Source organism: Budorcas taxicolor, chromosome 13 (genome assembly GCF_023091745.1).
Source record: "Budorcas taxicolor isolate Tak-1 chromosome 13, Takin1.1, whole genome shotgun sequence".
Taxonomy (NCBI): Eukaryota; Metazoa; Chordata; class Mammalia; order Artiodactyla; family Bovidae; genus Budorcas; species Budorcas taxicolor.
The window spans coordinates 10,867,199-10,989,094 of record NC_068922.1 but is presented as its reverse complement, the minus strand read 5'-3'; the positions used below and the strand labels follow the sequence as shown (position 1 = coordinate 10,989,094).

The 121,896-nt window shown below is 48.7% G+C and overlaps 2 protein-coding genes across 2 annotated transcripts; both read right to left on the bottom strand.

Annotated features, from left to right (window-relative positions):
- Positions 1-704: 704 nt before the first annotated feature.
- Positions 705-59,259, bottom strand: NINL (ninein like). Its single transcript, XM_052651217.1, has 22 exons — positions 59,077-59,259; positions 51,026-51,122; positions 42,409-42,581; positions 41,845-41,911; positions 39,012-39,202; positions 38,235-38,387; positions 36,619-36,786; positions 34,964-35,100; positions 33,607-33,747; positions 28,318-28,492; positions 27,576-27,686; positions 26,662-26,742; positions 23,203-23,308; positions 21,790-21,899; positions 20,635-20,894; positions 14,568-14,672; positions 13,489-13,558; positions 8,029-8,187; positions 7,241-7,354; positions 4,103-4,273; positions 2,701-2,814; positions 705-896 (listed from the first exon to the last, which is right to left on the bottom strand). Exons 1-22 carry the CDS (start codon positions 59,257-59,259, stop codon positions 705-707), a joined length of 3,078 nt encoding a protein of 1,025 aa, XP_052507177.1.
- Positions 59,260-112,884: 53,625 nt separating this feature from the next.
- NANP (N-acetylneuraminic acid phosphatase) lies at positions 112,885-120,921 on the bottom strand. Its single transcript, XM_052651163.1, has 2 exons — positions 120,832-120,921; positions 112,885-114,187 (listed from the first exon to the last, which is right to left on the bottom strand). The coding sequence occupies exons 1-2, from the start codon at positions 120,919-120,921 to the stop codon at positions 113,531-113,533; spliced, it is 747 nt and encodes a 248-aa protein (XP_052507123.1). The 3' UTR covers positions 112,885-113,530.
- Positions 120,922-121,896: the final 975 nt, after the last annotated feature.

Sequence of the window (121,896 nt, the reverse complement as noted above, 5' to 3'; positions counted from 1 at the left end):
TTCTGATACATCAAATGACCATACTTTATGTATATCTTGGATATAAAACTATACTTTTTTCCTTTTTTTTAAAAAAACCATATCATACACTTTCCAGTGTGATGACATTTCAATGAGGAAAAGATTGCATTCACAATGGATACCATCCTCCCTGAGTCCACAGCCCTAAAATACCAGCACTGTCTAAACTCCCTCGTGGTGGAACAAGCCCTGACAGAAAGGCTTCCTTCCTCTACCCCTTATCGCCAGCTGAAAGTCACAGAAAGTGCAACGTTTCTGGAGTATCTGTATCCATCCACCAACGAGAATGCCAGTGACTAAACCCATAGCACTAAACAGTAGAGCCCTGACTTTGCACTTGAACCTCTGTAGCCAAGGTCAGAAGTGCAACATTAAAACTGCTTTATTTTACCATTTACCTTGCTGAGAACCTCATAATCTGTTTTGCTTGTCAGTAGCAAAATTTGGAATATAACTCTGGAAGTTACCCAAGGACCACTGGAAAAAAAAAAAAAACGTAGTCTTTTCCAACCTGTTTCCCCAGCATCTGGCACACAGACCTTCGTTAAATGCTTGTGAGATAAACAGGATCACAATCCTCGTCTATCCAGGGGTGTACACCAGCGAGCCACAATAAGCTACAGTGTCACAGTGGTTTACTTTAAAGATGTTCTTTCAAAACGAACTCCAGGAAGAAAAGCAGTCTACACAGCGAGGGAGGCTGTAGCAATCTTGCTGAGTAGTTTGTTGAGAGCTCTAACTTTTTCTTCCAAGAATCGGGATTTTTTCTCGGCACCTCGTTGCTTCTCTTCGGTGACTTGAAGTGCTTTTGCCAGGTGAGCATTTTCCACATAGAGCTCCTTGAGCAGCAGATCAGATCGGGTGTTCTTTTCAAACTGGAGAGGGGAGAAAGCCACAGTGTACCGCACGTCTAACGCAGCCACGCCACGCCACCAGCTCTCCCTTCCTATTCCTCCACACATGTTCAGACTAGTTTGGGGAACCTTACAAATCAGAGACATGTTGGATGCAATGACAGGTTTTGTTATCCTGGCATGAGAGGAAACTGACGAACTATGTGGTAGAGAAAATTTAAGCCAACTTTGTACAAATGGATCTATCACGAAATGAAGACAAGACGACCCAAATGTGGAGGCCTGTAAAAGACAATGAGGAAACTTTCTAGAGTACCCAAATGATTGCCTTATCTCAGTGTGCTCTGCAGGCCCACCATGTCAGCCAGGACGCACCGAGGCACCTTGGGTGCCACCCACACGACACCGACAGGGGCTTCAGCGATGGGGACACAGGATACACTAGTCAAGATGCAAAGACGCAGAGGTCCCGGCTTTGGGCTTTGAAAGTCCGCGCTGAGTTCACGCACTCAAGTAGCTACGGAGCAGCTCTGTGGGCCAGTGCTGCCCGGCCACGGCCCCGCTCCCACAGGCACATGTTCTAACGGGAGGAGCCAGCAGCGCACGCAGGGTCAGGTGGCGTGTTAACAGAGAACCCAGGCGGGGGACACACGGCTGAGCCTGAGGTGCACAGAGAGGCCTGAAGGAAGCATGGGGGCGTGGGGGAGGCTGCCTGGCGCACACCTCCAGGGCAGAGGCCGGCGCATGCGCGATGGCAGGACCGGCCCGGAGGCCCGTGAGGACTGCAGAGCCGCCACGCCGGCTGGGCGAGGGGCCGAGGGCAGGGGGCCAGGTCCTGCAGAATCTCGAGGCCACCGGGGAAGCCACTGTCTACTCTGGGGCAGACTGGCAGCTCCGACGTATCTAAGGAAGACTGCTGCTGCTGAGGGGCTGGCAGAGGAGACGAGGAGCCCAGCTGTCAGGCCCAAAAGATGGGGCGCAGGGCAGGCGATGGGAGCTCTGCTCCGCACGGAGGGCCGCGCTGAAGAGTGAGGCGGGCCCCTGGGTGGGCGGGCGGCTGGGAGCAGACAGCTCTGAAGGGGCGCCTGTCAAGGCAGCAGAGAGCAGCAGAGAACTCGCTGGGGGACCGGGGCTTGGGAAGGCGGTGCTGAGGAGACGAGAGAGGGGGCGGCAGAAGCGGGGCTGGGCGAGCTGAGCGCTCGGCCATTTCTCTGGGACCTTCTGGTCTCACGGGGACCCAAGCCCAAGTCACAACTGAGAGGAGGGGAGAGGGGCTGGGGGCCAGAGGCAGAGCGGAAGGGTCCCCCAGACAGGGGTGTGGGGGAAAGGCGGCAGTTGGGACAGTCCACCCCTACCCGCCCCCCCAAGCATGTAGGAGCCTCAAGATTTACTTGCGGTTGAGGTTTTACCAAGAGTGACTGGGGGGTAGGGGGGTCACCAGGAGTCTGATGGCTGGGAAGGAAAGTGAGGACCCTGGGACCGAAAAGGTTGGAGGGCGGTGGTGCCAGCAGGGCAGGGGCTACACAGGTGGGCAGTGGGGGTCTGGAGCGGGCATCCTGCATGGAGTGACTCGAACTGGGGACCCGCCGCTCAGGGCGCTGCAGATAAACCACATTCGGTCACTGTGGAAGACAAGTATTTCTACAGAGGCTCACATTTCAGTTCCTGGAGCGCCAAGCAGACCTCATAGGACAGCAAGGCCTCTCTCCCCTCTCTCTCTGCCCTCCTCTCCCCTTCTCAGCACTTCCGCAGGACGCAGGGTTCTCCTGGGTCCTGTCTCCCTCATTAGCTACCCAGATGCCCAAAGGAGGCGTCCATCACTCACCTGTTCCTTCAGCTCACCCACTTTCTCTTGGAGGAGCACTTCCATGTTCTTCAAAATCATTTCCACCTCCTCCACCCGCTCTTCTGCTGCTTTCAGCTGTTTCTCATGCGCTTCCTGAGTAAGAGGAGGCGAGAGATCAACACGCGGGAAGGCAGTGGCACCCCACTCCAGTGCTCTTGCCTGGAGACTCCCAGGGACGGGGGAGCCTGGTGGGCTGTTGTCTATGGGGTCGCACAGAGTCGGACACGACTGAAGCGACTTAGCAGCAGCAGCAACAGCAGAGATCAACACGGTACGTTTTAAAAAGAATCATCTCAGGCTTATTTACTTTAGAATGGAAATCAGCTGAAGTGTACAAAATCTGAGTATCTGGCTAACCTTTCATCCATAGGGAGGGATGGTTAGAAATGTCTCACAAGCCACAAAGCTGTATTTCTCACTGTAGTGTGAGCAGATAAGAGACTCTGTCCTAGGATTTTAATCCTAAATGACTCAAAGTTGAGTTTCCCCAAACATGGTAGCCTTTCTAGAGGATCTCTGACTCAATTTCCTTTGTCAATAATCTATCCTAGCACAGATTATCTCCAGCACAACGTGCTATAAGGCTGTTCTTTGTTAGAATTTGTGTTTTACAAATGTCAGACTTTACCCACCTTTGCAATCTTGCACAAATTCCTTCCTCAGGAAGGCACCTAGCCCTCTGCCCCTCCTCACCCTCCCACTGACCCATGAACTTTGAGGACCCAAATGTGCTTCCCCAGGGTCACACTTTGAGGTGCTCACTCACTGATGCCTGAGAGACTGCTCTGAGGTGGGAACCACTGCCACTGAGGTTGAAAGAAATGGAAGCACAGAGAGTTAAATCACTTGGCTCAGGTGGTGGAGCCAGGATCCAGTCCCCCGCAGTGCACGTGCTGAGCCACTGTTCTGCTGCCCTTTTAAGGCAGCAACTCTGTTTCTACATGTGAGCCTGCCACACAGCAGGGCTCCCCAAGTCCATGCTGTCACTGTGCTGATCTCTTGTCCAACCAGCACCCCCCACCCCTTGCTGCTTTTAAACATGCCAAGCACAGCCCATCTCAGGACCTTTCACCTGCCTGGACTCCCGAAGAGCTAGCCCTGCCCATCCCTCTCTTGTGGCCCTTCTATCACCACCTTTCAGACCTGGAAGCAGGTCACATGTGTGGCTGGCTACAGACACACACAGCCCAGAAAACAGGCTGGGGAACTTCAGGATCGGCCGCTCAATGCCCACCAGCTCCCAGCGGAGGCCGGGTCCCGTGGCTTCCATAAACATCCCACACAGTGGGAGGGCTGTCGGGCCGTCCTCCCCTTGGCACCAGAGAGCCTACTCACCCTCCCCGTCACCCCTAGCTGGCCCCCGAGCCCGGTCCCCACTCACCTGGGCCTCCTCCTGGAGCCGCTGTGCCCCCCGCCGCTCCCCTTCCAGCAGCTGCTGCAGCTCGGCCACGCGGCCTGCGGGCACAAGCTGTGCCATCTCCTCCCGCAGCTGCCGCACCCGCTGGGCGTGCTGCGACTGGGCCAGCCGCAGCCTCTGGGTGGCTCCATACAGCTGCCGGGGAAAAGGCACAGCGGTTGTGGGGTGACTGCCCAGAGCTACAGGGTCACCACCAGACACAGAACACTGCATCTCTACCTGGCAGGCCACTCCACAAGTGAAGGGCATGTCCAGCAGAGCCCACGATTTCTAAAGAGTCCGTTTATCTGATGCCCACACTCCATTTCCTGATAGTTCAGACGGTAAAGAATCTGCCTGCAATGCAGGAACACAGGATACGTGGATTTGGTCCCTGTGTTGGGAAGATCCCCTGGAGAAGGGCATGGCAACCCACTTGAATATTCTTGCCTGGAGAATCCCACGGACAAAGGAGCTTGGCAGGCTAAAGTCAATGGGGTTGCAAAGAATTGGATGGGACTGAGCGACTAACACAAAGTCCATTCAGGGGTGTTTCTGCACCCTGAGAGCCTGGAAGGCCTGCCTGTAGCCCTCCCTGTGACCTTGTACCGGATCCTGGGAGGATAAAGTTATTCTGTCTTGTTTACCCCCTGGGTTCTTTGCTGGGTTTAATTCCTTCAATAATGGGACCCACACCAGCCACGTACAGCAGCCTCCCTCTAAATGTAGAGCTCACACTCCTGAGACAGGCTGTGGCCAGGGCCCCGGAGGTGGTTGCACAGCATCTGGCGAGGTGTGGATGTGGACGGACTCGGCCACCTGCTTCCTGGGCACAGAACCCACAGGATCGCTGGCACCAGGCTGCCCAGAGCCTGGCCACTTTCCCTGAATGGAGTGCCTGGGAGGCCACTTAAACACCGTTTACACCACGGGCTCCAGCAGCCTCGTCTGGAGCACACAGAACTGCCCTCTGAGACACCGTGGATGGGAGAGGCGGCAGCTCTACCAGGGGCCCTGCTGAGGGCCAGTAGGGGAGGAGGGCACTGGCCACCCCAGGCAGGGGTGAAACTGTGAGCCACAGCCCCACTCCCTCACTGGCCTGTGTCACCACATGTCTGAGGGGACACCCCGGGCAGTTTCCCTGGACAGACCCCCAGAAGCACACCACACACACAGGTCCAGCGGAGCAGCCGCCATGCTCCTGGGATGAAGAGAGGGGAGGAAAGTTCTCACACACCCTCCACCAGATGCAGCCACCTCTCCGTGGCTTTAGAGCTTCAGATGATCACTGTGCAGTCACTCCAGCCCAGGTCTGAGTCCTGCACACCTGCCTGGGCACCTTGCTGCCTCCTGCAGCCGATGCACTGCTTAGCTCTGAAGCCTGACCACAGGCCTTGCTGTCCACTCTCCTTGGCCAGGCAGTACTTCAGCACGGCCCAGCTGAGTGCCCCTGAGGCCCTCCTTGTAAAGCAAGGTGTGGGTGGAGGGAGGCCCTGCTCTGGAGAGCCCTGCTTGACTGCCACTTGAGAAGGCAGGATGTCCCCAGAAGAGAAGCAGGGCCCCTGCAGCCAGGAAGCCAGGGCCTCCGTGTTCTGGCTGCTGGGGTGGGGCAGTGAGCCCCTCAGATGATGGTGGACCTGTCCACCCTGAATCCAGACTGGCCCGGCGAAATGTGGGGCAGTGATGCTAAGGAAACCACCAGCGCAGTGCTCAGCAGCCTGGGTGCTGCTGCCCTTCCTGGGTGCTTGGTTGCTACGCAACAAGGACCCGATACCACAGAGAGGCCGGTGCAGGTGCCCCTCCCACAGCACCCCGGGATGCCGGCCATGTAAGCGCCCTCTTTGACGCCTGGCTCCCCGGCTGGCCCTGTGACCTCAGGACCACTCCCTCCCCACGGCTCTGGATGCACCCTCACCTCTGCACCCCTGATGGTCCCTAGATGCCCTGTAAGCACCTTACTTCCCTCTGCACACTTTCATCCAGGCATGTTTCAGGGGTCCTCATGTAACTCACCAAATGTGACACCAGCTGCCTCACAGCAGCTGCTCCTGCCCGTGACAGCGGCTGAGTGCTGGGCATCCCCCCACCCCAGCGGGCATGGAAGCCTCTGGCAGCCCAGCCCTGCTGCCCACGGATGGATCTGTCTTCTTCACCTCAAAGGCTCAAACCAGTCCGGCAATTTCTCAAGGTTCCTTTTGCACTACAAACAGGGAAGGGAGCCCCCAGTACACAGAGTCACCTTGGAGAAAGTGCCTGCTGACAGTGGGGGGCTGGGCTCACAGGGGTCTGCCAGCCCCTCCTAAGACCTTGGACAGGGAGGGGTCTAACATGCAGACAGACCCTTCTGCAACCTGGGCCATCTGAGAAGTGACCTCTCACACCAGGTGTCCACAGCTAAGTCCAGGGGTCAGACCAGGGGCCAGGTGGGGAACCTGGTGCCAGGCTGAGCAGAGACATGAGGCTTAGAGACCCTCTCTCACAGCCCCTTCCCCCTGCAGACCCTGGCTCTCCAAGTGCACCCCATGTCTGAGTCCACCAGGGCCTGAGGCCCTCAGGGCACCTCACACCATCACCTCCCTCCTCTCCTCCTGCTCGAGCTCCTCAGAAGAACCAGCCCTGAGTCCCAGCACCTCTCGCTGGCAGGCACCCGCCACCCCTCCTGGGCCCACTCTGCTCACATCTGTGTGTCCCAGCCCGTGAGCTCCCTGCCTGCCCCCCACTGCACCTCTGAGCCTGGCAGGTGCTGGACAAGCGCAGGGCAGGGCATTGGCGTCACTGCCACACACATGCACAGGCATGTGACTCCCGGGCTCCGCTGGGGCGAGGAGCTGGTGCAGCCTGGACCTCGGAGGCCACCTTCCGTGTTCCCTGGCTGCTCCACCTGCAGAGGGCACACCCAGAAGTGCTGCTATGGCCGCCTGCCCTCACGAGGGAACAGGCACAGCCCTTCACACGGCTCACTCATGTTCCACCTGACCCTGGACGGGGCCTGACTGTGTCCTCAGCCTAGCTGTGTGGCCTCCGCCAGCCCCGCGATACCCTTGGCCAGCCCTCTGATGTGCAGGCTGTCAGAGGCGAGGCGAGGCTGACCCCCCTCAGCCCGGGACCACCGTGCACACCCACCTGGTCCCGACTCTCTTCAAGGGCCTCTCTCAGCTGTGACTGTGCCAGTCTCAGGCTCTGACGGTCCTGAGTCACGCGGTCAAGTTCAAGTTCAAGTTTTTGGATTTGGTTACCCTGTTTTTAAATGTTGGTTTCACAAGTATAAGAAGAACATTAGCAATGTGATACGTGCTAAATGCAGAAACTTCAGAAAACAAGAATTACAAATTTAAGTCACCCGTGATCACAGCACACCCGACGTGCTGTATCTCCTGGCCCTTCCTTCACACACACACACGCTGCCACCACGACATCGTAGGCCACGCTTCCTCTCTTATCATGTCAGAGCATTAGACACCATTCAAAAACGTGGTTTTTAATGGCAGCACCATAATTTACTGACTTAGTCAATACAGCTGATGTTTCAAAGCTGATTCCAATTCTGTTGTGCTATTATAAATACCAGAGCAATGAAAATACACCCAGCTAAGTCCATACACAATGTTCAGTAAAGTTCCCACAGCAGAATCATGAAGTCGGAGCACACCAACGTTCTTGACCACTCTTGATGTATGTTTTGCCATAATGACCTCTGGAGAGGTCATCCCAATTTAGGCTCCTACCATCAGGATTTAATTCCTTTCTGTTACTTTCTCTAGAGGTACCAGGCTTTGCAAAAGCTGCTAAAAGTTCACACATTTTTCAGGGCTTGCTTGTGAAGCCCCTCGCTTTACCTGCAGGCACGTCAGGGCTGTCCCTGGTGTTTTAGGCCAGGCTGCCCGCCCCTCCCTGACCCGCCCGCCATTCACCTGCAGCTCCTCCCGGAGCACGGCCTCCTCCAGTCTGTGTGTCAGCAGCTGGACAGTGATGTGATCCTTCTCACTTTGGGTCTGGTGGGTAGAGGCCTCCTCTCCGAGCTGTAGGACCCTGTGGTTGAGCTGGGACAGTTCATCCCTACACTTCTGACTCTGGAACAAAAAGGGAGAAAACATAGGTCGGAAAGTTATTTTTTTAAGCCAGCAGCATCCCAGGGGTCCTCAACCAGGGACACTCTTCTCCCCAGGGGATGCTTGGCAATCTTTGGAGACCATTTTGGTCATCACAGCTTGGGGTGGGGTTACTATTAGCAACTAGTGGGTGAGGTGCTCACTCAGTGTCCCCAGAATGATGGGCTCTCAGGCCACCAGGCAGAGGATGAACTATGATCCATCCCCCAAGAAACAAACGCTGGGCACCAGGAGCACTCACACCCCATCAACATCCCATCACTGCTCTGGAGAACTGGCATGATTTTCTTATTTCTCCCACGGTTATTTCTGACATTATCTTACACAAGTTGAAGAAAAAAAAAAAACAAACCTAGCTAAACCTGAGGCCCATGATTCTCTTAAAAAATCTGATCATTGTCATTAGACACAGCACACTGATGAAATGACCCACTTTGCAGACTGTGGATGCTGGACGTTGGCGGTGTGGCCTGGGATAAACAGCAGCCAGCAGGTGACACAAGGAAGCTCGTCATCTCCAACCGTGTGTCACACACCTTCACACAAACCATGTTTTGCTCCTCTGCTTTTCCCTCGCAATTGCTCTGGAGGCTGAGGGTCTGAAGCCCTCTGTGCCTCGGAGCAGGGTTCATGCACAGCTAGGCGGATGCATCACTGTCGCGCCAGGGTGGGTGTTCCCACCTTATCAGCCAGGCTCGGGGAGGCAGGCAGCGGTGGGAAGAGGCGGATGGGAACTGCGGGCCTCTCCAGGGTACAGCAGGTGTCTGGGAAACCAGAGGTGATAAAAGCCCTCCCAGAGAGAGTGGGAACTCAGCAAGGACACAGGGTCAGCAGGTGGAAATCCACTACGTTTCTATGTCCTGACAGTGAGCGTGCAGAAACCCACGTGAGAAACAAAACACCATTTCCGCTCTGGGAAGAGCTTGGAAGTCGTTACCCGCCCCTCCCAACAAGAACAAAGAGAAAGCTGAGTAGCTGAAAGCCAACAATTCTTCTAAGGCCCATCAGAGAACTGAAGTCACAGGGCAAACCAATGCTCTGAAAACCAGAAAGAAAGACAGGCAAAGAGCGTCACAGCTCACCAGGAGCCAAAGGCTGGAGGCCTAAACAAGGTGGCTGCTGTGGGTAGAACCGGGTCCACAAAGTCACCACTGTCTGGAGACAAGGCTGCTAGCAGGTAATTAAGGTTAAATGTGCTCGCAAGGTGGGGTCCTAATCCAATGGGAAAGTGACTTTATAAGAAGACACAGTGAGAGGGGGCTCCCCACAAGCCTGGAAGGGCCTCACGGGAACCAAGCCAGCCCCGCCTTGATCGTGGCCTTAGGAACCTTGGGACAATAAACCCTGTAGTTTAAGCCGCCTGCTTGTGGCATTCTGTATGGAGCCTGAGTAGACTAGGACCGCGACTGTTCTGCAGTACGCAGAGCGTCCTGTTCTCGGCCCACAAGGGAAACCTCCTTCTTTACCAGGTCGGAACCAGCGAGGGGAAGGGGATAGCCCACTGCAGCCCCCTCCAGCTGTTCTGACCCAGGGGCCCTCACCTACTGGACTGGCTAAAACAAGAGTGGCAACACCAAGCGTGGGCAAGGATGTGGGGCAGCTGGGCCGAGCATGCACCGCTGGCGGGGACAGAAACCCTCAGTAGCTGCTCTGGAAAACGGCTGGGCAGTTCCATATGAAACTAGACATGCAACTGCTGTACAGGACAGCGACTGCTCTCCTGGGCATCTGTCCCGTGAAGCGAAGACCATCCACACAAAGACCTGCCTGGGAATGTTCACTGCAGCTTCTGTGACAGCCCAACACTGGAATCACCCAGCCATCCTTTAAAAGGCGAGCAGTAAGACAAGCTGGTTCCAAGTTGGGAAAGGAGTACGTCAAGGCTGTATATTGTCACCCTGCTTATTTAACGTATATGCAGAGTACATCACGCAAAATGCCAGGCTGGATGAAGCACAAGCTGGAATCAAGATTGCCGAGAGAAATATCAATCACCTCAAATACGCTGATGACACCACCCTTATGGCAGAAGGCAAAGAGGAACTGAAGAGCCTCTTGATGAAAGTGAAAGGAAAGTGAAAAAGTTGGCTTAAAACTCAACATTCAAAAAACTAAGATCATGGCATCCGGTCCCATCACTTCATGGCAAATAGATGGGAAAACAATGGAAACAGTGACAGACTTTATTTTCTTAGGCTCCAAAATCACTGCAGATGGTGACTGTAGCCATGAAATTAAAAGGCACTTGCTCCTTGGAAGAAAAGCTATGACCAACCGAGATAGCATGTCAAAAAGCTGACAAAGGTCCATCTAGTCAAAGCTATGGTTTTCCTAGTGGTCATGTATGGATGTGAGAGTTGGACCATAAAGAAAGTTGAGCGCTGAACAATTGATGCTTTTGAACTGTGGTGTTGGAGAAGACTCTTGAGAGTCCCTTGGACAGCAAGGAGATCCAACCAGTCCATCCTAAAGGAAATCAGCCCTGAATATTCATTGGAGGGACTGATGCTGAAGCTCCAATACTTTGGCCACCTGATGTGAAGAACGGACTCATTGGAAAAGACCCTGATGCTGGGAAAGACTGAAGGCAGGAGCAGAAGGGGATGACAGAGGATGAGAGGGTTGGAAGGCATCACTGACACAATGGACATGAGTTTGAGCAAGCTCCAGGAGTTGGTGATGGACAGGAAGGCTGGCATGCCACAGTCCATAGGGTCGCAAAGAGTCGGACACGACTGAGTGACTGAACTGAACTGAAGATGAGCTGTGGGACGTTAACGCCTTGGAATCCCATCCAGTGACAGGAAGAAACTAACTGTGGACGCACAGCAGGGAGCCATGCTGTGTGAGGAGAGGCAGTCCCAGAGAGCTCATTCGGTATGGTTCCTTGTGTATCACTGGTGAAATGGTACAAGTTTGGCTGTCCTCTGTCACCTTCATCAAGAGGCTCTTCAGTCCCTCTTCATTTTCTGCCGTAAGGGTGGTGGTGGGGCTGGGATAGGTGGGCAGAAAGACAGGTGGCGGATGTACCTGTGAATGAACGATATAAAGGACCTTGTGGAGCTGCAGCTGGGCTGTGGAGACATGAACCTGCCCAGGGGATAAGACCATGTAGACCTGACACCCACATGGGAACAGAAGCAAAGCTGCGGAAGCACGCGGACTTCCTGAGTGGTCCCGTGGTTTAGAAGCTGCCTTCCGAGGCAGGACACTCCGTTCCATCCCTGGCTGGGGAACTAAGATGCCATGTGCTGCGGGGCCACGAAGCCCCTCCCCCAAGAAAAAGAACACCCCCCCACCAAACTGGGGAAGTAAGACCTACGGACTGCATCAATGTCAATAGCTTGACTGCGATGCTCATTAAGGGCTGACTTGCGCCCCCGCACACCCCAATTCACACGTTGAAGCCCAAACTTCCAATCCTGTACAGAGGGACTGCAGTTGGAGATGGGGTCTTGAAAGAAGTGATTAAGGTAAAACGAGGTTGTGTGAATGCAGTATGATGGTGCCCTAATAAGAGGTGACGACACAGACGCATCTGAAGGAGGACCATGTGAGGACACAGGGAGGACAGTTGTGTACAAACCAGAGAGAGGCCTCAGAAGAAGCCAGCTCTGCCCTGACCTGAGCTTCTAACTCTGAGCACTGTGAGGAAATAAACTTCTGCTGTATGAGCCCCTCAGTCTGTGGTGCTTTGCTATGGCAGCCCTAGCATACTAACACAGACACTAAAGTTTCATAAAACGTGACCACTGGGGAAACTGGACAAAGCGTGTTTCTCTGTAATTTATGTGAGCCTGCAATTATCAGTAATAATTTCAATTTTTAAAAAAATTAAAAAAAAAAAAAAAAGAATGCCACATCCAAGCTGTGTGAAGTGAAATGAAAGAAGCTCAGTCGTGCCCAACTCTCTGTGACGCCATGGACTATATATAGTTCATGGAATCCTCTAGGCCAGCATACCAGAGTAGGTAGCCTTTCCCTTCTCCAGGGGATCTTCCCAACCCAGGGACCAAAGCCAGGTCTCCTGCACTACAGGCGGATTCTTTAGCAGCTGAGTCACAAGGGAAGCCCTCCAAGCTGTGTGCTTCGGTACAAAAGCCAGTAAGTGAGACCAAGTGCAGAAAGCATTTATTCGTGGCACAAAGGGAGACCAGTGTGGTGGCCAGTGCTGAGCAGTGAGAAGGGCATTCACGTGCAGGCTGAAGGGGCCTGATCACACAGAAAGTCCATCCACTGAGGATGATGGAGACCAGGCTTTCCACTGCTAGAGGCATAAGTGATAAATACAGAGAGAGAAAGCTAGAATCATCCCTGTGATATTGGAACTGCAGTTTGAATTTATGATTTTTGGTAGAGAGGTGTACAAATAAATATACCTGAAACCACGTGCATGTGAGCATAATAAATATATACTCCCTAGTTCCATGCACTAACTGTATTTGGACATAGTGATGACCCCGGAGCCGTGAGCACCCCCAGTACCCAAATCTTGGTCTCCAAGTACCATTCTGAGCTAAAAGTCACCAAGGATTCCTTGGAGAAGTGGCTGCTTCCAGGGTTGGGGCAAGGGAAGTACTAGATGAACCTGGAATATCATGGGACACTAGAAAGTAAGGAAGTGCTCAAATAATGACCGGAACTCACCACGAGGGGGCTCTTATAGCCAAACCTGGGACACTTGAGCATGAAAATAAATACTGATGGTAACATATTATAACCCATTAAATAAACAGGGGGAACAACTGGGTGAGAGTTTGATGAAGAACAGGACATTCACATCATCTCAAAGGATTTTCCCATAAAATGTTCAGGAATAACCAAGGGGAAAGTAACTTTGTGAAGAAGCCTGGCCAACACCACCTGACCAAGAATCTAAGGACGTCACTAAAGCTTGTGTCCCCGGACAGGATGGAATGAGAAGAGGATATTTCCACATAATCTGAATCCAATTCTAAGGAAGTTCTAGACACACCAAAACAACTGCTTATCACCTTCAAAAGCACCAGGTCCTAAGAACAAGGAAAGGCAGACTGAAGCCACACGAGGTCCCGGCTGCAGCTGATGGGGCCACAAACCGTCATATCCACACTGATCCCCCAGCTTGGAGTGGGAGGGGGCTGATGGGCCAGCAACTCTTCTAACTTCCATAAAAATGTTCTGTGTTTCCCTTCTGTAAGTTTGAGATTATTTCAAAACAATAGAAAAGGCGGGGCGGGGGTTGGGGGTGCATCCGTTTCACACCAGCTGTCAATACTTAACCTGTGTGCAGAGCTCTTCCATCTCAGAGCAGGCCTTTTCCTTGTCTCTCCTTAAGACCTCAATTTCCTTCCTGTTGAAGAAGCAAAGTTAACAGTATCACTGATGAGTCATTGCTCACCGTGGTCACCGTGCTGGCTGGTTTGTACACCTGCTCTCGATACCCTACAGCCACTGGTCTGTCACCGTCCTGCACTGTTATTGTTACTGGTCCAACTGGATCCCAGCCTGGGAACCAGAGGAACCCTGCCAGCACTGTAAGAACAAACCCTCCACAACATTCCTCAGTTGCACAGCACATGTTAATCTCTCTCCAGCACGTGGGAGTGCTCTTCACATCCAGAAGCGTAACGATACACACAGCCTTGCATTTGCTGACGTCTGCTGTCAAAAGGGTCCCAGGACCAAACCTACGGAAAATGGTTCCTGGAGGGAAGAAACCTTTCGGATTTCAGAACTGCTGTAAAGTAACAGTGATTGCTGGGTGACTATCCACTCTGGATTCCACACTTTAATCGTCAGGCACTTTTATCAAATCAATACCACATTCTCAGCAGTTTAGAGCTGAGCTTATTTGTATTAAAAAAAAAAAAGCCAAACCCTTCTTATGAGGCTCTGATAGTGAAAGCTGAAATCTAACGACAAGTATCCTCTACAATACACACAGCTCCTGCCTCAGTGCTCAGGCCCCTGCGCTAGACCCCTGAATCTGACACACTGAAATCCATAGACCAGGAATGAACCCTGGACAAAAGCACAGCTGAAATCATCATCAGGACAAGAACAAACAGATTCTACCGGCCCAGGAAGGTTGTAAGAGGCCCTCTTGCCCCTACAGGGATGCAGGATGCCTCCTCTGACCCTTGAGCACGCTATGGAGTATTCTGTAGGACGCCTGAGCCCTCCTGTGCCTATCAAGGCTGGTCGGAGGGCAGCACAGTTCTCTGCTGACTGTTCCTGGAATATGGGTTATCTGTGAACATGTCCCACTATCTACAGTAATGCCTTCTGAGCTGCTTCTATGATGAGCGAACCGTGTCTGGGATGGGTGGCTGGGGTGGGACCACTGAGCTGGCCCTTACCTCTGCGCAGCCTCTGTCCTTTCTGAAGCTTCAAGCTCTTGTCGGATCCTCCCCAGCTCATTTTTCAAGAGAGTGTTTTCTTCAGAAAGCTTTTCCAACTTGATTCTGGATAACAAATTAAAAAGAAAGAAGAGTGGGAATTCCAGGAGCTGGTCACCCGACAGAGTCTGGTCTTGCAATGACCTCTAGCCACACTTTCCTTCCCTGGATGGGGACGCAGGGCACCAGTCCCTCCCTGTATCCAGTGTTAACCTGCTCTGGTTTGCATCTCCCAAGAGAAAAGCTACAGAAAAACAAAGCTTTCTTAGCTCCTAAAAGAGCCAGTGACTAGTGTATTTGGCACCTTGGTTCTCTGTGTTTACAGCTGGCCTGTTCCTGCATCTCCTTACACCTTCACTGAAATGTCAGCGTGCTCACAGCTGGCACCGATGCAAGATGCTGGGTGAGAGTCCTCACGGAGTTGTTGCAAGGGAATCCCCCCCAGGGACCCCGAGCACAAAGCTGAGGAACACAAGGACTCAGGAAGCTGAATCCTATGGGGAGTGCCCCCTATCGTACACCCTGAGGTCAGCACTGGAGGAATGCCGGGAGCCAGCACTCAAGATCCCACCCATGACAAGGTCATGAGGAGAGACCTGACAGGCAAGGCGGATCAGGACTCGAGGGACTCCCTGGACCTGCTCAAGCATCTACCCCGACACCAAAATCTGTCTGTCTACTGTTTACTATATTATGCCTTTCACCAACTCTTTTGGCATTACCAGGGGGCTCTCCCCGACCACCTTTCTCTGGAGAAAATCAACTGAGGGCTCTAGTTGATAAGTCTCCTGGGCATGAAAGGAATATTTCAATTCAAACCCCTCTGTTAGCATTCTAACTTGTGTGGCAGGTTTATCCATACTCTTACAACTAACGCACATGATTGTTCACAACTTCCCAACCATGAAAGGCAGGGGAACTTAAACATTCTTAAGTTCTAATAGGCATAGAGCCCTTCGAGGAGTAAAAATTATTAGAATAGTGCTGATGAAGGATTTCATTGTTGAGCCAATGCTTGCTGCCAACTTCCCATATCCCTTACCAATTGTGTGCCTGGAAGTATATTAGTTAATATAGTTGGTATGTAGGGAAAATAAGTAGTAGCCTTGGTGTTAGCAACATTAGACCTTTGAGTTAATAAGTTTTTTCTTTGTTATAACCCACTGCACCTTTGCCGCATAGGAATGTAACTTTATTTAGTACTTTCTGAGAGTGGCGCCAGACTTTAGAAAAAAACACTTTTAGAGAAAATAAGTTTTCTGGTTGACAAACCTTTATCAGAAAAAAGGGTCATAAACTGTTAACAGGCCTCCAGGCCAAAAGATGATGTAAATCACATAAGACTTTTGTATATGGAAAGGTATGCAGAAAGAAAGCCTGGTTTCGATAAGGGTCAGAACTGCTGACCCTGCATGACTCTGCATCTTCCATTCCCCTCTATGTACCACCCAAGGTATAAAAGCTCTTTTTAAAAATAAAGTTACAGACCAGACCTGTTCCACCTAAGCTTGGTCTCCCCGTCTCTCTCTTTCTCTCTCTCTCTCTCTCTCTCTCTCTCTCTCTCGCCTATTCCATCCATCCTGAGGGAACCCCTGGATCCTGCTGGGGCTGGACCCCAGTAGAGGAAACTGGAAAGATGCCCGCGTCAGTGGACAGAGGGTGATCCGATGCAATGTGGAACCTTCAGGAGGGGAAAGCAAGTACTGACAGAGGCTGCCCAGGCCAAGCCTGCCTGAAGCCCTTGGCTTCTGATGCTCTTAAGTCTCCATGGAAGGTAACTCCATTGATGTGGAACAGATGAGCAACTAACCAATAAAGACCACGGGGAGGCAGCTTGAAACCCATGCCTGCTGCCCAGAAAATCTATCCTTAATATGTGCTGGTGTCACTGACATTTATTCCCCTAAGCATTAGGTTTCTACCTGGCATTAGCTTCTGATTTTTTCAATCTAAAAGTACTCAAAGCACATGACCTCATATGTTTAATATATTATTCTTATAATATCAAGCTTAAGTATCTCCTTCATAAGCATAAGTATGATTTCATTTTTCTCATGAGGAACTAGAGAAAAATTAAGACACAGAAGTCAATGGAATTTTAAAAGAAGTGAAGGGTTTCAATGAGGAGAGTGATCTCAAATGAGGTCTGTGTTTTGAACTGTTATTCAGGCTCCTGGATGGAAAACAAAATTGATTCGAGGCAGGTGTGTGTGTGCATTTGGGTGGCAGCAGGGGATGGGGGTTCTGCTTCCAGTTTCCTGGACCCAGTAAGACGGCGGTTGCCTTATCCCAGTCCTCTACATTCACCAGAAAACCAGAGCCTGTGCAGAGCTGATCATCTAAGGTGTGGCGTCCTCACAGAAGGTTACAGAAACCTCCAGGGGCCTTCAACAAAAACCTGAATGCTGAAACCAGAGCTGTGAGCATTAAGCAACACAAAATGGGGTTGCCCTGAGCGTTACCCTGAGGCCAACACCTACACCGGAGAAACCACACCGGGGGGCACGTGTGCTGGGCGGGTTCCCTGGAAGAGGTTAAGTGGTCTCAGATTAAGAGCCTCCCAAGTCTTCTTGGCAAAAGCAAAACACATCCTTTCTGCAGGGAGAACCCTCTACTATAGCTCTCAAGAGTCCCAGAGATAAACATCGTGTGAACATGAGCTCACAACCAAAGGTCACCACAACGTATGTGGGAAAGGACCACTGATGAAAGTCAGAAGAAGCCAAAACAACAGAATCAGATCCCAGATATTGGAATTATCAGACACAAACTTGGGATAAATATTATTAAATGTTTACTTAAATAAAAGATGGAAATAAAAAGTGGACAAGCAAGCAACAAGAAGCTATCAGAAATGATCACGCAGGACCAAATAGAATGTTAGAAAATGAAAACAAAAAAAAAAATCAATGTCAAAATAAAAGCTCACTGGTAGATTAGATATCGCTGAAGAAAAAATCACTGACCTGGAACACAGAAATATGAAAAAGTACCCAGAACATGCCATGTACAGAAAAGAAGATGGAAGAAATGGAAGAGAGTTAAAGAAAAGGAGGAAAAGTGAAAAGATCTAATATCATACATCCAGCTGAAAAGGCCACTGAGGGGAGAGGCAATATTTTACAAAGAATATCTGAAAGATTTTCATAGGACACAAATCTATATATTCAGCAGGCATAATTTCTAAGTGCAGTAAATAAAAAGAAAACAGTACCTATGCCCTACGACTCAACAATTCCATTCTTAGGAACACCAGCACTGAGAACAAACAGTGGGGCTACCCAGAGCTCCCCCAGGGGTTACCACTATCCCGACTTGGAACAGTGACCCTGGAGGACATGTTCTGGGTGCTGGTGACACAGATGTGTCCAGTTCATCAATTCTTCCAACTGTATACACGTGTGAATTTTTGTGTGTGTGCATGTAACACTTCAATAAAAAGTTAAAATGCAAGAAATACACACATAAATACACCAAAGAAAAACCACAAAAGATGGAGATGCTAACAGCAACCAGAGGACACAACTCAGATCACCTCCTGTGGGGACAGAATAACAGCCTCTAAAAGACGTCTGCATCCAGAACCTGCAAATGTGCTATTTCATAGCAAAGGGGAATCAACGCAACACACAGAATTAAAGCTGCTAATTCCCTGCCCTTAGATGGAAGAGTGTCCTAGACTGTCCACTAGGGCCCTCCACTGTGGAAGAGCAGGCAGAAGACTGGGAGTCAGGAGGAGCGCGAGGAGGACCAACCAGTCACTGCTGGCGCTAGAGGAGGGTGTGGATCAAGAATGGGAGGCCTGCAGGTTTCCTCCCGAGCTTCTAGAAAGGAAGGCGGCTGCCAACACAGAGACTCTCGCCCAGTCATAGGCACTTCTGATTTCCAGGCTCGAGCACCATGGAATCTTAAGTTATGATGCTTTAAGCCTCTGACTTCCTGGTAACTCGTCACCGCAGCAATGGAAAATGGATGCTTACACAGAGCAGCCTGCCCAGGTCAGAGGGCAGAGGGCAGAGGGCAGAGGGCAGCCTTCAACTGCACATCAAGGTTTGTGCTCCTAGGAAGACCAGCCTTCAGAAATGGGAGAGAAGCTGAGACATTTTCAGATAAGGAAAACTGACGGAATGTACTCCAAAGACAGTTTCATGAAAGGCCACACATCAGAGTGAAGAAGACGGTCCCATAAAGAAGGCATCTAACCACACATCCAAGTGGAGGACCATTCAGTAAAACGCCCGGTCTGGAGATTTGAAAAACGGCCATGTCCAAATGCCTTGAAACAATCTACCAAGACAGACCCAGGAGGAAACATAAGACCTGAACAGACCTGTAACAAGGGTTACAGATGCCGGAGAATGGAGCCTTCTCCGACCACCACTCTGGGGCCAAAAGCTGCAAACACCTGTCTCACTCCCGGCTGCACCCCGGGAAACCCTGTCCAATGATCCAGACACCACTGAGACTGGAACTGTGACATTAGCTGTGGGGCCAACAAGCCAAGGCGTGCTGCAAGTCAGGAGAAGCAGGGAGAGGCCCAGCACAGCCCGCCGGGCCCGGGGGCTGGGTGGAGGATCAGGACAGCACTGGGCTCCCGTGCCTGTCCAGAGGAAGTGCCCAAGACAGACGGCAGAGAGGGCGTGTGGCCGCTGGGCTGATCCCGCACGGAAGGCCCCCAAGTGTGCCGGGGCCTGATGTGGACTCGCAGGTCCACTGGGCCCAAGACCAGCCTTCGATTGTAGCCACAATTGCAGCAGTGGGCCCACACGTTCACCTGAGGCTCTCTGCCACTTGTGAGGCCCAGCACCACCTCTGCTTCATGGAACAGGGAATTCAGAAGTCAGCCCACCACGACCAAGGCTCCACATCATTAGGGGATCGCCGCGTCTGAGGCAGAGGCCTAGAGCAAGGTCTAGAAGGTGATAAACAGTCCAGGCGCCTCGGGGGGAAGTGCGGGGGGTCTGGGTACAGAGCCTGGGGCCACTGACTGTGCCAGTATTTTCCTTCTCAAGCCGGGAGGTGCGCTGACATTTACTCCTTGGCTTATCATAAATCCCACGGGATCTGTTTTCCGGTGAAGCAACATGCCATGGTCACCCTGAGGGCAGGAGCTGGCGCCTCAGCCGGACACACCTGCGTGTGCGGTGAGCCAGTGTCCTCTGCCCAGACAAGGGACACAACAGCTCACGAAGCCTCTCTCTCCACAGAACACGGGGAGCTTGTGGGAGTGCTGTGTGGGCGCTCACGGGGCCAAAACACAATGTGTGGAGAGCACAACCACAACACACAGCTGTGCCTGCCTGCAGTCACCAGGGTCATCTCCTGGGTGGTGCTGGGAGGCTCCTGGAAAAGACCTTCTAGAGGCCTGGGCTCCTGAGATGGAGTGGGTGCCGGCCTGGGCCCCAGGGGGGCCCGGGAGGAGGGCCAGGCTACATACCTGATGCTCCATCACCGGCTTACGGACCGCCTCCCCCCCTTTAGCCTCCCCTCAGGCCTCTCCAGCCCCTCAGCTTCCTAGTGGGGCCCGGAGGATGGGCATGTGGGCCCTTCTTCTCTAGCACAGAAGATCATGTTCCAGTTTTCCAAATAAACCTTTTCTCTCCTTTTCCCACAAATCTCAGATTCTTTCAAGAACTCCACTAACCCAAACTAAAGGCCTTTCCCATTATTTGGGGGCATTTAGGCCTTTCATCCACCTCCTCAGGAGCCACGAGATGACAGATGAGGGAGACTGTTTTTAAAGTCAGACTCCTTGGGACTTCCCTGGCAGTCTAGCGGTGAAGACTCCATGCGTCCACCATAGGGGCACAGGTTCGATCCCTGGTGAGGGAACTAAGCTCTCTCATGCCATGCACACAGTGTGGCTGAAAGAAAAGTCAGAACCTGTGTAAAATAACCTGCTCTTTCAGGGCTCACCACTCAGGTTACGCATACTTGTGACTCTGAGCAATCTGCCCAAATTCAATTTCAAATCTGGGTTCTCGGCAATACCCTGGACCCGAGATCCCTCAAGGCCGGGGTGGCAGACCTGAGCCTCTGGAGCGCCTCCTGCAGCCGTGCTCTCTCCTGGCTGAGGCAGTGCGCATGGCCCCGCTCCAGCTCCGCCCTCCTCTGCAGCTGCTCCCGCAGGCCTCGGACCACCTCCTGCGACTCCGCCTGCAGCGTCGCCAACTCGGCCTTCTGACCCTGCAGCACGCCAACCTCGAGCTGGAAGGCCCGCTCCAGCTGCCTCCTCTCCTCTGCAAAGGCCCTTTTCGTCACCTCCATTTTCCTCTCGTGGTCATTAACCTGAGGATAGAGGCATGAGTGATGTTGACCGGGGGCCTCCAAATACAATTCACTTGATGAAGCAAGGCTGCTGGGTGCAGCACCCAAACAGCAGGTGGCCCAGCTTGAACAGGGTGCTGAGGCCCCTGAAAGGCTCCCCACGGCTTGTGTGGCCGCCTGCTTCCATCACTTCCTGTAACCTCCACTGCAGCCTTGGGGGGAGGCCCGCAGGTGCAGAAGGGAGGCTGGCAGTCCGGCAGGTAGCCGCAGGAGGAGGGCAGAGGGGAACAACACCTTCACGAGGCCTGGAAGGCAAGGCCACAGCAGGCACCCAGGGGCAGGACCACCCCGTGGCCATGGTGACACCTGACAAGCTGTGGGCACCATCCCTCCACAAAACCCACCACAATCGAGTAACAGAGCAAGAGACACAGTCACCCAAGAAGACAGGCTTGGCCAGGGTGGCCTAGGAGCCCCTGCGTGCTAAGTCGCTTCAGTCGTGTCCGACTCTGTGTGACCCTGTGGACTGTGGCCCACCAGGCTCCTTTGTCCATGGGATTCTCCAGGTAAGAAGACTGGAGTGGTTGCCATGCTCTCCTCCAGGGGATCTTCCCGACCCAGGGATTGAACCCGCGTCTCTCATGACTCCTGTATTGGCGACATATCTCCTCTTTTCCACTAGCGCCCCCTGGGGAGCCCCTGGTACAGGGCAATCACAGGAACCAAGATTCTGCTCCCAGAATCTGCTTCTGTCTTGCCTCCTTCCGAAGGGGGTGGAGGCAGAAAGTCAAGGTCACACACATTCCCTGCAAACCTCCGTCCCCCTGAGCGCGCTCACTATGGGCAGACGTGCCTGCAGACGCGTCTCAGCAGCAGCAAGTTCCCCGACCTCTGCGGCCTCCCTCAGTCCCCTGACCTTGGTCTCCAGCTGGATCTTGAGTTCTTGGTAACGCTCCTTCAGCTGCTCCAACATGATCTCTGTTTCTATACTCGCTGGGGCGGAATCACCCACGAACGTGACGGTGCCTGAAAATAAGAGGACATGTCCATAGATGTTCTGCTCAGACCAGCATGGGATCAAGCATCTTTTAATTTTGTAGCTGCAGTCACCATCTGCAGTGATTTTGGACCCACAGCACGCCCAGCCCTCCTGGGCCCAGGTGTCCCCCACGCCATGCGTGGTAGGGGGCACACTCAAGGCTCGAGTCAGAATGTGAGTGTGGCCACTGCTGGGGTTTCATCCATGCTGGTTGATGGGCTGGAAAGTGAAGGGAGCAGACACATCCTGACCTGTCGCCTGCTCTTTTCAGTTCCCGAACTGTATTCCGTGAAAAAGAGGGACAGATTCGGCAACATCGGCTGAGAGAATTTGGGATAAGCATCTTAGGAAAGAGAGCATCCCATCGCCCTGACAACAGGAAACTGCCGCCTGGGTCAGGAGTGGCCCCGATTGGAGGCACGGCCAGCCCGGCCTCCACCACCCACCCCTGCACCACAGCACTGCTGTCCTGACCACCCCTTCTCCTTAGATGGGGTCGAGGGGAAGAGAAAAGGCTCCAGCCGGGAGAGCGCTCTGGCTGCGTCGGCGCCAACATGAAGCTCGGGGCTCCCTCCGACGCTACGACCCAGAGCCATCTGGCCACCGCAGCCAGGGCGCAGGTCCTGGCTCTCAACAAGGGCCACACACTCCTTACAGCTCAGGCCTGTCCAGAGATAAAAACCATCGACCCCTCGCCACACGGGCCCCTGACACTCATTGAGGCATGTGATGACAGCAGCCACACGCCAACCACCCCTGGCTGAGGGCGGCAGGGCTGTGGCTCGGGGGCCAGCAGAGTGCACTGCTGCAGGTGCAGGTGAGGGCCTCCCTTAGAGGCCAGGTGCACAGAAGACCCTCCCGGCTGCCCTCGGAGGCCCCGAGGAACACTCACATGGACTGCCCCGTCAGCCATCACAGGCCGCCCCCCATACCCCCAGCCCGCTCTCTGCTCCCCTGCCCAGCTGACCCTCCCCAGGGTTATCTCCTTCCGTCCCCCCTGCCTTAGGAGGCTCACAGGGGACACGCCTGCCCTGAGGTCACAGCAAGGTCATCATAACCCTCACCACTTACTCTGTCCAAGCAGTAGGACCTTCCTCCTCCTCCATCTCCCTTGGGGCTCTGGGTTGCCTAAACCCCTCGCCTCAGATAGGACCCTTCTCCCACACAAGTGGTCCGAAGGACTTGTGACTCCCTGCACAGCGGGCTGGCCCACTGCCCCACCCCCGGGGCAGGAGCTCGCGACCCACCACCTCCCAGCAGACCCACCACCTCCAAGCACTCAGCTCCTACCTGCTGGGCCGTGTCCCGGGGACAGGCGGCCGTGCCAACTCGGGGCTGCCTTTACCTGCAGGCCTTCCAGGGCGGCCTGCAGCTCGTCGTTGCGGTCCTGTAGCTCCTGTGGGCAGAGCCAGACACTTCCTCCAGCCACTGTGGCCATCAGGCCCAGGAGCGGGGCATGGTGCCGGCACCCGGGGAACAGTTCAGGCCCCAGCAGGGCGGGTCCCGACTTCCAGGATGGGGCACCGACACTATACCCAGGCACCAAACTGCTCCGGGAGCAACAAGGAGCGGGAGTCATTTCCCAACCTCTTATGCCTGGCACCACCTTCTAGCACTGGATACCCAGAAGGGACCCAGGGGGAGAGAGGTGCAGTGAAAGTGAGAAATGGAGAAAATACAGAGACCTTTTAACACCTGAAACCACAAGAGATTGGGGGAGCATGCTCGTAAGGGGTAGGGGAGATTTGGGGGACATGAGGCTTAAGAGGAAGGGCCTCTGGGACCTTCCTGGTGGTCCAGCGGTTAGGACTGAGTGCTTTCCCTGCAGGGGACGTGGGTTTGCTCCCTGGTTAGGGAGCTAAGACCCTGCAAGCTGCACAGCACAGAGGGAAAAATACAAGAGGAAGGGTCTCGTTTGTAACAAGCATCATTTATCCACCCAAAGAATGAAATAGAACTCAACAAGCCCACCTGGTCACCTGGCTTTCACAGGCCAGGCAGGGCAGCGTCCACAGTCCGCTCTCCCAAGTGGTCCCACGGCCCGGGCGCCACGCTCGCCCATGACGGTGGGTCCACGTGCTCCTCCCCCCGCCTCGGGCGGGCCGTGGGCACCCTACCTGGAGGACGCCACATGCGATGCCGCTTCCAGCCGGCTCCTCCCCCAGGGACCCAGGCTCTGGGGTCAAAGCCAGGCATACCCTCAAGGCCCCACCTCCCGCTCTGATTTTCCTTTTTGGGGGGCTGCGCCAGGCGGCCTGCAGGATCTTAGTTCCCCAGCCAGGGATCACACCCGTGCCCCCTGCATCGGGGCTGGAGTCTTAACCACTGGGCCACCAGGGCAGGCCCTCCTCTCTGATTTCTTAATCTGAGTTTCCTCTCCAGGCAGGTCTTGTCAGTTCTTTCTTATCTCCCTGGTGGCTGGTGCCTAGCCTGTGTCCACACCCGTGCTGGGAGGAGGAGCCTCTAACTGGCGACTCTACACCACGTGGGAGACGGGACAGGCCCTGCTGATCTTAGAGGAAGCACATGTTTACTAGGACTACTGTATCTCCTTCAGAAACTCTGAGCAAATACGCAATCTCCCCAGAGCGAGCACCTCTGTCCCAGGGGAAAGGGCAAGGCCAGGAAGCAAGAGCTGCAGGGAGGCCTGTGGGGCGGTGGGCGTGTGCGCCCCGGCCCCCCGCCCCGCAACGACACCACACAGGCCACCGAGCAGCTCTGATGTGGTCAGTCTGGATCGAGGTGTGCAACATAAACTCTACAATGATCTTAAAGACCAGGTTCCCAAAGAGGGATGCAAAATAGCTCACTTAAAACGTGATTATATTGATTACATGCTGAAATGATGACACTGTGAAAGTAACGGAGTAAATAAAATGTTATAAAATTAACGTCCCCCATTTCTTTTTACCTTTTTTTTCCTTTTACCTTTTTTAATGTGACCACTGGAAAACTTGGAAGTACACACAGGACTGCTATTTTTACTGAGCAGCGCTGATATGGCAGGAAACATAGACAGAATCATTTCTACCCAATGCCCTGCCCCTTCAGTGGTTCCTTCTGCCCCTCAAACAGCTACTGTAAGAGCATATACATGCTCCACAAATTCAGCAGAGCCAGAAAACAGGCCCTTAAGGTGTGATGCTAGGCAGACTGCTCTGTTCTAAGCGCCTAAGGATGACATGCACTGTCCTGGGTCCCAGCCTGTCCATCCAGGGTGCGTCCAGCAGGGCTGGGGAGCCATGTGCCTGCTTTTGTGTGGGTTGCACGTGAATTTGGGCTGCCTGTGTACGCTGAAGGCAGTCACAGGGTGCTGCCCCAAGAGCCGGGAAAGGCAGCAAGTCCACTGCGTACAGCGAAGCCCTAGGTCTGAGGGCTCTGGAACCTTCGAGGCTTCTCTTCGCATTAGCGTTAGCAGGAGAGGTGAGCTCAGCAAGAAAGCAGGAGAGGGTGGGTTTCAACAGCAGCTCGGAAAGCACTGGAGAGGAAGGGGGGCCAGCCACACCGAGTCAGCACACACAGAGGGGCTGGCTGCCCAGACATTTGCAACTTCGTGTATTAGAAATTATTAAAAAAAATTTTTTTTTAACGTTCTCAATGCTAGTTTGAAACAGCCAAAAATATCCCCCCAAAAGAGGGAACATCTCTGAATAAGTAGCACTAAAATGTAAAATTTTTTTTGCCAAAATTTTAAGAATCAAAAGTGAAATGAGTAGCAACAGTTAGGTGACAGTCATGTTGAAAAAAACAAAGGGGGTTACACCTGTATGAAAAAATTCAGGTGCACTAAAGCAACGTATTAACTGCTGGTTAGTCATAGGTGCTCAAAGTGGGGGAGAAAACACAGCAGGAAGGAGAGTTCCTCCCAGAAAGTTAACCACAAAACCCACACACCACGCGGTCTCTGAGAAGGGCTACACAGGTGACCCATACACAGGACTGCAGGGGCACCGGGATTCGGGGTGTGGCAGGCAGGAGGCAGGGGTCATGTCACACTGCAGACCAGCACGGGCTCACCTTTATCCTCTGGTGTGGCCAAAGCATTACGTGCAGAGAGACAGTTCTTACATTAATCGGGAGGGAAACCATTAAGAAGCAAGTGAATACTACACCCTTGACTACAAACAATCATGTTTTATCTGATTGTCTTGGACAATCTTGAGGGAGTAACAGTGTGATCTGTTTCCCAGCAGTGACTGTTCACCACCTGCACCCTCCTCTGCATGGTGGCAATGCCAGCTGAGTGGGCTCACTTGTAGGTTTGGCCCAGGAAATGCATACACTCAACCACAGGAAACAAGATGAAGCCCTACATGGTGCCTGGACACACACGGGGGCCTTGGGACTGGGGTGAGCAGCCTGTGTGGGGCTGGGTACAGGTGCTGGGCAGGCCAAGTCCCAACTGCCTCCTTGCAGAACATGAGGCTCGGGAAAGTCCCCAGCAGTCCAGCATTGAGGACTCCATGCTTTCACTGCCGAGGGTGTGGGTTCTGTCCCTGGTCAGGAAACTGCAATCCCACAAGCCATGCAACACAGCCAAAAAAATTTGAAAAAACAAAAACATGAGGCTCAGAAGACCTCAACTGAAGAAGGAAGCCCACGTCAGAAGCTACACCTGCCCAGCTCATGTAGGGATGCTCCTGTGGACCCGGGCTGGGCCACCCCCCACGTGAAGGCCAGGAGGTGGGAGGGGCCACCCAGTCCTGAGCAGACAGCGCATGACTTTCCCTCAGGCAAGGGGCCACTTACCCGGCACTTAAGCTCGTATTCCTTCAGGATCTCTGAGAATCGCTCTTCCTGGGCTAGGAGTTCTGTGCTCCGAGGCTCCAGCTGAAAGCCAGAGGCAAGCAGGAAAATGAGGGCCAGGACCTCAGGCCAGGTAGAGGGTGGGCTGCCACCCCCTCGTACTGCCGCAGTACGCGCAGCATCTGCAGGCGCAGCCACCTGTCCCTCCTCTTCCTCCCCGCCCTTCGTTTACAAGGTCTCGGGGCAGAAGGATGTTCGGAATTTCAGGAAGGTGGTCATGCTCCCACCTGGACCCTGGGCTGCCTTCTTGCCTCAGCCACATGGGAGGCCCCTTACACGGACCCTGCACCTCCCTCCCTTCCCCTCCTCCCCTCAAAATGACAGAAAGGGCCAGGTCTGTAAGCACTCCTCACCCCAGCACTGGGGTCTGTGCACAAGTTGCTGACTGGTCCAGGCCTCGTCACCAGAAGGTCAAAATGCAGGGCATCACTGGGGTGTCACCTGCACCCCTGTACTGCCTGAAGGGGAGGGAAATACAGGCAAAGTAGCCTTAATGATTTCCTCTCCATCACAGAATTTTAGGTTTCCCAGGTGGCACTAGCACTGAAGAACCCGCCTGCCAACGTAGGAGATGCAGGAAATGTAGGTTCAATCCCCGGATCGGGAAGATCCCCTGGAGCAGGAAATGGCACCCACGCCAGTATTCTTGCCTGGAAAATTCCATGGACGGAGGAGCCTGGCGGGCTACAGCCCATGGGGTCACAACGATTCAGACCCGACAGTGACTGAGCAGCACGTGGAATTTTAGCAGAAAAACCCAATTCCGTCTCCTGTGTATTCTCCATCAAGACCCTGACGCCCTTTACCAGCACCCACAGGCGCTTCTCTGCGGACTCACACTCAGCAAGAAGACTTGCCTGGTCCTTCAACACAAACTCCAGGTCATTCTGCAGCTTCAGGACTAGCTTCTCTGAGTCTGAGAGCTTCTCCACGACTTCAATCATCTCCTTCTGCAATCGACTATTTTCCTACAAGACAACAGGTCAGTGTTAGGACGGATTTGAAGCTGCACCGCAACAGTCCAGGAGTCCACCGGAAAGAAGGCGGTGTCCGCAGACACAGGATATGATCAGAAGGCAGGCCTGGCTTCTCCTCTGGGGGACGGAGGCAGGGCAGGTGTGGAGGAACCCACAGTCAGGGAAGAGGAAGGAGGTGGGGCCGGGGCCACCTCACTGGAAGCAAAGGCAGGCGGGGAGCAGGTCCAGGACGCTCTTCACAGCCAGGAAGAGCGCCCCGAGTGGGTCACACACCAGGGCTGTGGGCGGGTGACGCTTTTGTCTTTGGTCTAGTGCTCTGGTCCCAGGGAGGCGGCAGCCGCCGACCCAGAGCCGAGAGCGAGAGCCCCGAGGAACACACGGCTGCAGAGGAGGCCTGGGTCTCTCCTGGAGAAGCCAGGACGCTTCCGCTTAGGCTGAGAAATGGGCTCTCTCGGTGGCTGCAGAAAACGTTCCTTAGCGTCAAGGCCCCAGGGCCGCGGGGAGGGTTCAGTCCTGGCCCAGAAGGCGTGGGTGTGGAGGAGGGACCCCCGGACAATGTAGCCTCCCTCTTTTCGGGTGGGGGGCCCTGAGGAGACACCCCACAGCACCCTGACCCCCCTACCTTCAGGGCCAGGGTCAGCTTCTCGCGGAGGCCGGTTTCCTCCACCTGCAGGCGCCGCAAGTCCTCCTCCAGCCCGGCCCTCTGCCGCCGGGCCTGCTCCCAGAACAGCTCACGTTCCACCTCCACCTCGGATCGCAGGAGGCTCAGCCTCCCCTGGTAGCCCTGCTCCAGACATCTGCAAGGTACACGGCACGCGGTGCATTGGGCTCCTGGGGGGCGCCATCTGGGCCTCTCCCTCCCCAGGGTCTCCCATCAGCACACTTGGCCTCGGCACTGGGGACTCGTTTGTTCCCGCCTGATAGACGGGGGAGCTACAGTGTTGTGGGGCAGCGCAGGCCTCATGAACTGTGCCCCCTCAGGGCTGGCAGAGGTGACCCCACACAGACAAGGGAGCCAGTGGGTCCCTTGGCACATGGGGCAAGCTAGCAGGTGACCTCTGGGTGGGTCTCTGGCACCCCTTGGCCATTCAACCTTCTCCATGTCATCAAAAAATGCACCGGTAAATAAAGGCAGCATCAGGGCCCTTGCTGACTGAAGACGCAGAGAAGTCAGCCTCCACCACAAGCCTTGGAATACCACCACACAGCAAATCCCAAGGCAGACAGAGGATGGGGCGGGGCCCATCTCCTCAGACTCTGCAGTGATTTTTTCCAACAACCATTTCTATCAGCAGGGAAAACAGTGAAAAACCTTAGCTTTATCACTAAAGCTAGTGGAGCTTTACTATTTAAAATCCTAAAAGATGATGTTGTTAAAGTGCTGCACTCAATATGCCAGCAAATCTGGAAAACTCAGCAATGGCCACAGGACTGAAAAAGGTCAGTTTTCATTTCAATCCCAAAGGAAGGAAATGCCAAAAAATGTTCAAACTACTGCACAGTTGCACTTATTCCACATTAGCAAGGTAATGCTCAAAATCCTTCAAGCTAGGCTTTAACAGTACATAAACCAAGAATTTCCAGATGTACAAACTGGATTGAGAAAAGGCAGAGGACCTAGAGATCAAATTGCCAACATCTACCGGATCACAGAAAAAGCAAGAAAGTCCAGAAAAACATCTACTTCTGTTTCATTGTCTACATTAAAGTGTTTGACTGTGTGGATCACAATAAACTGTGGAAAATTCTCCAAGAGATGGGAATATCAGACCACCTACCTGCCTCCTGAGAAACCTGTATGTGGGTCAAGAAGCAACAGAACTGGACATGGAACAATGGACTAGTTCAAAACTGGGAGAGGAGTACAGCAAGGCTGTATATTGTCACCTTGCTTATTTAACTTAAATAGAGAGCACATCATGCAAAATGCCAGGAAAATGTCAACAACCTCAGATATACAGATAATACCACTCTAATGGCAGAAAGCAAAGAGGAACTAAAGAGCCTCTTGAAGAGGGTGAAAGAGTAGAGCGAAAAAGTTGGCTTGAAACTCAACATTCAAAAATCTAAGATCACAGCATCCAGTCCCATCACTTCATAGCAAATAGAAGGAGAAAAAGTGGAAGCACTGACAGATTTTATTTTCCTGTGTTCCAATCCCAAAGAATGTTCAAACTACCACACAACTGCATTCATTTCACCTGCTGGCAAAGTAATGCTCAAAATAATTCAAGCCAGGCTTCAACAGTATGTGAACCGTGAACTTCCCGATGTACAAGCTGGATTTAGAAAAGGCAGAGGAACCAGGGATCAAATTGCCAACAGCCACTGGGTCACAGAAAAAGCTAGAGAATTCCACAAAAAACAAACTCCTGCTTCAATGACTACACTAAAGCCTCTGACTGTGTAGACCACAACAAACTCTTAAAGAGATGGGAATATCAGACCACCTTACCTGCCTCCTGTGAAACCTGAATGCAGGTCAAGAAGCAAAAGTGAGAACTAGACAGAGTACAACAGACTGGTTTACAACTGGGAAAGGAGTGCTCAGCGCAGCGCCGGGAGCCAGCACGGGAGACCCCACCCAGGACAAGGCCATGCGGAGAGGCCTGCCGGGCAAGCGAGTCAGGCTTCAGGGCTTCCCCCTGGGCTTTCCTGAGTTTGGTTTTCCCCAAAGCCAGAGTCTGCATGCCTTATTGTACTGTGCTTTCCACTCTTCTGCCTCTAAAAGGAATTAACTTAGGGCTCCAGTTAACAGTCTCCTGCATATAAAAAGAATGTCTCAGCTTAAAGGTCTGCCCAGCTTAAAGGTCTGCCCGGACTTTTACAGTGTGGATTGTTTACAGCCCCCAACCGTGAGAGGCACGAAGCTCAAAACATCTTAAAGATATAGAGCCTTTTGGAGCTAAGAATTAGTTTGGTGAAGAGTTTGAGTTAATATTTGCCGCCAGGCCTCCATATCCTTTATCTTTTAGGCACCTGGGAGGATATTAATCAAGGTAAACGGGATACAGAAATAGGAATATAATAGTTTTGATGTTAGCAATACAGATTTTTGAGTTAATTAATTTTCTCTGTTATAAATCACTGTACTCCTTTTCCCTTGTTATAAAGTGTTGTGTCCTTGCTATGTAAGAATGTAACTTTATTTAGTGCTTTCTGAGAGTGGCACCAGACTTTGGGGAGAATAACATTATTACCCTTATCAGAAAAGGGCTGTAAAATGCTAACTGGCCTTCTGGCCAGAAGATGATGTAAATCACCTAAGACTTATGTATACAACTAGGTATGCAAGAGAGAAAGCCTGGTCTCGATGAGTCAGGGCAGTTGACACTGCATAATGTTGTATTATCCACTGGTCTCTATGTACAATCAAAAGTATAAAAAGCCTTCTGAACAATAAAGGATGGACCAGTTTCTCGGACTAGTCTCTCGAACTAGTTTCTTGGAAATCTGGCTCCCCCCGTGTCTCTCTCTCTCTTTCTCCCTCTCCCTTCCTCTCCTTTTCAGGCTGAATTCCCATCTGGAGCGGGGAGGCTCACCATGTCTACTTACTTGCCCCGGCTTCCAAGAACCATGAGAGAGGGAGCCCAAGGCGGGGCACCTTCCGCTATTCAAACGGGCGCCGGTGGTCTAACGTAGGTGGTGCAAACCTTTTGTCCTGAGTTTATTAGCTTTCCCCATAAACCAAGTTATTCAGCCTCTTTTCTCCACTAAATTTTCCTACTCCACTATTCTTTCCTAATCTCTCTTTTTTATTTCTAAATAAATAAGTTTTTCCTCACCATGCCGTCCCCACTTCAAATTACCCTGGATCCACCAGGGCTGGACCCCAGCAACGCAGTATATTGTCACCCTGCTTGTTTAACTTATATGGAGAGTGCATCATGAGAAATGCTAGGCTGGATGAAGCACAAGCTGGAATCAAGATTGCCGGGAGAAGTATCAATAACCTCAGGTATGTGGATGATAACCACCCCTAAGGCAGAAAGTGAAGAAGAACTAAAGAGCCTCTTGATGAAAGTGAAAGAGGAGAATGAAAAAGCTGGCTTAAAACTCAACATTCAGAAAACTAAAATCATGGCATCTGGTCCCATCACTTCATGGCAAACAGACAGGGCAACAATGGAAACAGTGACGGACTTTATTTTCTTGGGCTCCAAAATCACTGCAGATGGTGACTGCAGCCATGAAATTAAATGATGCTTGATCCTTGTAAGAAAAACTATGACCAACCTAGACAGCACATTAAAAAGCAGAGATATCACTTTGCCGACAAAGGTCCATCTAGTCAAAGCTATGTTTTTTCCAGTAGCAATGCATGGATGTGAGATTTGGACCATAAAGAAAGCTGAGCACCGAAGAAGTGATGCTTTTGAAGTGTGGTGTTGGAGATGACTCTTGAGAGTCCCTTGGACTGCAAGGAGATCAAACCATCATAAAGGAAATTAGTCCTGAATATTCACTGGAAGGACTGATGCTGAAGCTGAAACTCTAGTACTTTGGCCACCTGATGCAAAGAGCTGACTGACTGGAAAACACCCTGATGCTGGGAAAGACTGAAGGCAGGAGGAGAAGGGGACGACAGAGGACAAGATGGTTGGATGGCATCACTGACTCGATGGACGTGAGTTTGAGCAGGCTCTGGGAGATGGTAGAGGACAGGGAATCCTTGTGCCCTGCAGTCCATGGGGTCGCAAAGAGTTGGACACGACTGAGTGACTGAACAACATCACTAAAACAGTTGCTTAACAGGATTCTCAAACCCAGTATATCTAGAGTGAAGCTGAGTGGAAACTCTTATTTCGGCAGCGCCTGGCTGGGTCCACAATCAATTGACTGTGGCTGAAACCAGAAACGATTGGCTCGGCCTCCCTCAGACTCACCACAGAGCTTTGGGGCACAAGGGCCGCTGTCGCTCAGGGAAACAGTTTGATGAGCGCGATTAACCTAAGAGCCTGCAGATCTTGGGGCGAGTTTTACAAACGTGATCATATCACTCCCCTCTTTAAGGGGGAAAGGTGCAGCAACATACGGCAGAGCCTCCCGACGGGAGCTCAGGAAGGATATGCAACATTACAGCAGTGACACCTCTCTGAAAGCGACCACGTGCACAGGAAGAAGCGAGGGACGCGTGAAAAAGATCAGGAGGGACAACCTCTGTGGACGTGAAACGTTTGCTTTTATTTTTCCTCGAGTGTGTATTTTCCAAGTTTTCTACAATGAACATGTATCCCTTAATACTTTTCTGTTAGAGTAACCGAACACAACTGCAAACTCTATTTCTAAAAATGATACCGTGTTACTCATGGAGCAAAATCCAAACACTCACATGGCCCTTGAGGCCTTGTGTCCCCCAACCAGATTCTTGGATGGAGATGAGTCTCTGGTTCTCTGACTCAGAGAGAACTTCACCAAGTCCTTTCAGGGTGGTCAGGAGAATCAGGTCAACCAGGCTGCTGCTGCTAAGTCACATCAGTCGTGTCTGACTCTGTGCGACCCCATAGATGGTAGCCCACCAGGCTCCCCCGTCCCTGGGATTCTCCAGGCAAGAACACTGGAGTGGGTTGCTGCCCCCCAGCGGGGAGCCCTATGAGCCCCATGTGCGCCCCATGGGACCTGGCACCTCCCCCGTCTGGGATGGAGCCAAATGCGGCCATAGCAAAGAACCGCAGGGAGGCAGGTAACACATTGAGAGAGAGGGAAAGGCTTTCACAAAGGTCAGAAATGCTTTCCTCTGTTCTGTCCGCCACCAGCCGGGCTGACTCTGCGGGAATCCGCTCAGCCCACTACATGGGTGATTCCTGGTCTGCGGGATCCCTGCTGTGGGCTCAGGTGAGACAGCAGGGCCTCAGCTGGCAGCAGCCTGTGTCCACCATCCACCCTGGCCCAGGACCCCAGCAGGACCCACCTGACCTTCTCCTCCGCGAGCTGCTCCAGGGCAGAGTGTAGGTCGTCCGTCTCCTTCACAAACTCCAGGTTCCTCTGCTCAGCTTTCTCCAGGTCTTGCCTTGCCTTATCTCGCTCCCTGGCCATCTGCTCCACCTGCTCCCTGCAGAAAGGAAGGAAGGATCACGGGGGACACTGCTCTGGGCCTAGTGAGCCGGTCTGAAGGAACAAACTCAGCTGGCCTTAGACTGCTGACCAGCGGCCAGCACTGGGCTCTGACCCACCTCCTGTGCATGTGTGCCGAGTCGCTGCAGTCATGTCCAACTCTATGCAATCCTATGGACTGTAGCCCTCCAGGCTCCTCTGTCCATGGGATTCTCCAGGCAAGAATACTAGAGTGGGCTGTCATGCCCCCCTCCAGGGGATCTTCCTGACACAAGGACAGAACTCGCATCTCTCACGCCTCTTGCATTGGCAAGCGGGTTGCACTAGCATTGGCAAGTGGGTTCTTTATGACTAGGGCCACCTGGGAAGCCTGACCCTCCTCCTACCAGGATGGTTTCTGCAGTTATTGAGTCTGTTTTACAGAAGTACATACAGCAAGAAGCCAACTGGCTTGCAGTGGGGTTTCTAGCAGGTTTCTGAACCAAGAGGTTCGAGCCTGGGGCATGCAGTGATCATCCCTCCATACGGCCTTAGAAGAGGTGGGAAATTATCCACGCTCCCTCTTGCCTGCAGCTGGGCCTCAGTCCCCAGAGATCCCCAGCACCTAACCTGGGACTGGACACATGAAGGGGATAAGGCTGGCCACCCATTATCCTGCCTGGTCACAGCCTTGCCACCTGTAGCCTGGTACCTAAGTGCCAGGGAGTTGCCCAGAGCAGAGGAGACTCCTGTCTCTGTCCTGTCACCCCAGGCCCTGCCTGAGGCTCAGTGCACCGGCTACCCTGGTGCCTGTTTCTCCCACTGGAGAAGCACCAAGCTTGTCTCCCTTCCTCATCCTCCCAAAGCAGTCTTCCTTTGGGCCCCTCTGCAGAGTTGCCTGACGTCAGAGGTCTCATCTGTCGGTACCTAATGAGATGCAAAGTCGTGGGGATGGAGACTGCAATTACTGCCAACCTTTTCTGTAGCTTCAGAGTATCAATAAAAATACACTAACAATCTCTGTGCCAACGGGCTCAGTAGACGGATGGTCTGAATATCCAGCTCAACTGGAGCCAAACCCAATTAAAAAGGAACGCATTCTGGGCCCAATCTCCATGCCATGCTTTGTGACCATGCTGGAAGCACCCTTTCTCCTCCCGCAGGCTGCCCGTGTCCTGGGCGAGGAGGCCAGCCTGGCCAGTGGCACCTCACGCCTCCCTCAGTGTGGCTCTTACTGGCAGAAGCTCAGCTCCTGGCGGTAGCAGGCCAAGGCTGCCTGCTGGGCGGCCCCGCCCACCATCATGAGCTGGTTCTCCAGGGCCCAGGTCAGCTCCAAAAGGTTCACCTTCTCGTCCACTCTGAAGTCAAGCCTCTGAAAACAGAAAGGACCATCGGGCAGGCAGGATGAGTGGGTCTTCAGACATTTGCTGGCTCCCACAGGCCCAGACCTCACTGTCCCAGTACCATCCTTTTCTGTCTGCAAAGTCTCCACCTCTTGAATGGAGCCTCTCCCCTGCTCCCATCCCTCTGGGGTACCTCTCCCCAGGTCCCTGTCAACACTGATATTCCCCCTCCCACTGTCAACATACAGCTCCTCCCCTCACTGTCCCTGCCTCAGAGGCGGGCATGACCCAGGCTGGAGAGTCCCCCTTCTTGGACAAAGGGACAGACACAGAAGGGGGCATATGCAAGCAGAGGACTTTGGGGATTGATAGGGAGACTGGAGAAGGGCTTTTCCTCTGTCAAAGCAAGTGGTGTATAGACCACGGGGTCCTGGGGAGCCGTGCAAGGGTGCTAGACCTGAAGCCAAGACCCAGAGGCCAGGAGAGTCCTGACAACCCCCAGAGCCGGGACTCCCCAAGCCTAAACTTTCTCCTTCTTCCCCAACTGATCACAAAGATCCCTGATGTCCTCCTCTTGCCAAGTGTGAGTTGAGTTCTTGCCATTTCAGACACAAAGAATCCTTAATATATCTCTAAACAGCACGGACAGACATAGGAACAATGTGGGTTCTGTTGCTGGAAACGATTGATAGAGCGATGAGCCACAGCCAAGCATTCCTGAGAGTCACAGCCATTCCCCCTCGGGACTGGGGAAGGTAAAGTTAAAAGAACAGGAAAACTGTGCTTTCTGTGTTTTACCACAATAAGAAAAAGAGTAGGCTGGGAACGCCCGCGCACCTGCCGGCAGCCTAGTGATAACACTGGTGCCGTGGCTGCTCTCTCAGTGACTGGTGCTTGTGACTACAAGTTGCAGACACACGGCTGGGGCAGGCACGTGGCAGGGCCCACGCGGAAGCCCTTCCTGTAAAGTAGGAGGGGGGACTTGAATCTCCATGCTTCTCCATGGCCCCAAGGGCTTCTGGGAGAAAAATGACAGGATGCTAAAGCGTGCGGAGCGACCGGGAAGCTGCTGCCGCAACTTGCTGAGAGCACGCTTCTCAGCAATGAAATCACGGTGGGAGCAGAGGATGAAGAGGTCTGGGCAGCAGCTTCCAGATTAGAAAAACTGCGCGACACATGTGGGCGGCCCCTCCTGGTGTCCATGCCCACGTGCTGCAGTCACTCAGATGCCCTCCTGTCCTCCAGGACCCAGGATCCGCTTGGAGGCCGACATGCACTGTGGGGTGAGTATGAGATACTGAAACCTACCCTCTAGAGGATTTGTTTCAGGCTGTGGGCTTTCTCTGCTGTTTACTTATTATGTTTCTAAGTTAGGAGGTCCTACATATCGGTATCAAAAAATAAAGCAAAAAGTGAGGATGACAGGCCTTCCCTCCATGGGGCCTGTGTCTGCGAGGTTCTCTGTCCAGCCTCCCTCATGGGCAGTGGCTCCCCCAGTCCCCCCGCCCAGACGCCTCTGCTGGGGCAGCCACGTGACCAGCCCACACCTGCAAGACCTCCCTGCCATTGGGAACGCCCTCCTGGGCCCACAAGGAGATGATCTGCTCCGGAAAGGCGAAGCCGCTGCCGTCATCCACACTGCAGAAGAGGCGGGGGCCCGAGCACATGGACACGAGGGACGACGTGGTGGTCTGGCCAACACTCTCCTCCGGGACCTGCACACGGGGACCAGCGCTGTGAGGACCGCGGGCCTTCCCACGTACCTTCCGTGACCTCACCACCTGTGCTCGACGGGCGCGGCCTCCCCGATTCCTGCTGCAGGGAACAAGGTGCCCAGAGGACCTGCAGGAACTGCAGGCTCCGCAGAGGCGACCCGAGCCCAGGGCTCAGGGCCGTCTGCGTGAGGCCATGCAGGGGGATGCCCCAGCACCTGCAGGGCCCCCCGAGGTAACTTCTCTCTGATCAAGGTGGCTTGACGCCTGTCCTCCCAGAGGAAGAGCCCGGGAAGGCACACTCCAGCCAAGGGAGACCCAGTCTATGCAGAGAAACCCAAGATGGGCTTCAGAAGAGGCGGAGCGGCCCAAGCAGAGGGCACGTGTCCTCCGGATTCAGGGCTGGAGACAAGGGCAGAAAAATTCCTTGGCCGGAAAGCTGACAGGTGAGGCTGAAGTGCAGCCAGGAAGCTGTGCTTCCGCCCCAGGGAGGGCCCTTGGGACACGCATTTGCTGTTGGGACCAAAACAAGGAGGAGCAGCAGCCCCCTCCTCTCTGAGGTGGGTGTCCCCAGACCACCAGACCCAGGGGCTCCCCTGATGGAGCAGGAGAAGCTCGGTCTGCTGCGCGCGGCCCCACACCCGCAGCCTGGCCACACCGGTGTCCACATGCACAGGACATGACCCTGGCGCCACGTCAGTGCTTCCTGGGCAGGAACGAGGGGCCAAGGCCCCTGGGAGGAGCCCTCCTCCGTGGGCTGTGGGTACCATGCAGTCCCTGCCCTCAGGTGGCCGGGCACTGTCCTCACTAACCCGACTCCTTCCCCGTCTCAGTGGCTTCAAGGGCAGAAACCTGATCTTCGGACACGCCCAGCCCAGCAGAGAACAAGGCCACTGTTCCTGCACTGCTGCCCTAAAGCTACAGGATCAACCATGCTGCCAAAGAGGTGGCAGCAAGACTCCCCAGGACAACCATGCCCTGCGGTGGGAGAAGGAGCCCTGACCACCCCGAGACAGAGATGAACCAAACGCACTGGCCAACATCACAGTGTAAATAAAGTCTGCTAGACTCCAGCTGGCCTCGTGCAGGATGAAAAATGGGAAGAACACAGCTCCAGGAGAGCCTGGAGGGCTAGTCCCGGGGAAGGCATGGCCCTGATAATGACTCTGTCCCCCGGGGAGGAGGAACCGGGTGCTGTTGGTGGAATGCAGTGTACCCCAGGGAATCCACATAAAATCCCTATGAGGTGCATCCACTTTACAGATGAGGAACCTGAGGCTCAGAGAAGGCGAGCAGCTCACCACTGGCGCATAGGCAGGCAGAAGTGACGTCAGGTCAGGTCATTCCAACCACCTCCTGGGCACCCACTCTGGGGACCAGGCAGAGAGATCAGGCCTTCAGGAGAGTGATGCAGTCACCCTGGGCTTCAAGAGTTAATTGTCCCACCTTACCTGGTAATGAGACCAGGACCCGCTGGGTTTGACAAGCGAGGCCAGTTCCAGCGGTTGAGGGGACCCATGATTGAACAGGCCAAGCTGTAGCTCCTCCAGACTCACTCTACCATCCCCATCTTGGTCCAGCTTGTTGAACAGGTCTTCAAGTTCCTAAAGAAAAGCGCCTCAGGCATCTGCTCAGAGGCTGCTCCCAAGCAGCCTTGAATGCCCCGCCCAGGCCCAGCCCCCACCCCACCAAGCAGGCGGCTTGCTATCCAAGCACTGGCTTCCTGGCTGGGCCTTGTGAAATCCATATGCCTGGTCAGTTTCCACCCAGCTGAGCATCCCACATCTCCCAAACACCCACCCCGTCTGCTGTGAGGGAGTCTGCTGGATGGTGGGACATGTATGTGTGGGACACGCATGTACGGAATCCCAGCGGTTCTGGGTCAGCAAGGTGGGGCCCATCCCATCACACTGCCCCCTCCTCCCTGGGTCCTGAATGAGGCAAGGGCTGAACACAGCTGCTGGGGTCACAGCCAGATGCTATGGGCCCCACCTTTGGGCTGGGTAGTAGGCCTAGGGAGACCAGAGGCGGGAGAGAGCTCCAGGCAGAGGAGCATCCTGCGTGAAGGTGGCCCGAGACGGACCCTCAGCACAAGCCCTGGGAGTCAGCACAGGATTCCAGGCCAGACAGTGACGACTGAGTGTGTCTGAGGGTGAAGGGGTTTTCCAGGCCCGGCACCAACCACAAAGACCCAGCCCTTTGGGGCGGTCCATCCCAGCCCCTCTCACCTCCTTCGCCAGGCCCTGGAGCCCGATGCTCTGGCAGACCAGGGCCAGCTCCTCCTCTGTGAGGTAGCCGCTGCTGCCCACACCCAGCTCTTCCCAGAGGCCCCAGACCCGGCTCTCAGGGGTGTCGAAGGAGTGGCTGTGGGGCTTCCGGGGGCTCCCGAAGACCTCAGAACCCCAGGCTGGCAGCTGGCCTGAAGCAGGGGAGACACACCAAGGCGGTACTTTACTCTGAAATCAGATGGACTGACAGATGGGCAGAGGGACACATGTGAGTGTCAAGCTTCCGATGGTGGCTACATGGGGCTCACTGTGCAATTCTTCCAACTTAATTCTATCCCACATTTCACAATAAAAGGGGGACTCTGCCGCACGTGGGGAAGGCATTTTCTGAAGGGAGCCTACAGTAGCTGTAGCACTAGGAGCATACCTGCAAGCTTTGTACTTAGAATAAAAAGGCCAGGTTTAAAAAATTAACGTCTAGAAGGTCTTCAAACCTGCCCAAAGCAAAGAGCACGGTCCAGCAAAGGCCAATGACCCTGTCCCTTGGGCAGCCTCTCGCCCTGGCTTCCTCTACCCCTGTTTGTTCTTGCCCACGTATTTTTTATTTCTGTAATATTTAATTGGCTGCTCTGGGTCTTGGTTGCTGCACGTGAGATCTTTTTAGTTGTGGCATGCAAACTCTTGGTTACAGCATGGGGGCTCTAGTTCTCAGACAAGGGATGGAACCCGGGCCCCCTGCAATGGGAGTGTGGAGACCTAGACAATAAATCACCACAGAGGTCCCTGGCCCAAGAATCTGAAGGCAAATCCCAGCTGCCGTGTTCTCACCCGAGTGTTTCGTGTGCACTCCTGACCCCAGTGCGACGATGGCCCTCCACCCAACAACGACGTCCCAGTTCTCTCCCGAGTCTCCTGACGGCTGATTACTTCAACTCAGCATCAACCCAGAATCCTCCCCGTGTGTGTGGCTACTCCCCCAGAGCCGCTGGGTCACCTCCCACCCACCCTCCCAGTCCCCGGCCTCCTGCCCTCCATCCTTAACATCGCCTGTAAACCGGAACTTAGCACCAAACGCTAGTTTGGATGCAGGGTGAGTGTTCTCTTTTTTCTTTTTTTTTCCCCAGCAAAAACGCCCCAAGGTGGGCTGTTTTCCATACCACCTCACATCAGGAGCCACAGGGGTCTTTGAGATACAGACTCAGCAGCGAGTCTGGGTGACAGCCGGCCAGGTTTCATAGCCTTTCTACGTTAGCCAGGTGGCTTACTGAGGTTTCTGAAGCTTTGCCAGAGAAACACCCTTTGGGAGAGGACAGACCTTGGGGTGCCCACAAAGAGCTCTCTTTAGATAAGCAAGGCTTCAAAGCACAGCTCCTTCCACACCCAGACTGCACCACCCTGCCCGACATAGGACGAGGGTCACCTGCACCTGACCAGACCCCGGCTCCCGGTCAGTGGTCTGGAGCTCTCCAGAGAGGAGTCATCTTGGCCTTTACTGTGGTAACCCAACTAATAATCAGAAAGTCCTTTCCTGAGGAAAGCTAGGCCTCCACGCTCAGGGATGATGCTGTACATCGGGTTGAGGAAAACACAAGGAAAGGGCCGCTTCCAAGACCCCTTCCAGCTGAAAACATCTGAAAGTTCTATGGAAAAACGGAAAAACAGGGACTTTTCTGATGGTCCCGTGGTTAAGAATCCACCTTGTGATGCAGGGGACTCGGGTTCGATCCTTGGTCAGGGAACTCGGATCCCACGTGCCACGGAGCAACTAAGCCTGTGCCCTCAACTAGACAGAAACCTGTGCACCGGAAGAAAGGTCCCAAATGACGTACGAAGCTCCTGCATGCTGCCACTGAGACCTGACACAGCCAAATAAATACATTTTAAATTAAAAAATAAATAAATAAAGGCAGGAACCAAAAAAAGGGGAAAGCAGTTCTGACACCAGGGTGTGTTCTCAGGGCTGGCAGAGAAGGTCAGTCAGTCCTGTGCGGTCTGACGTTGTGTTTGTGCACGAGTGCCAGTTCTAACCTGGATGGAAAGAAGAACCCAACCTGTCTCTGGGCAGAGAGCCCAAAATCATTCTGAATAACCTCCCTGGAGCCCTTCCTCTCGTCCCCTAGATTTACTCTGAGTCCAGGGGATGGAGGAAGTGATTTTTGGACACAAAGAGGTCCATCTGCTTCGTCCAGTAGCGCAGACACTTGGTTCATTCGCCTGACATCCCCACGCTCAGCGCTGAGCCAGCAACAGCCTCGGCCCCTGAGGACCACAGCCTGGACGGTGCTCAGCACCAGTGCAGACCTCTCACTCAGGACAAGCTCCAGGTCAGTTCTGGTCTCCCGCTGGAGCCATGGTCCTGCACACTCTGCCCTGTGACACACGCTGGTGAGAGGCGTCCTTAAGGAACCCGCACACCCACATGCTGATGCACCCAGCTTTGCTAAGCACACCTGTAACTGCCTTCCGGGTGCTTCGCCAGGTTCCCAGCACCAGAGCCACGTCTCGCCCTCCACCTGGGGCACATGCAGGGCCTCTGGTGAGTCGGGAGGCTGCTGGCCCAGGCCCGGCACCTTAGGAAGGAGGCCCCTGGCCCATGCCTGCCCATCAGGAGGATCACTGTGACCCTAACTAACTAGCTGCTCTCTTAGCCAGTGGCTCCTGCCCAAGGGTCTGACCTCAAGAATTCCAGAGCTGGTACCTCCCCAGGAGAAGGGCACCCCAGAGAGACCATCCACACTGGGCACCTCCCAGGAAATTCTCTTTTGCTGGCAGCCTGCTGCCTGACAGCCCAGCACTGACCAAAGGGGGCATTCAACACAAAACCAGGCTTTACCTTGGGCTTCAAACAATTCATTCTGAGGCTCCTTTGCGCTGTCAGCTTCTTCATCAGACTTGAGACTCTGTGGAAAAACCGAAAGAGAAGGACGTCAGCCACGATTAACCCACACAGGTGGATCTGCCCCGTGGATAGACTTTCTGACATGAAGGCCTGAAGGCTCCCGCAGTGGACAGATCAAGGAGTCTCAGTGGGGGCCCCAGAGGCATCCATCACGAGCCTGCCAAGTCGTACAGGGTGAGCCTTCGTCCGAGTGCTGGATGCGGGTGACCGTGGCTATGGCACAGCTGCCCTTTCTACCCTCAGCCAATTAACTTTCCCCTCCACCTGCAGGGCCAGAGGGTGGTGGTGGTGAACAGGGAATGCTCCAAGGCCCCCGTTTCTGAAGGATGCTCTGTGGCCAGAGCTGCCCTGCAGACAGTGAGACCCAGAGACACCTTAAAACCAAATGTAGGTCCCCAAATAGCCCCTCTTCCAGCGATGAGATGCCTTCTCCCATCCTCCTGCATCATGTCATGTGAGCAGTGACTAGGGGGGTTGCCGGTGGGGGATTCCACCCACCTCCACGCTTTCCAGGGACGCGGAGCGGCGGAGCTGGCTCCTCGCACTGGGTCTGGCCGGCTGCTCCTGTAAACCTGGGGCTCCACCTGCAGTGCCACAGGGCTCGGGCTGGCTCCGACGGCCGTACCACTTAGAGCCGCTCACGTACTTTGGGGGCACAGCCCGGGAGGCAACTGGAAAGAAAATGGGAGGCATGTGGGGCTCTTTAAAACAGACTCTGGGCCCACTTGTGCTTACGAAGATGCAGATTCGGAGGTATGATGTGGCTCTCGGGGACAGACAGAGACAATGCCAGAACACAGGGAGTGGCCAACGTGAGGCTGGGGCTGAGACAGCTAGACTGGGAGACAGGACTTTCCATCCTAAATACTCAGTGTTTCCAGGCAAAATATGCTTTTGTTATGTGATAGAAAACTAATTTTAAAATCTAGCTTTTTACATAAAGAGGAGATGGGACTTTCCATCCTAAACTCTTAGTGTTTTCAAGCAAAATATGCTTTTGTTATGTGATGGAAAACTTAAAAATCTAGCTTTTTACACAAAGAAATAACCTTCCAATAATCCAAGTGCTCTAGAGACCAGAAGGTCATTTCCCACCCACCTGACCCCACCTCAATACAGCACCCCACCTGGACAGGACACAGAAGCAAGGACCTCAGCACAGCCAGGAAGGCTCAGACTCCGCTTGAGTCTAAAGTCCAGGGCAGAGGCAGGTGTGGACTTCAGCTAGGGATTCATGAGGCTCCCTTAAGCCCTAATACACCCCTGCACTTCCGTCTTCCCTCCTTACCCGCCCCCATCTGCGGAGCAATGGGGATTCCGCAGGCGGAGAAGAAATGACACTGCCTCTGCAGGAAGCTGCGTGGCCAGAGAGACTGGGGAGTGGGGGTGCGGCCTGGGCTGTGACCAGGAGAGAACACAGGTTCAAAAGGAAGGAACTAGAAGGGGCCAGTGGGAGAGAAAGGCATAGGGTCCCAGGAAGCAAGGCCAGGCCAGGGAAACAGACCGTTTCACACGGGTGGGTCATGCTCCCATGGACCAAGTACCACCTCCCTTCTCTCCCCCTCACCCAAAACTGGCCCGCAGCCCCTGACCTTGGGAGCATCAGAGGAGGAGGCTGGGTCTAACCGGGCCTCCAGAAGAAACAGTGAAGCCAGCGACCCACAGAAACTGAGGACAAGGCAGGAGTCTGGGGCGGAAGATGCTGAGTTCCATGTGACAGAGGACATTGAGGGCAGGCTGACCATGGTCCTGGGCCCTCTGAGGTTATCATGGGCAGGGTCTGGCCCTGTAAATCTCCCCATGTGGGAACTCCCGGGACTGCTGGAGAGGAGGGGGTGTTCCCACTGACAGGGAGGAAATGGGAGGCTTGAGCACCCCATGCAGGGAGCGGAGGCCTGCATGCAGGCTCTGCACCTGCTCTGCTTTCTGTCTACACACAGGCTGTGGTGGTTGCTGAGTGGGGAGCAGCGGGAAGAGAAAGGCCGTGTCAGGTGGGGTGGGCAGCGGGGACACACTCGGGAAACCAGGCGCGCCTGAGAGCACGCGGACCCCCGCCTGGGGCTCCGCACTCGCTGCTCACCGGAGGTTGTGAGCCAGCACCGCACCTGCGCCCTTGGCCTGACGGCTTCTGCCTCTCCCCTCCTGAGATCCCCCAGTCTGCTTCTGGAGGCCCACCTGCCCTTGATGTGGTCTCCCCTTTCTTCATTGTTTCGGCTGCTCACCACTTTCCTCAGAGCAATGAGATGCCCAGAAATCACACACATTAGAACCGGTTCATAAATGTTCTCTGAAAGCATCACCTCCTCCCTCCACCAGGGGAAATGCGTCTCCAGGAACGTGTCCATGCGGCAAATCAGGCCAGGAGGGGGCAGCGTCTCACCACCCAGAGAGCACAGAGCTGTGGCCTCTCAGTGGGAAGCTCTGGGGGTCTCGGCCAGTCCCCACCCACCGCCCAGACGGCCGGCAGACCACAAGGTCAGCCTCGCCCTGTGCCTCCTGTGTGCGCCTATTTATTCATAAGAGCAGAATGCCAAACTCTACAAGTTAAAAATACACTGGTTTAGGATCTCCCTGGTGGTCCAGTGGTTAGGAGTCTGAGCTGCCAATGCTGGGGGCAAAGGTTCAATCCCCAGTCAGGGAACTAATATCTCAGCATGCTGAGTGGCACAGCCAAAAGATTAAACAAGCAAAAAAAAAAAAAAAAACCAACAAAAATATTTTGGTTATGTGTTCTGTGATGGCCTTCACTGAATGAGCAGAACTACTGAGAAGCAGAATGTTCTTCAAAACCCCAGGCATTTGGCCCCACGGTGCCACGCACATTCCTGGAGCATCAAAGCACATGTTTTCAATCATGTAGCCTGAGTTGGTGGGAAGGACCAGCAGGCAGATTAGAAAGCCGGAGAGAGGGATGCTGTGGACTGGCCGGGGAAGCAGGGATGAAGCCCATGAGGGAGACCGGGAGGGTGGCCCTCCTGGGAAGCACACCGCCCACGACGGCGGGGGCAGGGCTCGCCGGGCTCTCCCAACAGGGGCCGCCCGTGCGCACCAGCCCTGGCCGAGCCACCTCAGGCAGGCCTGCGACTGCCCCACCGACTGACTGGTAACTGAGGAAAGCTCTGAAAATTGAAAGAGAAAAACAACACAAAACAAAACCGGGCTTGGTACAGAAAGGCTCCAGTCACCAAGAGGACACAAATTGCCAACTCACAGGAGTTTCAGCACAAACCTTTCTCAGGCACCTTCATGCCCAGGGTCACACGATCACACCCCAAGTCAGGAAACGTAAGTGGCCTTCTTCCCACCTCATGAAGAGAAACGTGAGACAAAGCTATCAACCACCGGACCCTTCAGGTCCCTGGGCAGCCGCCAACAAGCTGGCTCCTCCCCCTCGTTAAACTTCTCCCCCCCCCCAACCCCCGGTCAGACTCCACCCCCTTGTCAGACTCCTCCCCCTGATCAGACTCCACCCCATCAAGCCCCTCCCCCGGCCAGACTCCTCCCCCAGCCAGACTCCACCCCCTTATCAGACTCCTCCCCTGTTAGGCTCCTCTCCCCCAGGTCACGGCTCCCACATGGCTCCAGCAGGAGGCGGTGGGACACCAACCGATTTCAGCCCCAGGGGAGGCTGCAAGTGCTTCCCCAAGGGCCTAGCTCCAGGCTAGAAAACCTCAACTGAGTAATGGGTACGATCAGCCACAGGATTTTGGGGGGTGGGGGTGGGCTGGGGGGGTTCACTGGAATCTACATGAAAGGTACATAACCCCCAAACCTCCCAATGGCCTTCTGCCCCAGTCATGCACCTGCCCCCGACCAAGGCCCCACCCGGGGTGTGGGAGCAGACCAGAGGCCTGTGTGGGGCAGACGCCTCGAATCCCTGCCCCGTCGGGGAGGGAGGGACCTGCCGGCCACTGCAATCGCCCTCCCAGCACTCCTCAGATGCAGCCCCGACCAGTCATCCGGACAGAGCACGGCAGGCTCCGCCAGCCAAGGGGTTGGCCCATCTTCTAAGGAGCACGTCGGCCATCACCTTCCCACTGGACCTACGGTCCATACCTCCAAGCGGGCCCCCCTCTAGAATTCTCCCTCCACCTCCTGACCAGTTTCAAAGCCCCTCTTCACTTGTTTTGATGTATTTCTTTGTTCCACTGGCCCCACTGGAAACCAGGATTCTAACAAGTCCAAGGAGCACAGAGTACTATTGTCTGAGACAGAAGACCGGCGGAGGGCTGCCTCAGCGGGCGGCATACTGCTTGCTCCACAAGGCTCCCAGCCTGGCCAGCACCTTACACCTGCACTGCGCTTTTGACGATCAAATTCTTCCACTCCTCCACACACTCTTTATCCTGTTCACACCCTTTGCTGTAAGGACAGCACTTGATATTACTTGACATTTGTGAGACTGTGACTTATAGTAAGTATGAATTTGGTATTCCTCCCATCCCTTGCACAGCTTCTAAAACCCTCGGAATTTCCTAAGTGATGAGAGCAACCACACCCAACTTTATGCTGATGAAGTGACTTTGAGAACCACATCTTGAGATGGGCTGGTGGCCAGGGAAATCAAGGATGTGATTAGAGGTTGGAACTTTCAGCCCTACCCCTGACCTACCCCTGGAGGTCAGAGGCTGGATGTTGAGTTCAATCACTGATGCCCCAACACTGCATCAGTCATGATTGTGTAATGAAGCCTCCAAAAACCCCAAAAGGACGGGATTCAGAGAGTTTCTGGCTTGGTGAACACAGGGAGACTGGGGAAGAGTGAGGCCTGGAGAGGGCGTGGGAGTGCTGGGCCTCTTCCTGCCAGCCCATGCATCACTCACCCTGAGTTATATTCTTTTGTAATAAACAGCTGATCCAGTAATGAGTTTCCCTGCATTCCATGACCTGCTCTAGCAAATTAACTAAACCTAAGGAGGCCTGAAAACGAAGATCATGGCATCCGGTCCCATCACTTCATGGGAAATAGATGGGGAAACAGTGGAAACAGTGTCAGACTTTATGTTTTGGGGCTCAAAAATCACTGCAGATGGTGACTGCAGCCATGAAATTAAAAGACACTTACTCCTTGGAAGAAAAATTAGGACCAACCTAGATAGTATATTCAAAAGCAGAGACATTACTTTGCCGACTAAGGTCCATCTAGTCAAGGGTATGGTTTTTCCTGTAGTCATGTATGGATGTGAGAGTTGGACTGTGAAGAAGGCAGAGTGCCGAAGAATTGATGCTTTTGAACTATGGTGTTGGAGAAGACTCTTGAGAGTCCCTTGGACTGCAAGGAGATCCAACCAGTCCATTCTGAAGGAGATCAGCCCTGGGATTTCTTTGGAAGGAATGATGCTAAAGCTGAAACTCCAGTACTCATGGCCACTCTCATGAGTTTGAGAATAGTAGACTCACTGGAAAAGACTCTGATGCTGGGAGGGATTGGGGGCAGGAGGAGAAGGGGATGACCGAGGGAGGATGAGATGGCTGGGTGGCATCATGGACTCGATGTACGTGAGTCTGAGTGAACTCCGGGAGATGGTGATGGACAGGGAGGCCTGGCGTGCTGCGATTCATGGGGTCGCAAAGAGTCGGACACAATTAAGCGACTGAACTAACTAACTAAACTAACTAAGGGGCCAGAATGTGGTTCAGTGGAGAAGGGAATGGCAAACCACTTCCGTATTCTTGCCTTGAGAACCCCATGAACAGTATGAAAAGGTAAAATGATAGGACACTGAAAGAGGAACTCCCCAGGTCAGTAGGTGCCCAATATGCTACTGGAGATCAGTGGAAAAATAACTCCAGAAAGAATGAAGGGATGGAGCCAAAGCAAAAACAGTACCCAGTTGTGGATGTGACTGGTGATAGGAGCAAGGTCCGATGCTGTAAAGAGCAATATTGCATAGGAACCTGGAATGTCAGGTCCACGAATCAAGGCAAATTGGAAGTGGTCAAACAAGAGATGGCAAGAGCAAGCGTCAACATTCTAGGAATCAGCGAAATAAAATGGACTGGAATGGGTGAATTTACCTCAGATGACCATTGTATCTACTACTGCGGGCAGGAATCCCTCAGAAGAAATGGAGTAGCCATCATGGTCAACAAAAGAGTATGAAATGCAGTACTTGGATGCAACATCAAAAACGACAGAATGATCTCTGTTTGTTTCCAAGGCAAACCACTCAGTATCACGGTAATCCAAGTCTATGCCCCAACCAGTAATGCTGAAGAAGCTGAAGTTGAAGGGTTCTATGAAGACCTACAAGACCTTTTAGAACTAACACCCAAAAAACATATCCTTTTCATTATAGGGGACTGGAATGTAAAAGTAGGAAGTCAAGAAACACCTGGAGTAACAGGCAAATTTAGCCTTGGAATACAGAATGAAGCAGGGCAAATTTTGCCAAGACAATGCACTGGTCCTAGCAAACACCCTCTTCCAACAACACAAGAGAAGACTCTAAACATGGACATCACCAGATGGTCAACACCAAAATCAGAGTGATTATATTCTTTGCAGCCAAAGATGGAGAAGCTCTATACAGTCACCAAAAACAAGACCTGGAGCTGACTGTGGCTCAGATCATGAACCCCTTATTACCAAATTCAGACTAAAATTGAAGAAAGTAGGGAAAACCGCTAGATGATTCAAGTATGACCTAAATCAAATCCCTTATGATTATACAGTGGAAGTGAGAAATAGATTTAAGGGACTAGATCTGATAGATAGAGTGCCTGATGAACTATGGAATGAGGTTCGTGACATTGTACAGCAGACAGGGATCAAGACCATCCCCATGGAAAAGAAATGCAAAAAAGCAAAATGGCTGTCTGGGGAGGCCTTACAAATAGCTGTGAAAAGAAGAGAAGCAAAAAGCAAAGGAGAAAAGGACAGATATAAGCATCTGAATGCAGAGTTCCAGAGAATAGCAAGAAGAGATAAGAAAACCTTCTTCAGCAATCAATGGAAAGAAATAGAGGAAAAGAACAGAATGGGAAAGACCAAAGATCTCTTCAAGAAAATTAGAGATACCAAGGGAACATTTCATGCAAAGATGGGCTCAATAAAGGACAGAAATGGTATGGACCTAACAGAAGCAGAAGATATTATGAAGAGGTGGCAAGAATACACAGAAGAACTATACAAAAAAGATCTTCAAGAACAAGAATATCACAAAGGTGTGATCACTCACCTAGAGCCAGACATCCTGGAATGTGAAGTCAAGTGGGCCTTAGAAAGCATCACTACGAACACAGCTAGTGGAAGTGATAGAATTCCAGTTGAGCTATTTCAAATCCTGGAAGATGATGCTGTGAAAGTGCTGTACTCAATATGCCAGCAAATCTGAAAAACTCAGCAGTGGTCACAGGACTGGAAAAGGTCAGTTTTCATTCCAATCCCAAATAAAGGCAATGCCAAAGAATGCTCAAACTACCACACAATTGCACTCATCTTACACGCTAGTGAAGTAATGCTCAAAATTCTCCAAGCCAGGCTTCAGCAATACGTGAACTCTGAACTCCCTGATGTTCAAGCTGGTTTTACAAAAGGCAGAGGAACCAGAGATCAAATTGCCAACATCTGCTGGATCATGGAAAAAGCAACAGAGTTCCAGAAAAACATCTATTTCTGCTTTCTTGACTATGCCAAGGCCTTTGACTCTGTGGATCACAATAAACTGTGGAAAATTCTGAAAGAGATGGGCATACCAGACCACCTGACCTACCTCTTGAGAAACCTGTATGCCAGTCAGGAGGCAACAGTTAGAACTGGACATGGAACAACAGACTGGTTCCAAATAGGAAAAGGCTATGTCAAGGCTATATATTGTCACCCTGCTTATTTAACTTACATGCAGAGTACATCATGAGAAACACTGGACTGGAAGAAGCACAGGCTGGAAGCAAGATTGCTGGGAGAAATATCAATAACCTCAGATATGCAGATGACACCACCCTTATGGCAGAAAGTAAAGAGGAACTAAAAAGCCTCTTGATGAAAGTGAAAGTGGAGAGTGAAAAAGTTGGCTTAAAGTTCAACATTCAGAAAACAAAGATCATGGCATCTGGTCCCATCACTTCATGGGAAATAGATGGGGACTTTATTTTTTTGGGCTCCAAAATCACTGCAGATGGTGACTGCAGCCATGAAATTAAAAGACACTTACTCCTTGGAAGAAAAGTTATGACCAACCTAGATAGCATATTGAAAAGCAGAGACATTACTTTGCCAACAAAGGTCCGTCTAGTAAAGGCTATGGTTTTTCCAGTGGTCATATATGGATGTGAGAGTTGGACTGTGAAGAAAACTGAGCGCCAAAGAATTGATGCTTTTGAACTGTGGTGTTGGAGAAGACTCTGGATCAGTCCATTCTGAAGATCAGCCCTGGGATTTCTTTGGAAGGAATGATGCTAAAGCTGAAACTCCAGTACTTTGGCCACCTCATGTGAGGAGTTGACTCATTGGAAAAGACTGTGATGCTTGGAGGGATTGGAGGCAGGAGAAGAAGGGGAAGACAGAGGATGAGATGGCTGGATGGTGTCACTGACTCAATGGACATGAGTTTGAGTGAACTCCGGGAGTTGGTGATTGACAGGGAGGCCTGGCGTGCTGCAATTCATGGGGTCGCAAAGAGTCGGACATGACTGAGAGACTGAACTGAACTGAACTCAACTGAAGGAGGCCATGGGCACCCCCAATCTTTAGCCAATGGGTCAGAAGCACAAGGTGATAAGCTGGGCTTGAGATTGTTGTCTGAAGGCAGTGCGGTCTTAGCCTGTGGGATCTGCAGCTGTGTCCAGGGAGACAGTGTCAGAATGGAGTTGAACTGCAGGACACCCAGTTGGTGTTGCAAAATGGCCTGTTGCAGGAGAAACTACAGAGATCTAGTGACCAGAAGTGCCAGGGTATGCAGAGAAATTTTGTGCAGTGCAGAGGAAAACACAGGACTTTTCCCTTACAGAACCACTGAACAAAAAAGGAAGCCAAAGAAGAAAAAACCCAGGTGCTGGTCCCAGTCCATGCAGCTGGGGAACAGACCTGCTGCCTTGTTCAGGTACAACATCACACTCCAGAAGTCACAGAATCACAGAAAGAGACGTAAGGAAGACCAGAAAGGCCTCTTACCTGACTCCAAAGACCCACTGTCTTCATCTGAGGAAGCAAGACCAGCCTGTGATGACAACACAGCCACAAAACCGTCCTTAAATTCCTCGAAGTTAACCTGTGAATTTGAGAAAAGCGGTCAACACTGCTTTTCTACAGGCCACATACGTAACACACTGGGCTTTGAGGTTTTCTCAGATGGAAGATCTTATATTGCCTTCAGCACTGAGGACATTTGTTTTTTCAAATAGTTCAGTTCAGTTCAGTCGCTCAGCCGTGTCCAACTCTTTGCGACCCCAAGAATCGCAGCACGCCAGGCCTCCCTGTTCATCACCAACTCCCGGAGTTCACTCAAACTCACGTCCATTGAGTTGGTGATGCCATCCAGCCATCTCATCCTCTGTCGTCCCCTTCTCCTCCTGCCCCCAATCCCTCCAAGCGTCACAGTCTTTTCCAATGAGTCAACTCCTCACATGAGGTGGCCAAAGTACTGGAGTTTCAGCTTTAGCATGATTCCTTCCAAAGAATACCCAGGACCGATCTCCTTTAGAATGTGACTGGTTGGATCTCCTTGCAAATATTTACTGAAGGTTTAAAAAAACCTGAAGACATAGTAAGGCAATTAAGAGTGAATCGTATATAGCTTTTATTATGTTGAGGTATGTTCCTTCTATTCCTGCTTTCTGGAGAATTTATCATAAATGGATGTTGAATTTTGTCAAAGGCTTTCTCTGCATCTATTGAGATAATCATATGGCTTTTATTTTTTAATTTGTTAATCTGGTGAATTACATTGATTGATTTGTGGATATTGAAGAATCCTTGCATCCCTGGGATAAAGCCCACTTGGTCATGGTGTATGATCTTTTTAATGTGTTGTTGGACTTTGATTGCTAGAATTTTGTTAAGGATTTTTGCATCTATGTTCATCAGTGATATTGGCTGCAGTTTTCTTTTTTTTGTGGCATCTTTGTCAGGTTTTGGTATTAGGGTGATGGTGACCTCATAGAATGAGTCTGGAAGTTTACCTTCCTCTGCAATTTTCTGGAAGAGTTTGAGTAGGATAGGTGTTAGCTCTTCTCGAAATTTTTGGTAGAATTCAGCCGTGAAGCCGTCTGGACCTGGGCTTCTGTTTACTAGAAGATTTCTGATTACAGTTTCAATTTCCATGCTTGTGATGGATCTTTTAAGATTTTCCATCTCTTCCTGGTTCAGTTTTGGAAAGTTGTATTTTTCTAAGAATTTGTGCATTTCTTCCACGTTGTCCATTTTATTGGCATATAATTGCTGATAGTAGTCTCTTATGATCCTTTGGATTTCTGTGTTGTTTGTTGTGATCTCTCCATTTTCATTTCTAATTTTATTGATTTGATTTTTCTCCCTTTGTTTCTTGATGAGTCTGGCTAATGGTTTGCCAATTTTATTTATCCTTTCAAAGTACCAGCTTTTGGCTTTGTTGATTTTTGCTATGGTCTCTTTTGTTTCTTTTGCATTTATTTCTGCCCTAATTTTTAAGATTTCTTTCCTTCTACTAACCCTGGGGTTCTCCATTTCTTCCTTTTCTAGTTGCTTTAGGTGTAGAGTTAGGTTATTTATTTGACTTTTTTCTTGTTTCTTGAGGTATGCCTGTATTGCTATGAACTTTCCCCTTGGCACTGCTTTTATAGTGTCCCACAGGTTTTGGGTTGTTGTGTTTTCATTTTCATTCGTTTCTATGCATATTTTGATTTCTTTTTTGATTTCTTCTGTGATTTGTTGGTTATTCAGCAGCGTGTTGTTTAGCCTCCATATGTTGCAATTTTTAATAGTTCTTCTCCTGTAATTAAGATCTAATCTTACTGCATTGTGGTCAGAAAAGATGCTTGGAATGATTTCGATTTTTTTGAATTTACCAAGGCTAGATTTAAGGCCCAGGATGTGATCTATCCTGGAGAAGGTTCCGTGTGCACTTGAGAAAAAGGTGAAATTCATTGTTTTGGGGTGAAATGTCCTATAGATATCAATTAGGTCTAACTGGTCTATTGTATCATTTAAAGTTTGTGTTTCTTTGTTAATTTTCTGTTTAGTTGATCTATCCATAGGTGTGAATGGGGTATTAAAGTCTCCCACTAGAACACTTTCTAACACCGCACACAAAAATAAACTCAAAATGGATTAAAGATCTAAACATAAGACCAGAAACTATAAAACTCCTAGAGGAGAACAGAGGCAAAACACTCTCTGACATAAATCACAGCAGGATCCTCTATGACCCACCTCCCAGAATATTGGAAATAAAAGCAAAAATAAACAAATGGGACCTAATTAAAATTAAAAGCTTCTGCACAACAAAGGAAACTATAAGCAAGGTGAAAATACAGCCTTCAGAATGGGAGAAAATAATAGCAAATGAAGCAACTGACAAACAACTAATCTCAAAAATATACAAGCAACTCCTGCAGCTCAATTCCAGAAAATAAACAACCCAATCAAAAAATGGGCCAAAGAGCTAAACAGGCATTTCTCCAAAGAAGACATAGAGATGGCTAACAAACACATGAAAAGATGCTCAACATCACTCATTATCAGAGAAATGCAAATCAAAACCACAAAGAGGTACCATTTCACACCAGTGAGAATGACTGCCGTCGAAAGTCTACAAGCAATAAATGCTGGAGAGGGTGTGGAAAAAAGGGAACCCTCTGACACTGTTGGTGGGAATGCAAACTAGTACAGCCACTATGGAGAACAGTGTGGAGATTCCTTAAAAAACTGGAAATAGAACTGCCTTATGACCGAGCAATCCCACTGCTGGGCATACACACCAAGGAAACCAGTATTGAAAGAGACACGTGTACCCCAATGTTCATCACAGCACTGTTTATAATAGCCAGGACATGGAAACAACCTAGATGTCCATCAGCAGATGAATGGATAACAAAGCTGTGGTACATATACACAATGGAGTATTACTCAGCCATTAAAAAGAATACATTTGAATCAGTTCTAATGAGGTGGATGAAACTGGAGCCTATTATACAGAGTGAAGTAAGCCAGAAAGAAAAACACTTATATAGTATACTAATGCATATATATGGAATTTAGAAAGATGGTCACGATAACCCTGTATGCGAGACAGCAAAAGAGACACAGATGCATAGAACAGTCTTTTGGACTCTGTGGGAGAGGGAGAGAGTGGGATGATTTGGGAGAATGGCATTGAAACATGTATAACATCATATAAGAAACGAATCGCCAGTCCAGGTTTGATGCAGGATACAGGATGCTTGGGGCTGGTGCACTGGGATGACCCAGAGGGATGGTACGGGGAGGGAGGAGGGAGGGGGGTTCAGCATGGGGAACATGTGTATACCTGTGGCGGATTTATGCTGATGTCTGGCAAAACCAATACAAATTGTAAAGTAATTAGCCTCCAATTAAAATAAATAAATTTAAATTAAAAAAAAAAAGAGTGAATCATAAGCCCTTCACCAAAAAACACTATTAACAACTCCATAAAAGGAAATTAGATAACATAGTTAGAAAAAAGGTACAGAAAAGAGGTGTCTCATGACCACAAACATTAACACATAAAGAAATATGCATGCCTTCACTACCCACCAAGAAAGAGAACGTGCCAGCACCTAGGCTAGTCCTCCACCAAGGCTCCTTTCCGGATTAAATCCCCCGCCCCTACACTGGAGGGAGAAAAAAGCTCTGAACAGTCACACATATGTCCTAAGAGTTTCTCTGGAGTATACACACCTAAGAATGGGATTGCTGGGTCACAGAATATACATTCATATCCTCTCAGTATATTGAATCTTTTGTCACTATACAATGCTGACCCTCTTCAGTTCAGTAATGCTTTTTACCCTAGAGACTAGCTTTCTTGTGGAGCTTAAAAGTTTCATATTAACCAGTTTTAATCCTCTTCAGGGACAACACAAAGCCTGTCTGATATTTTTGTGCCTTTGTTATCATTTATTTTAACTCCTTACAAGGTATTTTTGTTTTATATAGTCAATGTTCATTTAGAATTATTCAAATAGTTTCCGATTTGTTTTTCATTTCTTCCTTCATTTCCAACCTTCTGCCTGGGATAGTTTTCCATCTATTTGAAATAGATCTTTGAGACTTACGTGTTTTCTTAAGTCTGCTGGTGCTAAGCTCTTTTAGTGTGATTGTCTGAAATGTTTTAATTTCACTTTGATTCTTTTTCAGCAAAAACATAATTTATTAAAGAATATTGGAAATGATCCAGATGCGCCTAAAGAAAATGGGTAAATAAACTGTGATTCAGTCAGACAATGAAAGATGACAACAGGGGAAATAAAAAACACTGACAGAGACGACATATTGACCCTGACCTACACTATCTGAATATAGACTGCAGACACAACACTGAGTGAAAGGACCAGAGTATGCACTGGGCATGCGCTGTATATATCCATCCACCTGTGTGAAGGTCAGAAATAGGCGAACAAATCGATGCTGTTCTCATCAAGACAGTGGTAACTGTTGGGGCCAGAGGGACCACAGGGGCACCTGAGGAGGGATGCAGGATGCTGGGGGCCCAGGTATGCTTGGAATGGATGTTCGCTGAGCTGCACACTTCCCAACTCTTTTCTCTACCTGTGCTTCACCTGAAGTCACACAGAACGAAATCAACGCAAGAGATACTTGGAGGTCAAAATGTCACCGGTATGTGCTAGAAAAGCAGGCCTGGGGCTATAGGTCCAAGTACGCTTCCCACCCCTGGCACAGAACTTGAATGAGCACAATTCTATTGCTGCCTCTGAGCACTAAACGCAGCTGTTGGCTGTGGAACGTCTCTGCCTGGGTTACACACGTATCAGACTTGAAGGTGGACTACTTATATGTGTGTTTATTTTCTGGCTCCCCAACTAGCACGTGGTCTCATGGCTGACACACTGTAAATATTCAACAAATATCTATTGGATGTGTTGGTCTCTATATCCTTTCAAAACTGAGCAGAATTCACCTTCTCAAGGAGACATTCTTTCACCTTTCTTCTTTTAAAAAAAAAAAACAACGTTCTATTGATTCATTTTTGGCTGTGCTCGGTCTTTGTTGCTGCATGCAGGCTTTCTTCATTTGTGGCGAGTGGGGACTACTCTTCCTTGTGGTGTATGGACTTACCATTCTAGTAGCCCTCACTGGAAGGTGGGCGTGAATTTGCTAAACTGCTAATATGACAATGTCTGAAGCCTCTTCTCTCTTTTTTAGGAGGATGCATCAATTTCATCAGGTGGATCTATTAATTTATCGTTTCCAGTCACAAGTCATGTCCAACTTTTTGCGACCCCATGGACTGCAACACACCAGGCTTCCCTTGTCCCTCACCATCTCCCAGAGTTTGCCCAAGTTCATGTCATTTCGGTGATGCCATCCAACCATCTCATTCTCTGTTGTCCCCTTCTCCTCCCTACCCTTAATCTTTCCCGGCATCAGAGTCTTTTCCAATGAGTTGGCTCTTCCCATCAGTGGCCAGAGTACTGGAGCTTTAGCTTCAGCATCAGTCCTTCCAATGAATATTCCAGGTTGATTTCCTTTAGGATCGACTGGTTTGATCTCCTTTTGATTCAAAAATCTTCTCCAGCACCACAATTCAAAAGCATCAATTCTTTGCCACTCAGCCTTCTTTATGATTCAACTCTCACATCCATACATGACTGCTGGAAAAACCACTGCTTTGACTATATGGACCTTAACGAATCTCATATTGAAAAGGCTGTATCCAGACTTTTGCCATGTGGATCAATACTAGCAAGAGTATTCTTGCATAGCTTTCATCTCACAGAGATATTATATTGCTTTCATTTTACACTCCTAGCTTCTAGATGTTGCCTAGCACATAAGAAGTGCTCAAAAATACTTGTTGAGGGACTTCCCTGGTAGTCCAGTGGCTGAGACTCCAAGCTCCCAATGCAGGGGACCCAGCTCCACTGCTGGTCAGGGAACCAGATCTCACACGTCACAGCTAAGAGTTCAAATGCCCCAACTAAAGAGCCCACATGTCGCAGGGAAGACGGGTGCAGCTAAATAAATGAATAAATATTAAAAAAAAAAAAAAAACACCACCTTGTTGACTGCATGGGAGCAGAATGAAACGGCCATTTTGTCTGATCCAATCTCAGATTTCTTTTGCGTCTTTGATAATACTTATCAGCTTTCTTTCGAGCCATCAAACAGGAGGGGATTTGGGAATTCTCTGGTGGTTCAGTGGTTAGGACTCTGCACTCTCACAGCCAAGAGCCCAGGTTCAACCCCTCGTTGGGGAACTAAGATCCTACAAGCTGTGTAGCATTACCAAAAAAAAAAAAACAGGAGGGAACATGATGGCTGAGTGTGCTGCTGTTTTATCTGATACCATTTGACTGTGTTTCTGTGTCCTCTCCCATCACAGCTCACAAAAGGAGGAAGGGCCAGGATAAAAAACACCAAGGAAACCAGATAACCTGTTTACGCTGTTTTAACCAGTGTTGATTTTCACAAATGTGCCTTTTGCTCACCTAGCCCTCGAATACAATTCCTGGTGATATCAAGAGGGGCTAGACATGAGCGATCAAAATCACACCCAGTTTTTTTTTTCCCCAGCCACACCATGAATGACGTGTGGCGTCTCAGTTCACCAGCCAGGGATGGAACAAGCTCCCCCTGCAATGGAAGCACGGAGTCTTAACCGCTGGACCACGAGGGAGTTCCCACACCTGAGGCTTAAGTCCATAAAGAAACAGCAGTAGAGGGGAAAGTGACCGAGCAGGGTGAGGTGGGTGTGTGAGGCAGAGTCCTCGCTGCAGGAGCAGCTCTGCTGACAGCACCGGCCACACGGGCTCTAGGGAAGTAACAGGAGTCAGATTCGCCTAGAAGCTCCCCCGGGGCCAGCAGGGAGGCGTTTTAGGTTGTTCTTCGTTTGTTTCTGCCCAAGAACCAACTCAGGCATCTTTCCAGGCTAGATTTTTTTTTCTCTTTCAAAATGAGACCAGTTTTATTGAGTGCTGTGGGGGGAAAATACTCTTCCTTCAAAGGTAAGATGACCAACACTATTACAGGTACTGCTTTTTTTTTTTTTTTTTTTGCAGTCTGTGGGATCTTAATTTCCAAACCAGGGATTGAACATGGGCCCCTGGCAGTGAAAGCCTAGATTCCTAATTACTGGACCACCAGGGAATTCCCAGGCACTGTTTTTAAAATGAACATGTGTACCTCCCTGATGGTCTAATGGTTAAGAATCTGCCTGCCAACGGAATGGACGTGGGGTTCGATCCCTGGTGTGAGTAGATCACTCATGCTGTGGAGCAACTAAGCCCAAGCACCACAACTATTGAGCCTGAACTCTCGAGCCAGGGCTCTGCAACAGGAGAAGCCACTGCAATGAGGAACGAAGAACAGCCCCCACTCGCTGCAACTGGAGAAAGCCTACCGGCAACAACGACCGAGGGCAGCCAAACGAAAAAAAATTCATTAATTACAAGCATAAAATGAATATGTTACATCTGGACACATTTAAGAAACAGGAACACTAAGACGCTTCTCACTGTTCCCGTCAGGACTAGAGAAAAGAACTCCATGCACACTTTCTTCCTATCTGGGACAGATACATTCAGAGGGCACCTCTGAAGGCAGGGAGCCTTCGTTCCTGCAATAGCAACGCGTGATGTTTTGTCCAGCTGCTGGACGAATTTCACGCTGGGCAATTTTATGAGACAATCTGCCTTGGAGGTACTTCGAAGCTGCCTCTGAATGACCCAGCACGTGAGCTGCACACAGATCACTGTGTTTTGTGAACCATCCATAACAACCTTCCACTCCCCAGACAAATCAGACATTAAATATCTTTTTGGAAAAATGGAACAAAAATCTCTGGAAGTTACTACGCTTAAAAAAGGGCAATCTTAAGAAACCTCTTTCTACAATACAAGAGTTCCATAAAAGGAAAAATAGCATCCCATTTCCTCCTAACTTTTGTTTGATGAATATCTCTAGTCAACTGGTGTTTCTCAGATGCCCACAGCTGTCACCACAGGCTCTCCATGCTTTTCTCTGCGAGAGTGAAGTCCAGTACCCACCCTGGCGAACTGGTTGTTTCCAAGAAGTGTGTGCAGAAGGACAGGCAGCTGTTTTTCTAGATGGAGCTTCAGGCAGAGCTGGGTCAGCTCCTCCCGGTCCAGGAAGCCTGTCCCCGTGGTGTCACAGCTGCTGTAGACGTCCCTAAGTTGCGAAACGTAGTGGTTCTCTTCCTCCTTGTCCATCCCATCGCAGGCCACGTGCAGGACAGGAAGACGCCGCGCCGTCGGACTGGCCCTCGCCTCCCTCCACTGTCCCGGGGCACTGGGCAGTGTGGCCCAGGCAGGGTAGGTGCTGGGGTGTGGGCACCAGGGTCTGCTCAGGGTGCGCGAGGCTGGAGGAGGTCAGTGAGGCTAGAGACGTGTTCGCAGGGAATCCGTCCTCTACTAGCTTGAAAAATCAGAAGTACTTTGTTCTGTTAAAAAAAAAAAAAAGTACCTAATATAGAATAATCAGAAAAAAAACAGGTAAGTATAAAGAAGACCAAAGTCATCCAAAATTTCATCACCTAAAAAAATATCATTATTACTATTTTGGCAAATATTCACTCTATGTTTTTCTCTATGCTCTTACACACAAGACCTGCTGGGCACCTGGCACTCCTGCCCTAAGATTCCGGTTGGGCAGAACTCAGGTGTGGGGCTGGAGGTCAGAGGGCACTGAAGGCCCTCTCAAGAGCAGTGACGAGCCAGCTCCATCCTGAGGGGGCTCACTGGATCGTAGCCCCCCCCCCCCCAATTCCACTCAAGAGCTGATTCAGGGGCAAGAGGACCCCCACCCTTGGCCCACTGTCACCCCGGTCATGCCAGCTTTGGACATCACAGTTGAGTCCTGGCCATTCAGAAATACTTCTTTTCCTCTCCTTTCTCTCATCCCTAGGAAACTGAGACCCTGACCCAACAGAGCAGGTGCTTTGTCTTCAGCCATCCAGGCATATGCCATCAGTGTGATTCGGACCAGCATTCTACAGGTCAGGCACAAAAGACCTTTCAGGTGACCTTTGCTAGGACACTTCCTAACCTCCATCCAAGGTAAGGGCCAGACTGGCTGGCGTCCCGGCCCTGCTCCCCGGCCGCCGGGGAGGAAACCCATGACGGGGGACACCCCCTCATCCCTCCACGCCGTGCTGCACCCCTCGAGGGATCAAGTGTGGGCGACCGACTGTCCTCGCCGTGGGCCGGGAGGGTCAGCTGGGTCCCTGGCGATCGCCTCCCCACTTCCTCGCTTCGTGGGTTGCTGCTGCCCCGGCTCCTTATGCTGGCTTTAGGCTTCCCAGGTGACGCTAGTGGTAAAGAACCTGTCTGTCAATGCAGGAGATATAATTATGAGATGTGTGTTGGATCCCTGGGTTGGGAAGATCCGCTGGAGAAGGAACTGGCTGCCCACTCCAGTATTCTTGCCTGGAGAATCCTCATGGACAGAGGAGCCTGGCATGCTACATACAGTCCAAGGGGTCACAAAGAGTCAGACACAACTGAAGTGACTTAAGCACAGCACAATACTGCTTTCAAAACGCTGGGGAAAATATTGGCAGAAAGGAGTCGCTGCTTCTGGTCACAGGAGCCCTCCTTCCGCCCCAGGATGGGAGTCTTTTTTCAGCCAAGATTCAACATGGCAAACCTCAGCGCTGAGATGGGCCAGGAAGGTTTGAAAAACTGAAAGGGTGCCTCCACCCGGGATATATGCTGGGGCTCAGGTCTGTACCACAACCACGCTGATGCCCCTGGCCTCCCCAGGACTCGAGAGTCCTAGAAAAGGGCTGGAGAAGTCACTGGACATTCTAAACACCTCGGAACTATGACATCTTTTCTACTGCGCTCATCATACCATGAATGACAGCAGAATCACCATCCTGCACGCGGGTCCCCAGGTTCCCAGCTGCTCAAATCCTATTTCCAGAAATGTTTCCCCTCCCTCCCTCCCAATGGGGAAAAGGGATCAACCCAAGCACAAAACAAGAAGGTGAGAAGAAGAAGGGCTTTACCCTGTCCCTCCCATTAGGGAGCCAGGGGTATATTATCCGACTCTGTTCAGACTCCCCAGCCTGTGTATGGGGGCAAAGAACACTGTCCCCTAGAATCCCCACGCAGGACCCTGGAAGGGAGACAGAGGGGACCCTCAGGTGCGGTCCAGTGTCCTGCACTGCCCACCCTTGGCACCCAGGCCTACTCACCCGTGAAGTGCAGGCCTCACAGCCAAGTGGTCCTTATAAATAATAGAACGTCCAAGGCCCTCTTCAGTTTCTCTCTTCACCCAAGCTAAATTATTTAATCCTTTCTGGATTCTACAAATACATAAAGGTCCGTGCATGGAAACCACCAGAAAGCCCAGCCACATTCAACGTTCCAGATAAAGAGGAGCCTTTGGCTTATCCCGGTTTGATTCTTTTGAAGTTGGAATCTGTAGATTCTCAGTAATATGAATGCTATAAAACTTTATTTAAAATTGGAGCATAAACTTTGCCACCAGGTGAGGCAAAAACCCTTGTTTTCATCCTGGGGAGAAAAACCTGCCCTCAAACAAACTGAATACCAGTTAAGAAACAGTGGTTGACCCGCACTCTGCAGGACCGCGCAGCCCTCTGGAGGCCGTGAGGGAAGGTGTAGGTTTCCATTTAACCGGAGCACAGCGATGAAGGAATTTAATCCGTGGCCCTGGAAACCTGCTGGGTATCAAGACAGGGAGAAGGACTATGGCCTCTCACAAGCAGCTGGGTGTGCTGTGTGGAACCAGAGCATTGCAACCCAGAACAACTCCAAACAAGGTCCTCCAAAAAACCCTGTAAAAGCGTGCTGACCCAGAACAAGCAGCACCAAGGTCGCATTCTAGATGGCATGTTCTGTGTCTCGAGAGTATGTTACAACTCTGATTAAATATTGAAGCCCAGCCTTGAGTTCCAGAAGAGTAGGTCTGGGCACCATGTCAAATAGCCTTGGGATTGGTAATCAAACTTCACACTTCAGCAGTTCTGAGCTTTAAGGATTAATCTCTGCATTAGCTGTTTTCATGGCTTTTTTTCTTATTTTTCATTCACTTACTTTGCCAAGGTCAGCCCTATCTCAGCGATAAAGCTTGAGAGGCCATCACTTTCATCAAAGGGATTTTCCAATTCCAACAATATAAAAATAAGCTGATGCATCATTTAATTGGCAATTAATATAGTCTTTGTTCTTCCTACAAAGTAGGTATTTAGACTGGGCAAACACTTTGCACTTCCTAAAGTTATTTATTTTATTTTTTTTAATTTATTTGGCTGCACCAGGTATTAGCTGTGGCACGTGGGAATTTTTAGTTGCAGCATTTGGGATCTGGTTCCCTGATCAGGGATCGAACTCAGGCAGCCTGGAATTGGGAGCAGAGAGTCTTAGCCACTGGACCACCAGGGAAGTCTCCCTAAAGATTTTTATAATCACATGTACTTATATTCATGCTGGGATTATAGCCATAGACCCAGTGGTTATAAAACATCTAATTAGTTGGTTATATACATGAGGTTGTCCACATAAGGTTCTACATATAAAAATGAGCTTCTCTATGTGTATCACTATATGTATGCAAATACAGAAAACCTTACTCTCAGTATCAATATCAGGTTCTACCTTAAATTCAACTAGAAAATTCTACCATAAAGAAAGCAATAGTTTCTCTTCTTTACTAAAAGTAGCCAGTAACAGTGTAGAAGAAATGACAGAACTGGAATACTACAATTTTGAATCCCTAGTGTCATAGCTGATAGGGTACAGATCATCAGTGTATGAGTAAAAACAGTTGTGGGGGGGACTTCCCTGGTGGTCCAGGGGTTAAGCCTCCTAATGCAGGGGGCACATGCCACATTGCAAGGCCAAAAAAATTTTTAAATGAGAAACACTGGGGAACGGTGACGTCATGCAAAGTGGTAGGGGAGGAAACTCCACCAGGGCAAAACTGAGCAATAAAGAGGGACTGGAAGGAACTATTTGAAACTCTAGAACCAGATCAGACACAGCAAGGTGGTGAAAACAGGCTGCTGATCTTTGTAAGAGGCAGGTGAGCAGGAGCCAGTCACTACCCTCGACGCCGTGGGGACCGGAGCCATGAGGACAGCGGCCCAAAGTCCTTTGGCTGGAGCCAGAGCGGGCAATCTGGACCATGTCACCCAAGACCTGGACTGTGTGTTTCGTTGGTGACTGAGGACCTGGAGCAGATTCTGGCCTTGGGGTCAGCCTCCTTGGGCTGCAGGAGCTTCCTGCAGAGCATCTCTGTTATTGCTGTTCAGTCACTCAGTCATGCCTGACTCTTTGTGACCCCATGGACTGTAGTCTCCAGGCTCTTCTGCCCATGGGATTTTACTGGCAAGAATACTAGAGTGGGTTGCCATTTCCCTCTCCAGGGGATCTTCCTGACCCAGGGAGCCTGTGTCTCCTGCGTTGGCAGGCGGGTTCTTTATCACTGAGTCACAAGGGAAGCCCTCAGAGCATCCAGGAGACGGCTAAGACGAACAGGAAGACTTTGCGGGGCAGGCCTTTGTCAGGTCACTGACTGGCTGCAGACATCGCAGAATGGAAACGTCAGTCACCACCCCCAACAAAGAACACACTTTGCAAAAACAGCTTAGAAAAGTCACAAAGACAACTGTAGTCCTCAACTAATAAAAATCATTCATGTCTGAGGTGTGGGAGAATCCGAATGTCCAGATTTCAACAAAAACTTAGAGAGCATACAAAGACACACACATACTGGAGTCTTTTTACAGTAGAATTTCTTTTTTACTTAAGGCAGTGTGGTCCACTTAATTTTTTTTTGTCTGCACTTCACGGCTTGTGAGATCTTAGGTCCCTGACCAGGGATAGAACCTGATCCCACTGCAATGGAAGCACAGAGTCCTAACTGCTAGACTGTCAGGGAATTCCCTCTACTAGAATTTCTAAATTTAACTCTCTGCACTTCTACCCAAATATTAAACAGCAGTTGCACGGATTAAGCAGTGATGAATTTTCCTTCTGAAGGAACCACAGCGAGTGCAATGGACTTCCGATTCTAAAGACCCCCAAAATAACTTTTACACAGTTTAATCATTGCTGTCCAATCTCCCTCAACATGATGACTTTTTTCAAGGTTAAAAAAAAATTATTTAATGGGAGGATTTACAATATTGTAGTGGTTTTTGCCCTACATAGACATGAATCTGCCACGGGTGCATATGTGTCCTCCCATCCTGAACCCCAGTCCCACCTCCCTCCCCACCCCGTCCCTGTAGGTTGTCCCAGAGCACTGGCTCTGAGTGTCCACTGTCCTGCTTCATGCAGCAAACTTGATCTGGTCATCTATTTTACATATGGTAATGCACATGTTTCAGTGCTATTCTCTCAAATCATCCCACCTCACCTTTTCCCACACAGTTCAAAAGTCTGTTATTTAATCTGTGTCTCTTTTGCTGCCTTGCATATAAGATCGTCATTACCGTCTTTCTAAATTCCATTTATGTGCATTAGTATACTGTATTGCTGTTTCTCTGACTTACTTCACTCTGTATAATGGGCTCCAGTTTCATCTACCTCATTAGAACTGACTCTAATGTGCTCCTTTTTATAGCTAAGTAATATTCCATTGTGTCTATGTATTACAACTTCCTTGTCCATTCATCTGCTGATGGACATGTAGGTTGCTTCCACGTCCGAGCTATTGTAAACAGTGCTGCGATGAACACTGGGGCACGTGTGTCTCTTTCAGTTCTGGTTTCCTCGGTGTGTATCCCCAGCAGTGGGATTGCTGGGTCATATGGCAGTTCAATACAATGAATTTTTAAAGACATCTGTCATCTAGCTGCATTTGTTATAGCAGATGGACAGTAAACCAATGTAGCACGTAACAGCTCATGATCTCAGTGAGTATAAACCTGCATTTTCAACCCCGAGCAGGTCCGGCAGGCACGGTCCACCCTTGCTGTCCTCCTCACGTGGACTCTTGTTGGCTGTTTTAGGAATGGTTTCTGTAACCTTGTTATTCAATCCAGATTTCCCAAGGATAACCTACTTTGCCTGTGACCCTCAATCTGAGAATAATGTTACAGAATATCAGAGTCAGAAAAGGGTGGTCCCAAAGGGTGCCATTCAATCACCCCATTTCACACATGAGGACCTGATATCGTACACTTAAGCACAGAGGTAGATTTCCTCAGTCGGCTGAAGAACGTGGATGGAGCGGACAAGCGCGAAGGCAGGCTGGGAAGGGAGCCTCTCCTGCCACTCCAAGTGTGCGGTGCTTCCTTAGCCTCAAGGTGAGACCCTCTATCAGGGAAATCCCTGCCGATGCTTGTAACTGTATACACTGTAAGAGCTCAGTGACCAAGAAGCAGCCCCATGGACTCCCCGCTGTCTTCTTCTCCTGTCTTAGACTTTGCTGGTTTTCAAGATGTACCAATGAGGTCAAGCCAGGCAGCTGGAGCTGCTCATGCTGACCATTCACAGCTCCCTTCTCTGTCTCAATGGCATCCAGTTAGTAGGTTAAAATCTGCTCTGGGAGGACTATTTACACCACAGTCATTGGAAAATGCTTCAAAGTAGGACTCTGGGGGACAGTGGGGAAGCTTTGCTAGTATACCACATCACTGGCTAGAATGTAAAGACTGATCATATCAAGTTCTGATAGAGACATGGAGCAACTGGAATGCTCACAACTTGTTAGTAGGGGTATAACTGGCACAACAGCTCTAAAAACCTGCTCAGTTTTATCTTCCAAAGCTAAACACATATCACCCTACAACATGGCAATTCAACACCGAGGTTCCAACTCAAAGAGAAACCATAGATTTGGGCACCAAAAGACACGCTTTCTTAAGCAACATTATTCATTGTACCCTAAACTAGAAGCAATCCAGATATCCATCAATAGTGAAAACATAAGTGGAGACGTCCCTGGTGGTCCAGTGGTTAGGACTCTGCGCTTCCACTGCAGGGGCCGTGGGTTCAATCCCTGGTTGAGGAACTAGGGTCCTGCAAGCCATGTGGCCAAAAACAGACAAAAGTAAAAATAAGTAATTTGAGGCATATTCTGGGAAACTGTAAAGCCACGGAAAGGAATGAGCTACAAGCAGAAATTGCAAGATTCTACTTGCATTAAGTTCAAAAGAACAAATTAACCTGCAGTGTTAGAAGTTAAGTGAGCAAGACTTCCTTGGTAGTCCAGTGGTTAAGAATCCGCCTGACAACACAGGGGACATGGGTTCGGTTCCTCATCTAGGAAGATTCCACACGTCACGGGGCAACTAAGCCCCTGCATCACAACTACTGAGCCCACGTGCTCTAGAGCCCAAAATCCGCAACAAGAAGAGGCACCACAGCGGGAAGCCTGAGCACTGAAACCAGAGGGCATAGACCCCACTCACAACTAGAGAAAGCCCACCAGCAGCAACGAAAACTCGGCGCTGACCAAAAAAAAAGGAAGAAAGGAAACGCTATCCAAAAAATTGATCAGCCATATTAAAAAAAAAAAGAATACCCATCTCATTCTTTTCAGCAAATTCCAGACGAATCAGAAATTTCAACCAAAAAAAAAAAAAAAAATAGTAATCTATGAAACACCTAGAATGAAATACAGCTTCTTTATCATCCTTAAAAGAGTGGGAAGTGTGGGGAGTTTGCTTAAAAGTCAAAATTTCTATGAACAAAAGAATAAAGTCAGAAGATGGGGTCGTGAAGAGTCGGACACGACTGAGTGACTTCTTTCACTTTTCACTTGCATGCATTGGAGAAGGAAATGGCAACCCACTCCACTGTTCTTGCCTGGAGAATCCCAGGGACGGGGGAGCCTGGTGGGCTGCCGTCTATGGGGTTGCACAGAGTCGGATACAACTGAAATGACTTAGCAGCAGCAGCAGCAAATGCCAACAACAGCAAAAACAACAACAACAAGGTACTATACATTGGGTGACTTAAAACAAGAAATGTATTTTCTCATAGTCCTGGAGGCTAGAAGTCCAGGATCAAGGTGCTGGCAGAGCTGGTTTCTTCTGGGATGTCTGTCCTTCCTGCTGTGTCCTCGTGTGGGTGTCCCTCTGTGTATGTGTCTGGATCCTAATCTCCTTTTCTTACAAGGACACAGTCACACTGGACCAGGGCCACCTGCTGGGCTACACCTGGAGGCCAACAAGCCCTGTAGCTTAGCTGTGGGACCAAAGAAAGACCGCAGGTACAATGACGGAGACATCCACAGTTTATCAGACAGAGGACCTTTCAAGTCCGAAGCACAAGGTCCTCAGGAGTTCTGCTGCCACTCCTGGGATGACCCAGCTAGTAGGCCTGGTCATGAAGCAGCTGTGAGGCCTCAGTTCAAGTGCTTCAGCTCTTGGAGCCTGGGCTTCCTGAGACATCAAACAAGGAGGCCAAACCTCACAGCCCAAGGCACCTTCATCCTCTGACATCCTGGTTCTCTCAGGTCCATCATAACATCTTTGGGCTCCATTCATCACTGAGCAGGAGTCCAGGGAATGAGGTCTCAGGGACACAGGCCTCAGGGGCCATGCTTCTTACACCTAGAGCCCTGGAGCCAGTCTCACCACAGACACTGTCTCCTGTCTCCCTCTGGCCTTTGCACAGAGTCTGGGTCAACATCTGCTCAGTCTCCCTTTCTCTCTCCCTCTCTTTTTCTGGACCGGAGGGAAGGCAACATGAATTGTCCTTGGACATCCATGCAAATGTTGGCAGAAGTGCATTATGCACCATTAGCAGCAAACCAATTACATAACCAGAGGTACTGGAGCACAGTGCACGGTGGCCAAACAGACCTGTCTTAAACACCAACAGGGAAACGCCCTGACACTTCAGAGCTCCAGAGGCGCCTGTTCAACCACATTTGTGTCATTCTTTCCAACCAACTTCACATCGTCCTCAACGTGCTGAAACGTTTTTAAAAATGTGCCTACATGGAAAATGCTGAAAGCCAGGTCAGTCTTAGGACACAAATGACAGTATTTCTAAGACTCTCGCCCAGCTCACTGTACACATGGCCATCCACAAACACATAGCCAAAGATGAAAATGATGTGGATCAGAAACGGAATCAAAGCTGATACAACAGTGAAAAAGAACATATATTAATAAACAATCCAACATAATGTAACAGAGGGCACTGGTCTCTCTTTTCCAAACACTGTGGATCATATCACATTTACTCAAAAGAAAAGTCTAAAAGAAAGAAAGGAAAGGGACTGCCCAACAGACACAGAAGTGAATGCACAAACCTACTGCCCTTAAGCCTTTTCTTTTCTCCCTCTCCCACTTAAGTAAAAAATCTACCAGAAGAATATGTAAAATGTAATGTGTGATCCTCTGGGTTTGTAAGGCCAACTGCTCCTTTACCCTACTAATCAAACCCTGAAGTGGATTCCAGAGATTTTATTCCAGCTGCGTTGGCACAACTCAAGAGAGACACCATCTGCCCCCGATCTTCTGTGGGAATCAAGAGGCCTCCACGCCCGGCCACGGCCTTTGGGTTGGAGCCTACTCAGCCAGGCCTGGAGACGCCCCCTCAGAAGACTGAAGGAGGCCTCCCTGGAAAGATCTACGCCCAGGAGAGATCAACAGGGGACAAGCAGGTCCTGGGAAAAGGAAGGAGACACAGAGGAATTCAACCGGAGAACTGGTTGATGACCCTCACAGCTTCGACGGCAGGTTCGGGAAGGGCCCCCTGGTGCACTGTTAGCCTGGGGACCCAGCAAATGAGCAACTTCACCTCTGACAAGAGCCCCCTGAAACAGGGCAGCCCCACACTGACTCATCTCCCCACTCTGCATGGGAGGATGTGGGCCTCGGGGACCTGCCGTGCCTTCCTGCTGTCGGATGCTATCTCCCATCCTTGATTTATGTTAGAATCTCTCTTTTTAAAATTATTATTATTTTTTAATTATGCATTTGGCTGTGCTGGGTCTTAGTTGAGGCACGTGGGATCTTCAGTCTTCATTGCGGCACTCAGGATCTTTAGTTGCGGCATGTGGGATCTAGTTCCCTTACCAGGGATCGAACCTGGGCCCCCTGCATTGGAAGCTCAGAGTCTTACCCACTAGACCACCTGGGAAGTCCCTACACTAGAAACTGGCCTCAGAAGTACTTTGGGAAAAGAAGTGCGGGATCTAAGGCACAGGCTGGAGGAATGGCATTTTAAAGGGAGCCGTGCACTGACAGGCCACGGGGGTCCTGACTTCTCTGAGCATCTGTGTCTCTAACTGGTGGCCCGTGGGCAACAGCAGGGAAGGTATTTTCTCACTGCCTTTACGATGACAGACACTTTATGTGTAACTGATCAATAGCTGGGCTGGGTTTCCGATGCTGCGCGCAGGCTTTCTCTTTATGGCAACCAGGGGCTACTCTTCACTGCAGGGCGGGGCTGCTCCTGTTGCAGAGCCCAGGCTCCAGGTGCACGGGTTTCAGCAGTTACAGCTCACGGGCTCAGTTGCCCCTCGGCATGTGGGATCCTCCCAGACCAGGAATCAAACTCGTGTCCCCTGCAATGGCAGGCAGATTCTCATCCGCTGTACCACCAGGGAAGTCCATTTAGAGACAACTTTGAAAAAAAGAATCATCCCATGGCAAAGATACTTCCCTCTGATTCAGTGGCAGTGCAAACTGGCCTGAAGTAAATCCAGCTAGGCTCTCACGAAAACATGGGTCATGAAGAAAGCCAGGATAAGACCTCAATCTTTTAAAGAAAAAACACAGGCTGTGCACCGCAGATTGTGTGTGCCTGGGTGGAGAAGGGCTGGATGTTTTATGCCAGAACCTAATGTTCTTTTCATTGGTACCTATTCTACTCTAAACATACCCACTAAGTTAACGTTAGTTACTACAGCTTTTACTTCTACAATTAATTCTTTCATAAGCTATTACAGGCTTGTAAATATTAATAGTTCAGCTTGCTGACAACATCCTAAGTCAAAACCACAGGTTGAGATGAATACAAATGTTGTTTGGTTCCCAAGAAGGCCAATTTGTTCCAGTTCACTCACACAGCAGGTGAAGCAGCTAAAACTTTGATAGAAAAAACAGTTTTGATAGCTTGCCAAGTTCGGGGCAGCCACAGCAACTGAAAATGAGTGAGGAATCCTGAAAAAAAAGAAGGAAAGACAGAAAGCCTGAAATTCTGCAAATGCTCCCTAATTCACCAGACGACCCAACTATGCGTGTGTGGAGCAGCCTCTAAGCAGCTAAGCCAAGAATAAAAGAACTGGCGGACTTCCTTGGTGGTCCAGGAGTCAAGAGTCCTCCTTCTGACGCAGGGGACTTGGGTTCGATCCCTGGTCGGGGAACCGGATCCCACATGCCATGGGCAACTCAGCGTGTGTGCCACAGTGAAAGATCCTGCATGCCACAACTAAGACCAACACAGCCAAATTAATAAACACTTTTTAACATAAAGAATACAAGAACTGAAATGAGATTTGAGCTGCTGCCCAGAGGCAGAGTTTTCAGTATGAGGCCAATAGCACTGCCTACTAAAACACACACAAATGAACACTCTTCAGAGGAACGTAACAGAAACTTCCTTCTCCATGATACACCTTCACAATGTCCAGGACATATTCCAAAATTACTCACAAAAATGAAGAACCAGGAAAGAGTAACAGAAATCAAAACCAGAGATTAAGCCTTTGCCAGCTTATACTCGAGGATGTGAAAGAAAAGATTCTCCTAATGAATGCACATATAGAAAACCTCAGCAGAGAAACAGAAACAATAAAACAGCCAAATGGAAATTTGAGAACTAAAAAAACCCGTAATATCTGAATTTTTAAAATTCAAATAAAGGGCTTAATAGCAGAATGGATATGACAGAGGGAAAAAGTCAGAGAACTTGAAGACAGATGAATAGAAATCATCCAATCTTAAGAACAGAGAAAAGGAAATTATTTAAAGATAAGCCTCAGGGATTAAAAAGATAATTTTCATAAGTCTAGCATACATCCTAGGAGGAGAAGAGAGGGAATTAGGCAGAAAAACGGACTGAAGAACAAACGGCAAAGATTATCCCAAATTTGGTGAAAAACAAAAATGTACAGATTCAAGAAACTCAGTAAACCCCATTTAGCGTAAAGTTAATAAAACTACACCCAGGCACATCAGAGCCAAACTGATGAAAAGCAACATAAGGAGAAAATCTTGAAAACATCCAGAGAAAAACAACACATCACATATAAGGACACAATAATTTAAAACGATTGCTGACTTCTCAGAAATAATGGGCTCCAGAGGACTGTGCAACTTCATCTTTAACATGCTTAAAAACAACAACAGAAAGAAAACTCTGTCCAACTATAATTCTGTACACCAAAAACATCCTTCAAGAGATCTGTCTTCTTTGCGGCACGCGAACTCTTAGCTGTGACATGTGAGATGCAGTTCCCTGACCAGGGATGGAACCCAGGGCCCCTGCATTGGGAGCACAGAGCTTCAGGCTCTGGACCACCAGGGAGGCCCCCAAATGCATTTTCAGTTAAAAAAACAAACTGAGAGAAATGCCAGTAGCCCTGTGCTAAAAGAAATGCTTTAGCTGAAGAGAAATTATGCCAGACGGAAACTTATATTTTCAGAAAGGAATAAACAGAATCCAAAAAAACAAATGTCTGATTAAAATGAAAGAAAAAAGTTGTAAACTTGGAAAAAATACAACTAAAGTTAAAAACAAATACCATTGTCTTGTCAAATTTGTAAGGTATGTAGATGTAATACATATAACATCTATACTATCAAAGTGGGTGAGATGGGGGTACACATTCGCAGGATTTCTATGTTACATGTGAAGTGGCAGAATATTAATTCCAAATAAATTATGAAAAGTTAAGTCCACAAAAACACCTGCACACAAATGTTTAGAGCAGCTCAATTCATAATTGCCAAAACTTGTTAGTAACCAAAATATCCTCCAATAAGTGAATAGAGGGACTTCTCTGGCAGTACAGTGGTTCAGATTCCATGATCCTGATGCAAGGGACATGGGTTCAGTCCCTGGCTGGGGAACCAAGATCCAGCATGCCACACAGCATGGCCAAAAAAAAAGATAAATTGGAGTACATCCATATAATGGAGTATTATCCACCACTTTTTAAAAATGAGCTAGCAAACGTGAAAAGACTTGGAAGAAATTTAAATGCACATTACTAAGTGAAATAAGACGATCTAAAAGGCCACATAGTATATAATTCCAAATATATGATATTCTGGAAAAAGTAACACTGTTGAGACAGTAAAAAAGATCAGTGGTTGCTGGGGGTGGGGACAAGGCATGGATGAACAGACAGAGCACAGGGGATTTAAGGAAATGAAACTTCTCTGCATGATACTGTAAAGGTGCAAACATGTTATTATACACTTCCAAAACCCATAAGGTATAAAACAGGGAGTGAGCCCTAGTGTAAACTCTGGACTCTGGGTGACCATGGTATCAATGTAGGGTTGTCAACTGTAACCACAGTGGTGAGGGATGGTGGTGGTGGAAGCTATGGAAGTATTGGGTTGGCTAAAAAGTTTGTTTGGGTTTTTCCATAAGATATTACAGAAAATCATGAACGAACTTGTTGGCTAACCCAATATATGGGAGCTCTCTGCACTGTTTATTCAATTTTGCTGCGAACCTAAAAGTGCTCTAAAAAGTAAAGTCTATTAATTTTTTTAAAGAAAACAGAAACAATGGTTGGATAAAATACTGAAACATGCTATAACACTTAGGACCCTTGAGAACATTATACCAAGTGAAAGAAGCCAGTCATAAAAACCACATATAGCATGATTTCATGTAAATGAAATGTCTAGAAGAGGCAAATGTATAGAGACAGAAAATAAATTAGTGGTTGCCCTGGGCTAATGGGGGTGGGGTGTCTGAATGAAACAGGGAATGAGTGCTAACGTGGGATTCTTTTGAGATGATGAAAATGTTCTGAAAGTTTTTGTGGCCACGGTTGCACAACCCTGTGAATATCCTAAAAACCACTGAATTATACATATTAAATGGGTGAATTGATGGTGTGTGAATTGTATCTCAATAAAACTGTCATTTTCTTAAGTAAAGCTGCAATTTTTAAAAAGTAACTGGTTAGAACCCATAGCATGCATACTTTAAACATTAGAATGCTGAAGAATACTGAAGAAGTCTCTAGACTTCTAGAGATAGAAGATGGACTTCTCATAGTGATAATTCAGCAGGAAGGCATGTCAAACATATCCACATGCCTAACAACAGAGCCTCAAAACAAACCAAGCAAGAACTGAAGGAACCAAAGCTAGAAACAGATGGAAATTTTAAACACCAGTTTCTTAACAGGTAATAGAAGAAGATCCAAAGTAGGTGGCGGGTGGGGGGGCGGGAATATAAGTAATGTATACAATACCATCACCCACCTTGTCTAAAATAAATATGTTGAGGATTGACACATGTACACTACTGACGTATAAGAGAGAGAACTAATGAGAACGTACTGTATAGCTCAGGGAACTCTATCCGATGCTCTATGGTGACTTAAGTAGGAAAAGAAATCTAAAAAAGAGGGGATATATGTAAACATATAACTGAGCCACTTTGCTGTACAGCAGAAACTAAAGTAAGATTGCAAAGCAACTCTACTCCAATAAAAATTAATTTTAAAGTATGTTGAGTATAACAAGCAGTGGTTAAGCATTCACTTCATAATAATTTTTTGTCTCCTTGGAACCTCTAAGGATTTTGCAGTGGTCTGAAACCTTTCTTTAAGATTTCCTATTATCTTCTTTCTTCTTATTATTTATGTATTTACTCTGGGCTGGGCCAGGTCTCCGCGGCCGCACATGAGCCTTCTCTGGCTGCGGCAAGGGGGCGCTGCTCTCTGGTTGCGGGGTGCGGGCTTCTCGCTGCAGGGGCTTCTCTGGCTGCGGCAAGTGGGGGCCGCTCTCTGGTTGCAGGGTGCGGCTTCTCGGTGCGGGGGCCTCTCTGGCTGCGCAGCACTGGCTCTAGGCTGCGGGGGCTTCAGACGCTGCGGCCTGCAGGCTCTAGAGCACAGGCTCAGAGGGTGTGGTACACGGGCTTCGTTGCCCTGCAGCAAATGGAACATTCCTGGACCAGGGATGGAACCTGTGTCATAGGCAGATTCTTAACCACTAGATGAACCATCAAGGAGGTCTTCTTGAAGGAGGTGACCAAAGTAATTTGCACAGATGCCTTTTTCCTTCTTAACACCCTTTCCAAACACGAAGACTTATTCAAGACCATCCCATTTTCCCCAAGATACAATCCCTGTATTCTTCCCTCTTAGATGTTTTAATTCTCTACTCCCTGGAACCCAGGTGGTTTTGACAAGAAGCCCTGCTCCCCTGCAGAAGTGTGCTGGGGGCCAATGACAAGCCGTCAGCCAGAGACAGACAGCATCCAGGTGGGTGGGTCTGGAGTGCTGCAAATGGCACAGCAGAGGAAATGGACCTGGGCGGCACCCCCGCTGCATCACACAGCAGTGGCACCTGGCAGGCACGTGTTCATTTCCTATCAGCAAGCAGCAAAGGCGAGGCGCGAGCTGGAGCCTCCTGCTTTTCTCAGGAGGTGGCTTCACTGCCAACGCCTTGTGATGCTCTCCAGGGTCTTAGGTTCTGTAACATGGTTGCTTTTCAGTGGTTACCTGCCAGCTTCTGACTCATGAGACCTGTACAACCTCCTTCAACAGATTGTGCTTAGTCACTGAGTCATGTCTGATTCTTTGAGACCCCATGGACTGTAGCCCGCCAGGCTCCTCTTTCCATGGGGATTCTCCAGGCAAGAATACTGGAGTGGGTTGCCATACCTTCCTCCAGGGGATTTTCCCAACCCAAGGATCAAACCCAGGTCTCCTGCACTAAAGGCAGATTCTTTACTGTTTGAGGCACCAGGGACTATCATATAACGACCCGCCTAAGACCTGAGAGGCCAGGCCTGTGTCAGGGCGTTAGCACATCAGACGGCCTTCCTTCACACAGAAGAGGCCATGTCAGGGGCCCGTGCTTCTCCATCCTAAAGCTCAAGGGTCCCCGAGCATGTCATTTCCCTCGAATCACTTGCAGGTAGTAACAGCACACAATGTAGCTTTCAGTTCAGTTCAGTCGCTCAGTCGTGTCTGACTCTTTGCGACCCCATGAATCGCAGCACGCCAGGCCTCCCTGTCCATCACCAACTCCCGGAGTTCACTCAGATTCACGTCCATCGAGTCAGTGATGCCATCCAGCCGTCTCATCCTCTGTCGTCCCCTTCTCCTCCTGCCCCCAATCCCTCCCAGCATCAGAGTCTTTTCCAGTGAGTCAGCTCTTCGCATGAGGTGGCCAAACTAAGCTAGGATGGCAGTGCGCATGTGTGCTAAGTCACTTCAGTTGTGTCCGACTCTTTGTGACCCCAGAGACTGTAGCCTGCCAGGCTCCTCTGTCCATGGGATTCTCCAGACAAGAATACTGGAGTAGGTTGCCATTGCCTCCTCCAGGGGATCTTCCTGACCCAGGGATTGAAGCTGGGGTTCTTACGTTTCCTGCCTTGGCAACCAGGTTCTTAACCACCAGCGCCACCTGGGAAGCCCAAGGATAGCAGGGGGAACATGAAAAGAGAGGAGGTACCCGGTGTGGTTATGTACACCATGGGAGGATGTCAGGGACAACTTCTCTTTAAAAAGGAAGAAAAGCAAGTTGCAAAACTGTGTTCTTTCATCCAAGAAATATTTACTGAGGGAATTCCCTGGCAGTCCAGTGGTTAGGACTCCATGCTTTCACTGCTGAGGGCCTGGGTTCAATCTCTGGTCAGGGAACTAAGATCCCACAGGCCGTGCAGCAAGGTTAAAAAAAAAAAAAAATATATATATATATATATATATATATATATATACACACACACACACACACACACACACACACACTGAGCATGCACCATTCTAGGCACTTAGGACACAGCAACTAACGAAACAGACAAACCTGGTAAATAAGCCAACCCTGTCTTAAATGGTGATAAGTAATATGAGAGAAACAGAGCAGGAGGTGGGGTATCGTCGACTCACAGCCTTAAATGGGGCAGATGGGGAAGGCCTTCCTGAGAAGGGGACCTTTCTGGGTGTCTGAATGTCGTGTATCTTGGTCTGCAGACATATGCCTGGTGCTTCCCTGGTGGTTCAGTGGTTAAGATCTGCCTTGCAATGCAGAGAACAAAGGTTCGATTCCTGGTTGGGGAACTAAGATCCCACGTGCCATGGAGCAACTAAGCCAACAACTAGAGAGTCCACAACGAAGATCCCACGTATGGAAACTAGGACCCGACATAACCAAACAGATAAATAAACATTCAATATTTTTGAAAACCCAGCCTGGCCTCAAATGATTTCAAGAGGTCCCTAAACCTGAGAGAGTCATTTCCTAGGCAGGTTGATAGAAGTCTAGGGGTCCCCAAGGAGAGAGGGGTCTGGAATTCTCAAGGAGGAAGAAAGGACAAATTTTTTTCCTTCTCTACATTCCTTAGGATTATATAACAATAATGTATTCTGCCTGAGGACAGTCTCTGGATTAAACCTTCTGGCTAATTCTGTAAATTATGGGAATAGACCTGCTCTTTACAAGGATTATATAACAATAATGTATTCTGCCTGAGGACAGTCTCTGGATAAAACCTTCTGGCTAATTCTGTTATCTTAAAATGTAAATTATGGGAGTAGGTCTGGAGAGGTCTTTACAACCTCCAGACATTCTTTGGATTCACTGGAGAGTATATAACTTCATTGCTAATACTAACAAGGGGGTACTCTTTCTGCCCCCTTCTGGTGCCTATGTCAGAAGCTTTCTCTATCTCCTTTATACTTTAATAAAACTTTATTACACAAAAGCTCTGAGCGATCAAGCCTCGTCTCTGGCCCGAGATTGAATTCTTCTCCTCCAGGGGCCAAGAATCCCAGCAACGTGATTCAACAACAACCTTTCAAACCCCTAAGTATTCCCCTGCCTTCTTCTAAAGCCTGAAATTTCTTTAATGAGGGGGGGAAGAAACCTATTTAATTCCCTTTAAGTCTATTAAATTCCTATTTAATTCTGTACTATCAAAGAGAAATATCTGATGGTTTTGGAAAAGCTGGCACACAGGGCTCCCATGTTACCAGGTGACTGTGGAAGCATATGGTTGATGTCTGGACTTTGCTCCATCACAAGGGAAGGGGAGCACAAATTTCAAGACAGGTGGGTCACTAAGTCAGAAGGAGCAAAAGTGAAGTCGCTCAGTCGTGTCTGACTCTGCAACCCCATGGACTGTAGCCTACCATGCTCATCCATCCATGGGACTTTCAAGGCAAGAGTACTGGAGTGGGTTGCCATTTCCTTCTCCAGGGAATCTTCCAGACCCAGGGATCGAACCTGGGTCTCCCGCATTGTAGGCAGATGCTTTACCATCTGCACCAAAGGTGGCTATCAGATGGCACTCATCCCGGCTTAGCTGCCTCTGCCTGTTTGGCGCAGGACAGGGCAGCTGACTGCCGTGTGGTGCGCATGTTGTATGACTGAAACCAGGCAATTCCAGTACTCTAACCATGATGTTCACACAAGGCAATTTAGCAGTGACCGGGCACCCTGGACACTCACTGATCAGCAGCGCTACGCTGAATCCTCACCTTCTGTACCATCTGCACTAAAGCGAGAGGGGAGGTCTCTAGCAGACCCACTCTGAAAGAAAGGCTAAAGGAAATTCTTCAGATTCAAATAATACCAGAGGGAAACAAATTTCGAGAATAAGGGAAGAGCAATAGAAATGGCAAATAACTATGTAAATATGAGACTTATGGTTTTTTGGCCTGTGCCATCCAAGGTGTGGGATCTTGGTTCCCTGACCAGGGGTGGAACCCTTGCCCACTGCAGTGGGAGCTCCTAGTCTTAATCACTGGACTGCCAGGGAGTCCTTAATTTTTAAGAAGTGGCCAAAGCAGTCAGCTTTTTATACTTCTCATTTACTTTTAAGAAATATTTATTTTTATGTATTTATGTAGCTGTGCCAGGTCTTGGTTGTGGCACTTGGGACCTTCCATCTTCATTGCAGCAGGTGGGATCTAGCTCCCCGACCAGGGATCAAACCCAGGCCCCGTTCACTGGGAGCACAGAGTCCTAGCCACTGGACCACCAGGGAAGTCCCGAGACTATTTCGTATGTATATATGATGCATATATGTGTGACAGCAGAAAGCAAAATTTCCAACACTGTCTGAAGCAGTTTCTGATGCACGAAGATGTAGCACTAAGTGGTGGTGTGGCTTCCATGTTCCCCTTGACGTGGCACAATCTTATTTCCAAGCAGACAGAAAAGCTAAATATGAATACTATAATCTCTAGTGCAACCACTAAAATACAGAGATACATGGTGAAAAACATCAATAAAAATGATTAAAATGGAACACTAAGAATATAATCAACAACAGTCGATAATAATGTAGGGGAATATAGTCAGTAATAAAGTAATACCTTTCATGGTGACAGATGGTAATGAGATTTACGGCGATCATTTTGAAAAGTATAGAAATGTCCAATCACTATGCTGTGTACCGGGAAACTAACAGAGTGCTGCAGTCAATTGTACTTCAAAAATAAACAAGTTCATAGAAAAAGAGATCGGATTTGTCGTTACTGGAGGTACGCAGAGGGGTGTTGAGAGGGGAACTGGAAGAATCTGGTCAAAGGGTACAAACTTCCAGAGCACCACCCAGCTGGGTCAGGCGGCCGGCCGCCCTCCTGGCCCTCCCGGTCTCTGCCCCCGGACCCAGATCCAGAAGGAGCCCAGGGGCCGAAACACCCTCTGCGCACCCGCCACGGGCCCACCGGACCCGCGAGCCCGAAACACCGAGGGCCGCCCAGCGAGCCCGGCTCCGGCCGCCCGCCCGCCGGCCCCTGTCCAGGCACGTCCTCCCATCCACGGGCTCGCCGGAGACATGCGCTCCTGCAAGCGATCCGAGGGCTCCAGAAGGGCACGCGCCTGCTGCTAAGAAAGACCCCCTTCTGCTGCCTGCAACTCTCATCCAACCAGCCTCCCGTCCCTTCCTCTGCCTGAGACTGCCTCCTCCTCTCCCACCCGCCGAGACCAGAAGAGCCGTGCCGCCGTCTAAGCTCCCTGGAGCTGACACCAGCCAACAGTTAGGTCCCAAGAGTAAGCACCAAGAAAGAACAGAGGTGAAGATTCGCGGAGACTCGCGGCGAGAGTCTACCTTCTCTTGAGCCTCCTTTTCCTCTCCACTCCTGCCCCCATCCCCGCTCCTTCGCCGGCAAGAGAAATGCGTGTTAAATTCACTCATGGTGTGGACTTCAGCTGGCAAACCCAGGCCCTGTCAGCCCTGCAAGAGGCGGCAGAAGCGTTTCCAGTTCGTCTCTTCGAGGATGCCTGTCTCCTTACACGCCGGCCACATCACGCTCTCCTCAAAGGATGCTCAGCTGGCCCGGAGGATCAGAGGCATTCAAGAAGGGCACAGCTGGGCTCCGGGCACCCGCCCATGTCTCTGGTGGATACCAGAGCCCCTGCCCATGGCTAGGACCAGATCCATGGGGTACAAGGTGTTGCCTGCACTTGCTGTTTCTGAGCAGAGTATGTAAGTTGCTTTCCTAGTTTTTTTCAGAAGGAGAAGACTGCATAGCTTTCCTCTGTGACAGAGATAAAATATGAGAGAATCAAGGTATTCCAGAAATCCTGAGAATAATTTTCAGATGAAGATACTCTAAGGTTGACTTCACTTTGCAAGTTATTCATATGACTGTTTGATGATTTGGAAAACATCAGATTTTCTAGGTTATAGGAGAAAAGGATATTTACTGATTATTTTAAATCCTCTTGTACCATTTACATGTTTTACCATGTGTATATTTACTTTTATTTAAAACATGATGGAACAAATAAGGGAAGACCACTCCAGTCAGTTGCATCGAAGAGCCTGGTGCATCCAGGATACAAATATCTGTCCCTCAGATCGACTTCATCATTAGTGGCAGAAGCAAATTCCGGTGTGCACTGTGCCTGTCAACAGATCAAAAATTCAACTGAGATGAAAACAGAAAATTGTTAAGGTCTGATGTTTTAGCTCCTTCTGGTAAACTCCTACCAAAGTCATTCAGAAATTCCAACTTGTAGAATTTATTTGATTCTTTTATTTGCAAATCATAGATGTATCATAATTCATACTTCAGAATTCTTCATTCCAGGATTTTAAAAAGCCTTTTCAATGTTTTTACAGGTATTTTTATAACTTCCTTGTGGAGAGATAATAAAAATAATTCTTAATGCAAAAAAGTTGAAGTAAAGTTACCGTTATACAGAGATTATACTGCGTTCTTTGTGTGTTAGTGCTAATTTCTTCATTTGGACACTGTTTTCCAAGAGCCACAATTTAAACTAGAGAATTGAGGGGATGTATTTTTGTCTCCAACGGAGTAGAGTGTGAGCTGATAAAATCCTTGCCCTTCTTTTGTAACTGAAAGCAGTTTAAGAGACTTCCAGGGAAATAGGAAGTGCCACCAGAAGACTTTTGATATCGTGTGTGATGAAAATGATTAGTGAGGGTGGATATTAATAATGATGCAGTCAGCCAACTGAATTCAAACTAAATGGAAGGACTAAGTTCTGTTGTTTGATATATTTTAACCCTTTGGAAAAGCCTTTTCCTGTTCTACATCAATTCATTTTTATGTAAACACTGGAATAAACCTTATCTATGAATACATTTTTTTAAAAAAGGTACAAACTTCCAGTTGTAAGATAAATAAGTACTAGGGATATAATCTACAACACAGTACATACAATTAATAAACACTGTTCTATGTTATATATGAAAATTTGTTAAGACTGTAAATCTCAACAGTTCTAATAAGGAAAAATACTATTTTTCTTTTTGTTCATTTTGCATCTATATGAAATGATAAGTGTTCACTAAACCTACTGTGGTAACCATTTCAAGATGTATGTAAGTCAAATCATTCTGTAGACCTTAAACTTACATATGGACTTCCCTGGTGGCTCAGAGGTTAAAGCGTCTGCCTCCAATGCGGGAGACCCAGGTTCGATCCCCGGGTCAGGAAGATCCCCTGGAGAAGGAAATGGTAACCCACTCCAGTATTCTTGCCTGGAGAATCCCATGGACGGAGAAGCCTGGTAGGCTTCAGTCCATGGGGTCACAAAGAGCTGGACACGACTGAGCGACTTCACCTTCACCTTTAAACTTATACAGTGTTGTATGTCAATTATATCTCAAAAAAAACTGGAAGAAAAAATGAAATAGAAAAAAAAAGGAACACTGAGCAACATTCAAGTAATCCAGGAAAGGAAAAAAATAGAAATAAAAATATAGAGGATAGTTATATGTCAACTATACCTCAATAAACACACACAGGGGACAAGCAGAAAACAAATAATAAAATGACAGACTTATACCCAAATATATTAATGGTTACATTAAATGTAAATGGTCTAAATGCACAGACTAAAAGAGAGGGACTATCAGACCCAAATCCATGCTCTCTTCAGGAAATCTACTTCATGTTTTAGTAGAAGGATGGGTAAAACAAGGCATACAAACAATATTTCTTTACGTAGAGTGACTATATTAACACCAGAAGAAGCAGACTTTGGAGGAAGGAAGTCACCAGAGATAAAGAGGGGCATTAAATGATTTCAAAATGTCCACTCACCAAGGAGATTAATAAGCCTAAATGTAGATATACCTAAGGAGTATGTCAAGGCTGTATATTGCCACTCTGCTTACTTAACTTATATGCAAAGGATATTATGCGAAATGCCGGGCTAGATGAAGTACAAGCTGCAATCAAGATTACCAGGAGAAATATAAATAACCTCAGATATGCAGATGACATCACCCTTATGGCAGAAAGCAAAGAACTAAAGAGCCTCTTGATGAAAGTGAAAGAGGAGAGTGAAAAAGTTGGATTAAAACTCAACATTCAGAAAACTAAGATCATGGCATCCAGTCCCATCACTTCATGGCAAATAGATGGGGTACCATGGAAACAGTGAGAGACTTTATTTTCTTGGGCTCCAAAATCCCTGCAGATGGTGACTGCAGCCATGAAATTAAAAGACGCTTGCTCCTTGGAAGAAAAGCTATGACCAACCTAGACAGCATATTAAAAAGCAGAGACATTACTTTACCAACAGAGGTCCATCTAGTCAAAGCTATGATTTTTCCAGTGGTCATGTATGGATGTGAGAGTTGGAGCATAAAGAAGGCTGAGTGCCGAAGAATTGATACTCTGTGGTGTTGATGTTGATAACTGATACACTGTGGTGTTGGAGAAGACTCTTGCGAGTCCCTTGGACTACAAGGAGGTCTAACCAGTCCATCCAAAAAGGAAATCAGTCCTGAATATTTATTGGAAGGACTGATGCTGAAGTTGAAGCTCCAATACTTTGGCCACTTGATGCAAAGAACTGACTCATCGGAAAAGACCCTGATGCTGGGCAAGATTGAAGGCAAGAAGAGAAGCAGACAACAGCGGATGAGATGGTTGGATGGCATCACTGACCCAATGGACATGAGTTTGAGCAGCCTCCAGGAGTTGGTGATGGACAAGGAAGCCTGGTGTGCTGCAGTCCATGGAGTCACAAAGAGTTGGACACAACTGGGCGACTGAATTGAACTGAAATATACCTTTCTCTCCCACGTGCATGCGCTCTTCTCTCTCTCTCCCTTTCTCCCTCTCTCCCTCTCTCTCTCCCCCCTCCACTCTCTTCTCTTCAAGTCTTTGGGTTGGCATGCCCTCACACTTTGAGGATGGATTCTCCAGCTATCTTCTAAATAAAATAGAGCTGTAACACTGATTTGCCTAAGAGCTATAACACGGTTTGTCCAAGACCCGAGAGCTGTGACACGCTGAGGGCTTTAATGTCCATCGCTCCAAATCTTTGCTGTGACAAGACAAAGAACAGAGGAACATACATTCATGTGACATCTATGGTGCCGTGACTCGGGTTTAACCTGGCTGAAACAACCTCCACGCGGAAGAGGCCAGGCACAGCAGGAGCCCAACTCAGCAAAGCTCCCGCGGTAGAGGCAGAACGCGAAGAAAATCCAGCGCAGGGGAAGGCCCACCGTGCTGGAAACCAGGACAGTGAAAAACAAACTCAGCAGAAAGCTCGCACAGCCCAGTCTCAGATTCCAGAAGACCTCCAGTTAAGGTAAGAGGTCCTCGCTTCTCTGGCTGGAGGGACATGCCTAACGAGATCTGAATTCCTTTACAATCTCTTGTTTCTTGTTCCCTCAAACCCCCTGCGAACAGGCTGGCGGCAGGGGGCGCAATTGAAGGACTCTGGAGAGGTTACTCCTCAGCATGTCCCAAAGGCGCTGTCTGCTGAGCCCCAGTAGTTGTTACACAAGCCAGTGGGGGTTCTTCTGTCCTTTCTCTTCTCTGTGCCAAGGATCAGACCAATGAAATTGTGAGCACTGGTCAGATATTTAGCAAAATTTCCGGCGGGCTATGAAGGGGATTCCTTGGCACGTTTTCCCCACTGCTTTTTCCTCCTGTCCTTCAGCTCTCTCCCGGGACTCAAGCTCGGCCAAAACTAATGAAACTCAGGCCCTGATGTCTCATTGCAAAAATTCATTGAGAGACAAAGCGATAAGAGGTGGATTTGTTAGGATCCAGAGAGAAGCCACTCTTCAGGGTGTGAACCATTGCCAAGGGCAAGGACTGGGGCCATGGAATTAGGCCTGGCTAGGTTTTGTGACGGAGAAGGCAATGGCACCAGTACTCTTGCCTGGAAAATCCATGGACAGAGGAGCCTGGTAGGCTGCAGTCCATGGCGTCGCGAAGAGTAGGACACGATTGAGCAACTTCACTTTCACTTTTCTCTTTCATGCATTGGAGAAGGAAATGGCAACCCACTCCATTGTTCTTGCCTGGAGAATCCCAGGGACGGCGGAGCCTGGTGGGCTGCCATCTATGAGGTTGCACAGAGTTGGACACAACTGAAGCAACTTAGCAGCATACCTAAAAATAGTCCAACAAAAAACACGAAGCAAAAATGGACAGAACAACTCCTTTTTCAGTTTCACAGCTTTCCTGGGGCAGAATCCTCCGAAAGCCAGTAACTGGTAGAACCACATAAACAGCAGTTGACAAATGCTGGAGGCTAGAGGTGGCGAGATCAAACTTAAAACTCCTGAGCTACTGGGAGGGAAAGGGGATGACACACTTATATGAGTTTTATTTCCAGGAGCCCCATGGGGTCTTCATGATAAAGACTGGAGAAAAAAAAGAATTAGACTTTCACTATTTAGACAGGGAAGAGAAGAAAACTAACAGTTTAGAAATGTACCCAGAGAAAAGTAACCATTTTCAAAAACATCCATACCAAAGGGTGTTTCTTCCCTCAGAATAAACTATTTTATCAGACAGAGCCTTATCAGACATGGGGGAAGGGCAAAGAGCAACTTGACAACTGGAACCTCTTCTAGCCTTCCTGTCTTACAACTGGGATGGAAAAAAAAGAAAAAAAAAAGGATGGGTGGGAGCTAAGAAACTTCTGAAGGGCACAGCCCAGGACCTCATGACCACAGAAACAGTCTGACTCATAGGAACGCCTCCCTCACCCAGCACCTCTGCACCACATGCACGGGGCTCTGGTAGAAAAGCCATGCATTATCCCATGGGCGCTGCCAGACACAGGCTCCGTTTCAGACACAGCTTCTGGGAAAACCCAGAGACAATAGGGAGACAACAGAAGACACCTGAAGCCTCTGAAGCCTCTGACATCTACCACAAGTCCAGCTTTCAACACAAAGTTACAAGTCAAACTAAGGGCAAGAAAAAGCAGAGCTTGAGGAGGCCTGAGAGAAAGCAGGCATGAGAACTTGGCTCAAATATGGCAAAGATTTTGCAATTATTAGACTGAGAGTTTTGGGCTTCCCTGGTGGCTCAGACGGTAAAGCGTCTGCAATGCAGGAGACCCGAGTTCGATCCCTGGGTTGGGAAGATCCCCTGGAGAAGGAAATGGCAGCCCACTCTAGTACTCTTGCCTGGAAAATCCCATGGACGGAGGAGCCTGATAGGCTACTGTCCATGGGGTTGCAAAGAGTCTGACACGACTGAGCGACTTCACTTCAGACTGAGAGTTAACTATGATTAACATGCTAAGGGCTGTAAAGGAAAAAAAGTGAACAACCTATAAAAAAACCCGATGGGTAATATAAGCAGGGGCTTCCTCGGAAGCTCAATGGTAAAGAATCCACCTGCAATGCAGAAGATACAGGTTTGGTCTGGGAAAATCCCATGGACAGAGAAGCCTGGCACGGTATAGTCTCTGGGGTTGCAGAGTCAGACATGACTGAAGCAACTGAGCATGCATGCAATATAAGCAGAGATATGGGAACTCTTATAAAGAACCAAAAATTAATGCCAGAAATAAAAAATACAGTAACAAATAAAGAATGCCTTTGATACATTCATCACTAGACTGGACATGGCTGAGGAAAGAATTCAGTAAGCATTAATTTATATCACTAGAAACGTCTCAAACTAAAAAAGAGAAAAACTAAAGGGGAGGGGGAGAAAAAGGAATAGAATATCCAAGAATTGTGAGACAATTACAAAAGGTGTAATATATGCATAATTGAAATATGAGACGATGAAACAAAGAAATTAACAGAAGAAACATCTGAAGTCACAATGGCTGACAATTTTCCAAAATTAATGGCAGATCCCAGAGGACATATCCAGGAATTTCAGAGAATAACCAATCAGGATATATCACGAAAGGACTACACCTAGGCACATCATATTCAAACTGCAGAAAACCAAAGACAAATCCTTAAGGAAAGCCCAAGGGGGGAAACCACCTCACTTGTAGAGGAACAAAGTAAAGAATCACATCTGTCTTGTCAGAAACCACGAGCAAGAGGATGAAGTAATACCCCTGAAGTGTTGAGTGAATAAACTACCCACCTATGGTTGTATATCCAAAGAAATTGTCCTTCGTAAGTGAAGAAGAAATAAAGACCTTCTCAAACAAAAACTGAAGGAATGCATTGCCAGGAGACCTGCCTTGCAAAACTAATAGGTCAGAGATTCAGATCAACATTTAAAAAGGGAAAGCATTAGAGAAAGAATAAATGAAGGTAAAATAAAGCGTTTCATTCTTTTTTCTTTCCTTTTTTCGTTTTTGGCGACGCCTCGTGGCTGGTGGGATCCTCACTCCCACACCCTCAGCAGTGAGAGCACAGAGCCCTAACCCCCAGTCCACTGGCGAATTCCCTCAGGTTTTTATTATTAACTGATTCAATATATAACTATTCAAAATAAAAGCAGCAACAATGTGCTGGTGATCATAGCTTATGAATGAGTGAAATGAACGACTGCAACGTTACAAGGAACAGGAAGGAGGAATTGGGAACACTCTGTTAAGACGTCCCTGCACTATCTGCAAAGTGAAACAGAGTTATTTGAAAATGGACATAGATTAGTTGCAAATGTATACTGCAAACTCCAGGCCAACCATAATTTTTTTTTTTTTCAAAAGAAGAATTGATATGCTAAGAGAAGAGAGAAAATGAAATCATATAAAATGCTCTAATGAGAAGACAGGAAAAAAGAGTGGAGTATATTTTTAAAAGGTAACAAATAAGTGCAGTGAATGGAAGCTTCCTTTACAAATAGAACAGATATTAATCCAACTATATCAATAATCACCTCCAATGTGAATGGTCTAAATACACCAATCAAAAGAGTCTGTTAGAATGGATTTAAAAAATATGACCCAACTATATGCAGTCTACAAGAAACCCATTTTATTTTCATAAAAAAAAATAATTGCAGCATGCAGGATTTAGTTTCCTGACCAGGGATGATACCCTGGCCCTCTGCATTGGGAGTTCCGAGTGTTAAATGCTGGTCTACCCAGGAGGTCCCCCTAGGGGGTTATATTACAGGGCCGAAGGCAGAAGTTTTAAAAAAATGACCTCTCTCTCCCTTTAAAATGAAAAAAAAAAAGAAACTGCTTACACAAAAACTGACCCACATGTGCATACATATATATGGTTCCAAGAGTTTTAACAGGTACAGATTTGTATAACTGTCACCACAATGAGAACACAGAAGAGTTCCATCACCAAAAACACGTGCTGACCTCAAATAGTCCTAACACTGCCCATGTTTGCTGATTCCACTGTCCTGCCTTTTCCAGAATGTCATATAAATGGATCCTTACAGCACGTGGCCTTCCTGAACTGACTCTCTTTCAGCATCGGCGCGGCTGCACGGATGGTTGTCGTTTCACGGAGGGCAGTGTTCCAGGTGAGGGTTGCCACAGTGGGTCCAGTCATTCACCTGATGGACGATGTTAGGATTGTCTTTCTAAAGACAATCTTTTTGATCTTTCTAAAGAGCCCCCATGCTGCAACTAAAACTCGGTGCAGCCAAATTAAAAAAACAAAACAAAACAAAAACTCCATCCTTTGATTCCAATTAAAAAAAAAAATCCTGGAAGCAAGGGAACACCAAGATCTGGTACCATCTCAGAATGGAAAAAACAGAAGAAATACATATTGAATTTCAATACATTATCCTGCTGCAGGTTTATAAATGCTAAGGCATATATAGCTAGTTCGATCAAACAAAGTCACTTCAGCTTACTTCGGAGGGTCTGTCATTGACTTCCCAAGGAGTCTCAGGCTTCCTCCCACCTGAGCAACAAAGACGTGGAATGTGAAGCTGCAATCCTCTTTGGTCCCACATGCAGCCTGTACACAGCTTCTGAAGCACTGGAGCGGGACCAGCCCCAGTAAATGGAGGTGGGGGGGTCGCTTCCTCCCCGGACGCCACTGTGGAGGAAAGATGTGGGTGCAGATACATTTCCAGAAACAAATGAGTAACCTACATTTCTCTGTCTGAAGTAAGCGGCGAGAGCACGCTGCAGCCAGCAGCGAGGCAGGCAGAGCAGACCCAAGGGTGCAGGTCCCGGGATGCTTGTCGTTACAGAAATGTTATCACTGGTCACAGAACTGGCTAGTTTGATCAGCGTTTGATTCTCTACCGAAGCTAGAAGAAACTTCACATAAACCCTTTTGTTTCATTTCCAAAATGCCTGAGATCCCAGTGTTGAAGTGAGTGGTATTAGTGTGACGGCTCCTTGCTCACAGTTAGCCCAAAAACAGACCAGAAGGTCAGCACAAAGCACCTCTGCTGCTGCCTGCAGGGTTCCACACCTGCCAGAGCAATGTCCTCAGGATACCCTGGAAGAAGGGCTGATTCCGACAGACATGAGCTTGCTTTTCTTCATCAAATACGTAAACACTTAACAGACACAATCTTGCTAATGTCAGCTTAAAAAATAGTCACAACCTAAAAGTTGAGAGTTACGGTTTTTTGGTGGGAATTCTTAGGACTTCAAGCCTAAAGTAATCTCAAGTAACCCTGGGGGAGTTGGGGGAGGATGTCAGGTTATATAGGTTTGCAACAAAGTACAAGTAGTCTGAACATCAAAAGCTGTTTTTGTGAATTAAAGAAAACCAGATTATCTCAAGGAATTTAGCACTTTTCTACATATGGGAAGATGCAAGTCTGGGCCCACTAAAATCATTTCTCTCACACACATCTCAGCTATCTGGGGTCAGTATCCTACGTTTTTTCACATGCTGAGTTTCCTCAGTGCTCACCATAGGGAGTGGTGCAACCTCGTGGCTACCTTATTGTAGGCATTGTTCTTCCCGGGTGCCCTCAGAGTTCAGAAATTCACATTTGGAGGGCTGGAATTGCTGATGGCTGTGACAGCCTTGTTTACTGATATGGCAGGAAATACTCCATCTTTCACTAATTACTAAAGAAACAACTGAAAGAACTCAAGCAACAGGTTTCCACCCAGGGTGCAAGTGAGCTGGCTCCACCTCCCTGGCCCGGGGCAGAGGTGGAGAGGAGAGGGCTGACACGCCCACCCACCTCCCAGGGAGAGGCCACTGAGGAGAGACCCCACTGCACACCCATCCCACCAGCCACAGAAAGGAACAGTGGCAGGACTGGAAGAAAAACCCAGGGGTGTGCTTTCAAATCCAAAGAGAAAGACAAGAGGAAGCATAAAATTTTTCACAGAATGCTATGTGAAAGTTCCTAACTGCTCAGGAAAAAACTAGAAGCCTAACCAGAGGGAACAGCTCAGCACACCAGGTGTATTATTATTATTAATTTTTTTTTTTGGCTGCACAGCCCGGCAGGAAGGACAAACCTGTAAACTGCATCATCGCACAAACCTCATCTTAAAAAAAAAAAAAACTACAGAAACTAGCAGAACAAAGCAGAAGTCTAGCACACTTTTCAACTCCACATGCTGCTCTCCTCCACAGCGGAGGCAATGAGGACAGAGCCTGCAGGGTGAGGAGAGCATCCCGGTGAATACATTCTTTCCTTAAAGTTAATCTGTGTTTATCAGTTTTTGAAATGTTTGCATATTTTGCCATTCTGAGCAGTTTCTCTTTGTAGGATAACTTTTGCAATTTATTTTTATTTCAGTCACGTGACCTTAAAGGTTGAGAGAGAAAAAGTAAAACGGGCTCCAGGAGATTTTCTTAAAGCCCTGCTCCCAGCAGTGCAGGCACTGGAGTCTACTTTCTGTGGACAGTCAGAGACACAGGAGAGATGTCTCGACCTTTGACACCTCCACAGGATGCTCGCTCTTGCTAAATGAACTTTTGACAATACAAAACTAGTATTTCTTGAGCACTCATCTTTTAATGGGTACATTCCTAAAACTGAGGAATTTTGCCTTGTGAGGGAGGTGCTGTTATCATCCATATATATATGTATGTATATATGTTATCATCCTTATATTAAAAGCAAGGAAACCGAGGCATAGAGAGGTTAGGTAATTTGCTCAAAGTCACAGAGTTGGTAAGTGAACACATACTGAGGTCTAACTACACAGACCAACCTTTACATCCTGCCTCATGCTTACTGATAGCATATAAACCCACAAAGCAGTTTTAAATACCAAAAAAAAAAAGTTTTTCCATGAATAAGTTCAGGAATCTGAAATCCAGAATATATGAGAAAACATCCTTCTAGCTCTAAACCAAATGAAGAATGTCCTAATGTTACACAAGAATTTTGTATTAGGAAACCTAATTATAAGGAAAGAACATTAACTTGGACAGTCCCCCAAATTAAAAGCATTACTTTAACCAAACACTCTGTGTCCCAGTCCATTTCTATTCATCTGTTAAGAAACCTTCCCTTTGCCAGAACCTTTCTCATTTTGTGTTGGCAATAAAGAACACAAGAGAATAAAATAACAAAGACTACAACATCTATTTAGAAAACCCTAGGAACAATTTGCCCCTGCTCAGTGTTCCAACTTTCTTATCTTAAATTCCGGCCAAGCCCCAGCCTAAAGGCAAATCACACAAAATTGCTGATCTTCTTTGTTCTCTAAGTGTTAGTCGCTCAGTCATGCCCAACTCTTTGCGACCCCGTGGACTGCAGCTCACCAGGCTCCTCTGTCCATGAGATTTTCCAGGCAATGATCCTGGAGTGGGTTGCCATTTCCTTCTCCAGGGGATCTTCCCAACCCAGGGATTGAACCCAGTTTTCCTGCACTGCCGGCAGATTCTTCACCGACTGGGCTACAAGGGGAGCCCTTTTTGTTCTCTACATGTATTTAAAAGTCCGCAGAATTCAGCAAAACTCAGAAACCCTGGGTTTCTCCTTCTGAAGAATGAGCCTGCTGTGAAGGTCACCGTCAACACCAACAACTCAGTGGCCCAGCAGCAGACTCAGAGATGCCAAGAAGTCGGCTTCCCTGGTGGCTCAGCAGTAAAGAGTCCACTAGCAACATGGGTTCCATCCCTGATTGGGGAAGATCCCACGTGGGGAAGAACAACTAAGCCGGCCCGCATACCGGAACTACTGAAGCCTGCACGCCCTAGAGCCCGTGCACAGGAGAAGTCACTGCAATGAGAAGCCTGCGCACTGCAACTAGAGAAAAAGGCCACACAGCAACAAAGACCCAGCACAGCCAGAAACAAACAAATGAAGAAAATTATTGCACAAAAAATGCCAAGAAGTAATCACCCAAAATGCAGACAAAACACAGCAGTGAAGAAACCAGGCCATGGGGAAATCACCGTATCGCTATTGCAGTTGCTTGAAGTCCGTGCCAAACAAAATAGTAAAGTGTTACCATCCTGAGCTGATGCAGTTTCCTAAATCAAACGGTGCTAAAAAGATTCAGATGGAGCCATTCCCAAGTCTGACACATGAGCGGTTCAAGACTAGTGAGAAATTACGATGCCACGCAAGGTCCAGTGACGCTGACCAGTGGCCCCGGGTGGAGAGGACCCTGGGAGCACCAGGCATGGCCAGTTCCATAAAACGGGCCTGCTCCTGGTGGCGCCTGCCAGCATCCGGTGTAAAACCAGCACCCCCCTGACTCACCCAGGAGCCGGACTCCGCTCGGGGAAGAAGCCTGGGAGGAAGGGCTGGCAGTCAGGGCTGCCCATATCCCTGCCCTCACTGACACGGGAGCTCAGAGCAGGTCTGCTTCATGGGCGCTCACTTTGAATGATGCTATAAAAGTCTTCCTAAAATGTGCTCCTGTTTTAAGTCACGGGATTTCAGAGTTTTATGGTTACTGAACTTGCTTGTCCATTATCTTGATAGACTTGGGGAAAATATCCTCATTTGACAAATGGGGGAAACGAGGCACAGATATTTGGAGCCCAAAGACAAAAACTAGGCAGTCTAAAAGCAGCCTGTGTCCCAGGTGAGACAGGGATGCACCCACAACCCATCTCTGTAAGCACTGACGGGTCCCTGCGCTCCTCTCAGGGGCCCATTTTGAGCCAACTCTGGCTAAAAGTCAGGTTCCACTCTGAGACAGAAACCCAGAGGCAGAGCAGTTTGGGGGTAGAGGTGAACACAGAAATCCAGCCTGGAATGTGTTGAGTTTGAAATACCTAGCAGGCACAGAAGTGGAAATGAGCAAAGGCAGCTAGATATCTGGCCTGGGGCAAAGACAATAGCTGAGTAAAACTTCCTGTGAGCAAAACTTGACACACAGAGCTACTCAAAGCACCATCTTCTTTTCCCCACCTCTTCAAACAACACAGCCATGGAGAATACCTTACTGTCTGAGCCGCCAGGGAAGCCCAGAGAGAATACCACATTTCATCAAACCCAAGGTGCCTCTGATGCTAAGACAAAGGACAAAGAAAGGAAAACTGTCAAAACTTGACACAATGAATTCTAAGACAGCGTTGATCCTAAGACGCACCCGCAACAACTTCCCTAGTGGTCCAGTGGATTAGAATCTGCTGCCAATGCAGGGGACACATATTCAATCCCTGAGCTGGGAAGATCTGACATGCCACAGAGCAACTAAGCCCCTGTGCCACAACCACCGAGCCCAAGGGCTGCAATCACTGCAGCCTGTGAGCATAGAGCGTGTGCTCCACGGCAGGAGCAGCCACTGCAGCGAGACGCCCCTGCACCACAATGAAGAGCAGGCCTCATGCACCTCAACTAGAGAAAGCAGGTGTGCAGCAACAGAGATCCAGCACAACAACAACAATTAAAAAAAAAAAAAAATTTAACCCAAATTCAGAGAAGTGAGAAGATGAAAAAAATGCATCTTAGAAAAAATGCTAGAGAAAAGCCCAAGCAGCAACTGAAGACCCAGCATACCCAGAAAAGAGGCCAGAGACCAGTTACTCTGTAGAATGTGACTCAAATATAGTTTGTCTCCCACACGCGATTCAGGTTACCGCAGCAATACCCCGGGCCAGCTTGTGTCCTTCTCTGCACCTCTTATCAGGAGGTTATCTGGGACTGTAACTTTGATCAGTCACTTAGTTAAGGGGCATCCACAACAGAGCAGTCAACGCCTTATTTTGTGTGTTCACAAAATAAGAATTTAAAATGTACCAAGAACTGCTTAATAAGTCACACTGCTGCATGTAACTATCAGCTATGTTTTTACTTTTTTGCCACAGAGCAGGACCGACTAAGTCTGATGAATTATGTAGAACCTTGGGAATGACCTGTTAGAGTGCGACCAGCAGCGAGCACAGGTCTTTGATGCAGTCAGTGGCCCAGTCCAGGGGCAAACTCGCCCTGGCCCTTTCTTCATCTAGGTCCTCAGACAGCAGTGGCTTTCTCAGGAGCCGAACCACAGAACCAGCCACCTAGGCCCAGGGGGCTCAGTGGTGGCTGCAGTCAGCAGTATCACGTCTGGCAGGCGGCCGCTCCGCCTTCCCTGTTATCACGGGGTCAGCGTCCTCCTCCTCTGTGAGCAGAGGAGTTCGATCTGCCCCCGGCTCCGTCGTCCGGCCCTAGCTGGAGAACCGGTGACGCTGCCCACTTTTACTTGGCTTGCCCACTTCCGGGAACGCAGCCGGAAGCCGAGAGGCCAGGTGGCTGGACGGGGCGGCGCCTCGGGACCGCTGAGCGCAGGGCAGGTGGAGATGCTCCAGGTACAGGGAGCTCTCCCTGGGGTATGACAGCCTGCTCATCAAACTCTCCACTGAGCAGACTGTCTTGATGGTTGTTAGAGAATCTACAACTGTTTACAAAATTCCTATGCCCTGAAGTGAGAGAGTGAAGGTCGCTCAGTCGTGTCCGACTTTTTGCAACTCCATGGAATTCTCCAGGCCAGAACACTGGAGGGAGCAGTGGTTCCCTTCTCCAGGGGATCCTCCCAACCTAGCGATCAAACCCAGGCCTCCAGCACTGCAGGCAGATTCTTCACCAGATGATCCACCAAGGAAACCCCGGTGCCCTGAAACTGAACTCCAGATCTGTGAGCGTTTCATTACATGATGTGATGCTGGCTCTTAAATTCACGCCATCTGTGACCCTGAGAGCAACCCCACCTCCCGGTGTGAACCACACTCCTACACTCCAGCTCTTTTGTTACCATTGTTAGTTGTTATTGTTACTTCCAAGGACAGGCACATCTAGGAGGCCCACAGAATGCAAGGCCAGTTTATTAAGCCATCTACACTCTTGTTCACAGATGGAACTTGGTTGACAGTTCCTCTCTGTCCCGCACTTAGGATGACTAGACAGATGACATTAGTCACAGCTTCATGGGTTTTTTTTTGGTTTTCAGTCACCAACACTGAAAAACCCTCATTTTCTTTCTAATGTAAAGAAACAACGTTGTCACTGAGGCAACGAAGTACTGGTCTTCGAGATGGGAACCACAGTACAGCCAGCTCAGCAGACTGCTGTGAGCACCAGCCAAAGGAATTTACCCGAAGCACTGAGAAGAGAGCCTGGCCCACAGTGAGTGCTTAGCCACAGTTTAAACAGAAATCACCAAGAGAATCGGCTCCATTTCTGACAGGAGCTCAGCACGGCATGGGGCCCAGGTACCAGGGACACACCACCTGTGCAGTGAGCCACACGAGCCCGCCCAAAGCCTGCACCTCAGCCCCCAAGTCTAAGGAAGGGCCATCCAGAGTTGAGAAAGAAAAGTGCAACTATCAGAGCAGATGCAAACTCCAACTTCCACCAAGAAACTAAAAATACAGAATGCCCAAAACAACCCCTTGGCCCCATGATTCACAAACCAAACGATGCTGACAGGCAGAATCCCTTGGTGGAGAGGTCTCACCAGGGGGCTCAAGGTCACCTCGGGGATACGTAAAGGAAAACCTTCTGCTACCACCACCCGCCAAATAGCTCCAGGTAGAGTCTGGCCTCCTGCTTGTGATTAACCAAATTGCTGGCCTTGAGCCTGAATTCCTAATTCATACTTGGAGAAGGAAATGGCACCCCACTCCAGTATTCTTGCCTGGAAAATCCCATGGACAGAAGAGCCTGGTAGGCTACAGTTCAAGGGGTCACAAAGAGTCGGACATGACTGAGCAACCTCACTTCACTTGACTTGAAGCCAAGGACTAAGCTAAGTTCAAACCTAAAGTCCAGTTACAGCTACTGCCACTCAACTTTTTAGGGAATGACCACGGAATCAGACGGGAAAGTGGCCTGGGCACTGGTAACACTCTTCCAAGTTGGAGGGCACTATTCCTTCAGTCAGAAGGAATGCCACGAACCTGACTCCACCTCTGAAACTTCTACTTTAAGGCACGCCAGACACTGTTTTTGCCTCCTTCTTCTACACCTATCTTGAGTCAGACGAGAAGAGAGATGTTCAGCAACTGCCTGTTTGTGGCAAGATCCAAAGCTAAGTGTCCAACGTAGAAAGAACATGGACAGAGGGATCTATCACATGCCCCAAACACTACATGGGCCATCTTCAAAAAAACAGAAACCATCCAGTAACCAGCACCTAAAGCCCCTCACCATAAAAGGGCAGGCTCTGAACGCCCTGAATACTCACAGTTAGAACTCTGCAACTCCTCTGTGACTCTATTTCCCACCACCAGATGTTCGTAAGAATTCAAGACACAGAATCAAACTACAGTGAGTTCCCCACATATGAACGAGCTCCATTCCAAGAAAATGTCCTTGAAGCCAATTTGTTCGTAAGTCCAACAAAGTTAGTACTAGTACCCAACTAACAAAATAGGCTATATAGTACAGTACTATAGTTGGTTTATAACACTTTTCACACAAATGAAACAAACACAAAAAAATAAAGAAAACATTTTTAATCTTACAGTACAGTACCTTGAAAAACTACAGTACAACAGCTAGCACAGAGGGGCAAGAGTTACTGACTAAACAGGCAAGAAGAGTTACTGACTAAAGGAGGTGGGAGATGGTAGAGCTGAAGGATCATAAGCAACAGATGGAGGACAACCTGCAATTTCACTCCTGCCTGATGGTGATGGGATGCACATTTGCATCTTTGAAAGTTCACAACTTAAAGGTTCATATGTAAAGGTACTACTGTAACACTAAAGGATGAATCCCCCAGCATGTTGTGCACAAAGACACAGCCCATCCACCTCCGAGAAGCCCTGCAAACCGCAATGTCTGGGGTAAACATGAGCTAGAGAAAAACAGCTATCCATCAAAGTTTATATAAACTCCTCAACTGAACAGAATTCTCTGGTGGCCCTGTGGTTAGGACTCCAGGAAGGTGGCATAGGTTGGATCCTTGGTCAGGGGACCTCAAATCCCACAAGCGGAGTGGCCAAAAAGAAAAGGTAATTTTCTTAAAAGAGAAGGTAATTGCTATTTTACCATTCTGCAAAAACGATTATCTATTTTTTTTTAATTGAACCTGAACTATAATCTCAGCAGCAGCCCCTCAAGAGCAGCTTACCGTCGCTCCGTCCTATTGACAGTGCTGGCGGTGGGACCGCGAGGACCACTCGACTCTCCAGACTGGACTATCACAAGACCACCGGCTCCCAGTTCTTGCCCCCAACCCCCCCTCCCTTGCACCACCACCCCCGGGAACGTTCCACAGCTCGGCCTAAGTCTCCAGGAGCAGAAAGGAACCAAGCGACCTTCCTCACTTCCATCTTGTGCAAATACACAGCTCAACAGGGAGTTTCCAGTTATCAGTACGATTTATGGGATCCACGACTGAGCGCACCGGCGGGAGGAAAGCCGCGCTTCTGCAAAAACTACTCACAGCATACAAAACTCATAACAGACTTTTCCGCCCCAGAGCGTGAGTCCTTATTTCTAACAATTTTTCCAAGTGCAAACTCGTAATACAGCAAAAGGAAGCAGGTAGGAAGCAGAGCTTCTGCACAGTGAGGTGATCTTACTCAGAGCTCATCCCGAGCAGTAACTAGATGCCAGCAGCCGCCTAGAGGACCGGCCCGGCCGCCTCGGGACCCAGCAGATCGCCCGCCGGCCACCTGAGCCAAGGTCCCGGAGCGCCAACCCAGACGCGACCCACGAGAGGGCCTGGCTCTACCGAAGCCGCCCCGCGCCCCAGGGTCTCGAGGGAAGCGAGTTCCCTCCAGACTGACCCAGGGGCCCCCAGGCCCGGGGGCAGAGTGAGGCGCGGGGCCCTGGCCCGCGGTCCCAGCGCCCGCCACTGTACGCCCCCGGGTGCGCGATTACCTCCCGCGCTCGGCTCACCTGGTCTGTGGCGTTTCGGGTCCCGCCCGCGCGGGGACAGGCCAAGGGCGCGGGCGTGCGCTCCGCTCCTACCCGCGTCTCGTCGCCGCTCTTTGTGTCTGGAGGCCGGGAGCCGCTCTCCTCCCCGCCTGCAAGCGCTGAGGCTGCTCCAGGCGCCGGGCACCGAGGGCCGAGCCCTGGGCGGGACCAGGGGAGGCGGAGCCTAAGCCGGGGGCGGGCCCCAACTTAGAGGCGGAGCCGGAGGGTCGCGGCAGGGCGGAGAGGCGGGGCCAGAGACCGCGGGACCCACCGCGGCTGGGCAAAGCCAGGGGCGGGGCCCCCCCCTCAAGGGGGCTGGGGGGCGTGGCCCGAGCCGAATGGGTGGGGTCGGTGGGCGGGCCCGCAATGGGTGGGGCCCCGTCTGGAGTAGGCTGGGTGGGGATCGTAACGGACGAGAGGGCTACGCGGTGCCCCCGGAACATCTTGGGAAACTTTAGAGCCTCAAGGGATGAACCCAGGGGCTGACCTTGCTGATCTCTGTGAGCAATGCACCCCTGTTCTCAGGTCTCGGTCTAGCATCCTCTTTTGGAAGCAAGCCAGGCAACACACCCCAAACCCAAGTTGAGCGCCGTGCTCTGCTGCTCTGAGTGATGCCAGAGCCTTTACCCTGTCTGTGCCTGTGACCTTTCCCAGACGGGGAGGGACCAGCAGAAAATCAGGCCACGCCAAGGCGGTCATGCTGCCAAGACCCTGGTCGATTCCAGTTGATGGAAATTCCCCTAAATTCCCAAGGGTGCGTGCTGCCAGAGTGAAGACTGTCTTTCCTCTCCTGTTCCTTACCCTCTGCTTACTTGGGTTCTCTCTCACTCACCAGTTGGAGAATAAATTTGATGTCAAATGATGCTAGTGGAGGTGACAGAATCCCAGCTGAGGTATTTAAAATCTTAAAAGATGATCCTGTTAAAGTGCTGCACTCCATATGTCAGCAAATTTGGAAACGTCAGCACTGGCCACAGGACTGGAAAAGGCCAGTTTTCAGTTCAATTCCAAAAAGGGCAATGCTAAAGAATGTTCAAACTAATGTACAATTGCATTCATTTCATATGCTAGCAAGGTTATGCTCAAAATCCTTCAAGTTTCAGCAGTATATGAACTGAGAACTTTCAAATATGCAAGCTCGGTTTAGAAAAGACAAAGGAACCAGAGATCAAATTGCCAACATTTGCTGGATCATGGAAAAAGCAAGATAATTCCCCCCAAAATCTACTTCTGCATTGCTATGTTAAAGCCTTTGACTGTGTGGACCACAACAAACTGTGGAAAACTCTTCAAGAGATGGGAATGCTAGGCCACCTTTCTTGTCTCCTGGGAAACTTGTATGTGGGTCAAGAAGCAACAGAACTGGACATGGAACAACGGACTGGTTCAAAAGCAGGAAAGGAGTAGGTCCAAGGTGTTTAAGGTCACCCTGCTTATTTAACTTATATGCAAAGTACATCATGCAAAATGCCAGGAGAAATATCAACAACCTCAGATATGCAGATGATACCACTCTAATGGCAGAAAGCAAAGAGCCTCTTGATGAGTGTGAAAGAGGAGTGAAAAAGCTGGCTTGAAAGCTAAGATCATGGCATCCAGTCCCATCACTGGATGGTAAATAGAAGGAAAAAAGTGGAAGCAGTGACAGATTGTATTTTCCTTTGCCCTAATCCCAAAGAAGGGCAGTACCAACGAATGTTCAAACTACTGCACAATTGCACTCATTTCACATGCTAAAGTAATGTTCAAAATCCTTCAAGTTGGGCTTTAAAAGTGTGTGAACCGAAAACTTTCAACTGTTCAAGCTGGATTTAGAAAAGGCAAAGGAACCAGAGATCAAATTGCCAACATCTGCTGGATCATGGAAAAACCTAGAGAATTCCAGAAAAACATCTACTTCTGCTTCATTGACTATGCTAAAGCCTTTGACTGTGTAGACCACAACAAACTGTGGAAAATTCTTAAAGAGATGGGAATACCAGACCATCTTACCTGCTTCCTGCAAAACCTGTATGCAGCTCAAAAAGCAACAGTTAGAACTGGACATGGAACAGTGGACTGGTTCAAAATTGGGAAAGGAGTATGTCAAAGCTGTATATATAGTGGATATAATTTGAGCAAACTCTGGGAGGACAAAGGAGCCTGGCATGGTGCAGTCCATGGGGTCACAAAGAGTTGGACATGACTTAGAGACTGAATAACAACAACAACATGGGAATCACAGTGCCATATATTGGCTGTTTGTGAACCACCCAGTCGTTAACCTTTGGTTTCCTCAGTTTCCTCATCTGTAAATTAGAAATTTTAAAAATAATCACTGGACAAGCATGTGTGCTAAGTCATATCTGACTCTTTGGGACCCCATGGACTGTATCCCGCCAGACTCCTGTGTCCATGGAATTTTCCAGGCAAGAATACTGGAGTGGATTGTCATTTCCTCCTACAGGGGATTTTCCTGACCCAGGGATTGAACCTGAATCTCTTTTGTCTCCAAATTGGTGGGCAGATTCTTTACCATCGCACCACCTAGGAAGCCCAACAAGAATGTATCACGTTTAAATAAGCTAATCAGTGGCTACTTATCTGAAGGAGGCAGGGAAACCAGGAATCGTCCACCTTGGATATTTAAAAATTAAATGCTAGTCGGAGGCCTTCCCTGGTGGTCCAGTGGTTAAGAATCTATCTTACAATGCAGGGGGGCACTGGCTCCATCCCTGGTTAGGGAATTAAGATCCCACAGGCCGTGGAGCCTGCAACTACTGAGCCTACACACTGCAACTGCAGAGAAGCCCTCGAACAGCCTGAGTGCTGCAATGAAGATGCCGCAACTAAGACAAAACACAGCTTAAACAAATAAAAGAAGTAGACGTCTTACATATGCAAGTAAATAAATGCCAATGGGTATGTCTTACTGTAACTGAAAGTGGGAGTCTTGCTGCTTGCTGCTCAAAAACCAATAAAGAGGCAAGGTTAGTGGAAAGGAAAGTTTGCTTTATTTCAGAGGCTGGCAACCTATGATGGGGAATGGAGAGCAGATTCCTGTCCAAAAGCTGACTCTCCACATCCATGGGGCTCTCCTATTTTAAATTTTTTTATTTTGAATTAGCATTATATTTATAGAAAACTTGCAAAAATAGTACAGGGAGTTTTCATATACTTCTCACCCAGGTTCCCCTAAAATTAACATCTAATACAATCATGGTTAACAGAACCAGGAATTTAACATCAGTACATTACTATTAACTAAAGGCCGTATTCAAAAAATCAGAAACATTTCCAGCTTATCTTGCTTAGGTGGAAGATGAAGTTGAAACATTACCCAACACTTTAGGGAGAAATGAGGTGTTCTGTTCTCACCATTACTTACTAGTGGAATACTGACTGTAAATGTTTTACAAACTGAGTACTGTTTAAATTTAACCAGAAATTGGGCTCAGTGGTAGATTCCAGTGCTTTCTTTTAGAAAGATATTATCTTACCCACAGTCTGGATTTAGAAGAAAAACTAACCCCAAATTCTATTGGTTAGTTTGTAATCTTGTCCTATGAGAAATACTTCCAGTCTCTCTGTCTCTGCTGCTGCTGCTGCTGCTGCTGCTACTAAGTCGCTTCAGTCGTGTTTGACTCTGTGCGACCCCAAGGACGGCAGCCCACCAGGCTCCTCTGTCCATGGAATTTTCGAGGCAAGAGTACTGGAGTGGGGTGCCATCGCCTTCTCTGCTCTCTGTCTCTAGAGCATGCTTAATGTCTGGAGAGACTAATGATGCAAGGGGCTTCCCAGGTGGTGCTAGCGGTAAAGAACCCACCTGTCAATGCAGGAGACGTAAGAGATGAGGGGTTCAATCCTTGGGTCGGAAAGATCCCCTGAAGGGCATGGCAACCCACTCCAGTATTCTCCCCTGGAGAAGCCCATGGACAGGGGAGCCTGGCGGGCTACAGTGCATATGGTCACATATTTGGACACCACTGAAGTGACCTAGCATGCACGCACAATGATGCAAGAGAAAGAACATTCAGGACATGTTGGGTGGGGATCAGCATAACCTTAAGGTATGAGAGGGAGAAACTAGGGCTCTAGAGTTCTGAAGACCAAGCACAACATAAGATGCACCTTATCAGGTTACACCCAAAGCCCGCACCTCCCTATGTTTCTCCTCCAATCTACGCGCTGTGACAAATGACAAACATCCCATAACCATGTATTCCTTTACTGAAGGCTTTGATGGCTCCACATTTACTAGGCAGGGGAATCTCGAGTCACAAACCCTAGTCCAGGGTTGTTCAGACATCCCAGCGCACCCTTCCAACTTCTATCTTTTGTCTCATGAAGCCCTGGCTCCAGCAAAGCCATGTACTGGCTGCCTCTTGAGAGTGCCCTTGGCACTCCTGCCTTCGTGTTTTTGACATGCAGGGCTTCTATCTGCTTGAGTCCAGCCATTCATCAAGGTTGCACTCCAGCCTGATCATTTTGGAGAAGACACCCTTAGGACTGTCTGTCCAAGTCATCCAGTAATAGTCCTCTTTTGCTTTGTGCCAATCATTCTGGTATCCTGATCTGTTATTTACGTCACTATCTGAAGCTCCACTGCTAAATCCTTGTTGTTTGAGTCCCACCAAGATTACAGCTATAGCTATAGCTATATATATAATGTATTTTATATATATGTTGGCCGCTCCAAGCAGCTAATAGGATCTTAGTTCCACAATCAAGGATAGAACCCGTGCCCCTTGCAGTGGAAGCAGAGAGGCCTAACCAGGGATTTCCAGGAATTCTGAATCCCACCTAGATTATAAACTCCTGCAGTCAGACATAGTAATTTTCGCCTTTACATCCCGCAAGACACATTAGTAGAAAGCCTGGTAAGTGAGGGAGGGGGATTCCTTATTTTATTGGATTTTCATGTTGACGCTATGTTTCTGGCGACTGTCTCAGTACTGAGTGGGGAAAAGCGTAGTTTTTCTCTGTGAAGAGATATCCTAGTTTTTCTTTGATAACCTATCATGAAATTGCTATCTATGAATTCCAATGTCTTTAAGACAGTTGAGAATGTCCAGCAAAACTTCAAACAGCTGTGCTTTGGCAAACGGCCACAAAATACTGCATTTATCTTTATAGTGTTAATGCACAGATTTTTCACAGTCAGTTTTCAACTTAAAACAGCAATCAGATGACTTAACAGAGTACTTTATCCTTTAATCCTTTTAAAGGATTTATCCTTTTAAAGGAAAAAGCTGCCATATTCAGGTTCTTTTTCACTGGGAGTCATGGCTAAGTGTTGACCTCAGCACGTTTGGAAAACATATTCATTTGTGGATATTATTGCTTCATTACACTTTGATGAGCCTGGATAACGTATGTAGCAATGTCACGAACCTAAGAACTAAAGAAAGAACTAAAGAAGCTTATTAACTCAGCTTGATTATACCGTGGAAGTGACAAAGAGATTCAAGAGATGAGATCTGATGGACAGAGTGTCTAAAGAACTATGGATGGAGGTTCGTGACATTGTACAAACCATCCCCCCAAAAAAAGAAATGAAAAAAGGCAAAATGGTTCTCTGAGGAGGCCTTACAAATAGCTGAGAAAAGAAGAGCAGCAAAAGGCACAGAATAAAAGGAAAGATACATCCATCTGAATGCAGAGTTCCAAAGAATATCAAGGAGGGATAAGAAAGCCTTCCAAAATAATCAATGCAAAGAAATAGAGGAAAACAATACAATGGGAAAGACTAGAAATCTCTTCAAGAAAATTAGACATACCAAGGGAACATTTCATTCAAAGATGGGCACATAAAGGACAGAAATGGTATGGACCTAACAGAAGCAGAAGATATTAAGAAGAGGTGGCAAGAATACATGGAACTATACAAAAAAGATCTTCACGACCCAGATAACCACAATGGTGTGATCACTCACCTAGAGCCAGACATCCTGGAATGTGAGGTCAAGTGGGCCTTTGGAGGCATCACTACGAGCAAAGGTAGTGGAGGTGATGAAATTCCAGCTGAGCTGTTTCAAATCCTAAAAGATGATGCTGTTTAAGTGCTAAACTCAATATGCCAGCAAATTTAGAAAAGTCAGCAGTGGCCACAGGACTGGAAAAGGTCAGTTTTCACTCCAATCCCAAAGAAGGACAATGCCAAAGAATGCTTGAACTACCACACAATTGCACTCATCTCACATACTAGCAAAGTGATGCTCAAAGTTCTCCAAGCTAGGTTTCAACAGTACCTGAACTGAAAACTCAGATGTTCAAGCTATACATAGAAAAGGCAGAGAACCAGAGATCAAATTGCCAACATCCACTGGATCATCGAAAAAGCAAGAGAATTCCAGAAAAACATCTACTTCTGCTTCATTGACTATGCTAAAGCCTTTGACTGTGTGGACCACAACAAACTGTGGGAAATTCTCAGAGACGGGAATACCAGACCACCTGACCTGCCTCCTGAGAAATCTGTATGCAGGTCAAGAAGCAACAGTTAGAACTGGACATGGAACAATGGACTGGTTCAAAATTAGAAAGGAGTATGTCAAGGCTGTACATTGTCATCCTGCTTATTTAACTTATATGCAGAGTACATCATGCGAAATGCCAGACTGGATGAAGCTGGAATCAAGACTGCCAGGAGAAATATCAATAACCTCAGATATGCAGATGACACCACCCTTATGGCAGAAAGTAAAGAAGAACTAAAGAGCCTCTTGATGAAAGGGTAAGAGGAGAGTGAAAAAGTTGGGTTAAAACTCAACATTCAGAAAACTAAGAACATGGCATCCAGTCCCATCACTTCATGGCAAATAGATAGGGAAACAGTGGAAACAGTGGCAGACTTTATTTTGGGGGGCTCCAAAATCACTGCAGATGGTGACTGCAGCCATGAAATTAAAAGATGCTTGCTCCTTGGAAGAAAAGTTATGTCCAACCTAGATAGCATATTCAAAAGCAGAGACATTACTTAGTCAACAAAGGTCCATCTAGTCAAGGCTAAGGTTTTTCCAGTGGTCATGTATGGATGTGAGGGTTGGACTATAAAGAAAGCTTAGCACTGAAGAATTGATGTTTTTGAACTGCGGTGTTGGAGAAGACTCTCAAGAATCCCTTGGACTGCAAGGCTATGGTTTTTCCAGTGGTCATGTATGGATATGAGGGTTGGACTATAAAGAAAGCTTAGTGCTGAAGAATTGATGTTTTTGAACTGTGGTGTTGGAGAAGACTCTCGAGAATCCCTTGGACTGCAAGGAGATCCAACCAGTCCATCATAAAGGAAATCAGTCCTGAACATTCATTGGAAGGACTGATGCTGAAGCTAAAACTTTAATACTTTAGCCACCTGATTCAAAGAACTGACTCATTTGAAAAGACCCTGATGCTGAGAAAGATTGAGGGCAGGAGGAGAAGGGGACAACAGAGAAGGAGATGGCTGGATGGCATCACTGACTTGATGGACATGAGTCTGAGCAAGCTGCGGAAGTTGGTGATGGACAGGGAAGCCTGGTGTGCTGTGGTCCATGCTGTCCTAAAGAGTCGGACACGACTGAGTGACTGAACTGAACTGAACTGATTGTCTCACAATTCTAAGACACTGGAAGTCCAAGATCAAGGTGTTGGTGGGATTGGTGGGACCTGCGGCCTCTCTCCTTAGCTTGCAGAAGGATGTGCTCCCCCCCACCCCCATGGTGTCCTCATGTGCCCTTTCCTCTGAGGGCATGCATGCTTGGTGTGTCTTCTTATAAAGATACCAGTCCTAGGGGATTAAGGGTCCACCCTTATGGCCTCATTTAACCTGAATCATCTCTTTAAAGACCCTGTCTCCTAATAGTCACATTAGGGGTCAGGACTTCACCATATGTCATCTGGGCCAGGGAGGGAGGACACAGTTCAGTGCAGACACCTCTCTTCATCTGTGGGTCCCTCACCCTCCTCCTTACATACCTTCCTTCTCTTCTCTCACTACATATCCACTTTCTCTTTTTCTGTGGTTTTAACTCATTTGCCCTTTTAAGTGTTCTCTCAGGAGAGTGGAATGTGCTGAGTTCACAGTCCTTGGACCCGTGGTTTCACCTCAGGCCTGTTTTGCTTGGCTCGATGACCAGGACCCTTCCTGTTGGTGACTCCGTCCCACACTGGGCTTGTTACAGTCCTCACCCTCTCTGTGCCCCCACGACCCGGCCCCCTTGGCTCCTCCTTAGGGGGTCTGGCCCCCCCCGGGAATTCATGAGTGGAACCCCCAAACTAGACCCACTCAGTCCCAAACTGTGAGACCTGCACAGTGAGGCTTCCTTGGTCCCACCAGGCAGAGAAGTTCAGAGAAGTCAAGGGCGGGAGCCCCTCAAAGAAGCTGCAGGAGTTCAGAGACAATGCCTGACAGACGGACAACCGCACCCTGGCCCACATCTTAAAGTAGATTCCCAGCCTCTGTCTCTGTCTCTCAGCCAAGCCTGTTTTAACCTGGTCAGAGAATCACCTGTTTCTCACGTCGTTTTTATTCAGTCACCACATACACACACTTAACAGTAGTACTGCACACACACACACACACACACCCCGCATTAGTCATACTCCACACCATCAAAACACCCCACTGCACACAATCCCACTAAACAGACATCCCACCAAGCACATGCATACCCACTGCTCACATCGACACGCAGTCCCTCTCCTCACAAACTCCACAATACACACCCCACCACTCACACGATTCCACTGCATGCACCCCACCCCTCACACACGCCCCACTAATGAGCACTCCATACATGCACAATTTCACACACATATACTGCAGTACTCAACACACGTAATATTCACACATACACACTCCTACAAAAACTACATGCTTACACACAATCCCACTACGTACATAAACAACCCTCCATATTCACCTCACGACTCACACACACACATGAACAGTCCACTACACTCATATTCCTCACACCCATGCACACGCACCCACACAACACTGTATTCACTCCCCACTATTCACGCACACACACCACCAAACGCCAGCGTGCACATATATACACCCCTTCCACACACGTGCACACACACATTGCCTATGCAACTCTTTACATGCATCCACCTCTGCACACACACTTTCGCCCCACTATCCACACCCCCCATATCCACACTCACACACCCCATCACACACATGCACACAAACCCACAAGCTCACACACACAAGCTTTACCCCTCCTTATTCTAAAATGCTGATGACAACGCTCTCCACACCCCTGAGCCTCATATCCAGGAGCGTCCTTCCTACCTGTCCAAGCTGCATTTGTCACCATTCCCTACTCAGATCCCTTTCTTCAGCCAGGCTGATCACTTTCCTTCTTTGGAGGCCGTGAGCTCCTCCTGACTGCCCAGTGCTCGTTGCCTGCCATTCAGTAGGGTTCTGACAACTTTGTGTTGAACTGAATTCTCTCTATGCAAATGTTTTGACTCAGGCTTATTTTTAAAAAAACTTTTTATTTATTTGGCTGCACTGGGTCTTAGCACGTGGAACCTTCTTTGCCACATGCAGGATCTTTAGTTGCAGCATGTGGGATCTAGTTCCCCGAGCAGGGATCGAACCCAGGCCTCCTGCATTGGGAGCTTGGAGTCTTAACCACTGGTCCACCAGGGAAGTCCCGGGAAGCGGTCATCTATTTTGCACTATACTCCTTCTTTCTTATGTACCAGGATGTCAAAATTGAAACTGATCTAAGTCAGTAGATATCAGACATCAAAAGTGAGTGTGAGGCTCCCTGAAGTTTTCAAGGTAATTAGTCAAGAACTAGTTTCCTGATTTTTGAGGCTCCTCCCCCCTTTTCAGAGCATAAAAGTTGAGAAAGTAGAGGTGGAGGTGGAAGGGACTTGATGGGGCTTCTTTGTGGAGTTACTGCAGCCTGTGAGTCCCAGTCCCCTGGAGAATGGTAGAATTATCTCCTTGACCTCAAACTTACAGAGTCAGGTCCAATGAGGAAATTCAGAGAGGGTGACATGTATCTGCTGCAGAAAGCATGCAAGTTCCAGGGTCCTGGGGCAACAGTCAGAACAGAGGAGGCAGGTGGGTGGGGGTGTAACTCCACTCTTATGGATGGTGGGGTAAGGACACGGCAAAGAGGCTGATCTGGACCCATATGGAGTCCTTCTCATCTAGGACTGCCTGGGAGAGAAGGGTCTCTCTCGTCAAGGTCAGTTGTGAAGAGGTCTAGCAGAGAACCAGGACGTGGGTGGGGGTGGGGGGCAGCCTGCTGGAGAAGGGGCCTGGCAGCAGCAGGAGCCAGTGGGGGCCTCAAGAGGCCCGGGCAAGCCCACAAGGTAGCCACGTGCGGAATCTGTCGGGCTTGCTGGCCGTGGAGCCAACTCATGACGGCACAGGCTCCAGCCATGCGACCTCCTCCCCGTCCACACACCGTCCCCTGCCCCACCCCTGGCTGCAAGGAGATGAGCACACGAGCCAGCCTGGCTTCACCTCCACTGGGAGGCTCCAGGAATCTCAGGCCTTGAGGGGACAGGCAGGGTGCTGGGGTCCTGTTCTTGACCAAAGATGGCAGTGTGGACTCATCTGGTAGGCTAGACCTTCTGCTCCTGAGCACTAGTCTCCACGCACTGGCAGGGAGAAAGTTTCGCATCTTAGTGCAAGTTAAAAAACAATAGGTGACAGGAAAGTTTCATTTTGATTACACTCCAGAGTCATCCGTGCTCAGAGTGCTGGTTACACGCATGTTTCCTCAAATTCTTTTATGTCTGACTACCTGGTGCTTCAAACGTGGTCCCTGCGTTTTCTCTGATCTGCATACTGTCCAGCACTCGCCTGGGGAGGTATCTGCCAGGCTGGGCGGGGGACTGGCTGGGGCCAGGCTCTCCCACCATGCCACCCACACTGTCTCACCCACTGCGGCGTGTGCCCAGGGTGCTGACTCTTCTGCTGCGGCTCCATGTTTATCATTCCTACAGGGAGGAGTCAGCCGACTGATCCACAAAATTCGAGCATTCCAAGGAGTTAAAGGTAACAAACGGTGCTGTTTTCAGAGGAGCACTGTAAATCTTATTTCAACGGCATCTGCTGGACACTCAGTGAAGAACCGTATGTGTGATTTTCAAAGCGTATTTTGTCAATCATTATTTTATTTACTTTATTATGTTTTCAAGCACACATTTCAAGCTTGGGAGATGTACAAAAAGATTATCTCTAATTATTAGGAACTCAGTATTATACGGGTGATATTAAACCAACAAATAAACCATCACAAAATTTAACTTTGAAATTATTAAAAGCTTGGGTTGGGGATCTTATCCATTGATCAGCCTGATGCCCAGGAAAAAAAAAATCATGACATCTTCCAGGAAATCCATGAAAATAACTGTATTGTCAATGTCATATATGTGAAGAGTGGTTTAAAAGAGACAGTTTTGACCTACCAAGGTCATGTGACTTTTCTGTACCTTTCTTTTTGGCCACACCTTGCAGCTTGTAGAATCTTAGTGCCCTGACTAGGGATTGAACCTGGGCCCCAGCAGTGAGAGCACCGAGTTCCAACCACTGGCCCACCAGGGAATCCCTGTTAACTGTTAAACTTCATCATAAAAGTATAAATTGAATGGATTATATTCAGAAGGGTTTTATTATGAAGAAATCTGAGTTTAAGTCTTAGAAGTGATCATAGGAACATAGTTGCCTATCAAAATAAATATCTTATGTATAAGCAATGTTGAAATTTCAGGAACACAGGATCATAACGAGCCCTCCCATCACAATCAAAGTCAAAGAAGAAATGTATACAAGAATACAGAGAATGAGGAAGTTGGGGAAGAAATCTTAAGAAATAAACTGCATATATAATTTTTTTTAAGTTTCAGGCATGCTGTAAATCTCCAGCTCAAATGAGCGGCTTTTCTCACTGTGGGTAGTGACTGGGGTGCAGGACTAGTTTTGTGGGGTTTGACCTACACTGAACATAGACTGGATAGGCTTCCACAATAAAGGCGAAAGAATGGAGTATGCATCTAATACTGCTTCTATGCCAAACCCAGTGGAAACTATCATAAAGGAATTTAAACACACACACACACACACACACACACACACACACGAACTGGGAAAACAGGCGCTGACGGCAAAATTATGGAAGCCAAAAAGCATGGGGACAAGTGGCAAAGGGTTTAGTTTAGTAGATGCAAGAAAGCAGAGACTAGAGCAGCAATGGGAAACGCTGAGAAGCCACGAGCTGCACAGCTACCCTTTCAAACATTCAGGCACGGAAACCGCCAGATACCTCAGTCCTCAAGAAGAGAGCGAGCTGAGCTAAGGGTGATGGGGAAAAGGTGCCCCAAATATCCACGGAGGGAACTCCCTGGGAGTCCAGTGGTTAGGCCTTGGCATGCTCACTGCAGGGTTCAATCCCTGGGTTGGGGAACTAAGACCCCATAAGCCACGCAGCACCGCCCCACCCCCCTCAAAAAAAAAAAAAGTGGTAAAGAAAACATGCAGATACAAATAGATCCCTGGATCCTTGCCCCCTCCAACCTGGTCCTCACTCAACAGAAGTCATGATGCGTCTCTGGAATAAAAACAGAGGGGCACCACACACAACTGGGCTCAGGAACAAGCAGAGATTAAGTGACCATACGCGTGTCACACCTCCCCAACTCAGCTCCCAGGGGCTGACATCAGACCTCTACTCTCAGTCAGGAGTCAGAGACTCTTCTCTAGGAAACCAGACCAAGAGGAAAAACCTTCGAACATTGACCCCAGGGGTTTTTCAAGTAACTGCCTACCAAGCACCCTACAGAAAAGGAACCTCTGGGTATGTAAGCCCCATCCATCCCTGCAGAGCTTCCAGTCGAGCATTTTCATCCCTCCTGTCTTACTTGTGATACGTGAGTCTCACTGGGCATTTGAGGAAAGCCTCTCACGTGCACAAACAGACCCAGATAAACAGAAGACAGCAACATGGAAGATACAGTGGATTCTTGGATTCTTCAAAAACGTAAAAAAAAAAAAATTTCCACTCAAACCAAAAATAAATGCTATTAAGAACATTTTCTTAAAACTGAAAAAACTTGGAAATTAAAATACGTAATGGCAGGCAGGAAAAGAAATCAGTAAGACTGAAAGGTAAAGCTGAAGAAATCTTTCAAAAAGTAGAACAAAGTAAGAGATGGAAAACTGGGAGAAAAAAAGAAAACAAAGTGCAATGTCAGGAGAGCAGGTCCAATTCCTGAAGAGTGGGAGGTCCACAGAGTGGGAAACACAGGAGCAGAGCGCTTATCAATTAAGTAAGGACATTTTTCTAGGACTGAAGAACGTAAGGTTTTGTTTGAAAAGGTTCAAGAGTGCCCAGGACAGAGGATGCAAACACAGCAAGGGAAATCACGGACCACTGAGGGGGGAGAAACGAAGTTCTAAGAGCTCCAAGAGAAAAAGAACAGGGTCACAAAGTGGCCGCTAGGCCACAGAGCAGTGCCTTTGAAATTCTGAGTGACCTCTGGCTACATGCTGTTAAACTATCAACGCTGGGAGAATAAACGCATGTTCAGACACTTGCGATTTGATCTCATCTTTACAGGGAAACTCCTCAAGGATGCCTGCCACCAAAGGGGGGACAAATCAAGAAAGGGATGACACAGGGCACAGGACATCTAACGTAAGAGGTGAGATGGGGTATGCCCCAAAAGAGGGCAGGCAGATGGAGAAGAGGAAGGGCTTCACAGCTGTCCCGACCTCAAAGTAGACAACATGCAAGTCAGCAGAACCATCGCCTTTATCAACAGTGGATGGCTGAGCTCAGAGTTCCTAACAGGAACAACTGACAGAAGCTTCATGACTTTTAAAATCAGTATCTTAGCAAGATCACTGCTTTCTAAAATCAAAAAAGCAGAAATAAAAAGCTGACTGAATCAGAGGAATTCTATACACTCATACCTACCTATATACACAGATACACAGCAAAGTGCTGACAGAAGAGGCCTTTTTAGGGTAGGCGGGTTGCTGGAAAAGAGATGAGATGGACGTTTTGCTATTCACGCATTCATTCTTTGACTTGCGTACCACAAATAGGACTTGTTCCAAAATGAAAAAAATACATTCCCCCATTTTAAAAAGGATGGAATGAAAAAATCCTGAGCATCATGCATAGCAAGGAAGCAGCTTTGTTTGTTAAACAGGTAAAACTATGTCTAATGTACACACATTGAGTCAATGTTCACCATACATGTGTTTAACGGATTGTGACAGAAAACGTTTCCTATTGTGGGCTGCAAAGAAATCTGACAGTGCTAAGTCGAGCACCTCTGCAGCTGAAAAACTGTCTTTCCTATAATATCACGCTCACTGGGTCCTGGGCACTACCGTATCTCGGATATTCGTGCGCCAGTGGGCGGATGAGTGAATGGAACCAGAAAACAGCCAGCCTTGTGTCAGCGTTCCACGGGCACGGCCCGCTCATAGCTACGAGGCATTCCTCCGTAACGACAGTGTTTGGGCGATCCTCCAGACAACTGAGAATCTGTGGCTTTCTAGGCATGTGGGGAACTATGAAAAACAATAAAGAATTATTTTAAAACAAACCCAAAAAAACATTATTAATAAAATAACAGGTCTATTCTAAGATTTCTTAATATCTTCTGTAACATTCCATTCAGAATGCAGAAAGCCAAAGTTCTTGGAAAGTAATAATACATTACAAGAAACGCAATTATGTCATTCCCCACCAGATCACTTTTGTTGAAGAACTGCTCACTTAGCAACTGAGCTGCCCACCTGTTGAGATCTGCAAGAGACCCCAGGAACTGGGAGCAATGAGCCCTCTCAGGCAGCATAATGAACGCAAGTGCCTGGACTGTCTCATGGGTGAACTCAAAGGACAAACCCTCAGCATCACACTCGACCCCCTGAGAAATCACACACAAAACCACTTTCCTATCAACAGCCTTCAACTTAACAATTTAAAATATCTACACTGCAACTGAGGTCACATGGGCACCACACCTAGAAGAGTCTTACACAAACATTCCCTGTTCACAGGCATTCAGTTTCAGAGCAACAACAATGCTCTTCACAGTCAAGGGCACAATCACATTTTTAAAAATTAAGAGTGGGATGCATAACAGGCACTTGCACAATGGCAGAGAACCCTGTTCTTGGTAGAATACCTGAAGGAGCCATTCTATATATATCCAAACAATTGAACATTTTACATTAGTAGTTTCCTAAAAGTTAAAAAAATAAAAAGTTAAAAAAAATAAAAAGTACCCCACCAAAAAACAACCCAGATCAGTATTTTTTTTCCTTAATTAACCTTTTTATTCCAGGTACGGTTGGTGAAATCATGAGACTTTCTAGCCTCCTGGTCTTGAGAAGTTTTTCAAGTTGCAGGATGCCTCACTTTGGACTTTTAACCAGTAAGTTCAAAGCAAACCCTGAAATGGCTATAGAAATTTGTGACACAATGACAGTTTCCAAAATTTGAAAAACAGGAGATTTAAGGCAGATGATAACACCAAAAACAGTCAAGTATTAAAATGGCACCCTGGAAATGGTTAAGAGTACAATCTAACCTTCCATCAGTTTTCACCATATGGGAAACTATCCTGTCTGGAGACACCAGATGAGGCACAGCATGATTAGGACGCACCAAGGCGACCCCCTCTGATGTGTTCACAGAAGACCAACCTGGGGCCACGTGGCCTGCACTCCCGCACAGCGAGACTGACCGGCCCCTCAACCCCGCTGTGTTCCTGGGAAAAGACAGTGCAAGTACTTCCCCAAGAGGCAAAGACTAACAGAAACCTATACACTCACTCGAGAAAGATGGGAAAACGTTACGGAAAAGGAGCACTGTATTTTGAGTTTAACAGCTTTTTTACTGGAAGAATTTATTGGTCACATACACACCATGGGAAAACTATCCCCTCCCCCCACAAAAAGGTAAGGCAGAAAAATTAGATTCATAAGAGAAGTATACATTCAAAGTAGGCAAAAATATGGTGCATGTTTTTAAAACAGAAAAATATGAAAATAATCTCACTATGAAATGCTTTGATTGGCATGTAACTTGGTACTTACTTCATATCAACCAGATCCAACTGCTCTAATAAATCTCTATTATATATGTTTCAGAATAGCTTTTTTTTTTTTTTAATCTATTTTTAAGCCAAAGCATAAAATCTGTACTTGTGCTTCCATGAACAAATCATCTTCCTTGGTATCTTCAGAGATCCAAGATGCTAACAGATTAATAAAATAATTTTTTTTTTTAATCTCAAGCCACAGATTAACAAATATACTTCTTCAAAGTTTCCTGGATGACACTGCTAAAAGTAACTTGTATTAATGTACTCTGGATTTTCAGATATAAATACCAGTCAATGGTTGGTTGGCCATTACATGACAGCTGTAATTATCCTTAGAACTGGGTCACAGTATAGAGAATGCCTTATCTTTTCTTAGCTGGAACCCTGTAATTTGACCCTAAAATTCATAAGTATACCATTTTCTGTGCTTTAAGTGGATACACTGACTTTGCAGTCTATGCTGTGTAAGAGGGCAGGTAACTCTAGCACAGAAGAAACGATATAATGTGGTGTGGGGGATGACTTCAGGGGCACCATTCCGTTTTTATTTATCCAGACTGTTGCCTTCAGCCCTGCATTGAGGCCTCCTTGTATATCGGTTTCCAGCGTGTCACCAACCATCACACAGTCCCCAGGCTGTACCCCGAGGAGGTCACAAGAGTAATAAAATATGGAAGGGGCTGGTTTCTCCTCCTTCTGCTCTCCACCCACAACAATAGCGTCAAAATAGGACTGACAGGCACAAGCCTCAATCTTCTCCCGCTGGGTCTGCCGTTCTCCGTTTGTCAGTAAGAGAAGGCGGACCTCCTTCCGAAGTTCAGTGAGCATGGCTTTGACCTCTTCGGCCAGCGTCATGTGCTGTAAACGTGTAGATTTCCACAGGAAATAACATTCTTCAGCTAATTTCCTATTGGCTGCACCGCCTTTGGTTTCCTGGATTGCTTCTTCCCAGTGTGAAGTCCTGAGGTCAGTAATGCACGTATTAGAAGGATGAAAGCATTCCTTGCTGAGTTTAACTTGAACTTTGTTGCAGATGATTTCAGCCTCTTCTTTGTAATGGTATTTTGATTGTAAGAGCTTTATCACCTAAATAAAGGAAAATAACTCCATCAACACACTTCATGTCTTCAATACCCATGTCCTCAGAAGCTGTGAGCCTATAAACCAAGAGCAAAGACAGACTCTAACTCCACTCCTGACTTGGGATTCTCTACTGCCACATCATTTCTGGTGGGAAGAGAGCACCATGGGACGTCCCTGGTGGTCCAGAGGTTAAGAATCTGCCTGTCAACGCAGGGGACATGGGTTTCATCCCTGGTCCAGAAACTAAGATCCTACATGCCGTGGGGCAACAAGGCCCACGTACACCACAGCTCTGGAAGCCCATGCGCTCTAGAGCCCGTGCTCCGCAATGAGAAGCCCACGTACCACACCTAGAGAGTAGCCCGCACTCTCCGCACCTAGCGAAAGCCCGCTCACAGCAACGAAGACCCACACAGCCAAAAGTGAGCAATTAAAAGTTCAAAACACAAACAAACAAACAAACAAAACACCACAGTGAAGATTTCTCAACATTTCCAGACAATTCATTCACATTCTCTCTCACACACACACACACACTCCCTCCCCACCCCCGACTTCTTCTAAAGAGATTCTTTACATACAGCTACAAAAATCCCTCATTTGTCAGCTTAAGTCTGTCACCTTTTATTCTGCTCATGAAGACATGAAAATAACACTGTGCTTATATTTAGTAAAATATATAAAATTTCTAACAACCAATATTTACTCTTCCCAAATAAGGTACTTCACCTAACCTCTCTTCATCTATCTCTATTTTATCTTTTGAAGGCCTAGTTTAACTAACCACCATATAATAGGGGACCCAATTCTGTACTTTTAAAAACGTGTGTGTGTAGTTCCCATGGAATTAAGCATGTTCTTGATTTCAGCAGTCTAATGACAGTGGTTCTTCCGAACTTACTTTTCCAGATAAAAAACTTCAAGTAGTTCTGAGTCTCCCTCTTTGTCACACTGGTTCTGAATCCTTTAACACAATCCCTCTTAGGATCCCACAGCTCTTTACTTTGGCTTTTCATCACACGAGGTTCTTACCATGTGGCCTGTTGGCTAACATTTTCTGACTCTGATGTGGCAAGCATTATGCTCAAAGCTCACATATGCTATTTCTAATCTCTTCTACAACTCCCCGAGGGAGCTTCCTTCTTTCCTTCTTTTTTTTTGGGGGGGGGGGGGGGGGAAGCTTCCTTCTTGAGATGAGAGAAAGGAAGTTTAGAACCGATAAAGAACTTGCCCCAGCTGAGACTGAAGCCCGTACTTGCCTACCTCCACAGGCCACATGTGTACCTTCGTACTATGTATTCAGCGCTGGAGACTGGGCCCCTTGTTCTCACGACATTATCTGATGAGGACAATAATCATCACAAACGCTGGGTTGAGTGCCCTGAGAGTCACATGAAAAACGAACTAAACGGTAAGAGGCGACCCCAGGGCTGTTGGGTCAAGAGGGCAGAGGAAGAAACATTTAAACCAAGGCATTCCCAAGCCCAAAGGTGGGGACAGGAGGAGGAGAAGAGCATTCCAGAAAGAAGGAACAGCACAAAGACCCAGTACGTGGGCTTTTGTGAGCCGGGCAAGCTGGAAGCTGAGTTCAGCCGCGGTGGAGACCGCGTGACGGAGGGTGCCAGGTGAGGCTCGAGCAGTGCTGCCCAACGCCCAGGCACACCTCACTGCCACTGGCGCCACTGGCCTCCTCCGCAAGGACCTGGGCTTCTCGGCCCAAGAGCCGCATGCCTCCACACAGGCACACGGGCTGGAGCCAGAGGACAGCCCGAGGAGTAGGTCTCAACCAGTAAAAAGCAGAAACTGGTGGGTAGATATCACAGCTTCCTTGGCCCTTCGGAGGGAGAGTGGCATATGTCTGCACGTGTCTCCTAGAGTCCCAAGCCGTGTGCACTGTTACCTGCTCCTCGGAAGGGTCTGTGTTAGATTCTTCCCCTTTCCTGTCTGACTCCGCCATCCCCTGCAGTGCTTCCTAAGTGCCAAGTGAATTACTTGCACTTGGGAGTGTAAATAATTCAATTACTTGAAGTCTCTGTACTGGGGACTTCCGGGGAAAGTTGATCAGCCGCGGCACTTCTGGATCTTTGAGGATGAGCGCAATACACATGGTTGGGGCTAAAATCTTCCTGTTGTTGAAGCAAAGCAGTCAAACAAGTGTTCCCTAAACTCTACAGGGGATAAATGATCTGCCATTCATGCCAGACACTCAGTTCACCTGCTGAAAAGGGGAAAGAGCTGAACAGACCCCTTCTTCCTGGAATAGCTAAGAAAAGCCTTACTAGTCCAGTGAAAACATACCAACCCTAAGAATTTTAGGTAAAGGCAAAAACACTGAAATGTTTTGCTTTATAAAGTTAAATTTCAATGAACCAATCCACCCAGCAACGCTGCTGCTATACAATAAAAGGCCACAGGCCTCGAGGACTCCACAGTACTCCTGATTCAACAGGAACCGGCTCATTGTTCATTGGGTGAGAGCTCCCAATAAAGATTCAGTTTCCTGTAAACTGTAATTGGCAATTCGTTAAATACATTTCTGGGATATGAAAAAGCCAATTAGCTCACCTTAAAGGGAGATTCTTGCAGAGGCATGGCATATGGATCCCAAGTTTCAAAGCAGCTTCCCATTACACTCCCTGATTTAACTTTCCCACAATGACTAATTACATATTCATCTGGAATAACCAGTAGTATTTAAACAGTATTAACATCTTTGGGGAAAAAAGTTTATCAGTCATTTACATATTATTATTAAACAGAAATAACATCTAAAGTGAATTAGTCCACATTATTGGTGCAAACTGACCAAACATCTGCACTGAGAAAAGGGAAGGTTTAATTGAACTCGACAGAGATGGAGAAAAAAGATCTCTGATTTGGAGGCATGACGACATCTTGTGTAAGGGCCAACAATCTCGTGTAAGGGCATCTTGGGCAGGCCTGAGGAGGGTTCTGCGGAGAATGAGGCCACTAGACACCTACAGGCCCGATGAAGGGAGAGACAGGAGAGCAACATAAACTCAAACTCCATCTCCTTCCAGACTCTATTTAGGGTTAACACATATAGAAAGGAAACACTGCCCTACCTCTTGCTTTCCAGACCCAGAATTAAAGTTACCACCATCAGTACTAATGTGTGCGTTAAGTTGCTTCAGTTGTGCCTGACTCTTTGCAACCCTACAGCCTGCCAGGCTCCTCTGTCCATGGGATTCTCTAGGCAAGAATACTGAAGTGGGTTGCCATTTCTCACTCCAGGGAGTACTCATGTTTAGATATGATTTAAAAAGACTTTTTTTGAGGCCTAGTGTGGGAGCCATGTAACACATATGATTATGATATGAAGTGGCTGAATTCTATATAAAACTTACAAATACATGTTCACAAAACATGATGGCTGCATACAGACTAACCAAGTCAACCAGTTTTCCTGTTATTTTTAGTTCAAGACTTTGTTCAAATATCATGCACTCCATGTGGGCCTAACCTCACCAACCTATTTTGAAACGGCAATTCTTTCTCCCCTCCACCTAACATATTTGTAAATAAAAGCACATTTATTATGTTCACTGTCATCCCCATTGGAAAGTAAACTCAAAAATGCAGGAATACTTTTTGCTTTGTTCTCTGAGAAACCTCAGTTCTCTGGAGGCTTCCGCTTGAGTTGTTGCTTAGCCGCTAAGTTGAATCTGACTCTTTTGCGACCCCGTGGACTGCAAGGCTCTTCAGGTTCCTCTGTCCATGGATTTCTGCTTGAGTGGTGACTGAAATAGAGGCCTGAAGTGGGTGGAAAAAAAGTAGCTTTCCCAGATGACTAAAAAAAAAACAGTAATAAAGCTGATAGCCAATATTCTGTAATAACTGTAAATGGAAAGTAACCTTTAAAACCTGTATAAAAAATTTTAAAAAGAGCTTGGAAAAAGAAAAAATATTAGAGCTGATATTTAGTCAGTATGGGCTTCGCTGGCGGCTCAGACGGTAAAGAACTCACCTGTAACGCAGGAGACCAAGGTTCCATTCCTGAGTCATCCCCTGGAGAAGGGAATGGCAACTCACTTTGGTATTCTTGCCTGGAGAATCCCATGGACAGAGGAGCCTAGTGGGCTACAGTTTATGGGTCGCAAAGAGTCGGACAGAACTGAGTGACTAACACACAAACACATAGTCAGGACATGATTCCTTCTCCTCAAGCCCAAGGCAATGGCTGGACTTTTCCCTCTTCCTCCTTTCGTAAGTCATTCAGAGTGACTCAGAAAGCTGGTATGTTACTTTTAACTAGGCCAACATCTGTGGCTGTTGTATTCTTATGGGATAAAGCGATCCTGGATCCTTGTATAGTTAATCCTTGTATAGTTAATAGCATTTCACAGGATGTTTACAAAGGAAAGAGAAAGAGAAACAAGTCTGGAAAAATGAACTTTTATACATCCATTCAACATTCATTCAACATTTACCATGTGTCAAACAAGATAAATATGACAGTTTGTCTCCTCTTTAGAAGCTCACGACTGGGACTTCCCTGGCAGTCCAATGGTTAACAAAGTGAGTTTCCAATGCAAGGGGCAAGTGTCCAATTCCTGGTCAGGGAACTAAGATCTTACAAGCCTCACAGTGAGCTGCCCCGCTCCCCCCTAAAAAAGGAAATTCACTATTTAGTTGTGGGCATCTGAGCTGCAAAAATTAACTCTAGTATCCTTTGACAAGAACATTAAAAGACATATGAAAATACAGAGCTGGTATAAGGGAGGGTGTAAAGACCAAGGAGAAATACAATCTGACTTTTGTTTTTAAAATTTCTCTGTGGTAGGAATGTGGAGGATGAAGCGGACACAGTAAGCCTGGAATCAAGATCACAGCTACAGTCCAGACAAGCAACAAGTCCAGCTTTAACTAAGACAAGGGCATCGGGGATATGCAGGAGGGCACAGACTTAGAGACGGAGTGGACAGCAGTACAATTCTGGAACACTGGCCTCTATGTACTTCTCAAACATTACATTAAACCTAGCAGATGGGGTTTCTGAGAACTAATACCACTACTCAAAATATCACTACTGAAAGATCTGAGGGTTAGAGGGGTTAAATAACTTGTTTGGGTGCTTTCAGCTAGGTATGGAGGAAAACTGTGATTCAAACTCAACTGTCTCATTTTATGTATTTATTTATATTTATTTTTTGGACAAGCCATATGGCTTGTGGGATCCTAGATCCCCGCCCAGGGATTGGGCCCCTACCCTTGGCTGAAAGCACAGAGTCCTAACCACTAGGTTGCCAGGGAATTCCCTCAACTGCCTGATTTTTAAAGCCTACACTCCTGGCCTATAGCAAGAATTGGACTAAAACATTTATTTAATTACAACACATTGGACTTGGCCTGCCGAGAACACACAGGTAAGTATGTACAGTCTGCAGGGAGATACCGGAGGCAATATATGAGGGGTTGGTGCTCCTGAGGTCACGATCAAAGGTGTGAAGATGGAAAGGTCAGTCAATACTGTGTAATGCCTCAGTAAAGTTATTAAAATAGACTTAAAATGTCCAAGATTCTATCAATTTAGGAGGTGCCTAATGATTGCCTTTTTTTTACTTAAAAAATGGACATATCTTTGCTTTCTTTTTTGCAAAAACTGTATAAAAAATTGTTAACATTTTTCCAATGTATATTTTGGAGAATCACTCTACTAAACTATTATACACATTAACTCAATTAATTCCCAAAAGTAGTCTTTTGAAGTTGGCCCTAGTGTTGTACTATAACACAGATGAGAAACTCAGGCTCTGCATTGAATTATCTGCCCCAGATCTCAGAGCAAACTGTGGAGCCAATATGATTAAAGATTGATTACACTCTTATGGAGAATGAGAATGTTAAATAGACATCTTTATTAAAAAATAATAATAATAGACAAGAGTATTGGACAGATCCGAAAACGCACCAGGAGTGCAATGCACCAAGAAAGAGGACGAAGAGGCTGAAGATCCAGGGAGACACAACTTAACTAACAAAGCATGAAGTGGGCGGGGCACGAAGGGTTGGAAGGATCAGGTTCCGAAAGTGGGCTTTTCAGGTATGGTAATCCTTCGTTTATTTCCCTTAAAGCTGAATGCAGACAAACGCAAGCAAGGGTGGCTTCGGGTCTTGAAAGGAACGGGAAAAGGCTGAAAGAGCATCAGTCGGTACGGGAACCGGAGGGTGCCGCTTCTGAGCAAGACCTCGTGAAAGTAAACGTGCTGAGGGTCACACTCACCGCCAGGACACCTGAGTGAAGCGCTCAGGCTCCAAGGTCCAGCGCACACAGCGCCGGGGGCCCACACTCCCGCGGCCAGGCCGGGAGCGCTGGGTGCGCGCGCGTCCCGGCAGCTCCAAACCCGCCCCGACAGGAAGCCAGGCGCCCCGCGCGCGGCAGCCGCTCGGCGCGGCGGCAGCCCTGCCCTCGTGGCAGTTCAGCGACACCCTTCCGGGAGCCCGCGCGCCGCGAGCGCCGTCCGCTCGCAGACGCCCTCGCCCTCCGCGCGGGGCGGCCGGCACACGCGGCCTCCGGGGTGAGGGGCCCCGACGCGCAAGGGGCAGACGGGGCAGTGCCAGGGGCCCGAGGGGCGAGCGCGCGGGGCGCGGAGCTCGCCGAAGGGAAGCAGGAGACAGGACGTTACCTCCAACATGCCCTTCCGACTCGCGCCGGCCGTGTCGATGAGCGTGTTGTCCAGGTCGAAAAAGACCGCCCGCACCCGGCTCAGCCCCATACCGCCGCCGCCAGCGCGACGCGCAAAGTAGCCGCCGCCGCCGCCACTGCCGCTGCCACCGCGCGCGCCTGCGCGAACCTGGCCCGCGGACGGGAAGGCGAGGGCGGAGCCGGGAGGCAGCCCGACCCTTCCGCACCGGCGCTCAGCTCCCGCGAGAGGTCTGCAGACCTGAGCCCTCCGGAACGCTGAGGTCCCGCGAGACCCCGGCATCGCGCTCTCTGAGGTGCGCGAACTCCTCACCCGTCTTCGGCTCTTCTGAGTGGGGCGTGTGCGAGGTGGTCGGGGGCGCCGATGCCTCCTTTGTGCCTGTTTCTGCTTAACTCGGAGAACTATCAGAAACCTCAGAGATGCAGATGACACCACCCTTATGGCAGAAAGCTAAGAGGAACTGAAGAGCCTCTTGATGAAAGTGAAAGAGGAGAGTGAAAAAGTTGGATTAAAACTCAACATTCAGAAAAACTCAACATTCGTGGCATCCGGTTCCATCACCGCATGGCAAATTGATGGGGAAGCAATGGAAACAGTGAGAGACTTTATTTTCTTGGGCTCCACAATCACTGCAGATGGTGACTGCAGCCATGAAATTAAAAGACGCTTACTTCTTGGAAGAAAAGTTATAACCAACCTGCTGCTAAGTCGCTTCAGTCGTGTCCGACTCTATGCAAACCCATAGACGGCAGCCCACCAGGCTCTGCAGTCCCTGGGATTCTCCAGGCAAGAGCGCTGGAGTGGGTTGCCATTTTCTTCTCCAATGCATGGGAGTGAAAGTGAAGTCGCTTGGGCTCCTCCGTCCTTGGGATTTTCCAGGCGAGAGTACTGGGGTGGGTTGCCATTGCCTTCTCCATGACCAACCTAGACGGCATATTAAAAAGCAGAGACATTGCTTTCCCAACAAAGGTCCATCTAGTCAAGGCTATGGTTTTTCCAGTAGTCATGTATGGATGTGAGACAATTGTAAACAATTGTAGATCTGAT

What these genes read in the sequence shown, in the direction of transcription:
- NINL (XM_052651217.1), bottom strand. Translation starts at nt 59,259, where the DNA reads ATGGACAAGGAGGAAGAGAACCACTACGTTTCGCAACTTAGGGACGTC. An exon ending in AGTTTGTGTTGAAGGACCAG is followed by an intron (nt 26,743 to 27,575) that starts GCAAGTCTTCTT and finishes TCTGGCTTTCAG; the next exon opens with CTGGAGCCTCGGAGCACAGA. An exon ending in GGCTCCAGGAGGAGGCCCAG is followed by an intron (nt 2,815 to 4,102) that starts GTGAGTGGGGAC and finishes CCTCTTACTCAG; the next exon opens with GAAGCGCATGAGAAACAGCT.
- NANP (XM_052651163.1), bottom strand. Translation starts at nt 120,921, where the DNA reads ATGGGGCTGAGCCGGGTGCGGGCGGTCTTTTTCGACCTGGACAACACG. An exon ending in GTCGGAAGGGCATGTTGGAG is followed by an intron (nt 114,188 to 120,831) that starts GTAACGTCCTGT and finishes TCCTTTATTTAG; the next exon opens with GTGATAAAGCTCTTACAATC.